The sequence below is a fragment of the Hyperoodon ampullatus genome (genome assembly GCF_949752795.1).
Source record: "Hyperoodon ampullatus genome assembly, chromosome: 3".
NCBI classification, from domain to species: domain Eukaryota; kingdom Metazoa; phylum Chordata; class Mammalia; order Artiodactyla; family Ziphiidae; genus Hyperoodon; species Hyperoodon ampullatus.
In genome coordinates this window covers 64007863-64148646 of record NC_136916.1, presented here as the reverse complement: position 1 = coordinate 64148646, position 140784 = coordinate 64007863, and the positions used below count along the sequence as shown (strand labels likewise).

Here is a 140784-nt window from a genome sequence, read left to right as displayed (position 1 = left end):
GCAGTGAAGGAAACATGTCACACCTGTGCTGTCCAGTATGGCAGCCTCTAGCCACATGTTGATATTGAGCACTTGAGGTGTGGTTGGTGTGACAAAGGAACTGAACTTTTGGTTTTATTTAATTTTAATAATTTAAATTTGAATGTGGCTAGTGGTTACCGTGTTAGATAGCATAGCTCTGGCATATACAAGTAAAGAAGAGCCCCAGCTGGAACCCCCAGCTCAGTGGCTAGAAAAGAGCAGGTGTTTCTAGTAGGGCACGTGATAACGGTTCCACAGGAGACTGATGAGGACTCTAAAGAGGAAACACCAGCTATGACTTAACCTGGCACAAGGCAAGGAACCCAGAGTTTTAGTGGCTTAGTCCTCTGGGCTTAAACACACAGCAGAAGACCCCAACATTGGGCCTCCCAGTGTTGACACTGGTAGTGCCCGGGGCCTGGGGGCCAGCCAAGAAGCTGGCATGACCCTGAGCATGGGGGTGGCAGGCATACTCTAGAAAAAAGGACTCTGGGTGCCATCAGCACATGGGGTTGGGGTGGGGGGAAGCTGTGGAGGAGGTGGCTTCCTTAACAAATCCCCGAGGGAGTTCCAGTTGGCTGAGTGGGTGTCCCAATGTCTCACAATGATGTCTCCACTTGACAAATATTTACTGAGCCTACTACACACATGGGAGCCAGAGCTGGTAAGGGCTCAGTGTGTCTGTCTAACAAGTGGGTGAGGTATATATGACCCCTGACTATAAAGCAAGACAGACCAGGCAGGAGTCCACAACCGCCTGGGGATTCTCAGCCTCATGGCCGTGTTTAGGTGGAGTAGAGAATGCCCATAATCTGAGCTCAAGTCCACTTGCTGATGGTAGTCAGGAAACTGGCCTTGAGCCCCAGTTCTGCCAGCCCACTGGCTGGGGGAATCTCTGGCAAATTCTTCCTCTCTGGCCTGGTTTCTCCTCCGGAGCCATGAGCCATCTGGACCACAGGGCCTCCAGGGGCCCCTCCAGCTTGCTGCGCCTCCCAGCCCTCTTGTGACCCTTGTCCTTTCCCACCAGGCTCTGCCGTTCTCTCCTCTGCCTCCAAACCGGCCTCCTGGGGGAGCTGGTATTCTAGTCGCATGGCCCATCCTGCCATTCAAGCAGGGCATAGCTGCCAATCCCTCCCCAACTAGACAAATTTCTAAAGAATTAAACTAGAGAAGCAGACTGCAGAGGCTCTCCATAGGGACACTATTCTGGAGTAGCAGGGAAGGACCCTGGGTGCAAGAGCCCTCGGCCCAGGGCTGGCTGCCTCCAACCAGTGGCCTGCAGAGGTCACTCCCTGGGGGAGCAGGCCAGGGAAGGATGGGGCTAGCCAAGCCAGCGCAGGTCCAGAAAAATGCCTCAGAGTGCTACTGCTGAGTAGACTAGTTTCCACAGCAGGAGCACAGAGCAGGCAGGTGGCCCCTGCCTGGAAAGAAAGAAAAACCTCAAACCAGGCCATGTTTCTCCTGCTCTCCTTTCCTCAGTGAGCATTATTTAAAAAAAAAAAAAAAAAAAAAAGGATAAAATTACAAAGAACATTCCATGATATCCCTACTAAAAGCCCCACTGACTTTAAAAAATAAAATAAAATAAAATAAAATAAGGGGACCTCCCTGGTGACTCAGTGGTTAAGAATCCACCTGCCAGTAAAGGGGACATGGGTTCGATCCCTGGTCCGGGAAGATCCCACATGCCACAGAGCAACTAGGCCCGTGTGCCACAACTACTGAAGCCCGTGCGCCTAGAGCCCATGCTCCACAACAAGAGAAGCCACCGCAGTGAGAAGCCCGCACACCGCAAAGAAGAGTAGCCCTCGCTCGCCACAACTAGAGAAAGCCCGTGCACAGCAACGAAGACCCAATGCAGCCAAAAATAAATAAATAAATTTATTTAAAAATAAATTAAAAAATTAAAAATAAAACAAAATAAGTACACAAAGAGGTTAGAAAATCAAAATTGAACAGAATGACACAAAATGCAAGTCTCCCTTCCTGCCCCCATCTCTCCACAAGGGTAACCACCTCCAGGGGGAAGACCACAGGCAGTAACTTTGATATGTGAACACACAAAAGGAATCATACTATATGCCAGCAGTTGGCAAACCTTTTCTATAAAGGGCCAGATACTATTTTAGGCTTTGTCACAACTACTCTACTCTGTAGTAGCAAGACTGTAGCCATAGGCAATACTTAAATGAATGGGTGTGGATGTGCTCCAATAAAATGTTACAGACACTGAAACCTGAATTTTATATAATTTTATATGGCACAAAATAATCTTCTTTTGATTTTTTTCAACCATTTAAAAATGTAAGTAGTTTACATATGCATGGTTCGCAGGCCATACAAAAACAGACAAGAATTTGGCCTGTGGGCCACACTTTACTAACTTCAGCACCTTGCTCATTTCACTTATATCTTGAGGACTGTCCTATATCAGCACACAAGATCCACCCATTCTTCTGAACTGCTGCCTCCGAATCCATCAAGAGGCTGAACCACAACTGCACCACAGCTCTATTGCTGGATATTTTGTTTGTTTCAGTTTTCTTTTAAAATTATAAACAGTGCTAAAATGAACATGCTTGTACATTTGGTGAACTTTTGTACCCTATAGCAGCGGTCCCCAACCTTTTTTGGCACCAGGGACTGGTTTCATGGAAGACAATTTTTTCACTGGTCCGGGGCGGGGGGTGGGGTGGGGGGCGAGAGGGATGGCTCAGGCTGTAATTCGAGTGATGGGGAGAGGCAGACAGATGAAGCTTTGCTCAGTCGCCTGCCGCTCACCTCCTGCTGTGCGGCCCGGTATTGGTCCGTGGCCCGGGAGCTGGGGACTCCTGCCCTATAGGGTTCAATCCTATGGGTGAAGCAAGGGCTGTGACCATTTTTGCTTTCTCTAGATATTGCCACAACAGTCCTCCAGAAAAGCAGAATTTACTTCATTCTGCGTACGAGCAGGGCCCTCTTCCTGCACCCTTAACAGTCCTGAATGTCCCGACAGGCATTCTGGCAACAGTCTTTTCTAAGGCCAAGGCCTGCCAACTCCCTGGGTGGGAGATTTTTTCCACTTTTAGAAATCCTCTTCTGGCTCTCAGCCCTGCTGACACCTACCCAGCAAAAGCTAGAGAGGTGTTCTGTTTTCTCCTCCATAGTGAGGAGGGTACCAACCAAAGGGCAGAAACTGACTAAGCTAACTGCTCAGATGTAAGTGCCACTCAATTACATGACGATCACAGAACTGCAAAACAGCCACAGCTCCTACACCCCAGGACCTTCTCTCAGGCTGCCTTTGGTCCTAGTCCTTTTTGTCCTCACATCTAGAATCTTCTACCACTCATGCCAGAAGAGGCCTTGGAGATGTATCATTTGGGTACCTGGCCCCCACTTTATTGCAGGGATAAGAAAACCGAGGCCATAAAAAAGACCTGACTTGCCCAGAGTCCCAGCGTGAGAAATCCTCTATGTGCAACGCCTCTTTTGAGGGAGGGCTGGCCCCCACTGTCCAACTCCTCCCACCTCACACAAAGCCTCCAAGGCTTCTTTGCTGGTGGCCACTCTCTCCAACTGCTGGTGAGTGAGGCAGAAAACCAAATCTACCCCTCCCTATCACTCCCCCATAGTCTCCTTGGTCTGGCTCCAGGTCAATGGTCCTCCTGGGAAGCCTGAACACACTGGTGGATCAGGAGTAATCCTGAGCCAGGTCCGTAGAATCATCCAGCTCCCTGCCGCCCATATCCCAGCTGCTCGTTTGCTAGTCAAAATCTAGGGATCCCTAAGGGAGCTCAGCAAAGCCTCAAGCATGTGAGTCCATGACTTAGGCAAAGAGCTGAGAAGGACTGCTCCAAGGGACAAAGACTACTCCTGGAGGTGATCCAGAAGGGGGGCACCGGGGAGATCAGTACAATCAGGGAGTGTGGGGAAGAGCCAGGGGAAAGGCCACCCCCCCCCCGGGGGCCAACACAAGGCAAGCAGGGATCCCCTTTTGGTTACCAACACCTCACAAGGACTCCACTGAGCAAATCCAGGCTCTCTGGAGAGCTGTCTACCCACAGGATGAGAGGGATGCGGGCCCCTCCACATAAGCGGATGGACGGTGGCTCCACGGCTCTTCCCACATGGGCCGTCTCACCAACCCCAACACCCCACACCACGTGTGGCTGCCCCAAAGGACACGACAACAAGGGAAAAGGAGAGGGGGATGGACAGGAAACAAACAGTGTTAAGCGCTTCCGTGTGCCAGGAGCTGCGCCTAGCCGTGGGCACAAGATGGCAGTTTCATCTGTGTCCCCCTCCCCCAGCCTTGCAAACATTCCAGAGGGGATGGGTGGCAGCCATCATCTTTATTTTAAAATGAGAAAGGCAGGCTCCTAGAGGCTAAGTCAGGGAGTCCTCTCTCCTTGTCACTGCCCTTCTGGCTGCCTGACCTTCAGCTTCAACTCCAGCCAGAGACGGAGGGCCAAGTCCCATTCCACACGTGGCCTGTCCCCCACAGAGGCTGGACTAAAAGTCCTAGGGTAGGCTGGAGAGCCTCCCTGCTTCAGGCAACCCTTCCTCACACCCGCATAAATGCTGGCTGTGTGGGATGGCAGGAAGCGGTGGAGCTGCCATTTCCCTCTGCCCTGAGGTTGCTCATCTGTTTCCTGGGATAGGACTCCCTGCCCCCACCCACCCCAAGTCCGGAAATTCACTTGCTCTGGGGCTATGGGAAAAGGGAACTGCATGGCTCCCTCCCTCCCCAGAGGGCGGTGGCAGAGGCTGTTGCTGCAGCAACGCTTGCAGGCCTCCCGCCCTCAAGGCTCTAGCTGGCCAGCTCCTACCAACGGTTCTGGGCACATGAGGAGGGGGCAGGCCGAAGGGGTTACTGCCCCAAAGCACCAGTGCCCAGCCTCAGAGCAGCCACAACACTCTCCTCCCTTCCCTCTTCTGGCCTGACTGGCATCCCTGGCTGCCTGGAGGGTGGGGTGAGGGGGTGACTTTCTGGGTATAAGTTTGTGGAAAGTTAAAAAAAAAAAAAAAAAAAAAAGCCGCTTTCCCGCCCTTGCCTGTGACTCCTGACATAGTCATCTGCAAGTGAGCACTGCTCCCTGCTGGACACTTAGGGTACACCCGCCTGCGCCACCCTGAGTTAGGTGCTATGCAGATACAAGCAAGGAAAAAAGCACAGCCTGGGCCTCAACGGCTTAACACTCTAGAAAACTAGTGTCTGACAACACAGGCAGTGTCAAAGATAACCTATGGTTCCACAGCTTGGTCAACATTCTCTTCTTAACCAAACTTTAGTCAGGCTCCTTTGAGCCACTTTTTCAACTAGGCCCGTCTTTGGGTTTCATCCTCCAGAGCAAGATTCCTGCTACGTTGGTTTAGCCAGAATCCCCTACACTCGATATCTGATCAGCCTGGATATCTCATCAGGCTCCTCATCCCCCAACAGCCCCCAGATCATCCTGGGCTGCCTTCAGCAAGAATCCGGTCAGGACAGTTTTGCTAAAATCTCCCTTACCCCTGATGTTTCCTCTTAGTAACTTCTAGTTTTTCTTTAATACATCAAATGAGTTTTAAAAGGAAGGGAGCAAAACCACATGGGCTGAGGCAGGCCAGGAAGGCTTTTACATGAAGTGTTTGTGGAGAATTTGAAAAGGCAGGGAAAAGTAGGCAGGGCGGCACAGCCTGGAAGGGGTTGGGCCAAAGCAAAGGCCATCAGGGTGGAGCGTGGGGTAGCTAGAGAGTGGCAGACCAGTGAAGGGCCTAGGTTACCAGACGAAGAAGTGGGGTTATCACCAGCTGGCTTTCACATTTTTTAAAGCCTTGAACTTTTCCTGCAAAAGAATATGCCCCAGAACCCCTACATATAAAACTGATCAAAGTTGAGGTGATCTGACCAAAGGCAGGGGGCTAAGCCCCCCACCTCCAACACACTGTGGTGGCCCCTGGGCATCTCTGAACACCTGAAGGAGCAGAGTTTGAAACCAGAGCTGCGGGCAGCGGGGAGCCCCTAAGGTTCCAGTGCATTTGGACTGACAGGACACCCATGGTGTCTAACAAGGAGGGAGGACAGAGCCACAATGTCCAGGATGGAGTGAAAGCAGAGGCAGGGAGCCCAAGGCAGCCAGGGGGCGCTGAGAACTTGCCACACTTCTCCAGCCAGCTCTTCTCTCATGCTAGGACTTCATGGAATTCAAAGCAAATGTTTGGGAACCCAAAACCTCCATTCACCACAGCGTTCCTTTTGCAGTCTCCTCTCACTCTCTGTCTACTACCTAATCTAGCTCCTGGTTATACTGTCACACTGGTCTCTGTCTCCGCGTCCCCCACATACCAATGCACACAGAGGACTTCCACAAACACCATGATTAAGAAAAAGAAAACCCTGTGCACTGCACAAAAACAGGCTGGCCCCAGAGCATCAGCCCTCTAATGCCCGAGGCTGTCTAGTAAGCATACTCACGCCAGGAATGTCCAAAAGCCTTGACACCAGAAGAGGCAACTTCAGGGCAGCAACACTCCCAGTGACACCCACAAGAACACGGAACTGTCTCTCCACCAAGGGTGCAGCAGCTGAACACGTGGCCCTGGGTTCCATGTGCGGTCTGGTGGCTTCGAGTCCTGGGAGCCTGCCAGAACTGGGATTCATAAAGCTCTGCCAGGATTTAGGATCTAAAAGCAAAATGGGGGTGCCTGCTTCATTCATACATTCAACCAAAATGTATTGAGCACCCTGTATTAGACCCTGGGCCAGATGCTAGGGTTCCTTAGGGGTCAACAGTCCCAGCTTCTGGGAGCATACAGTGTGATAAGAAGGTCAGACACCCTCACCCAACGTGGGTCAGTCACAATGTAATGCGGCCAGTGCCATGAGGCTGGGCTGCCTACAAGTTACTGTCTGAGTAAGTCAGAGACCAAAAAAAATAACATTCAGGTTGAGTCCTGCAGGACGAGGAAGTTTTTCAGAGAAACAAGGAAATAACTTTGCAAGAAGGAGCAATCTTGCAGAGGTGAAGAGGCCTGAAGGAGGGTGGCAGGTCTGGGGAACAGAAAGCAGCTTAGCAGTGAGGCTAAAGCGTGATGGAAGGTGGGGGGCCAGTGGGGCGGGCAGGAGGTAAGGCTGCAAAGTCAGGTCAAGGACTAAATGTCAAGAACAGTGAGGGCTATGGTGCGTTTTCATTTTAGAAAGACGGTGCTGGTGAGAAGTGTGGAGGGGGCCTTGGTGGTGAAGAGACTGGAGGGGGCAGACAAAGGAGCCACTGCAGTGGGCTAGGCTGGCTGAAGAGAGTGGCAGGTCAGGGTAGGTTCCAGGGATGCCTGTGGGGTAGAACCCTATGCAACAAAGGAGTTTGGGTGCTCCAGGGAGCTGAGAGATTTGCCTCTCTGTCCCTCCCTGTGGATCAGGCACCACCCTACAAATCCAAGGCCGAGAAGAGACAAGCATAAAAAGGATAAAGGCCACTCCATGAGACCAGCTGCTTGGTTTCTTCCTCTGGCCCTCAGATGTTGCTAGAAGTGAGTGTTCATAATATGGCTGATGAACACATCAAAACCTACATTCTGGCAGACTGCGCCAGCAAAACATACTCCATCAGCAACAATTATCAAGGACCAACTACATCTAGCACCGGCAAAGAAATTGTGGAAGAGACAGCCGCCGCCTCTAGGGAATCTGTGCATGAACTGAGAAGACAAGAGTCACACCTGAAATCACTTGAGATGGGTCCTTCTCTGGGATGCACCTTTTTGGTGATCACTGATTCAATCTGTACATCAGTTTCCTTGCCTTTCCCTCTCCACTTTCCCACGACCACCAACACCCCCAGCAAGCTCCCTGAATGTGCGACCTGGTCTAAACACCAGCTGCCAGACAGGTATCGGGCCTGTAGTAGGTCCTGAATGAGTAATAAACTGTACCCTCTGAAGCAGAGTGGGGCAGAGAACAGAAGCCTGGCCTATGAATCAGGAGCCCTGGGCCCTGTCCATGGTTGTGCTCCTGACCTGGGAGATGTACTCAAAAAGGGTAGAACCAACAAGGGGAAGGGAGACCAAGGCAGACCCCGAAGAGGAAGTCCAGTGAGTCACCCAATGGCTATCTATGTGGCTGCACACCCATAAGGGCTCCCTCTTCACTCCACAGGCCCCTTGGCTCCTTAGGGCCTCTTTGTCCATTTTTTGCCTTCAAGACTCAGGCACATAACCACATGAGCTGAGGATCATGTTTGGGTCTATTACTCCACTTCTACCTGGAAGGGTCTCTGAGGGGCCCAGACCCTTCTCAACAGGCGTTAAGCACAGGCCAGTTCCCTAGAACAGAACTTCCCCCAAAGTTCCATTCCATTTGAGTAGCGATCTCAACCTCTACTCTACGTCAGGGCCTCAGCCAGGGGCCATGCTTGCCCAGAGCAGAACTGAGTCTACTCTAGGGCCTGGAGTGCCCTGTTAGCAACTGACAAGGTCTAGAGGGCCTATCAGCCAGCTTCCCAGAACTAATCAGTGTGCTAGTGAGCACCCACAGTAGGTGATAGAGGCACATTCTGGACTCTCCAGGGAAACCCGCCTGCCAAATCCCAAACCTTGACCCTGTCCTACCCCAGCCAACCGGTGCAAGGACATGGAGATTCCTGCAAAACCAGAAGCTGAATTTAAAACCTCCTCCAGGGAACTCCCCAGTCGTCCAGTAGTTAGGACTTGGCCCCCTCACTGCCGAGCGCCCAGGTTCAACCCCTGGTCAGGGAACTAAGATCCCACAAGCTGCGTGGTGCAACAAAAAAAAAAACACCCCAAAATTTAAAAATTAAAAAAATAAAAATAAAACCTCCTCCAAATCAGGGCTTCCCTGGTGGCGCAGTGGTTGAGAGTCTGCCTGCCGATGCAGGGGACACGGGTTCATGCCCCGGTCTGGGAAGATCCCACATGCCGCAGAGCGGCTAGGCCTGTGAGCCATGGCCGCTGAGCCTGTGCATCTGGAGCCTGTGCTCCACAACGGGAGAGGCCACAACAGTGAGAGGCCCGCGTACTGCAAAAATAAATAAATAAATAAATAAAAATACAAAAAATAAATAAATAAAACCTCCTCCAAATCAAATTGATATCATTCCTAGGGAATAGGTTACTGAAAGCAGTCAGTTAAACTTGGGGCAGGAATCCATGCTGGTGACTTCAGCTGCTTCCCCATAGCAGGTGGTACAGCCCAAGATTTACTACTTAGCCTTCTGAGCGATCTTTGTTAAGGACCAAAGCCTACCTTTCTAGAAGGGGGGTGGGGGTAGGGGATATGTACTTGAGGATCAGAAAGTGGAAAATTTAACCAACATCTGAAAGCAAGGTCAAATCAGTTCAATCTGACAGTCCCATGTAGGGTGACAGCTGGCAGGAGTTCCTTCTTTTTTTTTTTTTTAACATGTATTTATTTATTTACTTTTAATTTAATTCTTTTTTTTTTTTGGCCATGCCACGTGGCATATGGGAACTTAGTTCCCTGACCAGGGAGTCTTAGCCACTGGACCACCAGGGAAGTCCCTTTTTTAAAAAAATATTTATTTGGTTGCACTCGGTCTTAGTTGCAGCAGGCAGGCTCCTTAATTGCAGCACGTGGGCTCCTTAGTTGTGGCAAGTGAACTCTTAGTTGTGGCATGCATGTGGGGTCTAGTTCCCTGACCAGGGATCAAACCTGGGGCCCCTGCATTGGGAGCACGGAGCCATATCCACTGCACCTCCAGGGAAGTCCCAGCAGTTCTTTATGTTTACTCTCAAAAAAAGATCAAATCCCAAACCAGTAAGTCTATTACTCTACCCAGTCCCTGTTAGAACCATCTATTTGCACAGCCAAGGTAGCTGTAGACAGCACCTCATTTTCCTGAGCTCTGCTCTACTCATAGGAATTCTTGAGCAGCAGAAAGAGTTGGCAGGCAGAGAGGTTATAGGGCTGAAGGCTGTGATTACTGAGCCTCAAGCACCCAGGGCACCAGCCATGCAGGTAGACACATGCATACAGTCACAGCCAGAAAAATGACAGTTTCTCTGTCCTTTAGAAAGACAAAGCCAGACAGAGTAAAGAGCCTCAGTTGTGGCAGACTTGTGATGTGTAAGTCTCCTTCTCTGATGAGTTTAATTAGGACAGAGTTAAGTAAAAGTTTCAGGAATACTTGCCAGTCACAATTATGGGCAAGTGTGCAGCCAGGGCAGGACCAGGGCTAAAAAAAAAGCCAGATGGGGTATGAGCCCAGCACAGCACAGGAATGATGAGGGACTGGGGCCTAGGAAAAAGCAGAACCAAACTTGGGTGGGTGGGCAGGGATCCAGGATCCATTATGAGCTTGAATCCTTTAGCCTGACGTCAAAGTTCCTACTACTAGCCCCAAGAGTCTGTTCTGGCCTCATCTCCCACCGGTCAATACAACTCTGCCCCAGTAATAATGAAACGCCTATAGTTCCCCATAGTGGTACTCTTCCCCCAAACCCAGTCATTAAAAGGAGTCACGTGGCCACAGGGGCACTTTAAACCCCTTCCTCCAAGGAAAGGCAAGGAACTCTTCAGGGAGAGCTCAAGGTCTTGACATTCTGCTAAGACTGCTCTTCTCTCAGGACGTCTCTGGCGGGCCAGTGGTTAAGACACCAGTGGTTAAGACGCCGAGCTTCGAGTGCAAGGGGCTCAGGTTCTATCCCTGGCTTGGGAGCTAAGATCCCATGTGCTGCCAGTGCGGCCAAGAAAATTAAAAACAAAAAACAAACAAACAAAAAGACTGCTTTTCTCTCAAACCAGAAGCAGGCATGCTTCCAGAGTCTGCTACTCCTGGAATCCCATTAGGCACCCCTCCTCAAGGCCACATGTTGGGGATATATACATATATATTACATTCACACGCGGTGACTACTAGTGAGGGAGTGACTGAGAACTGCCACCTCTCAGTCACTGGGAGAGATGTGGAAAACTCCTGCCCCAAGATACCCACCACTTCCCCAGCTTGGGAATCTCCCCTGCCTATTACCTGGCACAGGCCTCCAATACTTCAAAGTACAGCACGAAGTTTTTCTCTGACAAAATTTGGCCTCACTTTCATTTTCAATGCCGTTCGGCACTTTTAGGTGGAGCCAGGGTACAACTGCAATATCCCAGGGCTTTACTTTTTCTATTTTACCAACTTGTAAAATACAGTTTGTACTTTGGGCCATCCCCATTCCTCTCTGGAGGCAGGCTCATGGATTTTGTTTCTGTTTCTTTAAGGCAAAAGGTTAAGTGTGGGTAACCGATAGGACCACCTTTTAAAGTAGATTAAATGGTACTGGTTAATTGCAGAGCAGCACAAAGCCGGGATGGGAGCGTGTATATAGATATATAAATGCCCCACTTCAGGATGGAGACGGGAAGGGGTCCATAGCGCTCCGGCCCCACAGGTTCCACAGGCCCTACACACACACACACACACACAGCCGCAGACCCGCAGCGGCAAGCAAAGCTTCTCGGGCACCGATAGGAGGGAGAGGACACACACACACTCTCTCTCTCTCACACACACACACACACACACACACACACACACAGACCCAAAATCGCGAATGAAGCTTTTCCAGCCTCCCTCCTGCCCCACCGCGAGAAACCAGCCTCCAGAGGGCCCCCCAGACTCCTCACCCGCGTCAGGCGCGTCTCGGAGCAGCCCCCAAATATCGCGATACCTCGATCGCCCCTCCCGCAGATTCTGACTGGCACGCAACGCTACCACAGTCGCCGGCAGCCTCCGCGACTGCGCAGGCTTCTGGGAGTTGCAGTCCACTTCTCAGCCTTCTGGGAACTGTAGTCCATTCCAGGGAGTCCTGTCGGGAACACCAGCTCCCAAGTTCTTGGTATTTCCTGTGCTCATCTGGGCCTGGCCCAGATTGTCTGACCTACTTACCACCGCCCCAGCCCCAGCCCCATCCCACACTGCTCATCACTGCAGCACTTAATACTTAACATTTACTGAGCCTCTTGTATGGTTTTTTTTGTTTTTTTTTTTTTTTTTTTGCGTTACGGGGGCCTCTCACTGTTGTGGCCTCTCCCGTTGCGGAGCACAGGCTCCAGACGCGCAGGCTCAGCGGCCATGGCTCACGGGCCCAGCCGCTCCGCGGCATGTGGGATCTTCCCAGACCGGGGCACGAACCCGCGTCCCCTGCACCGGCAGGCGGACTCTCAACCACTGCGCCACCAGGGAAGCCCCTTGTATGTCTTAAGTGCACAGGATACAGAGCTAAATCAGACTCTTCCCTGCTCTTGAGACAAAGAGGGACACAAAAAATTACAGAATAAGGTCCATGAGGAAGGAGAGGGTCCTAAGTAACAATCAGAGGCAGAGAAGCCCTCTCAGAGACGGAGTCACTCAAGGTGAATCTTGAAGGATGACCAGGAGCTTAAATAAAAAGTGCCAGAACGGCCCTCCAAGTGGAGGACACAGCATTGGCAAAGGGAAAGCAGCAGAGGAAAGCACGTTGGATACACCTCCCTGCCTTCTTCATTCTCCAGCATCCACAGGCCCCAGGGTCCTCAATCAGCTGCCAGTCTCCTTCAATGAGAACTGAGGGGGGGCCCTCTGTGCTCTACCCCTGCCCCTGCCTACAGGGACCATCTGAACCAAACCACCCCTCACCCACTGATCCAGCCTTCTACTTCTTCCTCAGGGAACTCAGAACTCCTCCTCCTAACAGGCAGAAGACCTCTGTGGCAATTTCGAGGCTGCCTCAGAGAAAGAACCACACAGAGGTGTGTGACTTTTGGCCTCTGGGAATGACAGGCCACAGATCCACTCAAACCACCCTACCCCCATTGCCTACAGCCCACGGTGAGGCTCCACACAGGCCCACATGAAGACACATGACACAGCAGGACACAGAGGGCCAAATGTTCCCCTTTATTATGGTTCATTCAGTTACCACTGACAGACACATTGGCTCAGGCAGGTCAACTGCCAGTTGGAGAATGGTCTGTGTCTCCCAGAAACAAGGAGGGGCAGGGGGCACCAGCAGAATGCAAAAGCAGGTGACTGGCTGGCCAAAGACCTGAGGATTTCCAGACTGACCTGGGCCTTCTTCCACCCAACCCTCAAGCCAGACCATCCAGCAGAGATGAATCTGTGCCCAGCCCCCACTTCTCATACTGGCTCCCTCCCCAGGAAAGTGCATAGTTGCCTGGAGATGCAGCATCCCAGGGCCTGGACAAGCTGGGCCACACACAGGTAGCAGGTCTTCCTAAGGGCAGAGCCAGGGCATGGCCATACAGGTCTAAGCCAGGAAAGAGAAAGGGCGGGTAGGACAGGAAATCGACTGGAGGTGGCATCCAACAGGTCAAGGATGCTGGGCTGGCAACTGGACCACAGGCCTCCTGGAGTTACCACAGAGACAAAGAGGAAAGGGAGCCAGAGGTCTGGGAGGGGCGAAAGGAAACGGGAGGAAGAACCTAGACCTAGGGTCTCTTTTCAGATACTAGGGGCTGTGACAACTGCTTTCTGCAGAGCAAGTGGTAGAGGAGAGAGCCAATCACATTCTGGCCCAAGCCTAAGGGACCATTAGGAAGATAACTTCCCAGAGGCCCTAGCTCCCCTTATAGGAAAATGAAGTACCTGGAGCTCAAAGCTCAGGATGGCACCTGGAAATCCAGGTGTTAGGTTCTAAGCTGGAGCCACCCAGAGTGGCCAGGCGGGGTTTGGTTTTTTTCAAGACAAATAGCCCAGGTGGGAGGTGGGGGCAGTGAGTGAGAAATGGGCAGCTGCTCCTTGGGTGAGAACCCACTCCCCTCCAGGCCTCCGAGAGAGCCAGGGCCTCTACCAACAACATTCTCACAATGCCTGGGACAGAACAGGCCTGCAGTCACTGGCCTGGAAAGGAAAGGGGTTGCTGACAGGGCGAGGAAGGGCCAAGAATCAAGTCTAGTAGGCAGAGGGAAGCAAGTAATCTTGATTTGAAAAAAAACAAGAGCCAGAGAATCTCCCCTCCCACCCCACCTAAACTGAAATCACATTCCAGCCATTGTGCTTCCACATAGGATTGGGCCTGTGCTTCTTCCTGGGCCTTGAGTTCAAGTGCCCAGAACTGCCCCATGACCAAGAGTGAGCTGGGGTGGGGGCGATGCATGATCCCCTCTCACCGGGCCCTGCCTGCCTTCTCCTCTGATCTTCCCTCCAGAACCAGCCCTCTGAGCCTATCCCTTCTATCAGACCCAAACAGAACAGCTATTGCTCCCAGGAATCCAGTGGTCATTCAGAGACACCTAGCACCTGCCCAGTGGGCTTGGGCCAAACAAACGACACCCAGGGACCAGTAGCTATTTACATACCCTCTGCTCCAGCTGCACCTTTACACCTGAAAATTGCCTGGACACTACCTAGCTCTTCAGGGAAGGCAGTGGAATCTGCCCTTATGGATGGCAGATGCCACCTAGAACACAGTAGGGGTAGGGTAGGAGAATCAGGCCACAGCCGGGACATAGGCAGACGGGGCTCAACGGGGCTCTGGGAAGAGAAGGAGGGGAAGGCAAAGCAAGGAAGAGAGGAGCCTGCCTTGCATTTCCATCCCCTGGGATTCAGGTACCCAGGTGGGCTCCGCATCTCCGGCTGTGGGCCCTCCCACATCAGGGCTAAGGCTCAGCTCCCCTGTCTGTTTCCTGGATCTGGGAAGGGGCTCAGACTCAGGAGCAGATACAACTGGGACACTCAACCTTGGAGAAGACAAAGAAAAGCCACATAGAGAAGAGAGAGACCCTGGGCAGGAGAAGGGACCACAGGAATCTGACAGCAGGAAGAGAGGAGGGGAGGAGGAGGTTGGGGGTGGTGGCGGGGAGAGACCTGGATCAGAAGGAGCAGAAGAAGATCCTCTGCAGGTCTCCACTCTCCCCACTACCATCCCCATGAGTTCTAAATACTGCTGCTTCCCAGTAAGACCAAAAGTGAAACAGTTTCAGCTCATAACCCTTGGGAGGGGGCCAGGCTCTTCTGCTATGCCTCCCCCTGCCCCATGAAGGGTCCCTGGGCCAAGGTCAGAGGGGGCAGCCTGGTGGAGGGTGGGGGGCTGGCTTAGTTCTAAACATACATCTAGCACCACAACAACAGAGACCTTCACTGCACACCATTCACAAGGGGACACAGACACAGCTATCACCGCACGGGACAGCTCCACGTGAATCCAAGGGTGTGGGGGAGAAGATAAACATATATATATATATATATATATATATATATATATATGTATATCTGATTCTTTGTACAAAGTGGAGGAGGAGAAAAAGGGAAGGGGGAACCCTGCTTGGTCACCACAACGTGTGGCTTGAGCCCCCGTTCCGCCGGCCCACAGCCAGCTTCTGGTAGGCTTGGCTCGTTCACATCTCATTGGAGTATGTGTAGTTGGGGGTGGCAGAATACTGAGTCTGCGGCTGATTCATGGCACCCTGCGCCGCCCCCATGGCTGCATTCTGGGCCGCCTGCTGCACGTGCGGGTTCTTCCATGCCCCCGTGGTCCACTCCTCCTGAGCTTTGCTGAAACTCCCCCCGCTGCCCCGATAGAATTTATGAACCTGTAGAATGAGGAGCACAAGGAAGGGTTAATCAAAGGGAAGAGGCAGCCCATCCAGAAAAGACATGGGAGCCAGAGAAAAGTCACCGTAAAAGCCAGTCCTCCCTCCCACCCATGCCCTGTGCACTGGCAGCAAAGTCCACCAAGCCATTCCAGAGTGAGTCCCTTGGAAGACCCCTGGGTCCTCTTGTAACTTGGGAGAAGGGTTGTTACAGATCACAGTCCCTCCCCAACACCACCCTCTAACCCTTGAGGTGACCACATACCATGCTGAGGGCAATGAAGGAAAAGACAGCCATGACCGTGAACATGACCGTGGGAATGAGCATCACCACCGCTGAGCCAACGTTTGTTCCGAAGAAGGAAATGGTAGCGATCCAGCCGCTGCAGAAATAGGCCAGCTGTGGGGCTGCCTTGCATGGTGAGGGGTACCCAGGAGCCTCCCCACTAGAGTAAGGGACCGTCTCATTGTCACAGGGAGAGACGATATCATTGGATGCAAAGGGCCTGTGTCAGTGGTTCAGAAAGAACCCTTGGCTCAGGAAACAAGCTCCTCAGACATAAGGCTTCCTTCCCTCAGTTTAATCTCATGTTTGATACTCCTCAGCACTCCTAAAAACCACTGCAAGGTTCTCATTCCCCTCTGATGCTATGGCTTTGTTTACTATAAACTATCCTGAATCCTTTCACACTTCCAATAACTCATGGTGTTCCCACAGGCTAGGCAGCTTAGCCCACAGAAGTAAGCAAAGGACACACCCCAGGTGCCACCCTGCTAGCCCTGGGTCAGTCCCAGACACCCCGTCTCTTACCAGACACCCCAGCCTGGGATGCCCACAGCCTGGATGATGCTGATGACCAGCTGGGCCATGAAGGTGAAGAAGAATGCCATGAAGCTGAAGGAGCTGTCAGTCCTGCAACAGAGGAGATGGCTTCCATCACCTGGGTAGAGAGCCAGGGCTTCCCTGCCTTCAAGACTTCTAAGTCCTTCCAAGTTTAAGTGGGTACACAATAGAGAGAAGACATTTAAAGGCCTTAGTTAAGAGGCCAAAATAGGACAGCGTTTACCCATGATCTTTGCAAGTTTCCATGTGTTAGGCCTGTGTGTACAACATTATATAGGGAGAGATCTCCTTATGAATGCACCACTCACTGGTACATGGATGGTTGGCCCCATTGGCACAGAAATAGATGGGTCCACTGTGGCAGGAATAAACAAACCCATTGTCAAAGGGTTGGACAGCCCTACTGGCACCAAGACATCTAGGTACATGGATGGATGGTCCCATAAGATAGAAAGTGTCATTGGCACAAGAACGGACAGACTACTGGCACCAAGATTATAGCCTAATTGGCACATACATGGATGGGTCCAATAGGCAAAGATATTTGAGAGCACACTGGCACTGAGAGGGACACTCCATTGGCACAAAGATTGAAAATCCCACTTGACACAAGGCAGACACCCATTGGCACTAAGACAGCTAGCCCTACTGATACATGGGTGGGTAATCCCTTTGGCACAGAGTTGGATGCCCTCATTAGCACATAGTGTCAGTGGCACATGGATGGCTTGTTCCATTGGCACGTGGATAGATGGTCCACTTGGCGCCAAATCAGCTAGCCCTACGGGTACAAGGATGGACAGCTCCATCAAGAGAGGTGGCCCCATTGGCAAAACTTATCATGCAGCTAGCTGCCTGGGGAAGGGTAAACAAGAACAGGCCTGGTTTCTATGTTGCCCCCACCCAAGGGAAGAGTGAGGAAGGAAGGAACTAAGAGAAAGGTTCTAACTTCCAGCCCTCTCACCCCAGCCTAGAGCTCTCAGGAAGCCTAAATCCTACCTGGCAGTCTGAGTTGAGGGTAAACAAAGGGAAAGTGAGTTTGCAGGATGGCAAAAAAAAAAAAAAAATTAAAAATATGTAGAGAAGAGACAGTGGAGATGGGCAAAGAGACAGGGTTAGGAGCTGGGGTTCAGCACCCATCACTTACTTGAAGGCCTTGTAAATGGGCCGAAACCAGCAGACGTAGGAGCAGGGTGTGAAGAGGATGAGCCAGAGAAAGGCGAGGCCAAAGTTGGTAGCTCCCCCGCCTCCGATCAGCCACGCGAGACAGCCCACCAGGTTCACGGTCAGCGTTACGCTATTCACTGCAGACCCAGGAGCACATGCACACACAGAGACAGACACCAGACACACACACAGACACCAAGGCCCATGAAGAAATATATGAGCACCCAGACACACACACATCCCCCACAACTCAACACAGACCCACAATCAAACACAGGCAAACAGCACAAGCACAGAAAGATGAAGACACATACAAACACACATGCAAACCACATTTGTACAGATTCACACCCACAAGTCACATCAGTGAATACACACACACAGGTACACAAGACACACATATACATACACACACACACACACAGGGAGTACAGACTGTGAGAAAGAAAACTGGGAGCTCAGACCAACCCCTTCCCACACCCATTCCTGGGGATCTGAGAAATCCAGAGAACAGAGTCTCCAGATCAGAAACTCAGAGCCTCAGCCCAGCAAGCCCTGTTGAAGGGCCCCAAAGCCTCAGCCTGGGAGAAATGCTCTTCTCCTTATAAGAATTTCTCCTTATAAGAATGGCCTCAGCCCCTGGCCATCCCAGACCCATAGCAATCACCAAGCCCAAGGCACAGGAAACCCATCTTCCATCTTCTCTTGCAAGGTAGGGCATGAAAAGGGGAAAGTAAAAGGTAACATCTCTTTAAGCCATTGTACCATCCGCTGCACACTTAAATAGGGCAGGCAGCAGTGGCTGGGATCTGTCTTTCTTTAATCCATTTCTTAGACAACTATTATGCCACCTCCTCCAAGAAGCCTTCTTTCACTACTGCAGCCTTATTCATCTCCCATCCCTCTGACCTCCTGAACATTTGGGCACTCTCATGCTTCCCCAAGTACAAATCCCAGCCCATCAACCAAACTAGAAGCTCCCTGAGAGTGACACCCAGGCTCCCCCTCCTCTGTGCCCACATAATCTAGCTGAACCTCGGAATCACTGTATCCTTGAGTCACAGCCAGCAGGGACCTCAAGTCTCCTCATCTGATGCTGTCACTCACACACACCCAGGCCATCTGACATAAGGGTGCTCCTTTCCTCGAACATTAGACTGAGTCCATTTAAGGCCCCACAAAGACTTACTGAGTAAATAAAGGAAGGCACGCTTAATCTTGGCCTCAAACAGCCAGGTATCTATGGTCTTGGCTTCTGAATAGAACCCTGAAGCATCTCAAGGGTTATATACACTTCCTTGGGAACACAGCATCTGGCGGGCACCTAGTGAGGACTTAGGAAGATATTTATAGCCCTTAAATCCAGCTCCTGGATGAGATCCTCTCAGGGGCAGAGTCCCCAGAGCCCAGGGCCAGTGCTCCCCAAGTCGGGCCTGACAACGCTGTCACCTGTGAAGGTACACCCTTCTCAGGGCCCCTCACATTGAGGGTAAGCATTTCTTTCTGTGAGTTTCAGCTGTATTTCCTCCATCCCTGTTTATTGCCCCCAGATTTCCTGGAACCTTGGTGTTCTCACTGATTTTATTTGCTCTTTACATAGAACAGACATTAAACTGCTTTTATATTGGTTTACATCTCTCTTCCCAGTCCCACCTCTCTCCAGCTCACTTGATCTAGTGCCCTGGCCGTAATTATTCTACTGCCACAGACCATGAGAAATTGGGGCTTTTAAACTCTCAACCTCAAAATCTTAGAACATTAAAACTCTAGACGCAACACAGAGCTACGTGGAACCACAGCGATCACTGAGACAATACCCTCTTTCCTATAAATGAGGAACCTGCCACTTGGGAAGTGGAGTGACAAGCCCAGCCTCCTCCCATATCTCCTAAATCCCAGCTGAATGTTCTTTTTGAGCAATTTTCCAGAGAAAGCAAGAAAAATGAGGCTTTGAGGGGAGGATTCCTCTCCAAATCCAGAATCCTGAGGCAGTCATCAGAGGTTCCCTGGAAAACTACTCCAGTGAAAAGGAGAAGGAGAGGAAGAAATGAGGAATTACACCGCAGACAGAGACCCCCACCCAGCTGCTCTGTGATTGGGAGATGGGGAGATGCCTAGATGGGAGGTTGAGGGAAACTGAGGCCTAGCTGGGGAGTCGGCCCAGGAGAGGAGCCTGCAGGAGTCAGGGAGGGAAAGGCTTACTGGCCCACACAGATGCTGCAAGTGAGGCTGAAGGACACCGGGCCTGTGGGGACCCCGTCCCAATGCCCAGCACCCGCCAGCTTTCCCCCTCCCCCATTCCCCAGCTATGGCCCACCCCCATCCCACAGCACTCACGCATCCAGAGGTAGTAGAGGCGCTTGGTCATGCTGAGATGCTGAGGAGGGATATCCGCCTCAAAGTCTTGGTAGAAACATGGCTTGAGCGGGATGAATTTGGGCAATGGTGGGAAGTTGTTCACTTTTTCTGTGGGCGAGGCACATCATATGGTATCACCCTGAACGTTCCCCTCCCTGGTGATCCAATATGATCACTCTTTCCCTGGCCTGGGCTGCCCTCTTGGCCCCTGTGGGCACAGGCCACTTTGCTATCCCCACCCAGCTATCCCCACTGCCTCAGGTCTCCCAAAGTAGCCCTGAGGCAGTGTCACTGTCTCTCAGAAGAATAAAAACAATAAACACTGTCCATCAGGGGTGCAGCACCCTCTTCAGTGGGGGACCAGTTCCAGATAGAGGAAGCAGCATGGTGAGTCTGGGTACGTGGGTTCTAGCCTCCACTCCAACACTCATGCTCTTGGGTGAGTCACTACCCCTCTCCAGACCTCAGTTTATCCAGTGGGGTGGGGGTCAAACTAGATAGTCCCTACAGGTCCCTCCAGCTCTGAGCCTTTGGAAACCAGACAACTCAGAAACCAGAAGGAAAAGGTCTCAGAGTATTAGAGAGTAATGGTGACAGAGAAGATGGAGACTGAGCCACCCATGCCACTTATCAGTCAGACAGACAGTAGGACCAGAGCATCAGGATGCGCTACCCCTGGTCCCCATGGTCAGAGGTCTGACAGAGGGCTAGACAGTGAGGGTCTTGGATAAATAGGCCTCCATGGGGAACCAGGGGAAATCCAGGGGCAAGAGGACAGAAAGAACCTGACCTTCAAAAACTAGGGGGCGTAAAGGGACCCCTACCCTAAGTTCACTGTTACATCCTACACAAGTGGCCCACCCTCTCCTTACCTGACATGATGGCACCAGCCAGCCCAGCGGCCTGTCCACTTCTCTTTGTCCTGAACTGGAAGGAAAAAGAGCCAGAGAAGGTTGAGGATCATGGCTCACCCAACCTAGTCCTTCTCTTAGTCCCAGACAGGCTGGAAACTCCCTGGAGCAGGATTCATCTCACATTTCCATGGTGGAATGAACCGGAGGCAGCTCCCACCTCACAGAGCAGCAACGAAGACCCAATGCAGCCAAAAATAAATAAATAAATAGATAGATAGATAGATAGATAAATAAATAAAATCTGTCAAAAAAAAAATACTGATATGGAAAGAACTCCACTATTATAAGTAGTTGAAAAAATGCAAGACATAGAATAGTTTATGCTACCTTTCATATTGAAAAAAAGAAAAAAAAGGAGGGGAGAGGAGAATAAAAACATTTTTTGCTTTTATCCCCAGAATCCTACTTCTAGTTATTTACCCACAAGTAAGAAACAACAAATACATGTTATTCAACATGACACCATTTTGCAATAGCAAAATGTTGGAAACAACCTAAATGCAACTGTTTGAATAAACTATGGTACATCAGTCAATGGAGTAATATATAGATGTAAAAACGAATGAAGATGATCTCTATGAACTGCTATGGAATGATTTCCAGGACATACTGTTAAGTAGAAAAAGCAAGGAATTCCCTGGTGGTCCAGTGGTTAGGACTTGGCACTTTCACTCACGGGGCTGGGTTTGATCCTTGGTCCGGGAACTAAGAACCCACAAGCCTTGAAATGCTGCCAAAAACAGAAACAAACAAAAAAGAAATTGGAGAGAACCATTAAAATTGAAATAAACAAAAACAAATGAAGCTATCTATACTGTGAATTGATAACACAATCACACAGGAAAAAGAATTAGCCAAGTGATTTCATCTCAGTACTCTGTGTTCTCTTAGAGGGATATATCTCAAGAGCAAAAACAACTGGAAAGAAATCTGAAATCTTAGCAGGTTTACTGTTACTGTTGGTACTAGTGTGATGATTCTGAAACTCTGTCATGTGAACTGTAGCAGACAGCATATGAGAGAATGTGTCATGTTGTTGGAACCTGGGTTCTCAGTGTTAGGTATGGAGACAGAATATGGAATATAGGAAGGTAAGACAGAGTCCTGTGATGTTGGATTTGAATTGGAGGCATCAATATGAACTCATGACTTTAAAAATATGTGGCTGGTCCCAAGCCAGGACAAGGAAATACAACATTAGCTTAAAACATCTTGTGGTGCCAGAAGCAAGAAGGAATTCAACTAATTGGTGTCAAGAGGACACCAGTTTGAAGGAGCTACCACCAGCCATATTTGGGAGAATTAAGAGCATGAAAAATAATGACAGTAATATAACATTATTAAAAAATAATCCATGAGTCCAAAGTGACACTCTTATTTTTAAAAAGAAGAGGGAGGAAGGAAGAAAGAAAGCTATTCTTTTCAGAAGAATGCTAGCACTAAGTGTAGGAGTGACAGAATTAGAAAATCTCCTAATTTTGCAATCATGAATGTAATAGCTGATTCAGACAAGGATCCTCAGTGGCCGCTAAATCTTTCACTGGATGAAAGGTTGTTGGGGAATTCCCTGGTGGTCTAGTGCAGCGGTCCCTGACCTTTCTGGCACCAGGGACTAGTGTCGCGGAAGACAATTTTTCCATGCAAGGTGCAGGGGTAGGGGGGTGGGGGTGGTTCAGGCGGTAATGCAAGCGATGGGGAGCGGCAGATGGCGCTTCGCTCTCTCACTGTGCGGCCCGGGTCCTAACAGGCCTCGGGCTGCAGACTGATGGGGGAGGGGGGCTGGGGACCCCTGGTCTAGTGGATAAGACTCTGCACTCCCAGTGCAGGGGACCCAGGTTCAATCCCTGGTCAGGGAACTAGATCCCACGTGCATGCCGCAACTAAGAGTTCACATGTCACAACTAAAGAGCCCAAGCGCTGCAACTAAAGATCCTGTGTGCCGCAACTAAGACCTGGTGCAGCCAAATAAATAAATAAAATATTAAAAAAAAAATAAAAGCTACATGGCAACAAAAACTGATGTGTAAACCTTGATTGAATCCTGGTTCAAGAGGGAAACACTGGGATATCAGAGGAAACTTGAATATGGACTCTAGATAATATTATTATGTCTATGTTACATTTCTTGGGTGTGATAATGTTATTGAGGTTATGTAGGAAAATGTTCTTTTTCTTAGGAAATATGTGCTCAAGTGCTTAGGGATAAAGTATCGTGATATCTGAAACTTGCTTCAAATAGTTCAGAAAAATAAGAAATAATGAATGGATAGATATAGACAGAATCAAAGCAAATGTGGCAAATGCTAACAACTGGTGAATCTGAGCGAAGTTATATGAGTGTCCCTTGCATTCTTTCAACTTTAGTTTAAAGTTTTCAAAATAAAAAGCTGGAGAAAAAATGAGTAATGTCAGTAATGGATCATAACACACTGAGGAGAATGCATAAGTGAACTATAATACACAAAAGAAAGGGAGGAGGGAAAGAAAAGTTCTAATATAGAAAGAATGACATAATTTTTTAAATCATTATTTTGCAACCCCTATGCAGAACTGATACAGGTAAGGATTATAAATGGCTGCTTAAACCACTGGGTGGAAGGTGGTTAGGGAAGAGGGGAGTCACACAGTCTGAGTGTCACCCCCCAGATTATTTATTCATCACAAGAGAGAAAAGGTACTTCTATAATGAGAGGATCTGGCAGACCAAGTTACCAAACTTAGCATTTCTGATAATGGGACAAAAGGACATTATGTGCCTCATGATGTGATACACACAGAAGGACATAAGATCATCAATGCAGTATTACTGCCAAAATCTTTAATCTAAAAATAATTATTAAGAAAAAGAATCTGACGAATCCAGACTGTGGGAAATTCTCCAAGATAAACGTTAATGTCGTGAAAGATAAAAATTGGTAAAGGGACTCATCTAAATTAAAGGAGACTAAAGAGACATGCAACCAACTTCAATGACTGGTCCTGGATTTTTAAATCACAGCTATAAAGGACATTTTTAGGACAAGTAGAGAAATTTGAATATAGACTGAACAGTAGATATCATTGTTCAATGTTAAATTTCTTAGGTGTTGTGGTTACATAGGAGAATATCTTTGTTCTTAGGAGATAACATGCTGACATATTTAGAAATACAGTGTCTTGTCTGCTACTTACTTTCAAATGGTTCTGCAAAAAAATCAGATAGGGAATTCCCTGGTGGTCCAGTGGTTAGGACTCGGCGCTTTCACTGCTGTGGGCCCGGGTTCAATCCCTGGTCAGGGAGCTAAGATCCCTCAAGCCACGAGGCACGGCAAAAAAAAAAAAAAAAAAAAAAAAAAAAAATCAGAGATGTTGATAGACAAAGCAAATGTCACGAAATGTTAACAGCTGGTGAATCTAGGTGAAGTACCCTAGTACAGGTGTTCATTGCACTGTTCTTTAAACTTTTTGTAGCTTTGAAATTTTTCAAAATAAAAAGTTGGGGAAATAGACATACAGATGGCCAACGTGTATCAGTACATGAAAAGATGCTCAACATCACTAATCATCAGGGAAATGCAAATCAAAACCACAATGAGATATCACCTCACATGTGTTAGAATGGCTGTTATAAGAAGGATGAGATACCAAAGGTTGGTGAATGAAATCTTGCCATTTGTGACATGAATGGACCTTGAGAGCATTATGCTAAGTGAAATAAGTCAGACAAGGAAAGCTAAATACTGTATGATCTCACTTATTTGTGGAATCTATAACAAAATAAAGTTTTAAAAAGCAAACAAACAAAAAACCAAGCTCATCCATAGAGAACAGATTGGTGGTTTCCAGAGGCGGGGGCTGAGGGCTGGGTGAAATGGGTGAAGGGGGTCAAAAGGTACAAACTTCCAGTTCTAAGTAAATAAATCACAGGGATGTAAGGTACAGCATGGTGACTACAGTTAACAACACTGTACTGCATATGTGAAAGTTGCTAAGACAGTAAACCTTAAAAGTTCTCATCACAAGGAAAAGAAATTCTGTAACTATGTGTGGCAGTGGATGTTAACTAGTTTTATTGTGGTGATCATTTCACAATATATACAAATATTATGTTGTATAAATATCATTATGTGGTACACTTGAAAATAATGTATGGCAATTATACTTCATAAAAATAAATAAAGGGACCTGGTGGCACAGTGGGTAAGATTTGGCGCTCCCAATGCAGGGGGCCCGGGTTCAATCCCTGGTTGGGGAACTAGATCCCACATGCATGTTGCAACTAAGAGTTTGCATGCCACAACTAAGAAGCCTGGAGCTACAACTAAGGAGCCCGCCTGCAGCAACTAAGGAGCCCATGTGCTGCAACTAAGGAGCTGGTGAGCCACAGCTAAGACCTGGCACTACCAAATAAATAAATAAATATTTTTAAAAAAATAATAAAATAAAATTTTAAAAATAAATAAATAAATACTTTTAAGTCAGGAGGGGGATATATACAGTTGCATTTGGTAATATATGCACAAAGAATCTCTAGTAGGACATCAAGAAAAAAATAGTTGTGGTTCCTGGGGGCCAGAGGAACTGAATACATGCGGAGTAGGGCAGTAGGAGGGAGGAAATTTTTACTATGTATCTTTATACCATCAAATCCAAGACACCATCAATTTTAAGGTAGATCATTATCTTATTGAACAAAAGAAAGAAAAAAATGCCACCAACTTATAATGATAAGATGCCAAACTCTTAAAGACACAGACATTAAAATGTTTTCGGAAATATCAAAATGTTCATCTTAGAATTGATGAAATTTAGGACATCTTTTTGAATTATGAATCAGGTAAATGTATTACCTGTTTAAAAAAAAAAAAAGAAAAGTCAGGCAGAAGAGGATGAGCTGGCAAAGAATGAGTAGGAGCAGCTGATGAGGCAGGAGGAAAACCAGGAGAGTGTGAAGTCTCCAAAGCCAGGAGTAGAGAGTGGACAAATATGACAGATGCCACTGAGAGGTCCAGCATGGAAAGGGCTGGACTGAAAAATGTTCGGTACGCTCAACAACAGCAAGTCACCTGTGACCCCAGCAAGGACTACTTTGGTGGCGGTGGTAGCTGGGAGTTGGGGGGAGGGGTGGAAGGGGGTAGTAGCAGCCAAATTAAATAGTTGAACACGTAAGCTGAGAGCAGGTGTGGACAGCACGTTGAAGAAGCCTGCCTTGGAAGAGAACAGAGACAGGGTACTACCTGGGTGGGCTATGGGGTCCAGGGGAGACTATGTCTGAGGGTTGTTTGTTTAGGATGTTAATAAGCTAGAGGTGTGAAAGATCCAGGGAAGAGGTGCAATTACAATAGAGACAGAGGTTAATTAATGGAGCAAACCCCTGAAAGGGGGAGAAGCATGAGGTCCAGTGCAAAGAGGTGGGACAAGCCTCAATCCTAACAGGTGGGAAGGAGAACATGACACAAGCAGATGGGGGAGGTTTGAGGCCTTGGAAAGGACAGTGCACGTCCCACGTATCTGCTTCAATTTTCTCTGTAATAGGGGACACACGTTTGAGTTGAAAGTGAGGTGGCAAGAGTAGAGGATGCAGCTAAATCAAGGGGCAATTACACCACAGCCTGAGAGGTGCTCCAGGAGAGCAAGTACACAAAGCTGGGGGAACACAGAGGACCTCCCTGGTCCATCCTGGAAAAGCCAGGGAGGGCTTTATAGAGGAAGCGATATCAGAGCTGAATCCTGGAGGATGAATAAGAGTTTGCCAGGAAAGGAAAGAACCAGGAAAGCACATGCAAAGGGAAGGTCAGGAGAGTAACAGCATGGTGAATTCAAGGGACAGAAAGAAGTAGAGCACACACAGATAAAGTCCAAAGTGGAAGGAAGGAAGAAAAGGCAACAATAGGGTTGAAAGGTGGGAGGGGCCAGTCATCCTGGCCTTGAAGGCCATGAGCAGGATTTGAGCTTTATCCTGAGACTTGCGAGCCACTGAAGATTTCTATTCTTCTTCTTCTCCTTCTAAAAAATATAACCTCAAAGTTTCTTTTTTAATAAAATGAAATTATGTTGCTTTTTAGTAACATGTATAAAAATATCTGCAAGTTAAAAAAAAATCAAAGTGCATAAAGTAGAAAATACAAGTTCTTCCAAAATCCACCTTCTCAGTGGTCACCGCTTTAACAGTCTGACCTTTAGGTTTTTGGTTTTTATGTATACATAAGCATATATGACAAAAATGAGATCATTTTATACACGCTCTTTTATAACCTGTTTTTTTCCACTCAATATCTCATGAAAATGTTTAATGTCAATGAATACAGGTTATCTCAACCTTTTGAATGACTGGTCAACCAGGTCAACAACATCCGTGGCCACAGAGTGGTCAGGTGTGACATGGGCTGATTTGGTAATTAGGAGGTCACAGCTTCAGGAAGTGGTGGGGTAGAGGTCAGCTGCCCAGAAATGAGGGAACATGAGGAGAGGAAGAGGAACGAGTCTAGCAGACTAATCTTTAAAAAAACTCAGCTGAGGGACACCCCTGGCGGTCCAGTGGTTAAGACTGTGCCTTCCAGTGCAGGGGGTGTGGGTCTGATCCCTGGTCAGGGAGCTAAGATCCCACATGCCTCGCAGCCAAAAAACCAAAACTTAAAAAAACAGAAGCAATATTGTAACAAATTAAATAAAGACCTAAAAAAAATTTTTTTAATCAAAAAACTCAGCTGAGACTTTAATATAACATAGAGGATATTAGTGTCAACAAAGAAACACCATACACTAAAGGATTAATAGTAGCGATCTCTTGATAGTGACATTACAAGTTATTTGCTGTCTTTCTTTTATCTTTATTTTCTAAAATTTCTGCAACAGTCATATATCACTTTTCTAGTGAGACAAAGCCATAGGTTTAAAACAGCAGCTAGAGGAAGACATACAGTTAGAAAGGTTTTTCCAGATAGGAGACTGGGAGGAAGGTATTATTAAGGAAAACGGTGGAGAGGCTGAAGATACAGTAGAGGGGGAAAGAGCTGACAGACACTGGTATCTCAGGAGATAGGTAGGGCCAGCACCCATAGCACAGAGCGGGCATGTTAGATTAGGAGCCCTCCTTCTACTAGGATTCAAGAAGTAGAGAAACATAAGTGTGGTTCCAACTCCCACATACAACCCCCCCCCGCAACTAACCCTCTCCATGAGTAAAGGGCTTTGGGATAATAGTCCAAGTTTGGAATACTCCTCCCATGGAATAGAATGGAGAGCTGATGGGAAGAGGAACGGGGTTTCTAGAAGTGATGGAGGGACAGCTGAGGCTGGAGACCCTCCACGGAAGCAGAACCAGACTGCCCTGGTATGTGATGACCACCAGAAGCTTTCCACATTCTGAGTGTAGAATCCAGAATTGGGGGGTCTGCTGCTGGGGTGGGACACACAGGCAAAGTGGCATGGTCACTGAAGGTATGAGCCAGAGAATGGTTAAAATCCTGGACCATGGAGTCCAGGAAGGACACAGAAGGTGTCATGCTCATGAGATAGAGAAAATGGAGGTGTCAGAGAACTTGAGGTCTCCTTGAGGTCCCAAAGTAGGTAAAGCAGAAATTGGACTGTGGTCAGAGAATGATACTGGAGTTTAAGATTTTGGAGGTGGCCACATGCCAATGATGACCAGACTCAGGTGTAGCTGGTAGAAAGGGTGGCCAAAGGAGCCACTGCCCTCCATGAGACAATGGGATGTGGAAAGGGAGACTGTGGTCCAGCACTGATGTCCTCCAGGGAAACAAAGAAGAGAGGCAGGGGGAGAGTGGGCAATAACTAGATTGTAGGAGTCTCAAGGAAGGAGGCTCTAAGCCTGGCTCCTACCTGACCCCCGTCTGGTCCCAGGCTGTCTCCCAAAGGTGTGCCCATGGTTACAGAAAAGTCAGTGTAGCAAAGTATGGATGGTGGGAAAGCCAGCACTCAGGGCCAGAGCACAGAGCAAGGCTGCCTTGTTTGTACATGGTTAGCCCAGAGAGAATTTAGGCTTGGGAGGGCTAGAGGAGGCTGAGGTCACAAGAATGGAAGGTTCCAGGCTCTTCTGCTCTTATAGCAGGGCTTAGCCTTTATACTTGTGTTGGGGGGGAGGGGAGCAGCAATGACTGGCCTCTGCAAACCAAAGTTCTTCAACTGCAAAATGGGAGAAGTAGCGATTTATTCCTCAACTGAGAGTTTTCATAACGCTGGGAGGCATTGGGGGTGCTACATATCCCCCCAAAGATGTAGGCCTAAGGAAGCACCTCCTTAGTTATCAATAAGAGAGCAAATACTAACTGAATTTTGTTCAAAAAAACAGACTATAATTTATTCCATTTCTAACTGTGAAGTTGGGAGGACAGAAGTTCCCACAGTAAAGAGAGTGAGGCCCGTGGCAGAGAGAAGGGAGTCAAGTCTGGCCTCAGATCAGGACAGGGACCTGGGGTTAGTTCCAGGACTCCCTACTCACCAGCCCTCCCTCCTCCCCAGCACGAGCCCCCATCCTTGGCATAGAAATGGTCATTTTCTTGCTGTCTGCCCAGAGCCTATCTGCTAAGATGGAAGTTTCCCCCTCTTGCTCTACCTCTGGTCCCCTTATCCCACACCCAATCCCATATCTCCAGCCCTGATGTCCCCAAACTATGAATATTCCTCATTGCTATCACTGTCCTATGATGACTCTTCAGTAGCCCCTACTGATCCTGTGCTTGGCAATCAAGACCTTGTGTCAATCAGCTACAAACCTCCGACCCACCACCTTTTGCTTCTCTACCACAGGCTGACCTGCTTCCCACACAACCCAGCTTCATGCAGATCATATCAAGCCATCCTGTCTGCTTCCAGTGACCCTAAACCAGAGCCCTATCAGCGCCTCTGAGTCCTTCTATTTTTCTCACATCCCACCTCTTCTGGGAAGCCATTCCAGACATCCCTGCTGTGCCTCCCACTGTTTACATTCTGAACCAGTTATTGGGCACCAAGTGCTCACTCATTCTCATCCAAACTCTTCCTCGTTCCGTCATGGATGGGGCTTCCAGGAGGGACCCAGCACAGGGCAGGGCACAGAGAACGGTCAATCGTGTTCTTGCTTAAGCCTACTCCCGGGATAGGAGTGGAGCAACTGATGCCCTCCCCAAATCAGGCTAAGCCCACAGCTTCTGTGAACCCTGCTGTACCACACTTCCTCCAGGAGACCTTCAGAGACTCCGGGCTGTCAGCAAGGAAGGAAGTGCAGCCTGTAGAGGAACTGCTGTGGGGAGGGGGCAGGGACAGGGAGAGGAAGGCAGAGGGAGGGGGGAGAAAAGGAAAAGGAAGAGGTAGAAGAACTGAGAAGGACGCTCTAAACTAGAACAAGCAGCTTCCTCAAGGGAGGTCGGTGCTTAGTCCTATTATTTCATCCCTAGAGAAAGGTGCTGGCAAAGAGATACCCAGAGAGAGGAATCAATTTGTTCAGAGGTGGCCAGCCAGCCCACCAGAGAAAGGGTTAAAGAAACAGGAACAGAGCCCAAGGCCCCTAACCAGAGATCCCCTCCCAGGACCCTGCTAACTCTCCATGGGTTTGCTAGACATAAGAAGACCCTCTTTCTGTGGCCCATGACCAGTCAGTCCTCTCTCAGCAACTCAGGCTCATCAAACCCAGATCAAATATCAACTAGCACGATCTGTGCAGCCCCAGACAAAATCTCTCTGCCAGTCATGCCCCTGCAAGAACCATTTCCCTCTCTCAGAAGCCTGCCCCTTGGAGGCCGAACAGTTAGGGCACAGGCTGCAAAATTCTCCAGACTTCTCCACCCCATGCGCACAGTCACGTGGCTGGACTCACAGGCCAGGCTCCCCAACAGCTATGCTTAATTCCCACCTCTATGCCTTTGCCCAGACTATTCCCCGAAAATGCCCTCTGTTACCTCTCCTCTCATCCCAATCTCACTGCCTCCAAGAAGCCTCTTATTTACTGCCTCTTGCCCCCCTTTCTCCTTGTGCTCCTAGTGTCCACGGGAAAGTCTGCCCGGCCCCCCCTCAACTCCTTATCCTGGCATTGCCGGTTTGAACTGCCTGAGATAGTGAATTCTCAGTTCAAGACTATACTTGGTTTTCCCAACCTTTGGATCAGGAGCTCCCAGAGGCAGGGGCAGAGACGGGTTCCCAAACATCTCACCCCAATCCTCGTGACTGACTCCTGTCAGCGTTGGAATGAGCTTCATCTGGCGCCCCCAACACACCACCCCAAAGTCCTGGCGGCCCACAGGCTTAAGCCAATGCACCCATCCCATGAAACACTGAGGCGGTTCAGACGAGCTGTCCAAAGGTCCGCCGCTTCGCTTAGGCGGGGTCTGGGAGGTGGGGAGTACAACCTGCATCCACCTGCAGGCGCCTCTTGTGAGGAAGGACGCAAAGGAGGCCACAGTCACCCCACCTCCAGACGCCCCCATCCCAGGCCGCGTGCGCCATCCCCAGGAGGAGGAGGAGGCCTGTTTCCAGGGAACGCCAGGTGGGGCTGAGGGGGTATGGAGGGCCCAAGGCCCAGGCTCCAGAATCCAGGGGTCTGACGTCATCCAAGACTGGGTTCCTTCTGTGGGAGCCGGGAATGGGGATGGCGGGGGTTGGGGGGGGGCTGGGGAACCCGAGATTCTCTTCCCCCGCCCCAACAGGGAAGGTCACCTCGACTCTGCGCCTCTCCAGCTCGACCTGCCCCCGGCATCCAAAGGTGAAGCGTAGGGTGTACAAAGCTGGAGATGGGGTGACCCCCTCTCGCCCTGCGCCCAACTTCCCTACAAAGCCCTTTTCTGGCCCTTTAGGCCCGGGACTCACCCGCTGCTGTCGCTCGGCTGCGGAAAGGCCGCCGCGCTGCGCTGCTATGCACCCAACGATGCGGCACGGAGCCGGCCGCGAACGGCTCCGGGTCTGGGGACGGGGTGCGCGAGCGTGCGCGCGCCTCGGGGCCAGTTCCTCGCGCGCCCGCGCCGGCCTGCCTGCAGCAGCCGCTCTCGCGAGATTCCCGAGCTTCCTCTAGGGCCGCTCCTCCTGAACTCGCGAGAAGGAAGGCCTGGCCATCCCCTCACCTTACAGGAGCTGTCCGAGGTGCTGAGTTCCAGGGACAAGGCCAGATCAGGTGGTCGGCAGGCACGGGGACAAGAGCAAAGCGAGAACGTCGAGGAAGAGACCCAGAAATGGGAGTCTGGTACCAACAATCAGAGCCTCAGCTTCCAAATCAGTAAATTGGGGAAAATAACCTCCCATGCCAGTCCCAGGAGCCACTGGGACGTACCAGAAAGTAAGAATGAGAGGGAGCTTTGTGAGCAGGAGTGTGATGACTGGTGAAAGCCCTTCAGATCCACAGACCCAAAGTGACAGAGAGGGGTTGGAGGATGGAAGATCAGAGATGAAACATAAAGAGACAAAAACAAGACATAGACAAGGACACACAAATCCAAAAAAGATAGACATAGAAAGACAAGAGAGGAGAACCATGAACATAGAGACATAGAAACACGAAGAGACAGAGACATGGAGAGATCAAGATTTGGAGAGGGGAAAAAAAAGACAAAGAAAGATAGAGGGGAGAGAGCATGAGGAAGTGAGAAAGAGATAAGAAATAGGGACTGACAAACTACCCAGAGGGATAGAAAGGGAGAGGTCTAGAAAGAAAAACAAAAAAAGAAAAAGAGAGAGAGAGCAAGAGAGAGAGAGAGGAAGGGAGAGAGAGAAAGAACCTGTGTTATGCAGAGATGAACACTGAAAGTGAGTAGAAATCAGGCTAAATGTTTAAAAACCCAGAACCAATGAGGGTTGAGAGAGACCCACTTGGAGAGATGGGGCTGGGAGTGAAAGACAGACTGGCTTTTATTGTGAGTGATGTTTACATTGTAAACTTCCTGTGGGATATCTACAACCAGGGCCACCCTCTGTCCTGCCAGCCAATGGCTCCTGCCCTCCACAGTGCCCTCCGCCCACACCATCCTGGGCCTGGAAGGGGGCCTCAGTGGGTGGGAGACACTGAGGGGATTCTTTGCCCAGAATAAGGGTCCATTGTCTGGTCTCAGCCTGCTGGGAGTGGGGCCTCACTCCCACAGCTGGGATAGAATGGGGGCCAGAGTGAAGAAAGGCAGACAAGAATTAGTACAGGACAGGCAAGGAAAGGGAGGGAGCCTCAGGGGCTATGGAGTGTTGTGCAGGAAGCATAATCTATGCCAATCAGAACAGAAGAGTCATGGACTACAGGGCAGGACAAAGAGGTTCTGCTTTTGCTCCTGTCCCTGGTTCACTTGCATAATAACTGCCCTCTATCCTGCTATAAGACAAGCTTTAGCTGACTTACAGAGTTGTGAGAGGACCCAATGAAATGAACATGACTCTGAGGAGGTTATCAAACATGGCTCCTGCAGGAGAGATGTTGGGAGTCCATGTGGGCCTCAGGAAAGATATAGGGTTCACATCAGCCTCCAGGAGAGGGGTCTGAGGTCCATGTTGAAATCTACAGTGGAGATGTCTGGGATCCACAAGGAATTTACAGGAGATATCTTGTGGTCCGTGTGGGTCCTACAGGAGAAATATTTGGGTTCCCATCTGAAATCCACAGATGACTTTTCCCGAATCAAGAGAATTAGAAGGGCCTCCTATTTAGCTAACAACTGAGGCAGGAAAAGTGCTCAGGTCCAAAGTCAGAAGCCCATCTTTGTCCCAGGGGATTGTACGTTCAGAATCTGGGTAAATAGAAGGAAACAATGCTTCAGGATTTACAGCCATTTAAACAAACTTTTACTCAACAAGCATTTGTTGATTAACTATGAGAAACAGCATAGTGCAGTCATTAAGAATATGGACCTAGAGGGGCTTCCCTGGTGGCACAGTGGTTAAGAATCTGCCTGCCAATGCAGGAGACACGGGTTCAAGCCCTGATCCGGGAAGATCCCACATGCCGCCGAGCAACTAAGCCCGTGCGCCACAACTACTGAGCCTGCGCTCTAGAGCCCGTAAGCCACAACTACTGAAGCCTGCGAGCCACAACTACTGAAGCCCATGTGCCACAACTACTGAAGTCTGCGTGTCTAGAGCCTGTGCTCTGCAACAAGAGAAGCCACTGCAATGAGAAGCCCTCGCACCACAACGAAGAGTAGCCTCTGCTCGCCGCAACTAGAGAAAGCCCGCGTGCAGCAACAAAGACCCAACACAGCCAATAAATAAATAAATAAATAAGTAAAATCTAAAAAAAAAATAAGAATATAAACCTGGAAGGCAGACTGCCTGCCCCTTCCCAATTGTGTACATTTGAGCAAGGCACTCACCCGTACTGAATCTTAGTTTTCCACATATGTAAAATAAGGATGATAATAATACCTATGTCTTAGAGTTCCTGTGAGGATTAAATGAATTAACACATGTAGACATAGGTAACAATTGAGACACTGCCTGGTACACAAAAAGGGTCTAATAAGTGCTGGCTCATACTGTGTGCCAGGCTCTGGGGACATGTCTTTCTCATGGTGGAGAGCAGGAGTAAAAGAGCCAGAGCCAAACCATGCAATAACAGTTAAAGTTTCTTCTCAAATGGGGTGGATGTCACATCTGCTCACATGCCACTCACCAACACATGTCCTATGGCTAATGCCAGGGCAACAGGGAGACTTGCTCCCTCTAGAGGATGCAAGACATGACAAACAGTGGTGATGTTTAATCCTATAGCAGGGAGAGAGCAAATGACTGGGAACAGTAATCCAGTCACCTACAGGGCCAGTTGCAGGCTGCTTATCTTTTCCTGCTCAGCTGTGGTAGGAGGCATGTTGAGGCATGTCCACCCAACAGTCTCTGGAAGAATATCTATTTACAGGACAGTAAACAACTGGAAAGAAAAGAGGATTAGCATTTACTGAACCCTATATATATCTGAGTGAGATGTTAAGCCTCGAGACTATCCTATGAAGTAAATGCTTTTATCTCCATTTTGTAGATAAGGAAAGTGAGGTCCGGAGAGATAAGGTGATCTGCTCAAGAAAATAGAACTGATGTATCTAAGAAGTGGAAGAACCAGTATCTTTAGGTTGGGTTTCCCCAGAAGCAAACACTGCTGTATTTGAGAGATGATCCCAGGAAGCACTAGTAGAGGAGTGGAGGAAGTTGAAACAAAGAAATGAAAGGAACTCATTTCAGGGTGCAGTAATGAGCAGGTTACCACTGTGGGCAATTCTACTGGGGACCTCCAAGACACAATGCAGAATACAATGAGTTATCCCACCAAAAGAATGAGGAAACTAAGGGTTGAGGGCTGCTCCTGGAACTTGCAGATTTCCTTGTGTACCTTCTAAGCAGAGAAAGCCCTTAGGCAGAAAATCCCAGGGGCTCACATACAGTAAGAATATAAGAGTAAGAATATAAACATATATATGGAAAGAAGATAAGAATAAGAATATAAAAAGCCATCAGGAATGGCTAAAGGGACACTATGTAGTAGTATCGACTACAACCAAGATCTAAATCCAAGCCTGTCTGCCACATAAAGATCCCGCATGCCACAACGAAGATCCTTCTTGCCACAACTAAGACCCGGTGCAGCCAAAATAAATAAATAAATAAATAGATAGATAAATAATATTTTTTTAAAAAAGGGATGGAGAGAAATTGGAACCGTTATACAGTGCTGGAAGGAAGGTAAGTGGTGCAGCCACTTTGGAAAACAGTCTGGCAGTTCATTAAAGAGTTAAACATAGTTAAACCTATCAGTTCTACTCCTAGCTATATACCCAAGAGAAATAAAAACATATATTCACAAAAAACTTGCAAATTCATTGCAATTTTATTCGTAGTAGCTAAAACCCAGAAACAGCCATCAACAAGAGAATGGATACATTATTGTATATTCAAACAATGGAATATGAATCAAAAATAAAAATGAATGAGCAATTAGTAACTACAACACGAGTGAATCTCAAAAACGTTATGTTGGGCAAAATAAGGTAGATCAAAAAATACATGCTAGGAGGAATTCCCTGGTGGTCCAGTGGTTAAGACTCCAGCTTCCACTGCAGGGGGCCCAGGTTCGATCCCTGGTTGGGGAACTAAGATCCTGCAAGCTGTGCACGCAGCCAAATAAACAAACAAAAACCATATTATATGAGTCCACTTATATTAAGTTCAAAACCAGGAAAATTAATGTGATAGAAAGCAGAATCGTGGTTCCTGGTTGGCGATGGGGGTAGACTAGATTGACTGGAAAGGGACAGGAAAGAAATTTCTGGGTGGTGGAAATATTCTAGATCTTGTTTGGGGTGATAGTTAAAAGGTATATAAAACTGTCAAAACTTACCAAACTGAAAACTTATTGATTATAACTCAGTAAAGGACTGTTAGCTTAAAAAAATGGGGATCCCTGAGGCAGCTTGAATCTAGAGAACAAAGGTGATTCCAGACCTCCAACCTCTTGCCCATACATGAAACCCAGGTCAATGACCACCTCTCATTGCTTCTCTTGTACCAACAGTGCCCCCCATAGACCACTTGGGGGCGCCCACGCCTGCACTTGCACTTGGCATCCACTAACACTTGCAGAGCTAATTCTCTGCAGGCAGCTAGAAGTGCTGGGCACTGGGTAGCCTGCTGGCCTACACACAGCTCATATTCATCACCACCACCTCTTGCAGCCTTGCCAGCAGCTCTGAACATGCAACACCCACTGCTCACTTGTCGAGTTAGAACGGGAGTGCCCCTCCCAACTTGCTCCAAATAACTGTCAGAGAGAAAAAAATACCTTTCACAAGTCCCAGCTTGGGTCTGGCCTGGTAAACAGTGGCCTCGGTCACTGGCTGAGCCCATGGATACCAAAACCACAGGACATGTTCCAGTCCTCACCTGCCTGAAAAGTTATATTGCAAAGCCAGTCTTGCTTCTACTTCTTCATCCTGATACCTTCTTCCCCTGGCAACCTTGCCCCCTGCAAAGTCCTCCGCTATCTCTAAGGAGCCCAGGGCTCCCAGAGCTCTGTCTCTGGTCTGAATTCTCCTCTGCATTCCAGCCCCGTCCCAAGCTGGAACCCCAGATATTTTCCCTATATTTGTTTCTCCTCCTGTGATCCTGCCTCCAAAAATGGCCCTATCATCAGTGATAAGACATGTTGACATCATGTACCTCCTGATAGGCTTCACTGACTTCTATGATTTTCTTGCCCCCCCAAAATGCATAACCTCAATTTAATCATGAGGAAAATATCAGACAAACCAAAGTTGAGGAACATTCTACAAAATAACTGACCAGTACTCTTAAAAAAATGATAGTGTCAACCCTCAGTTACCCAAGCCCGACCCCTGGAAATTAAGTCCTATAAATTCTGTTTCCCCATACCCACTACCCAATTCCATCACCACTGCAATAGTCTCCTCAAAGACATTACATCCTTTAGTGCAGCAGTCCCCAACCTTTTTGGCACCAAGGACCAGTTCTGTGGAACACAATTCTTCCACGGAAGTAGCAGGGGGAATGGTTCAGGCAGTAATGTGAGTGATGGGGAGTGATGGGGAGTGACAGATGAAGCTTTGCTCATTTGCCTGCCACTCACCTCCTGCTGTGCGGCCCGGTTCCTAAGAGGCCGCGGGCTGGTACCGGTCTGCAGCCTGTGGGTTGGGGACCCCTGCTTTAGTGTTTCCCCACCTGACACCCTCTCAAGCCATTCTCCTCCAAGCAGTCACAGGAATCTTAGTTATGCCACTCTCTTACTATAGGACACTCCCGAGGCTCCCCACTGCTGCTGTCACCCAGCACAGCTTGTAGTCCTAAGAATTCAGATTCTCTTTTACCTCCTTGCTTTTGCACATGCTGTTCCATCCTCTCCTCTCCTCACCTGACTCCCATCCCTGTCCCTTTGTCCAGAAATCCTTACTGTTTTTAGGACTGGGGTCCAGAGGATCCTCTCTAGTAGATACTGCCCTTACTCCACCCTCAAGGTACCACAAGGCCAGGTGGAGCATCCTATAACCTCCTGGTTTCTCCCTGGCAGACACACGATGGCCTGTGTCCCTCGACTTGCCACTCTCTGTCCTTCATTGTTGCTGTCAACAGCTGGGCTTAGCTCGCGTTGCTCCTCTGGCTGGCTGATTCCTACTCATCCTTTGATGAGTCTCGCTCCTCTGGATGGCTCCCTGGACTAGGTACCTCTGCTTCGTGCTTCTCTCCCTGCCACCCAGTGCTGTGTTGTTATCTAGGTGCCTGACTCCTCATGAGCCTGTGAGTTCTGGAGCAGGAGGGAGGAAGCAGGTCCACATCTGAATTGTTCACCATCACCCCAGTGCCAGTCTCAGGGGAAGGAGACCTTAGTTGAGAGGTATGTTTGCTAAATGTTTGACAACTGGCTCTTTAGGGGAAAATGTGTACATAAATATACACATATATTTATTACGTTTTACTGATATGTATGTGTAACAAATAACTTAACACATAATAAAATATACAATACTCCTTATTGTAAATTTCATATAGCCAGTTGATTCTCAGAGAATGTTTTCACTGGTTTTTCCTTAACTCTTGTATCTATAGCCAACTTACAGTTACAATTGATGAAGGAGTGTAGATAATCAACAAAACAATAAATCAAACTGTAATTATAGTATTTCTAACCTCTGTGATGTAAATATTTTCATCATGGCTGATTTTGAGCTACCAACATGATGTCACTGAATGCAAAGTTGAGAAAAGATGTACCGTAGCACACCATTATGTAGTATTTCCACCACACAGAGACAAGAAACATAAATAACTTAAAGAGCATGAACAGTAAAATGTTGCAAAGTTATTAGAAAGTGATGAGTTTTTTTTTTACAGCTCAAAAAATATGATTTATTACCAACATGTTTATTTTAAAGTCTATGGAAAAGCTTTTCTAAGGCATGGTAGAAAGTGAAACAACATATCTGTTTTGTTTTTTCGTAATTGAATTTGGTTTTTGAAAGCTACATGTTCTCACAAATTCTTGGCACCAGAGTAATGTTGATAGAGATCATTCCATACAATGAACTTTTTAAAAAAATAAATTTATTTATTTACTTTTGGCTGCATTGGGTCTTTGGTGCTCCGCGTGGGCTTTCTCTATTTGCAGCAAGCGGGGCCTACTCTTAGTTGCGGTGCGCGGGCTTTTCATTGCAGTGGCTTCTCTTGTCATGGAGCACAGGCTCTAGGTGCGTGGACTTCAGTAGTTGTAGCACGCGGGCTCAGTAGTTTTGGCTTGCGAGCTCTAGAGCGCAGGCTCAGTAGTTGTGGCGCTCGGGCTTAGTTGCTCTGCAACATGTGGGATCTTTCTGGACAAAGGCTCGAACCCGTGTCCCCTGCATTGGCAGGCAGATTCTTAATCACTGCGCCACCAGAGAAACCCCATATACAATGAACTTTTAAGCAACACCTTTTCCTGGATCATCTATATTTTTATAAACATAAAAAATACATAATCATGTAAATTATTAATCTGTTGTTTAAAGCTGAGACATGAAAAACAAACATATTCTACCTTTAGAGCTCTGTATCTTAAACACAACTTGTTGGAGAAGTAATAGTGTGCAGTCATAAAGAGACAAGGTTGGATTTGATTTCTAGCTCTGCCATTTATTAGCTGTGTGACTTTAGGCAAGTTACTTAACTTCTCTGAGTCTCTTTTTCCTCATCTGAAAAATAAGGCTAAAAAAATATTTTTATTTCCATAGGGTGGCCATAAGACATGAGAAATAATGTATGAAACTCACTTAGCTCAGTGCCTGGTACAGAGGAGAAAAAGGAGAACCCACAGAAAAATGTGTGGGAAGCTGAAATTCACACCCTTGCCTCATCCCCCTAGGGCCTGTGCTTTCTTCTTCCTCTGTGCCAGCACTACCTTACATATAACTCTACCACACTCAGAATTTAGGATTGCTAACTGTTCTCATGTTTCTTCTCCTTGAAGACAAATAACAAACATGTCTGAAAGTGATGAGTTTTGAATATTTTATTACCTTTGTTTTAACATAGTTGACTTCATTGTAAGGTAATATAATTAAAATTTTAATAATGGCTGTGTTTACCAAGCAGATCACAAAATTGAAATTTTAACAATTGGCTCTCATGAGCCAGTACGAGCTGCTTCCAGCACATCACTGGTCCCCCATTTCTCCTCCAGGCCCAATCTTGCTGCCAGTCTAGAAGACTTCTGAGTTCACTGGGTGACCCACCCAACACCCTGGGCTTATGACTCCTCCTCACTCCAGTGACCTTTGTTTCTCCTTCAGCCTCCTCCTCACTCCAGTGACCTTTGTTTCTCCTTCAGCCATCACCCTGTTCCCATGGTCTCACTATGGGACTTGTCATCCCTCACCAGGAACAGTTTTGCCCAAGAATCTCATTCTCCCCTCTTGTCTCTTGGACTATAGCCTGCTCTTCTTCCAGTCCTCTCGGCACTGCCAAACAGGTCCTTCAATCTTGAAGGACATTATTCCCTGAGCCCTGTTTATCAGCCTCTTCCTGATGCCTGAAACGTCCTCCCTTCTCTGCTCATCCTTCTCCTGTAGCTATACTCAAGCCTTTCACCCTGGGCATATAATAATTGGGCAATAAAGCAATTCACATTTACTATCATTATTTCAGTAGAAGCCCTCTTATCTGATGCAATTGAAACCAGAAGTTGGTCAATTCAACAAAAAAGTCAGCTTAAAAGGAGTATCATAAAAAAAGATACGTATTTGGACATGTTTTAACTTAAAACATATAAATGTGTATTAACTTGCCAATCTTTTGATGTAATGCTAAGGCTTTTTTTTTTAATATGGATCTGCTGATTGGAATTCCTCATTTCTTGTAAAACATACCCATAACAAATTGTCTAGACTTCCAGATTCTATAACATGCATAAGAGTTTTAGGACAATTGCAAAACAATTTGAGTGCAGACTCTTGAGTTTTTATAGTTTCCCAAATCTTTTACAGTGGTTTCCCCAAGCCAAACTCGAAAGCTATTTTTTTCATTTATTTTTCATTGTGGTAAAAAAAAAAAAAACCCACACAAGATAAAATTTACCATCTTAAATTATATGTGTGAAACTTTTGAAAATTGTAAAGCGCTGTAGAATTTAAAGAATCTTTCACTCAATTAAAAGAATTTACTAAACAACATTGTAAATCAACTATACTATACTTTGATAAAAAATAAAAAATAAATGTACCACGTTAACCATTTTTAAGTATTCATTTAAGTATTCAGTGTTAAGTATATTCACATCATTGTACAAAGAACAATTCATCTTGCAAAGCTGAAACTTTTTACCCATTAAACAACAATTCCCCATTTCTCCCTCTGCCTCAGCCCTTGGTAACCACCATTCTACTTTCAAAACCAAAATGAATTTGATTACTTTAAATACCTCATATAAGTGGAATCATATAGTATTTGTCTTTTTGTGAACAGCTTTTTAAACAAATGACTATCTTTTCCAAATTTTCCAAAGCAGTAAAGTTAGTTTTCATAGAAATAATAACTAACTTTCCTTTTGCACTCATATTTCTTTGGTTTAGTTACACTTTATTAAATTATGTATTTACAATAATGAATACAAAAGGCATAAACAGGTTTGGGAATGTGTTAGTCTGAGTTCCCAGAGAAGCTGACACCAAGATGGGATTAAATACCAGAGATATTTATTAGGGGAAATGATTGGTTAGAGAAAATGAAGAGGGAGCCAGGTGAGCCTAGGAGAACCATCAGACCATGCTACAAGTCTGAGCTTGAGTGAAGGAGAGAGGGAAGGAAGGAAGGTGGGTGGAAGCATTTTAGACTGCGGTGCAGGAAAGTTCAGCAATGCCACTGGGGAGTCCTCCAGCAAAAGCCACCCATCATCCACATTTTCCCAGGAGTGGGCCTGCTTTAATATCCCATCTATGCTCATTCATTAGCCAGAAGCAGCCCATGGGAAATTTGGCCTTGTAACAAATGTAGTGATGGATTTCAGAAAGCAGCAGCTGGGTCCCTTGTTCAATTGAGCTCCCTGTCATGAAAGATGGGAGAAGCCATTCTCATGGCCACAAACACAGATGATTCTTGGTGTATCATGTATGGATTTAGCTTGGCTACATGTAACAGAAAACTCAAATAACAGTGGCTTAAACAAGATAAGTCTTTTTCTCACATAATGAGAAGTCCAAGAATAAGTGAGTTGGCTTGGCGACTTTAAGATTCAGGGTAGAATTCCCTGGAGGTCCAGTGGTTAGGACTCTATGCTTCCACTGCACTGGACACAGGTTCAATACCTGGTCAGGGAACTAAGGTTCTGCATGCTGTGTGGTGCACCCAAAAAAAAAAAAAAGATTCAGGGTAGACAAAGTGGATATAGAGGGAGCATATCTCAATGTAATAAAAGCTATTTATGACAAACCCACAGCCAATATAATACTCAACGGTGAAAAGCTAAAAGCCTTCCCGCTAAAATCTGGAACAAGACAAGGATGCCCACTCTCACCACTTCTATTCAACATAGTATTGGAAGTCCTAGCCATAGCTATCACGCAAGAAAAATAATTAAAATGTATCCAAATTGGAAGATAAGAGGTAAAATTGTCATTATATGCAGATGACATGACATCATATACAGAAAACCCTAAAGACTCCACACAAAAACTACTAGAACTTATAAAAAAATTCAGCAAGGCAGCAGGATTCAAGATTTTTTTTTTTTGGATTTAAGATTGACATACAGAAATCATTTGCATTTCTTTATACTAACAATGAAATATCAGAAAGGGAATGCAAAAAAAACCCAATCACATCCAAAACAATTAAAATACTTAGTAATAGACCTGACCAAGGAGGTGAAAGACTTATATGCTGAGAACTATAAAACATTAATAAAGGAAATTGATTGCTCTTGGATTGGAAGGATTAATATTGTTAAAATGGCCATACTACCCAAAACAATCTACAGATTTAATGTGATCTCTATCAAATTACCCATGACATTTTTCACAGAACTAGAACAAATAATCCTAAGATCTATATGGAACCATAAATGACCCAGAATTGCCAAAGCAATCCTGAGGAAAAAGAACAAAGCAGGAGGCATAATCCTCCCAGACTTCAGACAATACTACAAAGCTACAGTAATCAAAACAGTATGGTACTGGCACAAAAACAGACATATGTATCAATGGAACAGAATAAAGAGCCCAGAAATAAACTCTCACAACTACGGTCAATTAATCTTAGACAAAGGAGGCAAGAATATACAATGGGAAAAAGTCTCTTTGGCAAGTGGTGTTGGGAAAGTTGGACAGCCACATGTAAATCAATGAAGTTAGAACACACCCTCACACCATTCACAAAAATAAACTCAAAATGGCTTAAAGACTTAAATATAAGACATGACACCATAAAATTCCTAGAAGAGATCACAGGCAAAACATTCCCTGACATAAATCATACCAGTGTTTTCTTAGGTCATTCTCCCAAGGCAATAAAAATAAAAGCAAAAAAATTAAAAAACGAGGGGACTTCCCTGGTGGTCCAGTGAGTAAGACTCCACGCTCCCAATGCAGGGGGCCCAGGTTCGATCCTTGGTTGAGGAACTAGATCCTGCATGCATGTCACAACTAAGAGTTTGCATGCTGCAATTAAAAGATCTCACATGCCAGAACTAAGGATCCCACATGCCACAGCGAAGATCCCGCATGCCACAATGAAGATCCCGCATGCCGCAACTAAGATCCAGCACAGCCAAAATAAAAATAAATAAATATATTTTTTAAATGGGACCTAATCAAACTTACAAGCTTTTGCATAGCAAAGGAAACTATAAACAAAATGAAAAAACAACCTATGCAATAGGAGAAAATATTTGCAAATGATGCAAATCCCTGACAAGGGATTAATTTCTGAAATATACAAACATCTCATACAACTCAACAACAACAAAAAACAAATAACCCAATCAAAAATGGGCAGAAGACCTAAGTAGACATTTCTCCAAAGAAGACATATAGATGGCCAACAGGCACATGAAAAGACGTTCAACATTGCTAATTATTAGAGAAATGCAAATCAAAACTACAATGAGATACCACCTCACACTGATCAGAATGGCTATCATTAAAATGTCTACAAATAACAAAGGCTGGAGAGGGTGTGTAGAGAAGGGAACCCTCCTACACTGTTGGTGGGAACTTAAGTTGGTGTAACCATTATGGAAATCAGTATAGAGCTTCCTCAAAAAAACTAAAAATAGAGTTGGCATATGATCCAGCAATTCCACTACTGGGCATACATCCAGACAAAACCATAATTCAAAATACGTGCACCCCTATGTTTATAGCAGCAGTATTTACAATAGCCAAGACATGGAAACAACCTAAATGTCCATCAACAGATGAATGGATAAAGAAGATGTGGCACATATATGCAATGGAATACTACTCAACCATTAAAAGGAACAAAATAGTGCCATTTGCAGCAACATGGATGGACCTAGAGATTATTATACTAAGTGAAGTAAGTCAGAAAGACAAATACCATATGATATCACTTATATGTGGAATCTAAAATATGACACAAATGAACTTATCAATGAAACAGAAACTGACTTACAGACATAGAGAACAGACTTGTGGTTGCCAAGGGGTAGGGGGGTGGGCAAGGGATGGAGGGGGAGTATGGGATTAGCAGATGCAAACTAGTATATATAGAATGGATAAACAACAAGGTCTTACTATATAGCACAGGGAACTATATTCAATATCCTGTATAAACCATAATGGAAAAGAATATAAAAAAGAATGTATAGGGAGTTCCCTGATGGCCTAGCGGTTAAGACTCCATGCTTTCACTGCCATGGCCCGGGTTCAGTCCCTGATCAGGGAACTGAGATCCCTCAAGCTGCATGGTGCAGCCAAAAAAAGAATGTTTATACATATAACTGAATCACTTTTCTGTTCAGCAGAAATTAACACAACACTATAAATCAACTATACTTCAATTTTAAAAAATGATACAGGGTAGAAATCTCTGCATATCTCTTGGCCTTTTCCTCAGACTTCTGAGATGGCTTCTCAACTGCAGCCACCATGGCTGCATTGCAGACAGCTGGAAGGAGGAAGGGCAAAGGGCTAAAGGGCATGCTAGCTGTGTCTGCACCCTTATTTAATGAGCTTTCCATGAAGCCCTACCCAACAATTTCCATTTATCTCTCATTGTCCTGAGCTGTCACATAGTCACTCCTATTTGGCAAGGAAGTGACTGTGTGGCACATTTTAACTTTTTAACTGGGCACAATTGTCTCTGCCAGTAAAACCAGGGTTGTATTAATAAGGAAGACGGGGAGAATGGATACTGAGGAGGGTACCAGCATTGTCTGCCACACTTGGTGAGCACCAACTGGGCATATTCAGGGGGCCATGGGCTTCATTCTGTGTGCTGACTGCAGAGGCAATCAGGACTTCAGTTCATCTGACAATTCAGCACCATGGAGGTGGTGATGAGCACATCTACTGGGCTATTTTTATTTCACTAGAATGTGAGCTCCACTGAGCAAGTACTGTTCTTGTGTTGTTCACTGCTGTATCCCCAGCACCTACATCAGTGCCTGTCACATAACAGAGACCCCATACATACTTGGAATGAATCAATGATCAATAATAGTGTTGCTGGGCTTCACTGGTGGCGCAGTCGTTGAGAATCTGCTTGCTAATGCAGGGGACACGGGTTCGAGCCCTGGTCTGGGAGTATCCCACATGCCGCGGAGCAGCTAGGCCCATGAGCCACAACTACTGAGCCTGCGTGTCTGGAGCCTGTGCTCCGCGACAAGAGAGGCCGTGATAGTGAGAAGGCCCGCAAACCGCGATGAAGAGTGGCCCCCGCTTGCCACAACTAGAGAAAGCCCTTGCACAGAAACGAAGACCTAACATAGCCAAAAATAAATAAATTAATTAATAATAGTCTTAAAAAGAGAGGAAGATTGTAATAAATCATTCTTAAAAAAATAAAAAAATAATAGTGTTGCTTTCTTCCCTGGGTATCCTTTCAATAAACTCCTATCAGCTGACGTCCTTGAATGTGGACGTTGCAAAAGCCCATTGGGGATAATTCCTCCCAATAGTGCCCACTCCATTTAGTCTCAGCAGGTAACCTCAACTCTTTCGGTGGAAAAATTAACATGCCCCTATATCTGTTCCTTCTTCCTACCTGTCTCAAAGGAAGAGATGTTGCTATAGGCTGAATATTTGTGCCCCCTCCAAATTCATATGTTGAATCCTGACCCCCTAATATGATGGTATTAGAAGGTGAGGTCTTTGAGGAGAGACTAGGGATTAGTGTTCTTATAAAAGAGACCCCCAAAGAGCTCCCTAGCCCCTTCCACCATGTGAGGATACAACAAGAAGTCTACATCCCAAAAGAAGACCCTCACCCCACCGTGAGTGCATCCTGACGTTGGACTTCCAGCCTCCAGAACAGAGAGAAATAAATATCTGTTGTTTATAAGCTACCAAGTCTGTGGTATTTTGTTACAGCAGCCCAAATGGACTGAGACAGATGTCTCCCCATCTTCTCCCAGGCTAAGGACAGCCCCCCAACTTTGCTCTGATTTCCACCCCTCCTTAACTTCTCAGGGATTTTTTGTTGTTGTTGTTGTTGTTGTTGTTTTTTGGCTGTGCCTCACTGCATGCGAGATCTTAGTTCCCGACCAGGGATCAAACCTGTGCCCCTGCAGTGGAAGCACAGAGTCTTAACCACTGGACCACCAGCAAAGTTCCTCTTCAGGGATTTTTTTTCCTTTTTTTTTTTAACTTATTTTTTTAACATCTTTATTGTATAATTGCTTTACAATGGTGTATTAGTTTCTGCTTTATAACAAAGTGAATCAGCTATACATATACACATATCCTCATATATCCTCCCTCTTGCGCCTCCCTCCCACCCTCCCTATCCAACCCCTCTAGGTGGTCACAAAGCACCCAGCTAGTCTCCCTGTGCTACGTGGCTGCTTCCCACTAGCTATCTATTTTACATTTGGTAGTGTATATATGTCCATGCCATTCTCTTCGTCCCAGCTTACCCTTCCCACTCCCCATGTCAAGTACATTCTCCATGTCTGCGTCTTTATTCCTGCATGCCCCTAGGTTCTTCAGAACATTTTTTTTTAGATCCCATATATATGTGTTAGCATACGATATTTGTTTTTCTCTTTCTGACTTACTTCACTCTGTATGACAGACTCTAGGTCCATCCACCTCACTACAAATAACTCAATTTCGTTTCTTTTTATGGCTGAGTAATATTCCATTGTATATATGTGCAACATCTTCTTTATCCATTCATCTGTTGATGGCCACTTAGGTTGCTTCCATGTCCTGGCTATTGTAAATAAAGCTGCAATGAACATTGTTGTATATGACTCTTTTTGAATTATGGTTTTCTCGGGGTATATGTCCAGTAGTGGGATTGCTGGGTTGTATGGTAGTTCTATTTTTAGTTTTTTAAGGAACCTCCATACTGTTCTCTATAGTGGCTGTATCAATTTACATTCCCACCAACAGTGCAAGAGGGGTCCCTTTTCTCCACACCCTCTCCAGCATTTATTGTTTGTAGATTTTTTGATGATGGCCATTCTGACTGGTGTGAGGTGATACCTCATTGTAGTTTTGATTTGCATTTCTCTAATGATTAGTGATGTTGAGCATCCTTTCATGTGTTTGTTGGCAATCTGTATATCTTCTTTAGAGAAATGTCTATTTAGGTCTTCTGCCCATTTTTGGATTGGGTTGTTTGTTTTTTTGATATTGAGCTGCATGAGCTGCTTGTAAACTTTGGAGATTAATCCTTTGTCATTTGTTTCATTTGCAAATATTTTCTCCCATTCTGAGGGTTGTCTTTTTGTCTTGTTTATGGTTTCCTTTGCTGTGCAAAAGCTTTTAAGTTTCATTAGGTTCCATTTGTTTATGTTTGTTTTTATTTCCATTTCTCTAGGAGGTGGGTCAAAAAGGATCTTGCTGTGATTTATGTCATAGAATGTTCTGCCTATGTTTTCCTCTAAGAGTTTTATAGTGTCTGGCCTTACATTTAGGTCTTTAATCCATTTGGAGTTTATTTTTGTGTATGGTGTTAGGGAGTGTTCTAATTTCATTCTTTTACATGTAGCTGTCCAGTTTTCCCAGCACCACTTATTGCGTCTTCAGGGATTTTAATCCATCAATTATCCTCTTTCTTCAGTGCCCTCAACTTCTTCTTTCTTCTATTTATCCTTCAAACATCCCCCAAAAGGAAAAGCAAAATTGTTATTCTTCTGTCCATTGCGCACTCAAGCTATTGTTTAACTCACATCCCCCGGTGATTTCAGCCACTCCCAAGGCAGTAAGTATCCCATGTGTGTTAAAGATGCCTTGATCAACCAAGGGTTCTTGGTTGTAAATGTGAGAAAGCCAACTCTGGCTAATGTGAACAGAAAAGGTATTTATTGGAAGGGTAACTGGTAAATCATATGACAAACTCCCTTGCTCTGACTCAAGAGCCATCAGTCATAACTCTGGTCATTACCTTGCCTCCCATGGACCTTTCTTAGGGGTGTGATCAGTCAGAGGATGTGACTGCCAGACCCTTTGACAGTTCCTGTCTGGTTTATTCATCAGTCTCTTGAGAGCTAGTTTGCTATAAGTCAGCCTTCCTTTCATGAATTGATAATTTTATGGCCACCCATTATTTAATAAGAAATATATATATTACTTTCCTTGCTTGGTTTTTAATTTTAGAAACTGAAAATTTGCACCAGCGTTATGCTTTTCACTTGTGAGTTCAAGGATCTGGTTGCTTTATTCTTTTGTTATTATATGTAAATTACTATGAAAATGACAATATTTTATGCATATTCCCCCAAACAAATTAAATCTTTTTGGATCAATTAAAACAATAAACAGTCAGTAACATACCTGACTGTCTCTAGAACATTTTTGGTCGTTCCTGAACTCAGATCCTGATGCCCTGGCCTTGTTCCTCCATGGGTACATGGGCCACCGTGATGCTTGACTCCTTTGCACACTTCAACTCTTCCCTGGGTCCAGACCCCTCGGCCTCCTCCCAACCCTCATCTCTCTGGAACTGCTGATGATCAGCTCCACAATCCCCAATTCTGTAATATGGAAAATAATTTAGCTTCTCTGCTTCCTACCCTCTCTCAAACATTTTAGTCTCAGAACCACTTTTCATTCTTTTTTTTTTTTTTTTTTTTGCGATACACGGGCCTCTCACTGTTGTGGCCTCTCCCATTGCGGAGCACAGGCTTTGGACGCGCAGGCTCAGCGGCCATGGTTCACGGGCCCAGCCTCTCCGCGGCATGTGGGATCTTCCCGGACCGGGGCACGAACCCGTATCCCCTGCATCGGCAGGCGGATTCTCAACCACTGCGCCACCAGGGAAGCCCCACTTTTCATTCTTAAAAATTATTAACCCCATAGAACTTTTTTTTAATCAGTGAATTTTATTTTATTTTTAATTTTCTTAAAAAAATTTTATTTTATTTTTTTCACACACACACACTGTATTTTATTTTTACAAGAGATAAATAAACTGACACCAAGCATTGTAAATGGATGACCACAACAAAAGCAACAATGATTGCAATTACCAAACATGAAACACACTCATACTATGTCATAATATCGACATTCAGTCCAGTAATCCTCCACTGTAACAACTCCTTTACTTTGCAGTGAAAATTGATTTGTATATTTTTTGCCTCTGAGTCCTTGTGGGAGTTTTTCTATTTTTATTAACCCCATAGAACTTTTAAAATGTGGGTTATTTACCAATATTTACTGTATTATAACTTAAAACATTAAAAAAATTTATGTATTCATCCATTCAAAATAATAATAATAAATTAATGTTAACATAAAAAACATAATTTTATTTAAAATAATTATATTTTCCAAACAAACACACATTAAAAAGTAGTGAGAAGAGTGGCATTGTGTTTTTGTTTGTTTGTTTTGTTCTGTTTGGGTTTAAACGAGAGATGTATTTCTCACAGTTCTGGAGACTGGAAAGTCTGAGATCAGGGTGCCAGCATGGTCAGGTTCTGGTGAGGTCCCACTAGCAGAGCACATTATTTTGCAATTCTGAAGATATCTTTAGTGTCTGACTTAATAGAAGACAGCTGGAGTCCCATATCTGCTTCTGCATTTAATTTGTTGCAATATCACGTCATGCAACCTTTGGAAAATTCCACTGTACATTCATGAGAGAATAAGGATGAAAAAGGCAAATAATATCTTAGTGTTCCCAAAAATGTTTGCTCCCACAGATCCTCCCTCCCTCCATTTCCCCACCAAAATCCAGGGACCTCCAAAGATCCCTGAATCACACTTTAAGAACCACTGTTTTAGACCATGTTCTGGGAGTGAGTTGCTGATTTTTCATACCCAGTGAAGCCCATCATTCATTCACTCAACAAATATTGACCACCTTCTGAGTATCAGACACTGTTTTGGGTGCTGGAGATGCAGGTGAGAACCAAACAAAGTCCCTGCCCTCATGGAGCCTACATTCTAGTGGGAGGAGACAGGTAATAAACAATTTTTAAACTATAATTAGGTTAGGCAATAAATGTCACCAAGAAAAATAAAGCCAAAGAAGGGAATAGAGACTGAAGTAGGGGGATTTGTGTTTGTTTGCTTGTTATATTAGGGTGGTCAGGGAAGCCTCTCAGAGGTGACATTTGGGCAGGGACTGAAGAATATGAGGGAGAGAGCCAGGGGGATATCAGAGGGACAGCATTCCAGGCAGAAGGAGCAGCAAGTACAAAGGCCCTGACATGGAAGTGTGTTCATTGTGTTTGAGGGAAAGCAAGGGAGCTGGTGAGGCTTCAATGGAATGAGTAAAGGGGAGAGTGGTGGGAGATGACATCAGAGGAGGGAGGAGTGCAGATTTTGGATGTAATGGTGGTTTCACTGAATTAATGTCTCTTTAAGGCCATGGCAGATTATATTCTCTAAAAATGGCCACAGCAATATTTCTAGTCCTACATGCTCTTCCAGAACTTTGCCATTCTCCATCTAGAAATGGAGTCTACTTCCTTTGCCCACAAGCCTGGGCAAAGGCTTAGTGACTTCCTTGGTAAACAGAACGTGGCAGAAGTGACACTGTGTGACACCCAAGGCTAGGTCATAAAAAGCAATATGGTTTATGCCTGGCTCTCTCTGTCATTGGATGCTCACCCTGGAATCCAGCCGCCATGCTGTGAGGATGCTCAAAGTACTTTAAGCAGAAAGACCACATGAAGAGGCACACATGGAGATCTGAGGCTTTCATCTGACAGCCAGCAAGAACCAACAGACATGCAAGTAAGAAAACTTTCAGATTATTCTGGCCCCCAGCCTTCATATGAGTCTTTTAGCTGAAACCACAGACACGGGCAAGAAAGAGACAAACCTCCCTTGCTGCCCTGCCTAAATTCCTGTCCCACTGAATCTGTGAACATAATAAATTATTGTTTTATACAACTCAATTTTGGATAATTTGTCAGGCAGCAGCTGGTAACTGGAACAGAGGCATCTTAGCATCCTAAGTGAGCATTTCAAAGTACTAACCTAATCAAAACAGGCCCGATTAAAATCCTGCAATGATTTCTTAGGCAAAAGCGGATGTACCTGCCAGGGTATTTAAAGAAATCCTAACAATCATTTAGCCTTCTTCCCTCCAAGTTATAACTGGGGAGCTTTGGGATTCAGGCTCATTGATGGAAGTAGTCCCAAAGTAGGTTGATAAGAAGGAAGTAATAATAGTCAGACATGGGCAGTGCCTAGCTTCTGACTTCATCTCTTCCAATGAAAAAAGGCTTCATGAACACCAGAGAAAGCCCAGAGTATCCTTCTGCTAATCCCCACCCTACCTCCTGTCATAAAAAGCCCCTGGTCATGAAGGATTTCCAGTGAATTTCTTAAAAGTTTCAAGTAGAAGTTACATCTGTGGACCACACTGACCTGCAGATATGTGTGTTTTAATGACAGGAGTTAGCTGATATGGTAGACTGTCCAGAGAGGTGGCTCCCGTGCCTGTATATACATGTCAGACCTTCTACCAAGATGTGGAATTTATTTTCCTGCACCTTGAATCTGGGCTAGATGTGCATCTTAGTTTGACCAATGGAATGCAAAGGAGGTAATAATGTGTGACTTTTGGGCCTAGAACTTAAGGGTCTTTGAAGCCCCCATTTTAATCCTTTTGGGATCAAGCCACTTAAGAAATAAGCCTGGGCTAGAGATCATGTGGGGACAGGCCCAGCCAGCACCCCCAGCCATTCCAGCCACCCCGTCTGAGGCACCAGACATGTGAATGAAACCATCTTGAGTGTTCCAGCCCTGGTCAAGCTCCCTGCTGAATGTCTATGAGTGAGTGACCCCAACTGATACCATATGGAGCAGAACGGCCAGGCTGGGCCCAGGCAAACCACAGAAGCATTAGAAACAAGAAATCATTGTTATTTTTAACCACTAAGTTTTAAGGTGATTTGGGGCTTCCCTGGTGGTGCAGTGGTTAAGAACCCGCCTGCCAATGCAAGGGACACAGGTTCGGGCCCTGGCCCAGGAAGATCCCACATGCTGCAGAGCAACTAAGCCCGTGTGCCACAACTACTGAGCCTGCACTCTAGAGCCCGTGAGCCACAACTACTGAGCCCATGTGCCACAACTACTGAAGCCTGTGCACCTAGAGCCTGTGCTCCTCAACAAAAGAAGCCACAACAATGAGAAGCCCACACTGCAACGAAGAGTAGCCCCCGCTCACCGCAACTAGAGAAAGCCCACGCGAAGCAATGAAGACCCAACGCAGCCAAAAATAAATAAATAAATAAATTTATTTATTTAAAAAAGAAAGTTTAAAGGTGATTTGTTAGCCAGCAACAGTTAACTGAAACATTTGGTAACATTTAAAAACCTAAACTGTCACACAAAAATATGAAATTTGGGCTTCTTTTTTGTTTGTATTTTAATATTTATTTATTTATTTATTTGGCTGTGTTGGGTCTTTGCTGTGGCACGCGGGATCTTCATTGCAGCATGCGGGGTCTTTTTGTTGTGGCGCACTGGCTTCTCTCTAGTTGTGGTGCTCAGGCTCTCTAGTTGCGGCACACAGGCTCTCTAGTTGTGGCATGCGGGCTCTAGAGCATGCAGGCTCAGTAGCTGTGGCACAAGGGCTTAGTTGTCCCACAGTATGTGGGATCTTCCCCGACCAGGGATCGAACCCACATCCCCTGCATTGAAAGGCAGATTCTTAACCACTGGACCACCAGGGAAGTCCCTGGGCTTCTTTTTTGAAAACACTGGACCTGTTTTGCTCACTTGAACTTCAGGGAAGAATCTGAAAGGTGTGCCAATACCCAGAGTGAAGATCTGTGGATACAACAAGACAACTGCTCTAGAAAGGGGAGTTCTTCCTGTTCCCATGGCTTCCCTGGAGGCAGAAATGATGGGAGCTGGTGACACCCAATCACAACTATTATCTTTCCCAAAGAAGGTTCACTGAGCAGTTCATTCATCAGCAAGTATGCATGATTTCTGGGCAGAGAGAGGGTTCTCCCAGGAATTCTGCAAACAAAATATGCTCTTTTTCCTTGTTGAAATATGTAAAATTTATCATCTGGGACAGTATGCACAAGGCACCTTGTGATTCAATTCAGAACAATAGAGGGCAGGCACACTTGGTTAACTTCATCTTTTGCTCAAGAGAAGGGAAGACAATTAATTACCTGGTGGTGACAGGGGACCCTCATGGCCATAAAGTTGGATTTGACCAACTAGCTCGTTGAACTGGGATGAACCCCAGTTGGGATGAACCCTGGGATGGTGGTGACAGGAGTATCATGTGAAAAGAGCTTCTTCCATTCTCACCACCATGAGGAGGTGGGGAAGGGACAATTGCCAGGAAAAGAGGCGGTGCAGGGAAGAGGAAACTATTTCCTGGCTTCTTCCCAGTGCTCCAAATCCTAGGGGCCTCTACAGAAACAAAATTACAGTTTATTATAAGCCTGACTCTGACAGGATGTGATGGGAGAAGGGATCTACGCATGTAACATTCAGAAAAGCTGATACAACCACTCCCCATTGAAATGAAGCAGAAAATGTCAAATCACACAGAAGCAAAACAAAACCACTGGGTCTGCATTCCTACCTGTCAGCAAACAGCTGGGGCCCAGCAGCTCCAGCTGCCCCATGAGGGCTGACATTCTGCTCTGCCTCTCTCTCTCTTTTTTAATTTTTTTAACCCCACCCACCAGGTTTGCCTCCAAGCTTTGCTGCTCAGTAGCTGAGTCTTTGGACAAGGGATTTAGCCTATATCTGCAAAGTGGGAGTGATGATCCCATGGAGGTACTGGGACATAACCTGAGACAATTCCAAGAAGTAAGTCCTATTATCATCCTCATAGATTCCATTTTATAATAGAGGAAACGGAGGCACAGAGAAGTCCCATAGCTTGACCAAGAGCACAGCTAGCAAGCTGCAGAGCTGGGATTCAAACCCAGGCAGTCAGGCTGGAGTCCATGCTCTTAACCACCTCACCAGCTGCTCATGTATGTTAGATAGGCAAGCATTTTTTAAGTTGTAGAAAAACCCAGTGCATCCCTGAAGGATAATTGTAATTCTGGGAAGGCATAAACCAAGCACCCTAGCTGTGGCCCAGGTCAGAGTGGGAGGAGGAAGAGCGGCCCTGGTGCCCCGCCCCCGCCCCATCCCAGGCAAGCACCTGGCTGAGTAGAATTCTACCCTGGAGTTCTAGGACCTTCGTTGTGGGTAGCTGCAGAGGCCTAGAGCTGGTGGTTTTCTGCCCTGTTTCCCCTTTCTCCTGCAGATGGTCTAATGCCATGATTAAGAACAGGCTCAAGCCATACTGACTCTGGATCTGGCTCTACCTCAATTATGAAATGGGTAGTAGCTTCACTGTTGTATGAAATGAGTTAATATGTGTGAGTGTCCGGCACAAAGTAAGTGCTAAGTAAGTGTCCGCTACAGTTGGTAACTATTCGCACACCTTATCAGCTCTATACTTTCCTCCCACCCCAAAGTTCTCAAACATGCTGATTCTTTTGTTTTTAATCAATTCTCACCTTGGAATTAGGAGTATAACCTTATCTTCAGAGGGCAAAATTGACCTAAAGGTGGAAGAAATAACGGGGGATTTCAGGCATCCCAGCAGGCTCTTGGGAAGTCTTTTGGGGACAAGCACTCTCCTGGGAACTCTAACTTTGCCCAGGTGAGTGGCTTTTTACAATACTTGCCTCTGGAATCTGGAAGGAAGATGGATGACTAGCAGTAGCACCCACTCCTGAAGAGATGGAGAAGGAGCTCCAGTGGCTTCTTTTGCCTCTCCTTTCCCCATCCTACAGACCCCTCTCCTCACTCATTCTAGGCCTCACATACCCCCTCTGACCCCTCCCTCCCAGGACTCAGGTGACTTAGCCTGCTGGCTAGAAAACAAGCGTATTTCATGCTAGGTTAATGGCTTTTGTCCGCAAAGGTAAGCACTCACTGGGTCTGCTATGCAAACCCCTGTTCCCCATCTGTGGGGCCACAGCCAGCACAGCAGGAGGAGTGGCCTGAAGGTAGAGGCTTTGGTGGTGTTGGGACTCCTGGGTCCTATCCTGGCTGGCCCAAGGGGAAAAGCATTGATGGAAGTGAAACATGGTGAGGAGGCTGGACTATGGTGGAGACAAAGATGGGGAGTTAGAATCAGAGCACTGGCCCAGGGCCCCGGACTCACTCTAATGGAGGAGGTACCTGTCTGTTATAGCAGAACTCTCTCCCAGGCCACGCTCACCTCCAGGCATCATTGCCTAGCAGTGTTAAATTTACAAAGAGCTCTGATAGCCATAATCCTACTCAACCTCCAGGAGAGCCCTGTAGAGCGGTGACTGCTCTTATGCCCATGACCAAAAACAATCTTGGAAAAGTTGTCACTCTTACATCCATTTAACAATAAACAAATAAATCCAGCTCTCCTGATTCAAAGTCTTTCCACATATTTGCTTCGATATGTTGAGTCCCAATTCCCTCTCCTCCTGAATTTGCCTCCCAAACACTCCCCTTCTGCTGTGGTTTTGAAATGTCTACAAATTCTTTGATACTGCTCCCTTCAAGAATTGGAACCAGATTCCCCTTCAGAGGAGGTGGGGCCATAAAAGGCATTGTGGTTCCACGCTTGTTCTCTCTCTCTCTCTCTCCCTCCCTCCCTCCCTTCCTCCCTTTCTCATTCCCCCTCTCTCAGCTCCAGGGGAAGCCAGCTGCTTGTCATGAGATCTGTGGAGAGATCCATGGGATAAGGAACAGAAGCCTCTGACCAACATGTGAGTAAGCTTGAGAGCAGATGCTCCAGACCCAGCTGACATCTTGGCTGCAACCTCATGAGAGGCCCTGAGCTAGAACCACCACTATAAGCTGCTCTTGGATTTCTAGCCCTCAAAAACTGGGTAAGAGAATGAATGTTTTTGTTTTAAGCTACTGAGTTTTGGGGTAATTTTTATGCAGCAGTACATCTTCCCCACTGTAGGAACTGCCTCTCTCCCCAAAACCAACTCACACGTTTACTGGGGAGCTCAAATCATTAAGAAGTTTCTTTTTTTCTTAAACTCAGGTGAGGTAGAACACCTGCATTCAGGTATCTGTGATTGCTGCTTTCTAGCTGTGGTATATTGGGCCAGTTACTTAATCTCTCCGTGCTTCAGTTTCCACATCTGTCAAACAATGATAGAAAGGAAGATTTCAAAGGTTAAATCAGGGAATAGATGTGAGTACCTGGCCCAATGCTGGGCACTTGGTGGGTACCTGATAAATCTGACCTCCCTCTGGCCCTCTCTAACTTTCTAGTTTCTGACTCCTTTGCATGCCCCCAAGCCCCTGCCTGGACAAGCTGGGACTAGGACCAGGAGTTTTAGGGGATCCCCATCCTCTTCCTGCCACTGGAGACAGAGGAGGAAGAGACCTGCCCTGCACCAGGGATCTTCTCCCAGTATTGGGGTGCCAGGCAACTTGTCCACGAGAGGCGGGATGTACAGCTGGAAAGGTCCCGTTGCAGATCAGGGGCTGGTGCTGCATTGGCGAGGCTTGGACTCCAGCCTAGTCACCCCTCCACCTCCTTGGAGGGTGAAAGGAGTCAACTTTGCCATGCACTAGTCCCCAACGTATTAGGAAAACTGTTATTTCCAAGGCTTTGCCCATTTCTTTTCCTTTTCACCAGGTTTCTTCCTCCCCCTCCCTTTTAAAATTTTTAAAATTTATTCTAATCATAAATAATGTATGAAAAATAACATTAGCCAACATTTCCTGAGAACTTACCAGCCAAGGTTCTAATTCTGTTATGTGTCTCAGAACCACTTTATGAGGCAGGTTCCTGTATTAGCCCCATTTTACAGTTAAGAAAACCAAGGCATAAGGATTAAGCAAATTGCCCAAGGTCCCAAAGAGGCAAAAAGAAACTAATGGAGCTCAGGCTTCAAGGTCAGGACCTCACTTACACAGACTGTTCTAAAACTCTGGGCTTAATTTTGTATTCATATTTAGTAGTTCTTTCCTTAGAGAGGCCCACAAAATGCGGCTTCAGCGGTAACAGATGCAGTGTGCTGTTTTCTTGCAGATATTTTTAAATTATTTTAAAAATACATTTACATCTATAAACACGCACACACGGAAACAGACTCCCTAACTTAAAAAAAAAAATTGTGGTCCTACTGTGTGGATAGCTGCCACCCGACTTTTTAAACAGAAAGTCTTGACTGTCCACGTTTCTAACTGTCGCGGAGTGAGCGCCACAGATGCTCACATTTATTTACCCACGTTCCCAGATTTGAGCCCTCTACTCCCCTCCCAACCTCTTCCGCCCTGTCCTCCCGGTTCCTCCCTGCCTCCCCCAGCGCATCCTGCCTTCGCCCCGCTCCTCATCCCTGTTTCTCTATCACAGCGCCCCCTTCCCCAGCTATCCTCGCTACCTCTCCTTCGCCTCCATTCCTCACTGCCTCGTGCATTTCTCCGCTCTCCCCGCCCCGCTCCCGCACGCCACCATCGAGCACACTGGCCCCTTTCCCGCCCTCGCGTCCTCTCAGCCAACCTCGCTCCCCTCATTCACAGTTCCTCCCCCGCCTTAAATCTTTCCGCTCCCCTCCTCGAGTCCCCCGCCCCCCTCCCATCCCTCACTCGTTCCCCACCGGGCCCTGCCACTCCGCGGCACGGCAGGAGCGCACAGCCGGCTGGCTACGACGCGCGCTGACAGTGTAATGAATGGCTTCAGCGGTAATTAGCGACCCGGCGGCTAATCACGGAGTACATTTACATTTTAAGTGCTGCAGAGGGAGCTGGGAAGGGGAGGGGAGGGACGGGAGGGGATGCGGGCCTTTTCCGCGGTCTCCCTTCACTGACTGGGGAGCGTAGTGAATCGAGACTTCCACAGCTGGCGGCAGTGGAGGAGGATGGCGGTGGGGCGCTTTCCAGGGCCAACTCAGGCGGACGCATAACGGCCTCACTCTCACCCGACGTAAACTGGGAGCTCCCTTCCTCCAAATGGCAGACTCCCGCGTAATCCCCTCCAAGTGAACGTTCAGCCTAGGCTTGCATACCTGCGTGGATGGAGAGCTCGCTTCTTCCCTAACCAACCCGTTCGAGCATAGATTCCAGCTGTTCGGGGACTTTTTTCTCAGACCTAGAGAAACTGATGCCCTTTAAGTCCCACAACTGCCCGAGCCTTACAAAGCTTGAGGTTCCCTGCGCCCCGCCACGCGCTGCAGACTCTTGTCTTCTCCGGAATGCTGTGCCTCCGACCCCTACGGCTGCACCCTGTGGGGCCCGCGGGAGCTGGCGAGACGGAAATACAGGTTCCGAGGGGAAAGCGACCTCGAGGGCCCCTGATCCCAGAATGCGAGAAGATCCGAGAGGGGGATGGTCATTCATACGCCTGGGCTCAAAGGTCCACCTGCTCCAGTCACTCCCAAGGGCGGTAATGGGGTCAGCCCCGGGTTCCAAACAGGAAGGCTGGGAGATATAAGATGGGAGCTGGGAGATATGAGATGCTGAGGAGGACGCGAGGGGAGGGAGGGGGACCCCGGCAGTCCCGTCTCAAGACTGGGGCCCAGCTCCCCCGGGCACTGTCATGCCCCCAGCACTTCAAGGGCTTCCCGCCCGCCGCAGCTCTCTGCGCTCCTCCCCGCCAAGCCCCGTCGTAGTCACTCCCGCCGGATCAGGTCTGGCCCACTCTCGGTTCCGTGCGTGCGCGAGGGGGTGGAAGGATGAAGAGCGAGACGCTAGGGCAGTTCTAGGGAGGGTCCAGCTCTTTCTCAAACCCCCTCCCTCTCAACAGCAGTCCTTCAACCCCAACTTCACCTCTCCCTTCACTGTTCATCTCTCCTGGCAGGAGATCCGGGGCCACTCCCTCAGTCCTGTGGAGTTCCCGGGGAGGGACACCCAGTAGCTTCGTAATGTCCCCGGGGCTTCAACTTCCCACCTACCTCCCTTCTCTCTCAAAACCTGCCCTCACCCAGTCTCCTTTCTGAAAAAGGACCCTGCTGGGTCCCAGCAAGCCAGGCTAACAACAAATTCCACTTGAGAAAAAGGGGGACCCACTTTAGCAGGGAACAATGCCTGGCTTACCCTAAAGCATGCAGCTCTAATACTCGACTTTCAGGCATGGATGGAGGGAGCTTAACTCCCCTTGAGAAGGGGTCTCCTTGCTCTCTTCCCATTCATCTCAGGGAACAGCCTGGCCCAGAGCCTCAGTCCCCACACCCTAGGGGTGTGCGGGCGTCCAGGAGCCTCCAGCCCCAGTCAGGCACGGCGAGGCTGAGACCTCAGTCTCCGGCTGCCCTGCGAGGACCACGCCGCGACGTAGTCGTCGAAGGCAGGCGCGGAGCGGAGCCGGAGACAGCGCCTCCCGCACTCTGCTGACGGTGCACAGGGCTGTCCTTGAGGCGAGAATAGCGTCTCGGGAGCCGAAGGGACGAAGGTGGGGGTGGGGGGTTCCACTGAGGAGTGGGAGAAAGAGGTCCCAGCCCCCAGCAGGCCGCTTTGAAATCTCTCCTTGGGAGGGGACAAGGGGTGGCCTTCAGCTGAAACGCGGAAGGGCTCGGGGACCCGGGTCGAAGCGCCGTTTGCCCTGCAGACGCAGTTTTTATTTAGGTTGCCCGTTTATCAGGGTTGGCTCTGGGAGGGCTGATGGCGATTACAGGGAAACTTCACCTGACAGGTCACCCCCTAACGCTGCCACGGCGCCCCACGGTGCGCGCAGCTCTCACGCCCCGGTAGCTGAGGACCGGACTGGATCTGAGAGGCTGGTGAGGCTGGGGCGCCAGCCAGGCTGGCCGAGTTAGGGGCGGGGCCTGGCGGTAGGGGCGGGGCTCCTAGGCTCTTAGGCGGGGCCTCAGCCAAAGGCGCGGAGAGCGCGGAGTAGAGCAGCGCCCAGTGGAGAGAAGTGGAAGACGAGGATCGCACCGTCCTAGCCCGCCCGCCAGCGTCCACGCAGCTCCCTCACCCTTACCCCGGCCGGCCCTTGCCAGACGCGACCGGCCGCCATGCAGCCCCGGGGCTGAGGCGGCCCAATGGCGAAGCCTGCGTCCCCGCGGTCCCGGCAACGACGGCGCATGGAGAACTTCCGTAAGGTGCACTCAGAGGAGGCGCCGGTGGGGAGCGGGGACGAGGGAGGCGGCCCGGGCTCGGGCCCCTTCGCAGACCTGGCGCCGGGCGCCGTGCACATGCGGGTCAAGGAGGGCAGTAAGATCCGGAACCTGCTGGCCTTCGCCACCGCCAGCATGGCGCAGCCAGCCACGCGCACCATCGTCTTCAGCGGCTGCGGTCGGGCCACCACCAAGACCGTCACGTGCGCCGAGATCCTCAAGCGCCGCCTGGCGGGTCTGCATCAGGTCACGCGGCTGCGCTACCGGAGCGTGCGCGAAGTGTGGCAGAGCCTCCCTCCGGAGCCCACGCCGGGCCAGAAGCCTGGCGAGCCAGCCGCCAGTCTCAGTGTACTTAAGAACGTGCCCAGCCTCGCCATCCTACTTTCCAAGGATTCACTGGATCCGCGCCAACCCGGCTACCAGCCCCCGAGCCCCCATCCTGGCCCCTCGGCCCAGCCAGCTGCATCGACGTCCAAGAGGAGTCTAGGGGAACCCGCAGCTGGAGAAGGCTCCGCGAAGCGGTCACAACCTGAGCCAGGTGCTGCTGAAGAGGACCAGACTGCCTGAGAGCTCCGGCCTCTGGGGCACCTAGGCGGGCTGGATCTTACCCCCAGAGCTTCGACCTTGAGTGTACCTCCAGCCTTTCATGCTTTGGTACTCTGGAACCCACGACCTGGCAGCATGGACCCCAAGGCGACAATAAGGGGACCCCAGGGAAGCTTCGTGGTGGGGTTGCTCCTTCACCTATGTGGACTGACGACACAGAACTCCACCTTCAGCTTTTCTGAACCATACGGGGACCTTCCTCAGGGAGGGAATGGTGGGCAGTGGGACTCTTGAGCCTTGCTCAGGACCCCCAAGGGTTAAAGGCACCTAGGATCCTTGAAATGGACCTGGAGGGTGGAAGCTGAGGAAGGCTCTTGGAATCACCCCACCACTGTCAGCAGAGGGCAAGGGGTTGGAAACCACTGCCTGAGGGCAGCGGATTATGAGTTGTGGGGGTGGCCTGTTGTGCCCCTCACCTAGGACACAGTTTCCTTTCTAGTTTCCCTTCCCCTGCTTTTAAGGAGCATCCTGAGGTCATGCTGGCAGGGGCATCTCCATAGGTTCTAGCTCTTTTAACATCCCCCTTTCCCCATGCTGGCCCAGAGGGAGAGACCCAGGACAGAACTTCCCACGCTTCCTCCCCTGAGCCCCACAGCTGGAGTCTTGCTTCCAATAAAACAAACACAAAAATGGCTCTGTCCCTGGGTTTTTTCCTAATCAGTTGCCTGTGCAGAGACTGCTCTGGTCTGCCCCCTTGTGTCTCAGTCCCCTCCAGCCTGGATCCTTAGCCTTTGTAGTCTTAGGGGTTAGGCACAGAAACTGGACAGCTTCAAAATGGTGCAGGGGGCACATTACCCAGTCCCCGGCTTCTCCCTCTTTCTCAGCCCTCCCTGGCTGGCTCTAGCTTCAGGACTTGTGGCCAGAAGGGGACCATTTTCACCTTACACATTACTACTAAGGGAAAGGGAGCAGCACATTGCTTTTCTGGAAGGAGAAGGAAGGTGAGCATCGATGAACTCTCCTGTCACTGCCAAGGGTGGCAGATCCAACTGGGGTCCCTAAACCTGCAGCCTCCTGCCAATAGACAGCCTTATCCAGAAAGCTGGCACAGAGACTCCCCATCCCCATGGATAGGATCTACCCTTCACTGCTTTCTCTCTCTGAGAAAGGACAGCACACCCTTGGGAGAGGGGGAGGAGAGATGGAGCTCAAATCCACTGCTGGAAATTACTATTCAGCAGAGAAGCTGGGACTTGGGTTGTGAATCACTGCAGGCTTCCTGATAAGCTGCTGCCTCCAGCCCTGCACAGCTGTCTGTTGAGAGATAATGGCCTTATAAGCCTTTCTGCCCAACTTCAAGTAAGGTGGGAGGGTGGAGAGAGTGCTGTATACTGGAAGCACTCTAGCAGGTAGGGCGGCAGCGGTGGGGGGCACATAGCCCTGGGATCTCAGGGGACCTGCCCCCTTGCAACTTAACAGCATCCTTGCAAAGGAGGAGATGGGGAAGTATGTAAGTCACTTGGTAGGTAGAAACCTGAAATAAATCCTGCTGGTAACAAGAGGTAGGTTTCTGCAGTTGACAGAAGGGGCTCTTCAGGGAGTCCACCCCCATCCCCCTATCTCGGCTTCAGCTTTGGATCAGAGAGCCCTGCCATACAGATTCTGACACTGGTTGACCTCCCCAATTTCTTGTTCTTGATAAGTCCCTAGGAGGGCCAAGGGGTTTGGGTGTGCTTGTCTGACTCTCAGGGGTGGCCCAGGAAGTGTGGAGAGAACGTAAACTATCCTGACAACTAAGGTGCCCTGGGCTGGCACTGGGCGTCTGCATCTAAAGTACATGATAAAACTTGGACGAGTCCTGCATGGTAGGATCTTAAGAGAGACTGGTCTTGGTTCTGGAAAAGGGCCAACTTTCCAAGACCACCAGTGTCTGAAGTCCTGATTGCCGGGTCACCAGGACTATGCAAGAAGAGACTTTCTCTTTTGATGCCTTGGGTCAGGTAAGTCCCCTTCATGTTGTTTCCCAACCTTTAGAGCGTTAACCTGTTCACATGTGGGCTGTTTCTGCCCCCATGCTGGAAAGCAGGTTATGAAACTGGCTTTCTTTTGTGCACCTCTACTCTACCCCAGCAGCTTCAGTTCCCAGGATTTTGATAGGTGCTCATGGGTGCCAATGGAACCCAGCACCTGTGAGCTCCCCACCCCTGCTTTACTGGACCCTCTGGCCCTGCTGACCCAGGAGCAGGCTCCAAAGGAAGGTAACAGATATCCCTATACATCCCCACGCCCAAGGCTAAGGTGGGAACCTGAGAAGTGCTGGAGTAAGGCAAGGAGTGGCAAGGGGAGCATCTCAGAGACGCTCACTTTGAGAACTGACTAGTGGCAGAATGGGAGGGAGTGGGAAACCCCACTACCACCACCACAACCGTGAGACCTCATCTTTCCAATAGTGGCCTCTAACCAAGAGCTTCCTGGGCCCTGCCTTGGGGCACTTCCAGGCTAGGGGTGGCAGTGAAGACTCACACCCACAAAACTGTCCCGTCACACAATCAAAATCCATTTGGGAACATAAATGTGTATCATCCAAGGCCAGAGCATGTGGTCAGATGGGCAGTGGACCACCAGCTGGACCTCGAGGGATTTCATTATTATGCCAAGTCTCAGTCTAGGCACAGGGTAGGACTGGGGTGGAAGAATCGGAATAATCAGACATTGTTTCTGCTGCAACGATGTCCCAGTCTAGGAGAGAGAAAAAAGAAAGTTACAGCACAGTGCAGTGATAGTGGGAGAAAGGAGCTCTGAGAAGAGGCATTTAATTCAGTCAGAGGTGCTGATGGAGCTGGTTCCCCAATGATCGGAAGGAATTAGCCCGCTGGACAGGACTGGACAGGGAATTCCAGGCAGAACACAGAGAGGTGATGCTTGTCTGGTGTTGAGGCAGCCACAAGTGTCTGAAGGAAGCATGGCTAGAGGCAGGTGGGACTGGAATACCAGGTGGGAGCTAGGTCACAAGGAGCCTCCCTGAATAAAGGGGAGGGGGCAGGGAGTGGAAGCCAGGGAGTGCCCTGGTCTGATTGATGTTTGAGAAGGATCCCTCTGGCACCTGTGTGGGTGGGAGGTGGATTGGAAGGGGCCGGACTGCATTCCATATACTGCAGGGAGATAGGAGATGGGACAGTGGGAGTGGGGACAGAGATAGGGACAGATTTGAGAGCTACCCAGGCTAGGTAGGATTTCACTGCCATTACAGCCAGGATAGAGAAGGGTTTCTCCTTGTGGCTTTAACCCTAGCTTGGCCAGGACTTAGCCTGCCTTCCTGGCATCAAACAATAGATGGATTTTGGTGGGGAAAGGGAGTGATGTAGGGGGGTCCACAGCTTCAAATTGGTAAAAGCTTTAGAAGCTCTTGTCCACAGCCCATGAATGTGCCAGGGCATGTTCACTGTACAGCTGGGGGAAGACCTGGGTCAGACACTCCCACCCTGCCACACCCATCTCCCCTACCAGCTCCCTTCATGTCCCAGCCCCGACTCCATAGTTCTGCAGTTTGGATCATTGCTATACCCATACTGGCCACTAGGGACTCTCTAGTCCCCTCTATTTCACTGAGATGTTGAAATACCTACAGGTCCCCCAGAGAGAAGGGCAATTGAAGAAAGGGAAGGAGGAAATATAGTCACAGGAAGGTCTCCTTGGTGACACCAGGTTTCTTCCTGTCAGAGCACAGACCTTAGTTTGTAATTGTGCCCTCATTATTGTGAACCTCTGGTTGTCAGTCACCCCAGTAAACCATAAGCCATGATTGAATGGATCCTGCCTGCCTTGCTCCCTACCCAGATCTTGGAACACAGGAAGCCCACAGAGAGCTGTTGACTGAGTGAATAAACACTGGCTGAACCAGATTTCTGAACTGTTCTGATGCCACATCAAAGTCCTTAACTGTCCAGCCCCATAAACAGTGACAAAATGTTCCCCTTTTCCCCACCACTGCTTATCCCCTATCCCCACCGTCTGGGCCCTTGGGTTCTACCTTCTCTCTGAAGAAGCTAAGGGTCACCATGGTGATATCTAACTTGAGGATTCTGACACCTGCTGACTATTATAGCTATTGTGAGTTGAACTGTGTCCTTCCAAAAGGTATTTTGAAGGCTTAACCCCTGATACCTGTAAATGTGACCTTATTTGGAAATAGGGTCTTTGCAGATGTAATTAATATGTAAGATGAGGTCATTCTGAAGTAGGATGAGTCCTTAATCCAATATATCCTTATAAGAAGAGGAGAAGAAACAGAGACAGACACATAGAGGGAAGAATGGCATGTGAAGATGGAGGCAGAGATTGGAGTTTATGCAGCTGCAAGACAAGGAATGCCAAAGATCACCAGTGAACAACAGAAGCTAAGAAAAAGGTACAGAATGGAGTCTTCCCTAGAGCCTTCAGAGAGAACATGGTCCTGCAGACATCTTGATTTTGGACTTCTAGCTTCCAGAACTGAGAGAATACATTTCTGTTGTTTTAAGTCACCCAGCCTGTGGTACTTTGCTAAAGCAGCCCTAAGAAACTAATACAATAGGTGTTCCCACCACCTTCAGTGGGAATAGGGAAAAGGAATATGGGGTGTTAGCCAAGGTCCAGTCTTGCATGGACAGAGGGTCTCTGCAGGTTTCTGCTAGCAAATATGAAGCCTGGTGTCATATTGAACAGATCATAGGCTTTGCAGGAAATGAGGCTGACTCTGATCTGGAGCAAGTTAATTCTTCTCTGAGCCTCAGCTTTCTCATCTACAAAATGGGACAGATTGCTGTGGGGACAATACCAGGCTTCCCAATCATTCATCATCAGAATCACCTAGGGCACTTGTTAAAAATATAGATTGCATGTTATATGTTAATTATACCTCAATTTTTAAAAAATACAGATTGCCGGAGTTGAACTCCAAAGCAACGGGGTCAGAATATCCCAGGAAGGACCTGGAAATGGGCAGTTCAATTAGATCCTCAGGTGATTTTCATGATTAATCAAGGTTGCCTAGTCCCTGAGATAATATATAGAAGGAGCGGCACTCACACTGGTAAGAGACCCAAAGCTAAATCCCCTTCTCTTTCCCTTCCCATTCAGCCATGGAGAGAAACTCAACTGTTCAAGAACTGTTGAGAGCTTCCCCCTACAGCTGGTGCTGGAAGAGAGAGTCTCTTGGCTCAAGGAGCTGGGGGACACAGGAAGAAACCTTTAGAAGAGCAGCTAATGAACTCAGAACACAAAGTACCCCTGCCCTGGGCCCTGTTTCCTGATTGGAAACTGTGGGTGTGGGGCTCAGTTCAGACAGCTACAAAAACTCAGCTTTCTTTGTTTAAAAATAAAATTATAAGGATGTGGAAAACATGGAACCTGCATACATTGCTGGCAGGAATGTAAAATGATGTAGGCTGCCTTGGAACAGCTTGGCAGTTCCTCAAAAAGTAAACACAGACTTACCTTATAACCCATATAATACTCCTAGATATATATCCAAAATAATGGAACACGTGTCCACACAAAAACATGTCCACAAATGTTCACAGCAGCCTTATTCATAATAGCCAAAAAGTGGAAATAGCTCAAATGTCCATAAACTGATGAATAGGCAAACAAAATGTGGAATATCCATATGATGGAGTATAATTCTGCCATAAAAAGGAATGAAGTACTGATTACAACATGGAGGAACCCTGAAAACATGCTAAGTGAAAGAAACCAGACGAAATAATGTTCATATTTATATAAAATGTACAGCATAGGCAAATCCATAGAGATAGAAAGTAGATTAGTGGTTGCCTAGGGCTGGTGGGGTAGGGGGAATGGGGAGTGACTGCCATCGGGTATGGAGTTTCTCTTTGGGGTGATGCAAATGTCCTGGAATTAGATAATGATAATGCTTATACAACATAGTGAGTATACAAAAAAACACTGAATTATACACTTTAAAAGGATGAATTTTATGGTTTGTGAGTTCTATCTCAATCAAAAATGATATCCTTTAATGATGTTCTGATCATGAAAGAAATAATTTAGGAAATTACATAAGTATTAATTAATTCATTATGAAAAAGTACCATTAGAGCTCTCCTACCCATACTGGATGGTGGCCCCCCATAGGATCACCTTTGAAGGCTCCTGCCACCCTTTCTCCCTGATTCCCAGGTAATCTATATGGTGTGTTTATCCCCGCGCCCCACCTCCATGCCTTGTCCCTCGTCTCGCAACATGCGATACCCTGGGAAAAGAACTTTCTATAATTTACAACAGAAGAATACAACACTCACCATTTATTGAGCTCCATTTATTGAGTTATGTCCAGCCAGGACATAGTATTTTACATGCATTATCTTATATAATCTTCCCAATAACCTATTAGGTAGGTTCCATCGTTATTCTTTTTTTTATATAAATTTATAAATTTATTGGAACTTCCCTGGTGACACAGTGGTTAAGAATCCGCCTGTCAAAGCAGGGGACACGGGTTCCATCCCTGGTCCGGGAAGATCCCACATGCCTCAGAGCAACTAAGCTGTTGTGCCACAACTACTGAGCCTGCGCTCTAGAGCCCATGAGCCACAACTACTGAGTCCGCGTGCCGCAACTACTGAAGCCCGCGCGCCTAGAGCCCGTGCTCCACAACAAGAGAAGCCACCGCAATGAGAAGCCCGCTCACAGCAACGAAGAGTAGCCCCCGCTTGCCACAACTAGAGAAAGCACAGGCTCTAGGCGCACAGGCTTCAGTAGTTGTAGCTCACGGGCTCTAGGCGCACAGGCTTCAGTAGTTGTGGCACGCGGACCCAGTAATCCATTTACTTTGAATTAATCAAAAGAGAGATAACGCTGGATGTGCCTGACTTAATCAGATGAGGTCTTTAAAGGCGGGTGAAGTGTCAGAGATACTCTCCTGCTGGTTTAAAGAAATAAGTGGTGGTATTGTGAGAGGGCCTATGGAGGGTCCATGTGGTAAGGCCCTGAGGGTGGACTCTAGGAGCTGAGAGTGATCCTTGGCTGACAGCAAGAAAAAAATGGGGACTCAGTCCTACCACTGTAAGGAACTGAATTCTGCCAACAACCTAAACAAGCTTGGAAGAGGACTTGAGCTCCAGATGAGACTACAGTCCTGGCTGACATCTTGATTTCAGTCTTGTCAGAAGACCCTGAGTAGAAAACCAGTTATGCTATGAAGGCATAACTGACTTACAGAAACTGGGAAATAATAAATGGATATTGTTTTAAGCTGCTTCGTTTGTGGTAAATTGGTATGCAGCAATTAAAAAAACCTAAAACAAGTGATGAGGGCTTAGAACTGCCCTCACAGTAGCGGGGGATTCAGAATTTGCTGGGAAGCCAGCAAAGCCTACCTTTATGGGTGGTGGGAAAAGAAAATTTCTGGAGTCAGACAAAACTGGCCTCAAGTCTAAGCACTACTATTTATCAGCTGTGTGATTCTTGGGCAATGTCCTCTGAGTCTATTTCTTCATCCATAAAATAGGGATAAATACTTATCTCACAACAATGTTATAAGGCTTAGATAGGATAATAAATAGTTTGTAGCATGCAGTGGCACATAATAAATTATGGTCATAATTGTTTCTGAAAACAACAACAAAAACACACAACACTCCTGTAGCCAATCTAAGGTCCTGTAGGCCAAGTGGAGAGACTGACAGCAGAGACCAGTTGGGATTCAGTTGCCATATACCCCAGTGGGTTTTTTTTTTTTTTTGGCTGCGCAAGGCTTCAGGGATCTTAGTTCCCCCACCAGGGACTGAACCCAGGCCATGGCAGGGAAAGCGCCAAGTCCTAACCATTGGACTGCTACAGAACTCCCAGCCCAGTGCTTTCTTTCTTTCTTTTTCAAGTTTTTATAGTTTTTTGTTTTGTTTTTTTAATTCTTATTGGAGTACAGTTGATTTACAGTGTTGTGTTAGCTTCTGCTGCACAGCAAAGTGAATCAGTTACACATATACATATACCCACTTCTTTCTAGATTCTTTTCCCAGTGCTTTCTTAATTATGGGAGCCCTGACCTCATCCTGAGCTTCCAGCTCTTGGAGATTTGATGAATATTAATTGAAATCAAAGAGGTAAAACCTTCCCCAGGTGTCCTTTCGTTAGGTTGGTGGGAGAAGTTGAGGACAGGTGCTTTGAAAAAAAGCTTTTTTATCATTTTCCCAGCCAGGTTCATACCCCCTAAAGCACTGCTGGGTAGGAAACAGAGAAAGGCCGATACTGACACCCTGGAGACAGGGCCCAGAGTCAGGAAGTGGAGAGTGAATGTCCATCTTTTCTTTCCTCAGATCCAGGCATAGAGAATGAGGGATAACAAGAGATAATGAGACTTGTCTCATTAACTCCTTGTGGCACCGAGATAATTCAGGCCTGGAGAATGTGGTCTCACTGCCCAGGAGCTCAAGGTCAGAATGCAGTTAGTGAAGCCAGATTAGACGTTAAGAGTCTTGGAACTTAATCAACGGCCTCCTGTAGGGACTGGGGGAGGGCCTTTCACCAGAAATATCCAGGTGAGTCCTGGGACTGGGGATTAGGTGAAAAGAGCCTCGATTGCCAGCAAGGAATCTAATTTCTGAGCCCGTTTCCTTCTCTGTAACGTCAAGTGGTTGGACTCATTTTTTGAATGCTTGCGGGTTTGTGGTATAAGAATAGTTACTAATAGGGTCCCTTATAGGTAAGCAGTCGTTCTGTCCCACTCGTTCTCTTATTTTAGGCTCAAACAGGGGGGTAAAGCAAAGAAGGTATTTTTATAATAATTTGTCGTTGTTATTGTTATTGTTCCCATGTTGAGGTACTAGAGTCGCCTCCCGAGCCAGACTTGAACCACGCTACGGTCCACTGACGGCTCTTTGCCTTCTTCCTTCCATCCTAGCTCCACGATCCCCGCTGCAGTACAGGGGACCAGCGAACCGGCGGAAAGCGGGGCCGAAATAAATTGTCCTGAGCGCGCCGCCGTAGCCCGCCCGAGGCCGCGTGGTGCCCCCTTCCGCCAAGGCGCGAGCGCCGCAGTGGGCGGGCCCTCACGCTCCGCCCGCCGTGCGTCGGTGCGTGAGTCCGGCCCCCACGAGCTCGCGAGCGATCTTGAGCTCACACCCGGCTTCTCCTCAGCCTTATCCTGCGCGCCGCCATCACCGTCATGCTAGGCGCCGCTGTCCGCCGCTGCTCGGTAGCAGCAGCCGCAGTCGCCCGGACCAGCCCTCGAGGCCTCCTGCACCCCACTCCGGCCCCCGGCCCCGCCGCCGGTAAGGCCCCCGCCTGCCACTGTCCGCGCCCGCGTGTCCTTGCGGTGACCTGGGCCCCCGCTGCCACGCGAGGGCAGGCTCGCCCAGAGGCCTAGCTCCTGCCCTGCGGGCCGGCGGCCGAACCTGGTGACCGCTGGCCGTTCTCTCCGCCGCCTCGAGTTGTGGAGGACTCGAGGGCGCGCCCCCGGGGCCTCCCTCGGCGTGACTTCCTGGTGCGGTCACTGCGGACGGGTCAAGTGTGGACCTGCTGTGGGCGCCAAGGAGGGGGCGCAGCGCACCTCCAGCGCCCACCGAACCCCTTCGGTCCCCGGGCCGTGACCTTGCCCCGGCGCTGACCCCGCGGCCACCTGACTGGGAGTGGCCACCGCCGGCCTGCAGCGCTTCGGCGAAGGTGACATTGAGCTCAGGGTAGGGGCGGGGGGGGGTGGTCCCTCCGGGGACCCCGGCACCGCCGCCCCCAGCGTCTTCCGAGAATGCGTTATACTTCCGTGTGGAACGCAGTATAGTCGTTTCATCCGACATTTCTCGGTTAGCGTTTTGTTTGTCACTTTCTCAGACCATTCTGTTATTTTTAGAGACTGCTGTGCCACGTTCTAATTCTTCCATTTTTACGATAGATCGACGTGTGTGGTTGCTTCCTGAGGTCTGGAAGAAAGCCTGACTGTTGATAGGTCTTATGATAAGAATATTACTCTTTCGAAAATTGGGTACCACAGACCCAGGAATACTGGCTTCTGCAAACATGGGGAAGCATTATTTTTGGCTTCCGGTTAGAAACCTGATTGTTGGAGTATGAGATGGTCTGCTGATTGCTGTCTCTTATTTTGCCTTCCCCTTATATGTGTTCCGGGAAACTTTGTGTCCAGCACGGAACTTTTAATTATTGTAACTGCACTTTGATTTTGGTTCATGATGGTAGTATATGCGACATTATGAAATTTGGCCCCTAAGCATGCATATTTAAACATGTGAACTCAAACTCTTAGTAAGTTGGACATAGTGATTTATCTTCTAGGCACTCTAGTCACCCCCTTTAGTATAATTCATAAAAAGCTTTATTTTAGGTGTTGTCCTATAAACCTAAATGTTTGCCACAAGGAGGCAGTCTTGGTTACATTTGTGTCAGCTACTTTCTAGCTGTGTGACCATGGACTTATTAATTAAACCTTAAGACTCAGTTGCCTCATCTGTAAAATTGGGATAATATTTAGTAGTTGTGAGGTTTAACTGAGATAATGTAACTCATAGCACCTTTCCTGGCACAAATGCTTAATACATATTTGCTTTTTTATAGTGCATTTCATTTTTGCATATTATAGGTGAGGTTTGTTATCAATATGAGATGAAGAGGTTTTATGCAATTAAAAGTCAGAAAGGACTAAGATTCTTGGATGAGGCTATCCAAGGTCAAGTGAAAGAGCTCTGGAGGGGTTACCTGAGGGGCCTGAAGTTTGCTGTAGGTAAGTAGCAACCCAAATTCCATATTTGGTCCCAGGAGAAGTCTCCAACTTGTAACAGAATTGTTTTCCAACAACTGCTGAATTAGATAATTAAATGCTTTGAATAATGGTTAGATTCTCCAGTCAACCGTTAAAAGTTACACAATCCTGGCACCTGTCCTTACCCTGATAGCTCTGAAAAGGTGGGAGGAGTTTCCGCTTTTCCTTTCTTGGTGCAGGGCTAATTTTTTTTTTTTTTTTTTTTTTTTTGCGGTATGTGGGCCTCTCACTGTTGTGGCCTCTCCCGTTGCGGAGCACAGGCTCCGGACGCGCAGGCTCAGCGGCCATGGCTCACGGGCCTAGCTGTTCCACGGCATGTGGGATCTTCCCAAACCAGGGCACGAACCTGCATCCCCTGCATTGGCAGGCGGACTCTCAACCACTGCGCCACCAGGGAAGCCCGGTGCAGGGCTAAATTTAAGTAGCACTTTTTATTACCTTCCAACCTTTTCTGCACCACTCCCACATTTATAGATTTCCAGCCTTTGGACCCCAAGGTTCATGACTGCTCTTAAGCCTTACACCTCTGCAACCCTGCCTTTGAGCTTGTTCATGTACCCTCTACATTATTCACTTCTTTCCATTACTCCTAGAATCACCACCACCAAAATGTCCATTCTCTGAGCCTTGTCTGAGCTGATTAGTTATTGAAGGGGATTAATGAGACCCTTAATTTTTCTAAATATATTGTTAGCCTTTTTTAAAAAAAAGATTGCTTAACGAATGCCAGAAAACAGTGTTAGAAATAGATTTTTAGATTGTAGCCCTAGAAATGTCCCAATTTTTTGCAGCTGCTTCCCTTTTCCTACTCTGGAATCTTTAGTTTATATAAAAGCACTGAGTAATTGTTTTCCAAAATAATTTACCATACAAGCCTCAAAACTAGGTGGAAATGCTGTACTTAAGTAGGGGTGGTGGGGGGGGAGGGAAAAGATGCCTATATAGTTTACCTAAAAATCAAAATGTTAAGCATGTCCATAATAACTACAAGAATAGATCCTGCTCTACCCATTACTGGAATTAGGAATATAATTTAAACCATGTGGGAGAGTATGTTTTTCCCAACCTGGAAGCTATGTGTGTTCCCAGTGCTTGCTGGGTATTCTAAATACTTGTCTCATACAGGGTTTTTGTTTTTTTGTTTTTGAATACAACCAGTTTGTAATTTGGGACTCTCAAAAGGAAAGTGAACAAATTGTCGAAGGTGATCCATTGATCTCCCTGTCTAGGATTTGTAGTTGCTAGCCATCTTTTTCATAGTTAGAAAACAAAACAAAGCCACGGTCATCCAGTGACATCCATGCCCATGCCCAGCAGTGAGCAAAAGAAATTTGTTATCATGAAATGCTTTTCTGGGTGGTTGGAGAGAATTATATACTTCATTTTTCTTGGGTAAATACTTAGAAGTGGAATTACTGGGTATGGTAGGTGTGTATTTAACTTGATAAGGAACTGGTAAACAGTTTATACTTTGATTATATACTTGCACTTTATTCTGCTAGGGATAAGTTTAGTTTTTAAAAAAAGTAGTTTACAAATTTTTGGTAACCGTGGGCTAAAGCGTTATTTTTGGTATGTTAAGCCTTTAAAAATAACTAGAAATTATACCAAGCTTGTCTAATTCGTATAACAAGAAATGCAGTTTGAAGAATGTTTTATTTCTGTAAGTTAGGATTTCCATAAATAGAAGATCAATTAAGACATTTCTAGATAAGGATTAATTTAAAGCTACCATTCATTGAGTACCTACGTACAAGGTACTAAACCCTGGGCAAAGTGTTAGCTTGCTTTCATTTTTAATCATCATACTCTGCTAAGGTAGTGGTATCCTCATTTTATACATAAGGAATATAAAACGAGTTAATTTTACCAGGGCCAAACAGTGGGAGAGTGAAGAGCCTAGAAGCATCTGACCACTAGGCTCCACTGCCTCCTAAAACCCAAAGGTAAAAATGCCTTCTCCCACCTCCTGCTCCATTCAGAGGCTGTTTAGATAGAATTCAGATTTCTTAACTCCCAATTCACTGTCCATTTGATAGGCAGAAACTAAAAATGGGAAGGCTTTTCATATGGTACTAGAAAGGGTATATTGATTGAGAGCAGAATACTAAGTGTTTTCTATTTTCTTGATAGTGTTATATTAATAAATCTCACTTCTTAGAAATCTAGTAAAACTTTTTTCCATTGGGTGTAAATCACTTTTTTAATTAGAATTTTCAAGGAGGAGGCTGTAGTTTGATAAAACAATTTTTAAATTACCATTGCTTTGTCAGGATGTTAATTTATTTTGGGATATAATTTAATAGAGAGCATAAGTTTTTAAAAAAATTTATCAAGAAAGTGTATCTTATAAATTTGCTTAAGAATTAGAATGGACATTGTTTTATTTTATTTTGTCCACACCGAGTGGCTTGTGGGATCTTCTTTCCCTGACCAGGGATTGAACCCGGGCCCTCGACAGTGAAAGTGCAGAGTCCTAAGCACTGGACCGCCAGGGAATTCCCAAGAATGGACATTATTTTAAATTAAGAATTAATAATTGCTTATCATAAAAATAAGTGTATAAAGAAATAAAGTTTTTCCTTCCAAAGATAACTGCTGTTGACAATTGCATGCCAGCATTACACATTAGTGAGATAAAAGCATAAACATACGTACATAGTACTTTTTGTTCTGCTTGCTTTAATGTGCTTAATTTTTAAGATTTTTTTCAAATCAGTACATAAGATTTGTTTCATTTGACCTGCTGAATAGTTTTCCTACCATGACATACATAGCTGATTCAAAACTTCATGCATTGAGTGTATTTAATACCACTGAACTGTACATTTAGAAATGGTTAAGATGGTAAATTTTATGTTATGTGTATTTTAAGACACACCAAAAAAAGAAAAAAACAAAAAACTTTATGTATTGGCAAGATATGTCAAGTACTACTTCTATACATTGAAGTTTTTGCTCTCTCTCCCCTATAGCTATCCAGTCAATTCGCTGCTACTCCCATGGGTCACATGAGACAGATGAGGAGTTTGATGCTCGCTGGGTGACATACTTCAATAAGCCAGATATTGATGCTTGGGAATTGCGTAAAGGTAATTGGAACATAGGCATATGTGTCTATTTTAGTATAGAGTTATGAACTGCTGTGTAGTTTTCCACTACTTTGTTGAAAGTAACTACAGTTAACCCTTGAAAAACTTGGGGGGTTAGGGACACCAACACACACCCCCACATAGAAAATCCACATATAACTTTACAGTTGGTCCTCTTTATCTACAGTTCTGTGTCCAAGGTTCTCCATCTACGGATTCAGCCAACTTCAGATCATGTAGCACTGTAGTATTTATTGAAAAAAATCCACGTGTAAGTGGGCCTGTACAGTTCAAACCCATGTTGTTCAAGGGTCAACTGTATTTTGAAAACATGTATCATGCAAACTGGGGATTGTCATGCATCTTGCAATTAGGAAAGTTTATAGTTTCCAGAGTAAGTATTTCCTGTAAAGCAGGGTTTTAAAGGAGGCACAGTTGACATTTTGGGCCAGACAGTTCTTTGTTGCAAGGGCTGTCCTTTGCATTGTAAGATATTTAGCAGCATCCTTGGTTTCTACACACTAGATGCCAACACCCTCACACACCTCCAGTTGTGACAACTAAAAATGTCTCCTGGGGGACAAAATCGTCACTGCTTTAATGATAGGCCAGGGTGAGCAAGATTTAACAGTTGTGTAATTTTTAGATAATTTACGCAAGTAGTCATTTGGTTCTCTTCCCCTCTTGGTAATAGTTTGGGATTTTTGTTATTTTTATTCTCAGTTGTGATTTGTCTTGCCCTGAATAAGTGTCCGATCTGAATAAGCTAGAGCTTGTTTATCCTAAATTTGTAAGTACATATTTAACATAAGTAAGTAGCATTAATAATAACCAGGCTAGTAGACTGGTAGATAACTAATTTTAAGTGTAAGAAGTTTATCTCAGACCAAGAGTTCATTCTCTATGACTATATTCTAGCATTGCAGTCACTGGTGTCCTTTGTTTAAATATTTTAAAATAAATAAAAGCAAGAAACCTAAGTGCTTCATACTTCTCTGCAGGAATGTAATGACACTATTTTGCTGCAGCTGGGGAAATTCTTATTGAATAATCTTGAGTAGAAGTAATGAAAAGAACAGCAGTTGTGCATTCCCATTAAGAGAATCTTAAATTTTATGATGATCATTTTGTGCCGAGCCAAAAGGAATCATGCCCAGTCATTTTCTGGTTGAATGTTTGTGACTGTGTGCTAATGGCTCTCTGTGTCTCCTTAATGTCCTTATTTGGGCTTCATTACCTCTCCTTAAGCATTTCTCTGGTTGTTTTTAGATTATTTTCCAATCAGATCTATTTTAAAGCAATCGAAGTACATACGTCGTACTAAGAGTTAAAGATGTAAGTTGAAAATGGCTCTCTTGTTTGAAAAGAAACCAGCTACTTTTGAAAACAGGGTTTGCATTTAGGAAAACTCTTGAGGTTTTTTTCCTTCTGTCTGCATGCTACTGCATAGTTCATTTCACTAACTCACTGTGGAAGATCCACTATGATCTTATTATCTAGAATATTTTATTTTCGGCTGCGCCATGCAGCTTACAGGATCTTAGTTCCCCAACCAGGGATCGAACCCAGGACCCTGGCAGTGGACCCGCTGAGTCCTAACCAGTCCTCCCTAGCCAGGGAATTCCCAATTATCTCATTTTGGAGATAAGAGAGTAGAGGCTCAAACAGACAAGATCACATGTCTGTGGTTCAATAAAAATACAGATAACTAAATCATAGTTTAAGTGAGGATATTCCAGGTTGATATGACCCCTCTTTTTAATTTGACAGGGATGAACACCCTTGTTGGCTATGATCTGGTTCCAGAACCCAAAATCATTGATGCTGCTTTGCGGGCATGCAGACGCTTAAATGATTTTGCTAGTGCAGTTCGCATCCTAGAGGTTGTTAAGGTCAGTAAAATAACAATGCTAAAGTTGTTTTGGAAGTAGGTGGACTACTGATTAGGTATTAGCATACTCTGTGTTTTTGGATTTGTTAAAATACCTAAAATTAGTTCTTATATAGCTAGAGGGAATGTACATTGCGGTTACAGTCTTTTTGGAGGGTGGTTTGGTGGAATTTATTCAGAGACTGAAAAATTATGCTTGATACCCATTTGTTCAGCAATCCCATTTGAGAATTTACCTTAAGGAAATAATTTAGAGTGTACAGTTTATCTTGGTGCTGTTTGTGATATGAAATTAAATGTTGCTAGTGGTTTCTTAAGGTGGGACTTCCCAGAGGTTATTATTAATGTTGTAGAAATGTGTTTAACATTAAAGATATTCATAGTATATTAACTGAAGGAAATTATGAAATAATTTTTTCAGTGTATGACCCCATTTTATTAAAAAGTATAGAGAGAATGATCAAAATGTAAGAGGATATATACTTATTCTCCTCCCTCTTATTTGATTATAGTTTCTAATTTTTCTGTAATGAACAAATTAATGCATGGAATTTTAAATAAGAATTTTATAATTTAGCAAATACAGCTAAGGGACCTAGAATTTGTTAAAGACAGAAGAGTAATAGCTTGGCACTGTCTTAGTCCATTTGACTTTTTAAATATTTGTCCCTGAGGAACAAATATTATGACAATCTAGGTGTGATTGTATGTTATGGCAAGTATTCATCAAAACTCTCTTGCCTTGGAAATAAGTATTCTCTAAGTGTGGCTCTCCGTGAAAAGACATTGTGTTCTATAAGAAAGAAATTCAAGGTCTGTAAGAGGGAAAGTATGATATTACTTTATCTAAAATGGGTAAGATAATTAAGGGTTCTGTAGGCTATCAATCCATTCAGCACCAGTAGTTAATTCAGTTAGGGTCTCAAATTGAGGCAAATCAAAAAACTTTTTTCTGTGATAATTTAATTATTACTGTTGCCTGCTAGGCATGTTTAATTGCCTTCACAAAATTCTGTCATCACCACCTTCTTTTCCAGTAACTCAAGGCTTTAAAATGTTTTTTCCCTTGGTTTTAGTCCGGTTGTCTCAGTTAGTCTCCAGGTGTCTTAAAAACCTACCTTCAATAGTGCCTATATAAGTTGCTATCTTGCTTTGTTTTGTTTTTTATTTTTGGCTGCGTCGGGTCTTCGTTGCTGCACACGGGCTTTCTCTAGTTGCGGCGAGTGGGGGCTACTCTTGGTCGAGGTGCGTGGGCTTCTCATTGCAGTGGCTTCTGTTGTTGCAGAGCACAGGCTCTAGGCGCGCGGGCTTCAGTAGTTGTGACACTCAGGCTCATCAGTTGTGGCTCACGGGCTCTAGAGCACAGCCTCAGTTGTTGTGGCACACGGGCTTAGTTGCTCCACAGCATGTGGGATCTTCCTGGACCAGGGCTCAAATCCATGTCCCCTGCATTAGCAGGCGGATTCTTAACCACTGCACCACCAGAGAAGTTCCAAGTTGCTGTCTTTTTTGAACAAATATGTTAACTTAAAAGTAGGTGACTTGTATTCTCTGCTACTAGCCTCTGTATATGTGATTAAAAGCATTTTCAAGTTCATTTTGTTAATAGAGACAGCTTTTCAGAGCTAAATGTGACTGTTTTCTTTGCCATCAGGACAAAGCAGGACCTCATAAGGAAATCTATCCCTATGTCATCCAGGAACTTAGACCAACTTTAAATGAACTGGGAATCTCCACTCCAGAGGAACTGGGCCTTGACAAAGTGTAAACCCCATGGGTAAGCTACATACCTGAAAAAGGCAGGAAAGAATCCAGGGAGGGGTGAGTGAGTGGCATCTCAGTATTCTCAGTAAGACCTTTTCATGGCCTTTTTAGAGGCTATGAGTTTAGAGATTGAGAGAGTACCTATGATGATTAAGGAGCTAGAATTGTTGTTTCTAGTTGTCATAATTATTCTTTTACTGGCGTAAAGGCAAGTGAAAGCCTTATTTTAAAATCTATATAAGGGCTTCCCTGGTGGCGCAGTGGTTGAGAGTCCGCCTGCTGATGCAGGGGACACGGGTTTGTGCCCCAGTCCGGGAAGATCCCACGTGCCGCGGAGCGGCTAGGCCTGTGAGCCATGGCCGCTGAGCCTGTGTGTCCAGAGCTGGTGCTCCGCAATGGGAGAGGCCACAACAGTGAGAGGCCTGCGTACCGCAAAAAAAAAAAAAAAAATCTATAAAATATTTCAAGCATAATGAATAGCATAGGGAATAAGTGTAACCACACCCAGATTTTGAGATATTATTTTTGCCACGTGTGCTTTAGTTTTCCCCCTCCCCCAAGAAATGACAGGTTTCACATAGAGTTGAAGCCCTCTCTGTACCTCTTCCCTAATTCCAGCCCTTTAACCTCCCCCAACTAAAGGTAATCTACTACATAGAAGGTGTTTATCATGCATGCTTTTATACATCTGTTTATTTTTAATAGGGTTTTATTGATTTGATGATTCTGTTTTTGTGTGCCCATGTTGGAATATGATAGTTAAGTAATATTCATTGATAATAAAAGCTTATTTGATACCTTGTCCTCTATGGAAAGACAGATTAGGTAATAAAACGAGCCACAGGATTTCCTGGGTAGTGAGCAGTATGCAGAAAATCCTTTGTAAAACAGAAAATATACAAGTAAAAAGTCATATATTTATTTTATTTAACAAACACACGTAGTGTATATAACTCTTACTATGTGTCAGGTACTGTTTTATGAGCTTTATAAGTATGAACTCATTTAATCCTCAAACAGTCCTGTGAGGTATGTACTATTATAATTATTCCCATTTTACTGTTTTACTGATGAGGAAACTGAGGCACATTGTCCAAGGTCATACAACTAGTAGAGGAACCCACATTTAAACCCAGGCAGTCTGGGTCCAGAGTCCATTGCTTTTACTATGCCACACATCCTTTGCATTGCAGTACTGAGGCATTTACTAAGGTCATACTCTTACTTCTCAGAGGTAAATGATGAGGCTTAAGTAGAGGATTTGCTTCCTAAGAGTAGGAAGAAGTTTATTTTTAAAAGATGGAACTAAACTATCTTATAAAAGTTTTTTTTTTGTTGTTGTTTTTGTTTTTGTTTTTGTTTTTTTGCGGTACGCGGGCTTCTCACTGCTGTGGCCTCTCCCGTTGCGGAGCACAGGCTCCGGACGCGCAGGCTCAGCGGCCATGGCTCACGGGCCCAGCCGCTCCGCGGCATGTGGGATCTTCCCAGACCGCGGCACGAACCCGCGTCCCCTGCATCGGCAGGCGGACTCGCAACCACTGCGCCACCAGGGAAGCCCTATAAAAGTTTTAATAAAAGTGGACCCCAAATTATTTAAAGAGCTAGTATCAGACTCCTCACAAGATAAAGAGCCGGGTTAGGATACCATTAGTGAACATCTAATTTCACACCTAATAAGCACTTACTTAAAAATCAGGGCTTCCCTGGTGGCGCAGTGGTTAACAATCCACCTGCCAATGCAGGGGACATGGGTTCGAGCCCTGGTTCGGGAAGATCCCACATGCCGTGGAGCAACTAAGCCCGTGCAGCACAACTACTGAGCCTGCGCTCTAGAGCCCGCGAGCCACAACTACTGAAGCCCGCGCACCTAGAGCCCACGCTCTGCAGCAAGGGAAGCCACCGCAGAGAGAAGTCTGCACCATAATGAAGAGTGGCCCCTGCTCGCTGCAGCTAGAGAAAGCCCATGACAGCAGCAAAGACCCAACGCAAATGGATGAAGAAGATGTGGCACCTATGTACAATGGAGTATTACTCAGCCATAAAAAAACGAAATTGAGTTATTTGTAGTGAGGTGGATGGACCTAGAGTCTGTCATACAGAGTGAAGTACATCAGAAAGAGAAAAACAAATACCGTATGCTGACACATATGTATGGAATCTAACAAAAACAAAGACCCAACGCAGCCAATAAATAAATAAATTTAATTAAATTTTTAAAAAATCTTAGAACTCAAAAAGAATCCCTACATTCAGTCTTCCTGCTGACAAAGTGAGCAGGAAATGCCTGAGGTTTTGTAATTCAATTTTGAGGTCTCTTTTCACAGCTTGCTTTGGAGCAGGAGTCTTAATTTTATCTTTGTCCACCCCTATACCACTATCACCTCCTCCTCCTCCCTGAAGCCAGATAGCACATCTTTGTAAAACATGGAAAGGCTTTCATTTATCAAGTATTAGTCCAAGGAGTCCAGAAGATCTTTGTTATGTAGGATACTTTGTAGCAGCAGTAACACTGTATTCTTTTACTTAAAAGTTTTTTAAGAGGGCAACTCCCCAACACTTTTCTGATTGGAAGACTACCCCAACAATTACTGGCTGTATGACAACAAAAAACTAAGCAGTTAGTACCTGGTGTGTTGATTGCAGGCAGGATTAAGTAAGAGCAGAAGAGACTACACAGAGACAGTGATTTTCTTGGGCTGTTGCTCTAAAAGTTATTTTTAGTAAGATTTCTACCTTTTCTTTATTTTCTATCTAATTTTTCATGTTTTCTCTTACAGATGGGCTTCCTAAGGATTTATTGATAATGCTACTTGATTGTAAACAATCACCTGGAAATACTGATGAAAACATATTACCTTATTTGAACAAGTTTTCCTTTGTTGAGTACCAAACCATGTAATGTAACTTGGACTTTAATAAAAGGGAAATGAGTTTGAACTGAAATTAGGTATTGTTTCATGTGTTTGCATTGAAAAGCAAAAAAAAAAAGAACTATTATAGGGTCGTTGGTTTCACTGGTTGCCACATCATCTGCTGAGAGAACTTCAATTCTCTGGAAACCACCCAACATGAAAGTCAGCTACATAAACATATTTGGGTGCACTGGCTGGTAAATTAGCTAAAAATTAAAAGTCATTTATATAGAATTTTCTTGCTGACAGGCCAGCAAGTACCTTGGACTTAGGGGATTGGATGTCTGTGGGGATAGATCAAATTGTGTACTTTCCCAAAAATGGGTGAAATAAAGTTTTAAAGTGGTCATTAAGGTAGTCTTGAGGATGTGCCCCTTAGTGCCTCTTGTTTTTCCCTACCTGTTCTTCCCTCGCAGTACAGTATTAGCCTTGGACATCGAAGACTTTGCTGGCATAGATTTGAAGGCTTTCTGCTTAAAGAACTGAGTAAATGAGATTTTTTTTTTAAGTAATTTTATTTATTTTTTATTTTTCATTTTTTTTGGCTGCATTGGGTCTTTGTTGCTGTGTGCAGGCTTTCTGTCTAGTTGTGGCCAGCAGGGGCTACTCTTCATTGCGGTGTACAGGCTTCTTATTGCTGTGGAGCGCAGGCTCTAGGGCGCACGGGCTTCGGTAGTTGCAGCATGTGGGCTCAGTAGTTGTGGCTCGAGGGCTCTGGCGCACAGGCTTAGTTGCTCTGCAGCATGTGGGATCTTCCTGGACCAGGGCTCGAACCCGTGACCCCCACGTTGGCAGGCGGATTCTTAACCACTGCGCCACCAGGGAAGTCCAAGTTTGCTTGAGAGAATAAAATACACAAATCCTGTCTTTAGAAGCCCCATAATAGTAGAAACCAGCTGCTGGATAAAGAGGTTTTAGGTTTGAGTGACTTAAAATACAGCCAGTTCAGACTGCAGCATCAGGCCAATTGGATTAATAGTAGGTTGAAATTTAGATGTCTTCTCTCCTAAAGCCATGTAAGGAAATGTTAGTAAAATCAGTTTTCGGGGACTTCCCTGGCGGTCCAGTGGTTTAGACTCCGCGCTTCCACTGCAGAGGGCATGGGTTCGATTCCTGGTCGGGGAAATAAGATCCTGCATGCCACGCGGTGTGGCCAAAAAAAGAAAAAAAAAATCAGTTTTGGTAAGATTTAACACAAATGACCTTTTATAAAAGGCTGATTCCCTACCAAAACGTCCCCCTTTCCTCCTTTTTAAGAAGTAGAGATGTGAAACTTAACAATATGGTCTACTTTTAGATAGAGCTAGAACGCAGTCACAGCTTGATGATGGGTAGGGCTTCTACCCTAACAGAATGGGGTCTCTATCTTTTTCTTTCCCTACTCTTTGTTTTGAAAAATTTCAAACCGATTAATGGTTTGCTACATTTATTTCGTTGTAGTATATATACACACTTTTTTTCCTCAATCAGTTGAAAGTGAGTTCCAGACGTGACACTTTACCCCTAAATACTTTTTTAAAAATAAATTTTATTTATCTATTTTTGGCTGCATTGGGTCTTTGTTGCTGCACTTGGGCGTTTCTGTAGTTGCGGCGAGTGGGGGCTACTCTTCGTTGGGGTGCACAGGCTTCTCATTGTGGTGGCTTCTCGTTGCAAGCACGGGCTCTAGGCACATGGGCTTCAGTAGTTGTGGCACGTGGGCTCAGTAGTTGTGGCTCATGGGCCCTAGAGCACAGGCTCAGTAGTTGCGGCACACGAGCTTAGTTGCTCCACAGCACATGGGATCTTCCCGGACCAGGGCTCAAACCTGTGTCCCCTGCATTGGCAGGTGGATTCTTAACCATTGCGCCACCAGGGAAGCCCCTATCCCTAAATACTTAAGCAACGTCTAAGAGAGAGGCCTTTTCCTCCTAAATAACCACAGTACCATTAACATGCTTCAAGAAGTTTGGCATAAAATATATACAATTGATTTTTCTGAAGAGGCCAGGCCAGTGGTGTAGAATGTCTTGCATCTGCATCTTCCTGATTGTTTCCTCATATTAAAATCCAGTTAAACGTTTCTGGCAAGGATATAGTAGTCCCCTCCCTTATCTGCAGTTTTGCTTTCTGCAATTTGTTACCCATAGTAAACTGAGGTACAAAAATATTAAATGGAAAATTCCAGAAATAAACATGTTTTAAATTGAGCACCATTCTGAGTAGGGTAATGAAATCTTTTGCCTTCCCTCTCCATCCCATCCATCCCATTAGTCACTTAGTAGCTGTCTTAGTTATCAGGTTGACTATCGTGATATCACAGTGCTTGTGTTCAAATAACTTTACTTAATAATATCCCCAAAGTGCAAGAGTAGTAATGCTGGCAATTTGCATATGCTAAAGAGAACCTGAAAAGTGCTTCCTTTAAGTGAAAAGGTGAAAGTTCTTGACTTAAGGAAAGAAAAAAAAGTCCTATGCTGAGGGTGCTAAGGTCTAAGAACAACTCCAGGCTGTTTTATTGTGAAGAAGGAAAAAAATTTGTGCTAGTTTTGCTGTTGAACCTTGAACTGCAAAAGTTACAGCCACAGTGAGATAAGCGCTTAGTTAAGATGGAAAGACATTAAATTTGTACAATAAGATATTCTGAGGGAGAGAGAGAGACCACATTCACATAACTTTTATTACACTACATTTTTATTAGTTATTGTTAATCTCTTACTGTGCCTAATTTATAAATTAAACTTTATCATAGGTATGTATAGGAAAAAACATAGTCTTTACAGGGTTCATTTGGTACTATCCCCAGTTTCAGGCATCCACTGGGCGTCCTGGAATGTATCCCGCATGGGTAAGAAGGTACTACAGTACTACACAGATGATGTGAAATTCCAATTATATCGCCTCAAGACGCCTCAAGAGGGACATGATGTTAGTATGTCCAGCATTTTTTTTTTTTTTTACATCTACCCATCAGCCGACGGAAGGCAACACAGTGTAGAAATAGGGTGAGAAAAGTCCTATGTTCAAATCCCATTCTATATAGCAGTTATATGACTATGGATAAGTTAGCTAACCCTCCTGTGCTTCTGTTTTATGATCTGAAAACGGGAGCTACTTTGCAGGCTTATAATGAAAGATCAATAAGATTAGGTCTTATTCATTATAATCATTTTTATAATCATGGTGCTTAGGAAAATGGTTTAAGCCTAGCCATTCTTTCCTAAGCTTTGCTAGCTGCCAATGCAGTTTCTCCTGTTTGTTCAGATGCCAGGGCACTTGTCCTTAGCAGCACGTGGAGTCCATCTTCAATGTTTTGCAAAGGCAAGTTCATTTGGCCCACTTTTGCATAATTTTCCTACGTTGGGGAAGTTTGTTCAAAACAAAAGGAGGGGGGAGGGTAAGCTGGGACGAAGTGAGAGAGTGGCATGGACTTATCTATACTAACAAATGTAAAATAGATAGCTAGTGGGAAGCAGCCACATAGCACAGGGAGATCAGCTTGGTGCTTTGTGACCACCTAGAGGGGTGGGGTAGGGAGGGTGGGAGGGAGACGCAAGAGGGAGGAGATATGGGGATATATGTATGTGTATAGCTGATTCACTTTGTTATACAGCAGAAACTAACCATTGTAAAGCAATTATACTCCAATAAAGATGTTAAAAAAAAAAAAAGAAGTGATGTGATTCTGTGGTAGCCTTGGCTCACCACAGCTGTGGTCATGCTTTTATTTATGATTAGCTTTCTGCCCAGCATTTTAATTCTAAAAGTATCATGTTAGAGCAAGTATTAAGCTCTGGAAGTAAATTCTGAAAATTTGGAGAATGTCATTTGTATTATTGTGCTAGGGCTGCCATAACAATACCACAGGCTTAAAGAACAGAAATTTAGGAGTTCCCTGATGGTCTAGTGGTTAGGATTTGGCACTTTCACTGCCGTGGCCCAGGTTCCATCCCCGGTTGGGAAACTGAGATCCCGGAAGCTGTGCGGCCAAAAAGAAGGAAAAACCCACACACAAAAAAAACCAAATTCATTTCTCACAATTCTGGAGGCTGGAAGTCCAAGATCAAGGTGCCAGCAGAGTTGGTTTCTGTTAAGACTGTCTGCCTTGCTTGCAGAGAGCTGCCTTCTCTCAGTTTCCTCACAAGGCCTTTTTCTCTGTGTGCACACATCTTTGGTGTCTCTTTTTTTTTTTTTTGGCCACACTGCATGGCATGCAGGATCTTAGTTCCCCGACCAGGGACTGAACCGTGTCCCCTTCAGTGGAAGTGCAGAGTCCTAACCACTGGACCTCCAGGGAATTCCCTGGTGTCTCTTTTCTTATAAGGACACCAATCCTATTGGATTACAGCTCCACCCTTATGACCTCATTTAACCTTAATCACCCGCTTAAAGGCTTTAGCTCTGAATAAAGGCACATTGGGGATTAGGGCTTCAACATATGAATTTGGATGGGTGGGGGCACAATTCAGTCCATAACATTAAAGACATACACCTGATTGGTATAAAAAGAGGTCAGGCCTTTGAGGCAGATAAGGATTCAACTCTTACCTATACAACTTTGTGGCCTTCGGAAAATCAGTTAATCCCTGTGACTGTCACTTTCCTTATATATATGTGAAGTAGGTATGACAGTACCATATGAGGATGCTATGAGGATCGGGAAATATCTCTTCCCTAGAGGGAGATGACATGAATTAATGTGGGGATTAAGGTGGGGCTGGTGACCTGGAAACCCAGAAAGACCCGCAGATTCATAGGCTCCATTTGTCAGTTATCTGTGCTCTACCAGTAATAGGAAAAGTCAAAAGATAAAATCTGAAACCTGGTGAGATGGGAAAAGAAAACCTCAGAAAGAAGTAGCAGGGTAAAAAATTCACCCCTGATGAACACAGATGCAAAGATCCTCAACAAAATAGTAGGAAACAGAATTCAAAAATATATTTGAAGTATCATACAACATTATCAAGTGGAATTTATTCCAGGAATGCAAGGATGGTTCAATATCCACAAATCAATCAACATGATACAGTAAGTCCCCTACATATGAACCTTCAAGTTGTGAACTTTCAAAGATGTGAACGTGCGTTCGTATGTCCAATCACTTGAGTTAGTTCACGTGTCTGGCATACTTTTCAAGGTACTTACTTGTAAGATTTAAAATGTTTTCTTTATATTTGTGTTTGTTTTTTATGTATTATTTGTGTGAAAAATACTATAAACCTATTACAGTACAGTACTATATAGCCAATTGTGTTAGTTGGCTACCTAGGCTAACTTTGTTGGACCTATGAACAAATTGGACTTACAAACGCGTTCTCAGAACAGAACTTGGTTGTATGTAGGGGACTTAATGAACATCACATTAACAAAAGGATGAAAATTGTATGATCATCTCAATAGATGCAGATGTGATGAATTGGGAGATTGGGATTGACATATATATACTAATATGTATAAAATGGATAACTAATAAGAACCTGCTGTATAAAAAAATAAAATTCAAAAAAATATAAAAACATAATAAATAACAAATTGCAGGTGTACCACTTGTGAATTTGACCAAATCTAAGCCTCATTTGCTTAATGGGAGTGACAGTGATTCATTGGGAGGTCAGGAGGATTAAATATTAAGTTGAGCCACATGAAATTGCTGTTTCTGGAGGTCAAAAACAGTGGTGGAATCTACCAAAATAGTTAGCATTCCTTTGCGCTAATGATTTTTCAAAAAATTTAGTCCTTTCCTCTTATCCTGTCTGCGGCATACTCCCGCTCAACTCTCTGGGTGGCCCTGGGGGTTCATAAGTTGCACACTGTTGACCTACCCTGTGGAAGCTAATAAATTCACCTTGGGACAGCCTTGTGAGATTTGGCAATTACTACAAGGATCTGGAGATACTTTCCAGCCAGCCACAAGCACATCCCTTGGGGTCCAGAAACGTCAAGAGCCATGACAGCTCCATGCCCCAACGCACACAAACGCAGCACACTTTCTTTCTTAATATTTAGTTATTATTTATTTGGCTGCGCCGGATCGTCGTTGCTGCCTGTGGGATCTTTAGTTGCCTGGCATGCATGGGGGAATCTAGTTCCCTGACCAGGCCGGGTCCCTTGCATTGGGAGCGTGGAGTCTTAACCACTGCACCACTAGGGAATTCCCAAACACAGAGCACTTTTGCTCTTCTTTCCAAGTCCTATTTTGTTCTTGTTTATCACTGTAAGACAGGTAGTGACGTTGGTTCCATTTTAAAATGTGGAAACTGAGGCCTAGAGAAGATCAGGTCTCATCCAAGGTCTCGGGCACAGCGTGGTGTTGGAAATAACGAAGGTTTGGCGTTACCAAGGCACTGCCTCTAGTTTGTGTGACCTCCACAAGGTCCTTGAACCTTTCTCTCTAGCCTGTTTCCTTTTGTAGAGACGGGAGCTAATACCTCCCTTTGTCATACCGCTCTTTTCCGTTCAATCCAGCCTCTCCCCGGTCCGCCCTTGGGGAGCTCCGGCTGTGGCGAGAGGACCTGTGCGGAAACACTGCGGGGAGCGCGTGCGCGCCAGGGCCTAACGGGCTCTGAGTCTGAGGGCGCGCACCCGCAGCCCCCGGAAATATCGATATTTAATTTCGACTAGAGACATAACTTGGCTTGACATCCCCAGGCTCAGGCCGACTACGAGCACCACAGGGTGCTAGAAAGGAGGGACTGAAACAATCCAGCCCCCGGAAGGGCGGAACAGTTGAGCCAACCCTGCAGCAGGCGCGACCAGAAAGCTCGGGCGCTTACGGCCCTCACCTGCGCGCCGCCATCTTGCTCGAGGAGGGACCGCCTCTCTCCCGGCTGACAGCTGGTTAACCAGGAGGCGGGGCTCCGCGACTCGGAGGGGCGTGGCCAGGCGATGGCGACCGCGGAGCCCAGCGAACCTGCGGTGAGGGCGTCTCTCCCGGCACCCCGGCCCAGCGGGACCGGAGCTGCGGGGCCGCTCACCGAGCGAAGCGGCATTGGAGTCCCCTGGCTGGGGGAGCGGACCCCGGCGGCTGTGGAGAAGCGGGGGCCGTACATGGTGGCGCGCGCGCCTTCCAGTCAGGCCAAGCTGCGTGAGTGCGGCCCGATGAGGGGTCTCTGCTTGGGCGGGCTGCCGCGTCCCGGGCGGGCTCCGGAGCGCGGCTTGGTCGACCCCAGAGGGGCTCCTACAGCCCGCTCCCGCACCCGGAAGTCTGTTCGGAGAGCGGGCTCCTGGCGTTTGGGAGGCACGGCGGAGTGGGGAGCACCCCGCTGACCTGGTCCCTTTGACTTCCAGAGAAGCACCGGGACCTGGCTAAGGCAGTTCTGCGGAGAAAAGGAATGCTGGGGGCCGCGCCGAACCGCCCCGACTCTTCAGGGAAAAGGTCTCAGCAGGCGCCTCCTCCTCTGTGCAAGCGTTTCCAGAGAAGGCCTTAGTGTAGTCTGGGAGACAGAGTACCCACGCTTAAGGCCCAGCTAGTGATGCCCCTGAGGCCAACCGGTCCGGTTCACTGTTTTAAAACGGGAAGAGGAATGACCTTGTCTTTCCCTTCCAGGATGTGATGACGTCAGGGAAGGAGCTTTGGAATAAGAGTTTTCGTCAGTGTCTAGGATCATTCACTGTCTAAATTAGGGGGGAGCATAGTGGCTGGGGTCCCCAGGAGTGAGGATGGAGAGCAGTGTGGAAACAGCCAGGGCTGTATTTTTTTCTTAACAGCCGGTAAACTCTGAGGGCTGGATGGGACCTTATCCAGGGCCTCTTTTACAAAGAAGAGCTAAAGCAGGTGAAGGAGTTTGTCTAAGGACTTTGGTTTTTCTGTTCTCTGGTTAAATAAGGTGGGGAGATGGGGCTTTTCCTGATTCATGAAAGAGGAGGTGTGCTTTTGCTCAGGATTAGCAGGGGGAGTGGTGTGGGGAAGTGCACATTCTGAGGAGCTGTGGCCAGATACATGGCAGGGAGTGGTGGCTGTCCAGACAGAAGGCAAGTCAGGAGTAGTGCAGTTTTTTTTTTTTTTTTCTATAAGGGCGAGGACTCTGGCTTTCCGTGAAATGCTGGCGTTTCATCTATGCTTGGTCTGTCCCCCCATCTCCCCTCAGGTCAGTGAAGTTTAACAAGGGCTATACTGCTCTTAGTCAGAGTCCAGATGAAAACCTGGTGTCCCTCGACTCTGACAGGTGAGTGCCCTCCTTGAAAATACCCCTTGGGGAGTGACTTGGGTAAAATTTCAGATCTCTAGCTTCGCTTATTCCCTGTCTCTTCCAAGACCTTTTGTGCATGTTCCAGGGCTGCTGCTTCAGAGCACTCTCTCTTCCCAGGATGGCTTGCTTAGAGGACTCATAGGTGATCTTGCTGCTCTTGGATTTGAAGCACCAACCTTGTCTGGGGGACTCATCCTGCCCTATTATGTCTGCACTGTTAGTGACAGTGACCCTGTCCCTGCTGGAGCCAATGGAAGGAGCCATTTATACTGATGGCAGATTATGGGTTTGAGTTCTATGGTGTGTGGTCTTTGCTTCACAAGTCCTTCAGACCCCTTTGCATGCTGTGCACCTTGCCATTTGTAGCTGTGCTCCACGGGCATCTCCCCAAACTGACTGTCTTCCTTTTCTCCTAGTGATGGGGAGCTGGAATCCAGATACTCCTCCGGGTATTCCTCTGCAGAGGCAAGTCCAGAGCACCTTTCTGTGGTGGGGCCAGGCTGCAGGCAGTGTCACTGCCACTGCCAAATGCTTGTCTGGTTCCTGCTGTATGCATGGCACTGTGCTAGACTTCCAGTCTGTTCTCCAATCTTCTACTCTGCCCTCTTCCCCCAGCAGAAGTTTGGGTGTCTGAGGAGCGCTGTTGAAAGTCCAGGAGACCATAGACCCTTAGGGATGGAAATGACCTCGCTAGTCTTCTAATCCAGGCCACCACTTAGAAAAGGAATCCTCTTGATAAATCCCAGCTAAGTGTTTACCATCCTCTGCTTGTTTGAATGCTTCTTGTAATTGGGTAGTGAGTAGTGAGTACTACCTTCGAGAAACCTTGCTGCCTGTCTTCCCCGACCGGCACACACAATTCAGGTAGCTCGTAGTGAAGTCTTCCTTGTTAATTGGAAGTGTCTCCTGCAGCTTGGACTTAGTGGTCCTAGTCCTGCCTCCAGTATCACACAGTAATTCTAGTCTCCCTTCTTTTTTTTTGCGGTACGCGGGCCTCTCACTGTTGCGGCCTCTCCCGTTGCGGAGCACAGGCTCCGGACGCCCAGGCTCAGCGGCCATGGCTCACGGGCCCAGCCGCTCCGCGGCATGTGGGATCTTCCCGGACCGGGGCACGAACCTGTGTCCCCTGCATCGGCAGGCGGACTCTCAACCACTGCGCCACCAGGGAAGCCCCTAGTCTCCCTTCTTTTGATTGTCTTTTGTCTGAGATTAGCATTTCTGTCCCTCCCCTGGCCATCCTCCACCAAGCTTGCTTTCTTCCAGGCCAACTTCTGTTCCTTCAGTTGTTCCATCTATGGGAACTGAGACAGAGATAGATACTCCTGGGCTGGCCTTTTGGACAGTTTCCAGAGTGACTGGCCCAGACAGAAACACGGGGACGTAAAGTTCTGGCATGTGCGGCTTACTGCCTTTGACAGAAATGAAGTGCTGGGGACCTGACTGTATACCACTGGTATTTCTTCCTTATTCTCCTGGAAACCCTTGGCCGCCCCCTGAGTTTCTGCCAGAGAATACGGGCAGTTTGAAAATTGTATCCTCCTTAAACCTCTGGGTGCCTAAGATTGTTAAAAAAAAGAAAAAAAAAATTAGCCAAGAACCAGAGAAAGTCCTACACTCTGCAGTCACATTCTCCTTCTGCTCAGTGGAATTGGTGAAGCCGGGCTGACAGGTTCCACTTTGCAAGCAATGAGCTCTGTTGGCATCAAAGGATGACATGTCTAACCGGCAGTGCAGAAAAAGCTATTCCCCACCCCGTTCAACTCTAACCCATATTCCTCTACTCTTCTACCCGATTGTTCTGTTATCATTGTTCCATATTCTTCAGCCTTCATAGGGACCAATCTGGGTTCCCAGTGGGAATGGTCAGGTCTTGACTTTCAAACATAATCTGTAATCTGATATTTATATCAGCTTTCTCAGGATTCTTTAGTGAGGGCAGCTTCCCTGGGGGCTAGTGACAATGCAGCCTGGATAGTACTGGCTCAGGCCCCTGGATGTCCCTCCCTGCTGGGTGAAGCACTTCTTCCTATAATCCAGGGTTGTGTGGGCTTGGCCTGAGGGTGGGGCACGCATAGTAAGGAAATGTGGGTCTGCCTTTTGGGCAGCAGTTATTTCTGCCTTGTAGCCTGGCTTATAGTTCTCTCCTCTCCTGCTCTTAGCAGGTGAACCAGGATGTGAGCCGGCAGCTGCTCCAGGATGGGTACCACCTGGATGAGATTCCAGATGATGAGGACTTGGACCTCATTCCCCCCAAGCCTATGACCTCCTCAACATGCTCCTGCTGCTGGTGCTGTCTTAGGGATGCTTCCTCCTGTACCCTCCAGTAGACATAACCCCCTAAGATGGGCCCTGCTCACCATGGCTGCAGAGTCCTGTTGGCCCTTCATCGGTCACAGAGTGCAGTGGGAACTGCTGTCAACCCCAGAATCACTGGAGACACTGACCCTCTGGGAAAGTCAGTGACCGCAGTTACCCCATACCTGGTGCTTCTCAGGCCAGAGGCCCCCATCTGGGCCACAGGGGATAGGTGGAATTCTGCAGTTTTCCTCTGCTGTTGGAGTAGAGTTTGGAGAAACCACTTTAATAAGGGAAGGAACAGAGGAATTCTGGTTCTTATGGTGAGTGACAAAGTTGGCTAAGAGAAAAACTTGCAGCAGACATCTTTGTCACCATGCCCTACGGAGGGGAAAGGGAGCTTCTGCGCCCAGGCTGTGGTGGATGTGTTGTGTGGAGGCAGAGAACAGCACTTTATGGCTTGCAGCTGGGAGTCTTTGAAAAAGAATTTAACTATTTGGGACCAATCCAGTTCAAGAAATTCGATATGCTCTCCTCCGCTTCCTAGCTCCAAGATGGGTTACCTGTTTGACCTTCAGGAGAACATAAAGCAGGGCCCTTTGGCCCTCTTCCAGTTGTTCCTGTTTGACTGTACAGCAGGCTGCTCAATGGCACAACCTGATCAAGGCTTCCAGAATCCCTGGAAGCAGAGCATTCCCATCTGGTCCAACTGTCTGGGTGAGCTTAGTAACTTGGTCCGTCCATCCTTAGAGAAAAACTGCTCTACTGTGTAGACAAAATTTGTCTTTCCTTGGTTGCTATTCTTCACCTTGGTCTTAGCTAGTATCTTCACCCAGTCCTTGAGCTAAGGTTGGGTGAAGGTTCTGGAGCTCGCCCTGGAAGCCTGCACTTTCTGCTTACCAGCAGAGGGAGCTGCAGGAGTAGTTAGGTGCCTTCCCATTTAACTTTATTTTTTCCCCCACCCCGGCCGCACCGCGGCTTGTGGTAATGTTCCCTGACCAGGGAGGGATGAAACCCAGGCCCTTGCAGTGGAAGCGCGGAGTCCTAACCACTGGACCGCCAGGGAATTCCCCTATTTAACTTTTTACACTTGAGGAGCAGCAATGGGTGAAAAGTATACTGGTGCAGGTATGTGGGCTTTGACAGAGACGGGGGCTCACAGACAGGATGAGGGACCTGTGAAAGCTCCCACGGCCCCTACCTGAGGAAATAATCTTGCCATTGCAGAGGGCCTCCCTTCACCCTAGGGAAAGCCATTCTGTTGCATCCAGATTCCTCTGACCACAGCATGGGCCTCACAGTGGATACTCAGGATTGGGCTTTACAGTAAACCTCTAGGTTCAATACAGCCTCTTTCAGTCCCCAGTATGAAAACACCAAAAGGTCGGCATCATCTCCTGTGACCCCCAGTAGATAGCATCTCTTGCGATACCAGACCTCTGTCTGGAATTTAATTTTTTAGTCGTTCTCTTTTTTTTTTTTGGCCTTACCTAAAACCAAATGGGACTGAATGGGAGTGGACAAGGTTCCCAGCCTAAGGGGTAGGGTAGTCAGGATTGTGGTGTGGCCCCAACTTGGGAACTTGCCCAGTCTGTTGCTTCATTTGGTTAGGACAGAGTAGCCTGAGTGTTTGACAGCTGCTGGGGGTGAGGATGGCAGCAGGACCCCAAGAACAAGGCCCTCCGGTGGTTGCTGTTATAAAGCCACACTGGTGTATTTGGCTGCACCTCTCCCCGTAATGTTTCAGAGCTGGTTGACCCTGTGTGGAAGGCATTACCTTCGTAGAAAAAGTTGCAGGAACACTGTACAGCAAGGAAGGGTAGAAATGGTTGATTGATTGGGGCTAGAAGCCATGAATGTCACGAATAAAGCCTAATGTCACGAATAAAGGCACCAAGGTGTCTAGAACCAGACTGCCTTAATTAAAAGTGCTGGGTGTTTTGCAGGTGACAGCACTCTGAGGAGACAGGGAGGTATTCAGGCTTACCTCACAGATGGGAGTGGTACTGTATGGTGTTTACAGAACTCTTGGCTTAGGCTTCTATAGCTCTGTAAGTTTGTAAGAATAAATACAATCATGCTAGTTGAGCCTGAGTCTGTGTTGCAATAGGATTTTTAACAAAGGCCTAGACCACGGTCATTGCCCCTTCTGAATTCTGAAATGAAGAAATAGCCTAATAGCCCCAACTGTTCTTCTGAGGACTGCCTCTCCTTTCTCCTGTTCCCAATAGGCGTCATTTTCAGGCCTGCTCATTGGAGACCATGGATGGAATAGGCCTTTGCATATCACTTCTCATTAGAATGAATTCCCTTTGGCAGACCCTTTCTTCCCAGGTTTTGTTTTGTTTTTCAGGTTTTTTTTTTTTTTTCAGCTGAAGAAAATTTACTGGAAGCCAAAAAAAGCTGAACAGATTGGCTAGAACTTTTTTGAAGGCAGTTTCCTGGAATTCCATTGTACAGGTCTAGTGTGGGCAGCAGCCCAAAAAGATTCTTTTGTGTGAGATTAATCCCTTACCTACAGGAAGGAGCCACTAGCCTGGGTCTCTGCTTGGTCTGGGGTGATAGCATCTAAGACTGCTAGTCAGAAACTTCAGTGGCAAAACACACCGCTGTGCAACCTCCTGGGTGTGTCCCACCTCTAGAGGGTAGGCACAGGGAGAGTAGATGCCCTCATAGGTACTTCCTGCCAATGTAGAAAAAAGTAGCTTGATTTCTCTTCACAACACTAATTAGATTGTCCTGTCCTTTAGCCCCTGTATCTACAGTGACTGAATGTGCTCTAGAGAAGTGGTTGACAACCTTTGTGAAGGGCCAGTCAGTACATTTGGCTTTGCAGGCCATACAGTTCGGTGCACCTACTCAACTTTGCCATTGTAGCCTGAATGGAGCTGGACAGTATGTAAATGAAGGTGTGGCCAGATCCAGCCTGCTGGCCTTAGCCTGATGATCCCTGCCCTAAAGCCAACTAAAGCACTGGAGAGAAGAACCTCTGCACTGACAATGCCTTTCTTTAGACCCATCTTCCACTGTCTGCAGGGCTGGAGGGCCCAAGGTTTGCCTGCAAGCTCTGCAGCTGAGGCTACAGCAGGCTGTCTCTCCCAAACCTTCCTTTAAAAGGCCTCTGGAGTCTAGCCTGCCTACCTCCCTCAGGAAGCTGTCTGAAACAGGAATAAAGCAGAAACTGGACAACATCCAGGGAGGGCTCTTTCAGCCCGCTTCAGGGACTGGAATGGCAAAGGCTGAGTGCTCTTTAGCCCACAGGCCTCAACACAGGTGATCTTTAATTGATTTGACACAGCAACATTAGTCCACAGGCCTACCCTTTTCCCTCCTTCTCTGCACTGAGGAAATGGGCAGTCCCGGGGCCAGAACCCTGTTCTTCCAAATTAATTACCTATCTTGCCGTGACTGATGCTGAGCTAATCATAGATTTTACCACCCTGCCTAATGCTATAGGCTGGAACAGAGCTGCCGCTTCGTGCATCGAGGAGAGCCTGGCTCAAGGGTGGCAAGAATACAAGGGGAGTATCAGCCCTCAATTCTCCTACCAGGAAGAAGACGGTTCAGCCTAGGCCTGCTCAGGAGTCACTGGCTTCAAGCTCTTCTACCCCAGCTCTTTCAGGGTATACCCAAAGAGCCCGGAACAGGGAAAGGATTTGGGCTGGGCCTGAGGAGGTGAGGCTGGCCAGGATGTAGGGTGACTGGCAGAGAAGAGCCAGGAAGGCTGTGGCCTCTACAGCAGGCAGCAGGCACGGAACATCAGCAGGTCCGTAGGCAGCGTGAGCTTCAGTAAGACACTCTCATTGGCCCCAATGAAGAGCACCCCACCACGCTTCAGGGAGATTGCGGCCTGGGCTGTGCGGGTGCTGGCTGTCACTGTCCCCTGCACCATCAGGAGGATACTGGCAGAGTCCAGCGCCAAGACCCTGTATTCAGTGACGGAGCCAGGCACCTGGGCAGAAAGAAACAGCAAGTTGGAGCAGGGTTTGAGCTGCTGTTAGCTCACAGGGGTCCCGGGACAACCCCAAGGACAGTGAGAGAGAGAGCTCTGCCGCCTTCTCCCCCACGGCTCGGGCTTTTGTCAGCACGGAGGCCCTTGTCTGGTCCCTGGTGCAGAGAGCCACAGACAGGCCCCGTGGCCATTCTCCCACCACATGAGCTTGGCAGAAAGGAAACCCAGCCCCAGGTATACTCCACATTGTGGCCCTTGCCAGCGTTCTTCACGCCACACAAAAAACACCCACCACAGCCCTCTCACCTCCATCTTCATAACGGTGAAGTCTGGCACAGGGGGATCATAGATAGAGAGGTAGGGGTCTTCCTGACTCCATGCTGGAGGAAAAAGCCTGTCTTGGCTGGGGCTGGGGATATAGCTGAGCATTTCACACAAAGTTGGCACATCGATGAACTTGGGTGTCAGGCCAGCGCGCACCGTGTTGTCCGAACATGCCATGCACTCCACGCAGTCTGGGGACAGACAGTTGTCATGTGGTAAGCTAATGAAGGATGCCTTGGAATTTGGCTCTCCAGGGCGGGGCCTTCTAACTTGAGTGCCATGAGCTCCCTGTAGAATCAGATAAAGATGTGTGAATTGCGTCTTCTGTGAGAATAGGCTAAGATGACAGATACCAAAACAGGTGACACATCACCCACCATTGTCAAGGGGAGTCATGTTATCCCCTGGAGGAGCCCCAACCCTCTGGAGACTTTGTATTCTCCCCTTCTACCACAGAATCCTGTCCACGAGTGGATAAACGGCCAACAGTCAAAATGTGACACCGTTCTGTGGCAATGGGTTTTTTTGTTTTGTTTTTTTGTTTTTTGGGGGGTTTTTTTGTGGTACGCGGGCCTCTCACTGTTGGGGCCTCTCCCGTTGCGGAGCACAGGCTCCGGACGCGCAGGCTCAGCGGCCATGGCTCATGGGCCTAGCCGCTCCGCGGCATGTGGGATCTTCTTGGATCGGGGCACGAACCCGTGTCCCCTGCATCGGCAGGCGGACTCTCAACCACTGCGCCACCAGGGAAGTCCGGCAATGTGTTTTTTAACATAAAATCTCTGTGAAGACAGGACAGACCTGTGAAGGCACGGAAGAGAACAATGGCCTTGATACAATATAGCCTGGATTCAAACTGTGGTTCCCACACATATTGACAGGTCTTAACATGAGAGCATCATGACCTCACAGGGGTGGTGTGAGGATCCAAGCAGTTGTCCAACTCAATCTGGCATTCATCATCCCTATTGGTCACTTCCCTGCTGACCCCAGGAACCCTGGGAGGTCAGAGCTGGATGGGACTTTAAAAGTGGTCTCCTCGACCACCCCTTCCTGTTTTGTCCAGATGGGGAAACAAGGCCTGAGGCAGATGGCAGTGGGGCTCACTGCTGAAATGCGGCTCACCTCCTTTCAGGTAGGCATGGGGCACGTTGGCCTCCAGAAACATGGCCTCCCCCGGCTTCAGGGTAAGCAGGTTCAGGAAGTAGATGGCAAAGCATCCGATATCACCTGGGTACTGCTGGTGCAGCTGCAGCAAGAGTTCCCCATAGATGTCCTCCATGTTGTTTCCAGCAGCCACTGAGGGTCACAGAGCACCCCAAGGCCACTTAGGAACCCTCAGTGGTGTTCACAGCCCCATCCTGGCCAAGGAGAGTCCTGGAGAAGACCCTACCCAAGGAATCCAGAAACTGGTGGGCATATTCTCCTCGTCACATCCCCCACCCTTTGGGGGCCAGCCTTCCTTGATATTCCAGCCTACACAGATGGCCGTTTCCCCCATTTTGACTATCTATACGCCCACCACTCTACTAGGCACTAAAAGGGCTAGAGTGTAGTCCTTTTAGACAGTGTTTCTCAACCTCAGCATTATTGACATTTGGGGACAGGTGATTCTTTGTTGTGGGGACTGTCCTGTGCATTGCAGAATGTTCAGTAGCATCCCTGGCCTCCACCCACGAGATACCACTGGCACCCCAAACCTGGGTTTGACAACCAAAAATGTCTCCAGACTGCCAGTGTCCCCTGGTTGATAACCTCTGCTCTAGGAGCTCAAAATCTAGTTAGGAGATAACTCAAGGGTTCCATGCGGGGTGACCAACTGTCCCAGTTAGCCCAGGCCTTTCCCTTAACACTGAAAATCACTCAGTCCCAGGCAAACTGAGATGGTTGGTCACCCCAGATAGCATGAGGCAGGATGCAACCAAGGGCCAAAATGTGTCCTGGAGGCAGCAGGGGAGATGAGCTCAGCTTGAGCAAGAGTGGTGGCAGAAGGCTTCTTGGGAACTGGGGGGAGGAGGGGAGGGTGGTGAGCTGGGCTTCCTTGACTGTGGAGAGAAGGGGGAGGGTGTCTCTAAGTAAAAGCAGAGTGTGTCAGTGCCACAGTGAAGAGACCAGTTGGTCTGGATTGGAGGGTTGTTTTGAGTCTTCATACAGACACATGATGAATGCCTACTCTGTGCTAAGCACTGTGGGGACACACGAAGGTCAAGGAGACAGGTCCCTGGCTTAGAGAAAACTCCAGTTTTAACAGGTGTGCATGTGATGATATCTACACACAGGTGTTAAGGGCTATACCTGACGTATGAATGGGGTGTTATGGGAGCTCTGAGCAGAAGTAATCAGCTGTGCTGTGAGTGCAAGAAGCCCTAAAGGGAGAGGCATGCAAGCAGAGAAGACAGCAAAAAACAAAACAAAACAAAACAAAACGTAGGATATGCTTGGGTAAAATAAATAGTTCCCTGTGGGTCAAAGGTAGTAGGGGAAATGGGTAGAAACAGAACCAGAAGAGCTCTGGGCTTGCCTGGAAAAGGAGCTGGGGCCTCATCACGTGTGCCATATAAGCACCCAGCAGAAGAGTCCATTCTGCCTTGTTTTTCACTACTTGTATTGACTCTCCAACCCAAAGGTGACACAACCATACCCATCACAGTCATTTCCTGAACTCTCCTTAGCACAAGGTCGGGCACAGAGCAGGTATTTAAGGAAAGATCTACTGATTGAGAGCTCTGGACTTCAGGCCTTTGGAGGAGAGAGAGGATCCCTTCATCTCCTTCCTGCTCTCTAGCCCCAAAGTATAAAACCCTCCATGGAGAGCAGCTAGAAGCAGCACTCAACCTAGGGCCTTGTTCCACAAAGATTGGGAAAGAGATGCTAAGTCACTAACAGGCCACCTAAGTCAGGCCCGTTTTGGTGCTCTACTTGAACAAAGGGGTTGAGAACCCTATCCCCACAGCCTAGTGTCTGTGCCAGGGGCCCAGGACGGGGCAGTGCACCCAGGCCTGAGACACCTACCTTGCTGGGAGATCCGCTTCACCAGCAGGTTGAGCTGCTCCACCACTACCTTCTTCGCGTTCTTCATCAGGTGGGAGAAACAGCTCCGCAGAGCAGAGGCCACAGCCTGGGAGTCACAGCTCAGGCTCTGCTTCAGCTGTGTTGCTGCATTATCTCCAATTAGAAACTGGAACTCGGGCACCTCTGCAGGAAGGTCAGGCCAGGGCCCATATCAGGAATGGTTAAGATGGAACTGGCAAAAGTGGGAAGCTGGAGGAGGCCTCCTCATCTCATCCCTAACCAAGGAGCCAGGCAATGCTATGCAAGCTTTGCAGTGAAAAGCGACAGCTCACCACCAACCCTCAGCAATCACACCTGAGCCTGGTCTCATGGACCTGTCCTCGGAGTGTCAAGAATTCATGAGGCCAACCAGCCCCTCAGTTCCTGTGACATACAGCCTCTGTTCTCTGCCACTGTTCCAGCTCTGCCCTGGGCTGCCCATGCATCCTAGGCCAATATGCATGCTCTCAGCATTTTGCCCAACCTTACTTGTCAGAAAGGTCACAATCTCCTCAACTGGCCGGAAGCCACATAAGCCCTGGAAGGGGGTGAGGGCAATGGCCATCTCTGGCTTATGGTTGGCATCGGGGTAGTGCTGTGGAGCCTGGAGGTGCAGCTTCTCTGCCAGCTCCTGTGGGATGGCCAGGGAAGAGGAGAATGGTTAAGGTGCAGCCATCATCTAGGAAGACACCAGTCTCACCCAGACCTTGTTCTCGACACTCCCCAGTCAGCTTCCTACCTCTGGCATTGAGCCCAGTCAAGGCATAATTCAGAAACTCGGGGCTCAGCCAACCCAAGGCAGGCACGTGGACCAACTGTGGGGGAGAGGTGGGGCGGGCTTTAAGAGGACTGCGAATCAGGAAACCCGAACACCAAGCCAAGCTCTGACACTAACAAGCTGTGTGACTTTGGGTAAATCCCTTTCTTCTCTGGGTCTTACTTTGCTCATCTAGAAATGAGGAGTTTGGACAGACAAATGCTTAGGCTGTGACTCACGGGCTTGTGCAGAAAGACATGGGAGTGGAGCTGAGGCAGTGACTAGGGTACTTGCCCTGCCTTGGAAGGTAAACTCTTTGAGAGAGCCAGGTGGAAAAATGGCAGATATAAATAGTCCCGGGTTGGCTGAGGGGAGCCCAGGAACAAGTGTGGAGAAGCTCCCCTGGCACAGGCTGGTCAGCTGTCCACTTAAACTTAGCTGCTACATGTGTCACCAGCAATTGGCTTGGCAGAGCTAAATTGGGAGTTGACAGGCTTGAATTTAATTTGGGGCTGGAGTCTGGCATGGGCAGGGTAAAAGCAGCAGTAAAAGTTGTGGGAGGGCCTTGACATAAGTTCTTCTCTACCCTGACCTCTGTGCCCTACCCTGATCCTGTACCTTGTTAGGGTGTGCCTGGATAGACAGGGCCGTTTCAACTGAGAGCACTTTGAAGAGAAAGGGCAGCTTGCCATTAAAGGTGTCCTTGACCTTCAAACCCAAGCAGTCCTGGTTCTCAGCAATCCACTGGCCTAGGGTCTTCTGCAAGATGCTGTTGTCAAGGATCTTGGCATCTCCCCGGGGGTGGGTCCCCATCCACAGCTGTAAAAACAGGAAACTTGGGAGGGAAAAAGGAAGAAGCCGGCACCACCCACTGGCCTGCCCCAATCTGTTACCCTGTGCTCCCCACAGGGCAGCCAAGTTCTAAAATGGGACTCCCAAGACCGGGTATAAATGCTCATATCATCACAGACATACATGAGGGCAGAAGACCCAGAACACCAGGAGTCAGGAGACCCAAGCTCTAGTCCAGGATCTGCCTCCAACCAGCTGTGGAGGCTTGGGCTAGTTATTTCCTGTCTCTGGGTATCAGTTTCTTCATCTGTCCAGTGAGGAGAATGAAACCTGCATTGTCAAGGTCACTGAAAAGTTCTGACTCTCAGGTGGCTCTGTGAGGGGTTAACATTCGTTTATTCTAGTCTCAGAAGTAGAGGCTAAGCCTTCCTGTGCTTTGGCTTTTTCTCAAATGGGCAGGAAAAAATATATATTTTAGGTTATTAAAAATGTCAAACTTAGTCAAAGTAAAAATTTTAATTGTCAAGGAGGGCTGAATTAAAATTCAGTAAGTGCTGGGACTTCCCTGGTGGTGCAGTGGTTAAGAATCCGTCTCCAAAGCAGGGAATGTGGGTTCGATCCCTGGTCCAGGAAGATCCCAAATGCCACAGAGCAACTAAGCCTGTGCGCCACAACTACTGAGCCTGAGCTCTAGAGCCCGCGAGCTACAACTACTGAAGCCCATGTGCCACGACTACTGAAGCCCGCGTGCCTAGAGCCCGTGCTCCGCAACAAGAGAAGCCACCGAAATGAGAAGCCCGTGCACCACAACGAAGAGTAGCCCCCGCTTACTGCAACTAGAGAAAGCCCGCGCAGCAACGAAGACCCAATGTAGCCATAAATAAATAAATAAAATAAAATAAAAGTCAGTAAGTACTGACAGTTCTTGGGAAATTCCAGTCTATTATGACAAAACCTCACTTCTGGTGCTATCATGTGGGTTCATCAACCTGCACAGATCTCAAAAGCCAAGGAGGCCTCCTCTCTCTTTCCTGTCTTCCCTTCCCAGCTGATTCACATGACTTGCCTGGGGCCCCGTGAGTGGAGGAGTACCTTGGTCCCACCTGCTGGTAAAGTAGGCTAAAGTACAGCCCGGGTCTCACCTCTGCATATGGTTTGTCCTCTGAGATCTGGGCCAGTGGGTCACTGCTAGCCAGCAGCCGAGCCACTTCACTGTTGGAACCCATCTTCCCCCAGGCATACTGCTGCACCACACAGGAAAGTGGGAATACTGGGGGTACAGACAGAGCGTCAGTTTCCACTCCACTCCTGAGGCCTGACCCTCCTGTCCCGGGGAAACTACACCCTAGCTGAGGGTTCTGTCTGGAGGATACAAATAAGGAGTTTGTAGGTTGTTAGTTGAGACCCTTCTGCAGGCCTCGATGTTCCCATCTCTAAGACCGGCAGTAAAGATCTTCTGCTGACGTGAGGCAGATAGTTGCGTTAAGGTGACGGGGAGAGGGTGGCAGGAATCTATTTCCACCGCACCGGGTCCCGAAGTAACCCACGCGCAGCCCCCTCCCCTCAAGACCCTTCTTCGAGGGCTGCAATAACGGCTCAATTCCCATCGCAGGTGCCCCCTCCTCTGCCCGGCGCCCATCCATCTTTCCGCAGAGCCCCGCGGGTGGGTTCTACCTGGTATATCAAGTCGGGAAGGGTCCGAGAACGCGACCCACCCCCACGCTCGCTGGCACCCCAGCCAACACCCCACCTCTCTGAGCGGCCATCTTCGCGGCACCAGACCTGGCTTCTAGCACGTATACGTTTCCCGGCAGGACCCTCGGCCCCTCTGCCCCCAGAGCTTCATGGGAAATGTAGTTTCTTGAGCGCCTTTTCGGAGACCCGTGCGCCCGTTGTGGCCGCTCCCCGCACTCTGAATCCCTCTCCCACCCTCCAGCTCTCAGAACGAATACCCGCCAGTCCAGAGGCTTCCAGCCCGCAATCTTAGGTCTCAGTATTCATTTATTCGTTCATTCACCAGGCACACATTTATTGAGAACCTGGTAAATGCCACGGACTGTTCTGAGGGCTGGGGATACATCCGAGAACGAGATGACGATTACTTTGCCTTTGTAGAGCTTACATTCTTGTGAAGGAAAAACAAAGGCCCTAAGGTGGGAACGTGGAAATGTGCCTGTCATTTTACGGAGTAAATAGCAAAGAGGCCAGAGTGGCTGGAGCAGAGTGAGCAGGAAGGGTGGAAGTGAGGTGGTTAGAGAGGAAAGGCAATGAGCAGAACTTTGTAGGCTATTGTCACGACTTCAGGTTTTCATTAGCCGGTTTGAGCAAAGAATTGTTATGATCTAATCAGGAACTCACTACTGCTTGATGATGATGGCAAATGTCATATGCAAGGCCCTTAATCTGAGTTTCAGTTTCTTCCTCTGTAAAATGGGGATGATAATGCTGGACTGACAGGCTTGCTGGAGGGTGAGATGGGATGATGTGGGACTCAGGAAGGTAGTCAGTGATTGGTGCTCCTCTGATTCTTCCTGCCCTAAGTACTGCAGGACTCAGAACCCTAGCTTCTCCTCCAGGCTGAGCTGTTCACAAGTCACACACACAGAAGTCAAGGGAAGTCACCAGGAGTCCTGCATTGTGAAGGCTGGGCTTGGCCTTCGCTGTGGAGTAATCTTGCTATATCCTGGAGAGAAAGGCTCTGACATACAGATCTCCTCAGTCAACAACCCAGGAAGAGGGCAGCCAGCTGGAGGGGCCCAGGAGCATAGCAGCCAAAGCTCCAGGGAACCTGGAGTAAGGGCCTATAATCCTGACTCTGCCTCCTCTTTCCTCCCGCACTGATTCCCATGGCCTCTACCACACATGTCCAGGGGAAAGAGGGGTACTGTTTTCTCTGCAATGTTCTGCCCAGCTATGGACATCGACCTCCCTAAGGGTCCCCTGGCTCAGATAAATCAGCCTGCATTTCAAAGGAAGCTTCACCATACACTAAGGAATAAGAAAATGAACCATACAAACAGCACATCTCACATACCTCCTAGCTTTGAATACCTCTCCTTCCTCTCATCCCCACTCTTCCAGCAATATGAACCTTCTGGGAGAAGAATGAGGGGTTAGTCTAGGCATAGGGAGTTCTTAGAGCACCTCCCACTATCACCATCACTGAAGTCAAGTTAGAGTCCCTTCCTCACAGTACCTCTGCACAGGGAAGGAAGAACTTAAGATTGTTGGGACAGAGCCCCCACCCCTTACCACCCTCCCTACACACAGAAAAATATATCTAGAAGGGAAATAGGGTGTTTGGAGAGCCTAGAACCTTTCACCCTTAACTCTTGCTTGTCTACCTCTAATAGAACTGATCACACTTTGTTATCTAGTGATGATCTGCTTTCCTCTCTCTCCTTCTAGACCATATGTCTAATTCATCTTCACATTTCTGCCAGTGCCCAGCTGATGCTCAAGCGATAATAGCAGCTAACATTTATTTGTTATGTACTAACGATTATGCTAGCCCTTTTCAAGAATTCTCAGGACAACCCTATGAGATAGGTACTGTCATTAGCCCCATTTTCGGGATGAGAAAAATGGGTCTTGGAGAGGTAACAGGTCCAAGAGCATAGAGTTCCAATCTGCTATACCTCTTCCCTTGTTGAACAAGTTAATGAGTGAATAAATGTATGATGTCTCTCTCAGAGGGAAGTAGACGGATCCCAGGGGTCTTCAGAGATAGATGGGTGGACAAGCTTCACGTTGGTGATATCAAATTCCATTCTTTCTTCAACAGTCCAGCAATGTATGAGGCTGGGCAGACAAGGAGGAGGCAGGACAGCCTCATGTTGTGTGGACTGCTCTCCTCTCAGGCTGCAGACAGCAAAGATCTCTGTGTTGCCTGTGATACTGTGATAGAATAACTGGCTCCTGGCGAGAGTTCCTAAAACCTTTATAATTTCCTAAGCAGTAAGAGTACTAGGGGCATCTTTTGTTCTAATACTTGGTCTTTGACCCTGGTTCCTGACAAGGAGCTCCTAAATCCCGTGGAATTTCCTGGGTGATCAGAACATCTTTTATCCTAATGAGGCAACTGTTGGTGGCCTCCTGGATAGCATCAGGATGGGGGCTGGTCACCAGAAAGACTAAGCCACAATTAGAAGCTTGGAACCTTCAGCCACACCTCCCATCTTACGGGGAAGGGAGAGACCGAATTAACAGTTGATCACGCCTACATGATGATGCCTCCATAAAAATACCTGAACTACTGGTTTAGAGAGCTTCCGCAGTTGAACACATCTCCTTACCAGAAGGGTGGCAACCCCCAGCTCTACAAGGACAGAAGCTCCTGCGCTCAGAACCCAGACCTCGCCCTATGTATCTCTTCAACTGGCCATTCATCTGAATTCTTTATCATCTCCTTTATTATATAATAAGCCAGTAAATGTGTTTCTCTGAGTTCTGGAAGCCATTCTAGCAAATTATTGAACCTAAGGAGGGGGTAGTGGGAACCCTGATTTATAGAGGTACAGGTGATGACATGACACCCGGACTTGTAATTGGCCTCTGAAGTGGAGGCAATCTTGTGGGACTGAGTGCTTACTTAACTTGTGGGATCTGACCCTAACTCCAGGTAGATAGTGTCAGACTAAATTGAATGACACCCAGCTGGTATCAGAAAATTGATTAGTGTGGGGAAAAAAACTCCACATGTCTGGTCACAGAAATGTCCTGTGTGACTAGTAAAGGAGAAACACGAGAGGTTTTCCTTATACTGCCCTAAAAGGGGTAGCCATGGTGTGTGTGGGGGGTGGTTACGGGTAAGTAGTTTCTAAGGGGACACAAACATAGATCCCTACCATTCCCCCACTTCAGGACATTTCCTGAAAAAATCTTGAGCTGGACCCTAAGAAAAGTGGATGAAGGAAATAGTAAAATATTTACTAAATACTTATCATCTGCTTGGTACTATGTTAGTGCCAGAAATACAACAGTGAGCAAAACAGATGTTGCTTCTGCCCTTGTGGAGATTACAATCTGGTGGGAGGGACAGACATAAATAACCACCTTTACAAGCGTGTAATTACAACCTGCAATAGGTATTATGAGGGAAAAGCACGGGATAATAGAAGAGCTTACGTTGTGGGGGAAGAGTGCTCTAATCTATGGTGAAGAGAGACCACTCCGGAGCAAGGGGCCTGTATGCCTAGATTTGAAAGATAAACAGGTGTTAACTAGGGGTTGAGGAGGGCATGGGCTAAGAGCATACCAGGAAGAGGGAAAGGCCAGTACAAAGGCCCTGAGGCAGGGAGGAACAAGGGAAGTTTGAGGAACTGAAAAGCCACTAGCAGGGCTAGAATGCACAGCGGTGTGGGACGTGGGGGTGGGGTAGGCACAAGAAGGAATGGGAAGGATTGATAGGTGGGGCACAGATCTTGCAAGTCCTAGAGCCCAAACGAAGAATTTGGGCCTTCATGGAAAATAACTGAAGGATTTTAAACAGAAAGTTCCGTAGTAATTTTGCCCCCTTTGAATGGATCTCTAGTTACAACATGAACAACAATAGACCAATTAGCAGCCCTGTATTTGTCCAGGGTAAGGGATGACAGTGGCTGAATTCAGGGGCTGCAGAAATATAGAAAGATATGAATAAATAACGTGGGTTTGCGGAGAGTGAATCAGCCATCTCCCCCATGTTTGATGGCTCTACTGCTGAACTCCCTCATTCACTTAATAAATGCTTGATGCCCAGGTTAATCCCAGCTCAGGCCCTAAACCTTTCTGGGCTCAGGGATCCTCATCCCTAAAACGATAAAACTTGACATCCGGGGGCAAGGCCTAAGAGAGGCAGGGCTCAGCTAGTGTGGGGGACAGCTGCACGGTCGGTTCTTCCAAAAAGAACCTCTCTGCTCGGCCCCTACCACCAGAACCCTTTCCTAGCTTGGCGAAGTCCTCTCGAGTCAGGAACTCCGTTGGCTCGAACTTCTGTCCCCTGCCTGAACCAAGTGCGTACTTCCCAAACTTGCCCTCCAAGAAGGCAAAGGGGTTAAGTTTCCAACTCCACTTTGGGGAGTTCCCAATACCATGTTGGAACCTATCTGACCGAGAGGCAGTTGGGAACGGCGCCAGCCCCTCCTCTGTCTCCCAAATCCCTCGGGGCCTCCCCAACCCCTGAAGCACAGGCACAGCGAAAAAGCCAATGGAAGCGGAACGCCCTCCAGCAGCTCCACAGTGGGTTGAGCAGGAGGGCGGAGCGGACTTCTGTGATGTCACATGACCACGCCCCTCTGAGAGGACGCTGCGCATGCGCCAGAACGGCTGCCTCACTCCCGGAAGTGGAGGGTCTACACGCAGAGCGCCGCTGGGTCTGGGTGCCCGGAGGCAGAAGCGCTCTCGGAGCTTCGCCGTCGGTCCCCGACCGCCATGTCGTCTTTCGACACCAACCCCTTCGCGGATCCAGTGGACGTAAACCCCTTCCAGGTAGAGCCCTCATCTTACAGCGCTGTCTAGTGCCGAAGGCCGCCGCCCGGGCGTCTTCGCCAGAGCCGGGAGACGTGGCGTAGGAGGGACGGGCCGTCTGCCCAATGGGAGAGCGGGCTTTGAGGGCTGGCCTATCGTAGCGTTTGGGGGGCGGGACTAGCAGCAGGTGGACTAGCGGAGGGGGCGGGGTGCTGTACTCTGGGAAGAGGTGGGACTGTCTAGCTCCCGGGACGTAGCCCCTCTAACTGGACACTGCTGGGGAAGGGGACTGGCGCAGACACGATCAGGGAGACCCCCAACTTCAGGGAGAGAAGCGACTTCACCTGAGGGGGATGTGTGGCTACCACGTCCCGCAGTCTTGGAGAGACACCAGCCTTGAGTCCCTTTAGGAGAGGGGGTGACGGCAACATAATGAAGAGGTGGAACCCTCTAGTGGGATGGAGAAATGTGAGAAAATCCCAAGAACACCACCCCCCGCAACATACACACAGCCAACTAGTCTATAAGGTATAGGAGAGCCCCTGAGATTTGTCAGGAAAGGGAGGCTGGTAACCCAAGCTGAAATACGGCCTTGATAACAATTTTACACCTTGGCCATGGATCTAGTTTGGACTGGGTTTTGGCTAGATGTGAGAGCCCAGGTTAGGGAGGGAGGAGAAGTGAGGAGCCTCCGAGGGTCTTGAAGTGCAAGGAATGTTGGTCTGATGGCCCTCTGTGTGGTGGCAGGGTAGTTGAGATGCACTGACCTATGAGCTGGCCTGACCTTTTGAACAATCGACCTAAGAAGAAAGAGACTTCCTATTTAAAGCCAAAACTCTTCCGCCTTTGAGCTAAGAGCACAAGGCTATTCTTTTCCATGATGAAGGGTTGGGACTCCTGTTAGCTCCACAGTTCCTATGCCTCTTGTTTCATGTCTGCTCAAAACCAGTTCTAGGGAAGCTTGCTTGTGCTGACTGGTGGTTTATGAGCCCTGAGCTTTCTGCTTTGTCAGGATGTCACCAGGCACATGAACTCATCCTGCTTGTACTTTATTTTGGTCATTGGCAACTTTAAGTTTCCTGCAGGTGTAGGGGAAGTTCTTGGAGTGGTTCTTCCTGCAACTCACAGCATGAGCTTTCCCACCTTGAATCCCTTCAGGAGTTAGAACAAACACAAAGGAGACTAGAATGAATGAGAGTAAAAACTTTATGTCTCTTTCTTGGTCTCAAGGTGACTTAGACACTGGGAACCCTCAAGGCAAATTTTGATAGCTTTGTAACCTCAGGGAATTCCTAACATTCCTCATGTAGCTTAATGCTTCTTGACAGAACTATTTGGAGGACTTTATCTCTTATGTAATGCAGTCATCTCTATTTGAGTAAAGAAAGAACATTTGCATTTTTTTCTTCTGCCAGTGTCTTCAGGTAACTGTTTTGCTTTAGTTATAAAACTGCTGTATGTTACTGGAGTTTGAGTTTTAGTAAGGATCTAGTAGCCTTTTGGTATGTGTGCTGTGTAATGATGTGCCTTTTTCTTTCTTCCTTTTTTTTTTTTTTGTCCTGTCAGAATCAGAAATAAAATGTCTGCTGCCATCTGACAGAGGCGGTCAGCTGTCCAAAGATGCAGAGAGCTTGTCCTCAGTGCTAGCAGTGGGACAAATAGTTGGCCCCAATTCTGCCCTGTATAAATAGCAGCTTGAAAGTCTTAAACCATATCTCCAACCCCAGAAATGATTGTGCAAACTGTGGTAGAAGTAACTTCTGCATTCAGGCAAGACAGTCTGTCCATCAGGCAGCCCCAGGATATGGCAGGACAGGAAGCAGCTGTGGTCCTGTAAAGAGCAACATCTGGAGGGGAAGCCTGTGTGGGAAGAAGAGGGCTGGCTAGCTGCGATTCTGCTCCTCCTGCCCTGGGCTGGGTTTTCCCTCTTGGTGCACAGCTGTGTGGGGAGAAGGAGCTTTGGGTGTGAGGCCCCAGATCTCCTTCTCCTGGAGAGCTGCCCTCCCTCTCCTTGTGACGGTAGTGTCTGCTTCTGACTGCCAGAGCTGGGACATTGGGAGGGTGTAGCCCTTGCGTGACTGGGTGTGAACCCAGCTTCATTTACCTCGGGTGTTGGCACAGAGCTCAGGAGAGAGCAGGTGGAGAGGAGATAGGCTCAGAAACTGTCACACCTAGCCGGCCTTCAGAACAGAGCCTTTCTTTTTTCCTCCATGGTGGTTTACAAAAATATACTTAGTGTTCGGAGTCCATGGTTGACTTTTAGAGCTGGAACATCTTCAGAAATCTCTTCTAACCCTTTAGTTTAGAGATGAGGAAACCAAGAACCCAGGGAGGATGGGACATACCAGAGTCACCAGCTAATTTGAAGCAGGAAGGGACTCAGATCCGGGTCTCATTCTCAGGACAGTGCTGTTTTAAAGGTTTTAAACTGCCTTGGTGTTACTTAGGCCAACAAATTAATATTAGGTAAGCTTTTTTGTTGTTGTTCAGTGGGTGAGGCTGGAATAATATGGATCGTATTGTGCTTTAATGGTCCTTTAATGCAGCATGTGTTCTGAGTAATACCAGTCCTGAAAGGTGCTCAGGGTTCTGTGGTCCAATAAGTTTAGGAGTCATTTTACTTGAAAGTTGACCAGGCTTCTTAGTTTGTTAAAGGCTCCGAGAAATCCTACAGTAAAGATATTTGCTCAACTTTGTTTGACCCAGCTTTTCTCAAAGTTATTCAGCCACAGAATCCTTTTTCTGCTAACTCTTGTAATATCCCCTGAAGCTCCTGGTGCGCCTTTAAGCTGACCTCCTTATAAATGTTCTTTAGATATATCCTACTGTCATCCCCACCCCAAACTGTGGGCATGGGTTTTTATGATCCCCTCCTTGTGTATAGTTATAGTGGGATTATTAGAAAACTTCCTGCACAGTAACACTGTGAGTGGAAAGTTGTCACAAGAGTGCAGAAGAGGTTTTACCAAACTCCTAGGAGGAAGCAGGAAACTGCAAGCCAAGTGTGGCTGATTTCCCAACCTCCACTGGCACTCCCTAATCCCTCTGTGAATTATGGCACATCTGCTTTGTACCATCTGGGTATGCAGGTCCTTCTTTCCAGCATGTCTGTTGCCAAAATTTTCTCAGAAAGTCTTGGGTGATGAAGAGGTTGAGGGCTACAGGTAGGCACTGTACTCCCCGTTTTCTTTTTCAGCAGTCCACTAACAAGCAGCTCACCCAGGCAAATGCCTGGGCTGCTTTCCTTCTTGGCGTATCTGCCAGGTTACCCCAGACAGTCGGCATTGATCTCAAGGAGGGGGAGTGGACTAGCTGGTGGTGCTGAACAGAGAAAGCCTTTCAGCGTTCATGAGTTGCCAAATCACACCATATCACTTTCACACGTTGCCTCCTTGCAGTTAAAAGATAATCTCAGTGGTGTGGCTGCTTCCAAGGATTTAAAACGTTTCTCTCCTGTGGGAGGAGAAAGTGGTGGCAGAAACGTGATTTGGGTGTGAACAGAGTTACATGAAGTTCCCTGCACAGACACTGAGGGCTTTGTCACTTCCCAGAGAGGGTGGGCTCCAGCTTGACTGTACCTTTGGGAATTCTCAAAACCACCAGTGGACCTGGTAGAACTTTCCTGTGGAGCAGGAGCATTGTCTCGAGAAATTTGAAAATGGCAAGGTTCATATAGTTTAACTGACCGCAGACAGCTGCCCAGATGGGGGCGGGGGGTGAGGGAGGTGTCCCTGACTTTATGGTTGGCGCCTGGAGCCAGGCTGGGTATTTGAAAGCACTTGGCCAGAGACACAGCTGAACTTTGACCCTACACTATTAAGTTTTCTTTGGAGCCACTTGGTGTAGGATGATCCTGGGTTCAGAGATATGGTATATTTAACCAGGACAAACAAGGGGTACCTGCTGCTTCTTCAAGAAAAGAGTGCTGTGCACGTTAATTAGCAAGGTGTGACCCGTCCAGCAGTGCTCCTTTGAGATGCTGACATGTTTTTGCACATCACTGAGCCACTGCTGCTCCAAGATCCTGTGCAGGTGACCAAGATAAATGGGCACATGGCCTGTCAGAGCTTGTAATCTGGCAGGAGAGCTAAGAAATGCTCGCTGATCATGACAGCATGCCGTGGTGCGTAAAGGGCAGTCAAAACTTGCCAAAAGGATCTGTGAGGGATCTGAGGAGGAACGAGGCAGAGTCCTGTGGTAGGAAGGGCTTGAGCTGAGAGCAGAAAGCCTGGCATATAGCAAGAGAGGGTATCTCAGGTGAAGGAGCGCCAGGAACTTAAAGTCGCTTCCACTCACTGTCACTCCCGCAGCCCCAGGCGCCTCCTCACTCTTGGATCCTGTGGTCTCTCTGGGAGCCATGGGCCCACGATATGTCTGCTGCTTGTGATGCACAAGCTCATTTGGCCAGTCTCTCTTGAAATTCTCTCTGTCCTTGGCCTCTTTACACTGGTAACTCTCACCTCCTTCCGCCTGTTTTCTCTTCCTGTCTCATACCTTTAAGGGTGTCCTGAAGTTCTGTCCTTGACTTTGTTCTCACTGTATACCTTTCCAAGTAAGTCCTCCCACTTTAATGGCTTCAGAATAGCATCTGCATACCAGCGGTCCCAGATCTAGAACTCTAGCCCTCACCCTTCTCCTGAGCTTCAAACCAGTACTTCCAACTCTCACCTGGACATTTCTACCCATTCTACCCAGATGCATTTTTTTAAATTAATTAATTAATTAATTAATTTTATTTATTTGTTGGCTGTGTTGGGTCTTTGTTGCGTGCTGGCTTTCTCTAGTTGCGGTGAGCAGGGACTACTCTTCATTGCAGTGCGTGGGCTTCTCATTGTGGTGGCTTCTAGGTGCGCAGGCTTCAGTATTTGTGGCACGTGGGCTCAGTAGTTGTGGCGCATGGGCTTAGTTGCTCTGCAGCATGTGGGATCTTCGCGGACCAGGGCTCAAACCTTTGTCCCCTGCATTGGCAGGTGGATTCTTAACCACTGCGCCACCAGGGAAGTCCTGAGATACATTTTATACGTCTCTCCAGTGCGACGCAGTACCTTCTCAGATCCTCTCCCCACTCCCACACACCTGCTCCTGAAAATCCTGTTCCTCTTCTCCCATGACCGCCTTGCTCAGTGGCACTCTCCCCTCCCCTCCCCTCCCCGTCTTGTCCTTCAGTAACTCCATACCTCGACCATCCCGGGGAGTGGCCGAGCCTGTGCCATCTACCTGAGAAGGGTCTCTGGAGCCTGTACCCTCTTCTCCATCTCCAGAGTCATCCCTTAGTTCAGGCCGTATTATCACCCATGTGGATTCTTGTGTCCCAGCCAGTCTTCCCACCATCCTCCTTCCCCACGCATCGCACTCTCCTCACTGCTGGCAGAGGTGATCACTGCTCACAATCTCTAGTTGTCCACGTTGCCCACAGGGTGAAGTCTGAACTCCTGCAGTCCGGCCTGACCTCTTCTGCAGTCTGGGTCCCTGGTGCTCCTCTCTCTATATACGCACTTCGCCCCACTGCCTCCAGAACCTTCTCCCTGAGCACACGCAAGCTCTTTTTAAAGATGCTGTGTCTTTGCAAATGCTGTTCTTCTCTCCCTCTTTAGTGCTTGCTAAATTTCTTTCCTCTCTCAAGATCCAGCTCAGATGCCACCTCAGTGAAGCCTTCCCTGAGTCTCCAGACAGCTTCCTCACTCCCTCCTCTGTGAGCCTGTTGCACTTGCCCGCACCTTGTTCAGCACTGATAATGTGCTGTCACTTCTTGCCCTGGCTTCTGTTGTGTTCTCTGTGCTATTTGCTTCTTGGGGGCAGGAACCAAGGCTTCTTTTTTTTTTTTTTTCATTTTTTAGAGACGGGGTCTCGCTATGTTGCCCAGGCTGGAGTGCAGTGGCTATTCACAGGCGCGATCCCACTACTGATCAGCACGGGAGTTTTGACCTGCTCTGTTTCTGACCTGGGCCAGTTCACCCCTCCTTAGGCAACCTGGTGGTCCCCCATTCCCGGGAGGTCACCATATTGATGCCGAACTTAGTGCGGACACCCGATCGGCATAGCGCACTACAGCCCAGAACTCCTGGGCTCAAGCGATCCTCCTGCCTCAGCCTCTCGAGTAGCTGGGACTACAGGTGCGCGCCACCGTGCCCGGCCCAAGGCTTTTTCTTGGTGCCCTTGCCCTGTGCTGGTGTGGAATGGTTTGTGTAGGGAGTAAACAGACCGAGGTGGAAGGAGATGCCGGGGGCTCCATTTGATTGAGGACAGGCTGTGCCGAGAGGAGAGCTGGTGCCAGGTCAGGGACGGCCTTGACGCCAGGCCGGGGACTTAGACTCACTTTTTTGGGTGCTTCTGTACATCACTGCTGTGGCAGGGAGGGAGGCCCCAAGGTGCATGTTGCTTATTTGGTGGGTTCTCAGGCTCTCTTTTTAAAAATAAGTGTGTACGTGGTGTACGTGTGTGTTTAACATAAACATAACATAATCACATTATAGAAAATTTGTAAAACAAAGTAAATCATCCATATTTCTACCAGTCTTTTGCAACCATTGTTATTTTGATGTGTTTTCTATATGAGTACTTCTGACAGAATTGTCATTTGATATTCATATAACCAAGCCTTTTCTCTATTGCTGTCCTGTGTTCATAGCTGTGATTTTTAGTGGCTGTTTAGGCCATCGAGGGGATGTGCACCAAAATGTACTTGTGCTCGCTGTCACTGGATATTTAAGTCGTTCCCTGCTTTTTTCCCCCTGTTGTAAATACTGGTGCAATGAATACATTTGCAGATACAGATTTTTACATATTTTCCTCATGTTTCCTTTGGATGGCTTCTCAGGCTCTGGCTCAGAGAGTACCAAGGTTAACTGTGACTCTTTGTACGCCTGGGACCCAGCCAGCCTATCTGGCGATGACTGCCCCTTCTTGTTCTATGACACACAGCCTTGTCACTAAAGCAAATAGGACTTCACAGAGGTTCCAAAGTATTGGTGACTCTCTGCCTCCCAGAGAAAGTGGCCGAGTTTCTTTTAGTCCATGAGGTATTTACTTAATGTGTTTATTTGGAGCCTGAAATAAATCTCACATTGGGAGCCTGGGTGGAGTGTAGGGTGGGAAAGCAAGGAAGAGTCACAGTAAACTCGAGCACAGCCAGGACCTGGGAGATGCATGGAAAGGGGTTGCCAAACTAGTGAAAGCAAGTGTGTTTTTCAAGGCCCTTCCCCGGCAGAGTTGCAGCCTAGCTGTGCTGCCTCTTTTTCTCAGTCCCTCACACCCCAGCTCCAGGGAGTGTTCCTTTGCCCCGCAGCTGTGGTGGCCTGGGCTTACTGACTGGGCCTTTGCTCCCCTTCCTCCCCTCCTCTTGGAACCGTGCCTTTCTCCAAGCCCGCCTGGGCCTCCTCTCCCCTCCCCTCCCCTCCTCTCCCCTCCAGTTTTTACTCTCGTGCTGTGTGCACGTGTCTCAGCTACCAGATTTTGGTCTCCAGAAGGGCAATAGCTGCGTCCTTTTCCTCTTGGTGTGTCCCTCACACTGTTTGTGACTGCTTGCTGAATGAAAAGAACTGCGATCAGGAGTATTCTGTTTGTTATAAATTCAGTAAAGGGCATTGACCAGTTTGAGTCCTTTGGGCACTGAGCGAGTGTCAGGTTACTTCTTTGTAGTTGAAACTTATCTCTCACCATGCTTTTAAATAACTACTTGACCCACTTATGAGCCAGCTGATTCTGGGTGAGTGGGAAGGAAGGTTGCTGCTGTTGACTTCTTGTGACTTGGAGTAAAATCTGAGGGTCCTCATTCAGGCCAGTCAGTGTGGTCCTTACTTGCAAGATTCTCTGCCTGTGTCCTACCAGGGGTGTTCGCCAGGAAAGACTGCTCTGAAGTCTGGGAATAAAGAGCCGAGCAGAAGCAGTCGTCCCAGTCACTCACGGTGCCCTTGCCAGCATCCCTCAACCCCTCAACCCCACGTTGACTGAACACCTTCCTTTGGTCAGCCCCCAAGCCAGGCTTTGGGGACGCACTGCCCACTCAGGTTTACCACTCGTGTCTTTGGAGACAGACAGACTTGGATTCAAAATTGGGCTCAGGGACTTCCCTGGTGGCGCAGTAGTTAAGAATTCGCCTGCCAATGCAGGGGACACGGGTTCAAGCCCTGGTCCGGGAAGATCCCACATGCTGCGGAACAACTAAGCCCGTGTGCCACAACTACTGAGCCTGCGCTCTAGAGCCCTTGAGCCACAACTACTGAGCCCACGGGCCGCAACTACTGAATCCTGCACACCCTAGAGCCCGTGCTCCACAGCAAGAGAAGCCACTGTAATGAGAAGCCCGTGCACCTCAACAAAGAGTAGCCCCTGCTCACCGCAACTAGAGAAAGCCCCAACGCGACCATAACTAACTAACTAACTAACTAACTAACAAAAACAAAATCTGGCTCAGCCGCTACAGTCCCTGAGGTCTTGGATGAGCTCCTTCCCCTCTCTGAGCTGGGGCTTTCTTCATCTGCATACTCCTCCCTCACAGGATGGTTGTGAGGTTGAATGAGGAGGTGCGTTGTAGCTTTTCTCAGCGAGTGCTGCTCAGCTGAGCTGTGGAACACAGAAGCTGAGTGAACCTACTGTTTTCTCCATTCTCCCAAGGATGGAACATAACCAGGACTGTTCTAGATGTGCAGGAGAGAAGTCAAGTCATTGCAGACAGTGGATGCCTTGGGGCAGTGGGGCTTAATTCTGTTGAGGCACCAGGTTGAAAAAGAACCTGGTAGAACCTTCTTTTCTGGTGGCTTGACACAGTGGCCAGTTCTGGGATGACTAGAATTCCACAGTAGCATCACTGTGTGATGAGCCTGGCACATGGTAGACACTCAGTAAACGTCTGCTCCCTTGTCTGTCCCTCTTCTTCCCTCCCTCTCTCACCAGGCCTCAGCCTCTCTTGAAGCCACATACATCTTTCAGAAAGAGCCTAGGTCTCCTCAGGTGGAAAGTACCCGTGTCTCCCAGAGTGTTCCAGGCTCCTTTTCCCAGGCAAGGTGCCTCTGGGCCCCAGGGCTGCTGCTGTGATGCAAGTGGCCCTCCCCTTCTCTGTGCCCTAGCATTTGGGCAGTACTTCCCGGAGAAAGCAGAGGAGGGCCTGCAGCATCTAGCACTTATTCTCAGACATTACCTGAGCTTCTGCTTTCATCAGGCTCTCTTCACCAAGCACTAGGGAGCCAGAAATATGAACTAGATCCAGAAACACCTGGCTGCAGAGTTTATAGCCTGCTAGAGGAGACAGGATTTGTTTGTGGTGAGCCTGGTGAGGGTCCAGGGCCAATTTTTTAAAAGATTTTAGAGAAAGGAGGAGGGATCACTATGGATAGGGTAGTCAGTCCCCCTGCCTCCCAGAATCCTCTTCTGGCTGACCTTGGTAAAGGAAATGACGTCTTTTCATGGCTCTGGAGGCTGCCTATTAAACATGCATACCACAGCCAGGCATGTACGCTGGCTCCTGAAACTGCTGCCAGAGCTGCCCTGCTGTCCTTGTCCTGTAGTGACAGCCTAAAGTTCCTTGGACAGTGGATCTGATTTCAGTGACTTCAGCTCACTTTCTCCGCTGTGGCTTGATGTCTGCAGAGTCTGAAAGGGGAACAGATACTGAGCCCCAGGTCTTTCATGCAGGAAGGCAGCTCAGTAATTCTGGGATAAATCTTCTAGATGTTCAGCCAACAAATAACCTCAAGGCCAGTTCGCCAACTTCAGGTGGCCTCTCAAGCCTCACCTTGTCACTTAGTCCAAGTTGCAGGAGCCACCAGGCAGGGATGGTGTCCGGCAGAAAGGACACAGCCACACTGCCTCTTTGCAGAGGAGACTGGGTGAAGTGCAGAGGACAAGGACCATCCAGAGACGGGAAATGAGTTGGGGCTGGCTAGGCCCTGGGGCCCTGCAGACACAGGCTCACCTTCTAGGAGCTGACAGCCTTGGTAGGAAGTTAGTGTGTGTGAAAAAGGCACGTTCGGTGCTGACCCGTGGCTCTATAAATGTTCAGAATAGCGAGCCAGCTCCCATTTTGAGACCTAGGACAAGTACTGCACTGTGGCGGATATCCGTTTCCACATCTAAAAACTGAGAGGTGGTTCTCTGAGGGTCTGTTTATTGTTAACATTGTGTTTAAGAATCCAATCTATGGAGGCTTCCTGCTGGAGGGGAAGCTGGGCATGAAGGACAGGAGCATCTGGACCAGTAGTGAGGGACTAGGGGTGAGGTGTACAGACAGGGGAGCCTAGGTGAGGCCTTATATAATGGGGACCTTGGCAGAGTCTGGTGGCAGCTGTTTCCCTCAGAGGCATCTCTGTCCAGCTGGACCTGAGCCCCATACTATTTTGTATGGGGAAGGGGAGGGAGTGTACAGGAGTTCTGTTAGGTGAGGGGCAGGATGAAGACAGCCCAGCCTCAGGCCAGCACGGAAGCTGCTCTGGTGGAGAGGGTGGCGGAGATCCCTGCGTGAGGCCCTCAGCATGAAGGGTTGGCCTCGGCAGAGATCAGATGGGAAAGGGAAGATTGAAAACTCGGGAAAAGGCTGTGTTCTGAGGACGTTTTTGCATTTTCTGAAAAGAATCTGGAAAAAAAAAAAAAAAAACCCAAACAATTTCTTGGCTTTTCATCTGAGTCCTTCATATCTGTATTCCTAGCAAGTGTGCATGATTTAATAAAATTAGCACTGGCAGCCAGCAGCATGTTTTTGTTCCAGAATCTTAAACTGTCCTTTAAAAAATACGAGGAATAGGGGCCTCCCTGGTGGCGCAGTGGTTGAGAGTCCGCCTGCCGATGCAGGGGATACGGGTTCGTGCCCCGGTTTGGGAGGATCCCATATGCCGCGGAAGCGGCTGGGCCCGTGGGCCATGGCCGCTGAGCCTGCGCGTCCGGAGCCTGTGCTCCGCAACGGGAGAGACCACAGCAGTGAGAGGCCCGCGTACCGCAAAAAAAAAAAAAAAAAAAAAAAAAAAAAAAAAAAAAAATACGAGGAATAAATGTTTTCTGTAAAATAATAAATAAAACAGTACAGAGAGGTTAGAAAGTGAAAAGTACGTATCCATCCACACCACCTCATTTACCCGCCTCCCCCACCTGCTTCCCCTCCAAAAAAAAAAACAACAAACCCTCCCTGGAGGTAAATACTATAAACCATTTTAAATTTCTTTCTTTCTTTCTTTCTTTTTTTGGCTGTGCTACGTGGCTTGTGGGATCTTAGTTCCCCAATCTTAGTTCACTGGCTTGAACCCAGGCCCTGTCAGTGAAAGCGCCAAGTCCCAACCACTGGAGCGCCAGGGAACTCCCTAACCATTTTGAATTTCTAAAGGGCACTAATAGGAACTTGTGTGGTGTCTCTTCCCACGCATCAGAGTGTAGACCTTGCTCTGGGTCTCTTCCGGGAAGTCATCTGGACCAAACCGCTCCTTCTCCAGAAAGGGAGAAGCGATTGCAGCTGTGGTGTGGCAGGGGCTGGGCACAGGAGCCTTTGGGAGAGGCTTTCCAGGGCACTAGGAAGGGCTGTTAGCAGCCTCACTTCAGCCAGGTGTCCCTGGGAGGGGCCGAGAGATGGTGATCTCCCTCTGCCTCACCAAGGTTCTCCTTTTTCCCTAGCGTCTAATGGCTCTTTTTCACCTTCTCAGGATCCCTCTGTGACCCAACTGACCAATACGCCACAAGGAGGCCTGGCTGAATTCAACCCCTTCTCCGAGGTTGGTGAGCATGCCCTCTTTCTGAGTCCCTGGGTCCTCTGGGTGGTGCTGGCGTCTCTGGGGTAAGGAGACTTGGCAGAGACACAGACAGAAAAGCTGCAGTCCTCAAAGGGACAGTCCTAATGTGAGCTCAGGGGGGTGGGGTAAGGATGAGGAACTCATCCATTCTCCCCTTGGGATCCATGATCTGGGCCCCTCCCGGAACAGGACCAGGAGATGCTGGGGAGCTCTGGATCCAGCAAGGGTCTGGGTTAGGCATCACATCGCCCAGAGCCTAAGGCTCGTTGGCCAAGAAGCTGCAGAAGGAGGCCCAGGGCAGGCCCAGAGGGAGTGCCCCTCACAGGCAGGGGCATATCACTCACCCTGCTGTGAGTTTGTCCCCACATGGCCAACTGGTGGAGGCCCAGTCACCTCCCTCCTCTGATCTGCCCCGTGCAGACAAATGCAGCGACAACGGTTCCTGTCACACAGCTCCCCGGGCCCTCGCAGCCGGCAGTTCTCCAGCCCTCAGTGGAGCCAACACAGCCAACCCCCCAGGTACTGTTGACAAAATCCCTGTAACCGCTCCTTTCCAGAAAGGGACACCCAGACCAGTAGCTGAGCCCTGAGATTGAGGGGTGGGCGGAGGGCTTTCATCCCTGGCTCCCCTTTCAGGGCCCTTTGGATCATCTCTTGGAAGTTGGTCACTTGCAGATGGAGAGTCTGCTCTGCCAACCTATATCCTCTCCCCATATCCTCTCCCCCCACCCTACTTCCACCACCCAAAATAAACTCTACTCACCAGGCCAGCGTCCTTGGTGTCAGAGAGAGCATTTGCCTCTGTTGTGCCATTCCACATCCTCCTTGGGCCTTTGGTTTGTTCTCTCTTACACAGGGCCCAGAATCTCTCTTCTCTCCCTCCCTCCCTCTCTCTCTCTCCTCCTCCTTTTTTTTTTTAACTTATTCCTGCCCACCTTCCTGTTTTCCTTTGTCCCTTCACCAAATACTGTGAATCTTTCTGCTTTGTGCCTGACACTCCCCTCCATGCCTCACTGCCCTACCCCACGCTCCTCACTGCCCCCGGTGAGCATGGCCCACAGTGGAGTTGTATGTTGCAGCTCCTGCTTAGACAGGCCAGCAAGTTCCTGCCTACCAGATTCCTGGTAGTGAGCAAGCTCTCAGAGAGGCAGACGCTACTAGGAGGAGATAGTATCCTCAGAGACAGCTACATGCGAAACCTTCCGAAGGTAGGCAAAGTATAGATGAGCAAGAGTGAGGGCAAGGCCCCTGGAGCCTGCCCAAGCTGGGCTGTGGACTTTCCTGGGCCCCAGGCTGCTCCTACCATCTGACTGGACTTGCTTTGAACGTTCTGCTCTGCCTGGGCCCCTGAGCCCCACCCATGGCCCTAGAACCCTGTGGAGGTGAGGCAAGGCTTAGAGGCAGGGGTGACTTTCCTGTTCGGCTGGGTGGTGGGCCATAGGGACCTATTCAGCTGAAGTTGCAGACTTGGGAGAGGAGGCTAAGCCCCTCCATGTGGTCTCGGATGGTCAATTCTTCCGCCCCCACTGCCTGAAGTTTACCTCCTGAAGGCAGCCTTAGCTCTTTGGAGAACACCTTTTGGAGAGAGAGAGAGCGCATGCGCTCAGCTACGTATGTACAGGTATGCCTGCCTTCTCATCCTGTGAGATGACCTGTTTGATACCTACTCCCTAAAGAGGACTGTAGACTTCAGGAGGAACCAGGTCCCAACAGGGGGAGCAGGGCCCCGGGCTGGAACACCAGACCCAAGCCCAGCCGTATTCAGCCTCACGTGTAGTCTCCTAGCTGCTTCACTCAGAGGCCTGGCTCTGCCTGGAGAGGGGTAAAGCTTGGACCCTTCATGCCATGAAAGCCAGGCGAAGCAGGGCCAAGCCTAAAGGGCTGTCCTGGGTTATACTGGGTAACAGTTCAGGTGGACCTCTGGGCAGCTCCTGGGGGTGGGGCGGGGGGTACTTAAACATAGATCCCCAAGGCTCTGGGTACCCAAGGCTGTGCTCAAGTATCTCCCTTCCCCTCACACTGCTGGCAGTTTTGCACTGTTTCCCCTTCTCTCTCTCTCTCTCTTTCTCTCTCTCTCTCTCTCTCTCTCTCTCTCTCTCTCTCACACACACACACACACACACACACACACACACACACACACACACACACACAGTCTTCAAGTGAGGTTGGCTTCCTGGGTTTCTGGCTGTAGGTTAGTTTCTTGTGAGGTCATTTTAAACACACACACACACACACACACTCTCTCTCTCTCTCTCTCTCTCTCTCTCTCTCTCTCTCTCTCTCTCTCTCTTCAAGTGAGGTTGGCTCTCTGGGTTTCTGGCTGTAGGTTAGTTTCTTGTGAGGTCATTTTCCCTTTGCCATTACTCCAGAAATCACTTGAACTGAACTTTGCCTGGACTCCAATATGGGAAATAACCCTAACCCTAACTCAAGCTCAGGGATGAAGGGGAGAGAAGAGCCCTGGCTAAGGGGCCAGAGGTGGTATAGAGGTGGTAGGGGGCAGGTCACCTTGGCCTCTCTACGGTGGTCTCAGGTACCCAAGACACCCTGGGGCTAGGACTCTGGGCTCTCCCTGCATGGGGGCAAGGCCCCTCTGACTTCTGCTCACGCTGACACTGTCTCACTGTCTCTTTGTCTGGCCACCCGCCACCTCCTCTGTTCCCTCCAGGCTGTGGCCTCTGCAGCCCAGGCAAGCCTGCTCCGGCAGCAGGAAGAACTGGACAGGAAAGCAGCTGAGCTGGAACGCAAGGAGCGGGAGCTGCAGAGCACTGTGGCCAACTTACACAGTAAGGGAGGCCGCCGTGCTTGGCTCAGGGAGTTCCCCGAGCCCTCTTGTTCTGGGGCAGCCTCGGAGATTTGCTGAACTCCTGTTCATCTTAGAATGGCATTGGCCTTGGGGAATACCAAGTAAGGTGGGGGTCAGGAGACTTGCCATGTAGTCCTAATGGATATAGATTATTTCTGCACTCCTTCCCAGCTCTACAATTCTTAGATAGAGTGGGGGCACTGGTCCCAGGATTCCTTACTCATGATGAGGACTCTTTGCGCTTATGGTCTGGTTGTTAATGAAAATAATCACTTAGGCTGTTAAGTTCTGTGTTTCCCAGTACATTTGGGGTCCATTATCTTGGAGTGAGCTCTTGGGTATTTGTGTCCCATCACCCTTTTCCCATCCCACTCCGTATCCGTAGACCCCGAGCCCCGCCTGCTGGTGCCGCTCTGGGAGCCCTGGTTTGGCCCATGAACGAGGCCGGTGTGTGCATTCCGCCAAGCTGCTGCTGAGGCTGGGCTCACCTCCTCACCTCTTTCCACACAGTGAGAGAGAACAACTGGCCACCCCTGCCCGTGTGGTGCCCTGTCAAGCCCTGCTTCTATCAAGATTTCTCCACAGAGATCCCTGCCGACTACCAGCGGATATGCAAGATGCTCTACTATCTCTGGATGTGTGAGTCCCACTCCTGCCCCTTTGAGCTCCAGGATGAAATGGGCTGTGACTCGAGAGCCCTATCTCTGCTCTGGCTGCTCCTCCCTGGCAGGCTCCAGCCTTTCTCAGTGCTGGGCTGGGCTGCGGGGTGCCTTCTGCCCACATAATTGGCCTTCTACAGTCTGCTGCCTGTCCTAGGAACCTCCCCTCAAGGGCCAGTCCAGACCATGGATCAGGTAGAGTGGGACTAGCTGGAGGCTTCTGAGTTCCTGCAGAGCTCACTGCGCTAAAGGACCTCCTTAGGTGAAGGCCTCCCCTCCCCACAGTCCCCTCAGCTACTAGGAGTGAGGATAAAAAACTTCCTGTAGCTCCATTGTGAGCTGTGCAGGACCAGGGGAAAGAGTTGCTGAGAGAAAGACTTCATTCCCCAGGGGTCAGCCCTTGGGTCTGCATCTGCCCCTCCACTGCCACTCATATACCTGGGCTGTCCCACCGTCTGTTAGAAACTTGGTTTGGTCCCTGGTTTTAAGGACGCAGAAAACCAGGATTTGGGAGCTAACCCCGCCGGTGTACAGACCGAGGTCCTCTAGTATTTCTGCAGCTGCCCTCATAGCCTGGACTTCTTTTCCTCTGCAGGGGGTGGTTTGCCTTGTTGGGGAAGCCTTCAGTCACCTTGGTACAAGCCTCTCTCTCCCCCCTCTCCTTTCCCAGTGCATTCAGTGACTCTGTTTCTGAACCTGCTTGCCTGCCTGGCCTGGTTCTTAGTCGACACCTCCAAGGGAGTAGACTTTGGCCTCTCCATCTTGTGGTTTGTGATCTTCACGCCCTGTGCCTTCCTTTGTTGGTACCGACCCATCTACAAGGCTTTTAGGTGAGTGGGGCTGGGGCAAGGGGTGAGTGTATGGCTGGCATCCCCGGTTGCAGGCCAAGGGCCATAAGCCCTGGGGCCCCATCCCAGTCTTAGAGCAGAATGGATTGGTGGGGAAATTCACTCTCCCATTTCTACCCATAGTGAGAGCAGACAGGAAAGCTGTTTTCCTCAGTTGTATCTGAGGTCTGCTCTGGGCCCTGTCCTTGGACTAGACACAGGAGACCTAGAGAGGAAATCAGGAGCTTTACTTGCCTTCCCCCTGCTCCCAGTTTGTCTGGTTCGGTGGGATTTTAGTCACTGGGAAGAGGGTGTGCTTCTCTGATAGAAGTGGAACTTCTCTGATAGACAGAGTCTGACAGAGTCGGATAAGCTCTCAATGGCTTACCCCTCCACGCTCATTTCTGCTCCTCCCCCACCTCCCCAATAACTCTTGAGCATCGCTGAGTGCCAGTATTTGACCGGTTGACCTAGAGTCCATTCTGTGGACATGAATGAGTCCACCTCACACCCCACTAGAGCTTTCAGAATTGTGCCTCAGAGTTGATGCTTTCAGGACAGAGAGCCCAGCAGGCCCCTGGAAGAGGGGGCAGGGCAGGTGGCTGAACCCTCCCATGCACTCAGCAGGTAAAACCTGCACTCACTGTATTCTTGCCCTCCAGGACACCGAGATGGAAGTACTCAAAACACCAGTTTTGTCTCATATTCCCTACTCCCCAAATATCTTTTCTTCTGCCCAGGACTACAGTTTTATTACAAAAGATTTATCATCTTTATAACAGGCTTAGATTTTCTTCCCTGTTACAATGCAAATAAGTACTCCAGGAAATGGACTGTTAGGCTGTTTACATTGTCCTTGGGGTGAGCAACTTTATTAGTTCTTTGAGGAAGGAGTCAAGCACTGACCCCTTAAATTGGAAGGCAGTGGAAGGCAAGCCCTTTTTGATTATGGTGGTGAGTGCCTGTGTCCTTATGGACAGTGTGGCTGGCCCACTGGAGCTCTTTCTACTAGCATCCTACCTCCTGACTCCTAGCGAGGAAGGTGTCATAGCAAGTGAGGAAGGCTGAGGAATGAGCCCCAAACCCTCTTGTGACTTCTCATTTCCTCCTCTCTCCACAGGTCCGACAACTCTTTCAGCTTCTTCGTGTTCTTCTTTGTATTTTTTTGTCAAATAGGGATCTACATCATCCAGTTGGTTGGCATCCCTAACTTGGGGGACAGGTGAGAGCTGGGGTAGCACAGAGGGAATTGTGCCCTGTTTCTCTGCTCCTAGAAAGCCCCCACAGATGACCCATCTTCCACCATGGCAGGGAGAGGGGACGGTGGGTCAGCTGGGGTCTGCCTTCGTGCCCCCATCCACTTCTTCACTGGTAGCCTACACTCACTGTCTTGCCTTGCTCACCACTTTCTGGGGCATTGTGAGTGGACTTGGCCTGAATCCTTAGGCTACCAGGGCTGTGTCCTGCCCTGGATGGCCTCCTCTTCCTTTTCTCCTGCCATGCCCTCCTAGAGGCTGGTGCTACTCTCACAGGCCCCAGACAAGCCCTGAGGTTTGGGCAGCTGCTGATGGGTGTCCTGGCCTTTGCAAACTGTGAGCTGTGACTTTTTCCAGAGGCCCTGTCATCTCAGGAGATGGAGCCCTTGCCCCTCATGGATCAGCTCCTTCTGGCTGCTCCCCTTGAGCACAGCTGGCTTGAGTGTCCTGGCTACTGCAGTCTTCAGCTCAGAATTAGTCTCAAAAAGAAAAGCCGATGGCTGATGTTTTCCTTTCTGCTCCAGTGCACAGGGAACATTACAGAAAGGTCAGGCTGGCACTTGGCTGAAAGCCTGAGCCTGGAAGGGCTGTACTATTTTGGTCCCCTCCCTCCAGTGGAACTGGCAAGTCCAGAGTGGTGGGGAGGGGTGACTCAGCTCGCACTCAGAGCAAGTGCACGCTGCCCTCCCCCCACCCCTCTTCCTTCTCACCTTGCTGTTTCTAATCTGGCCCCTTTTCTCTTTGACTGGTGACCTAGTTTCATTACTCATTACCCTAAGTGAGGTCCTGGTAAAAGGCTGTGATTAATAACTGCTGTTTATACCCCGGACTGGGAGCCAGAAGGCTTGAGTTCTGGTCCTGGCTCAGCCCCTCACTGCCCTGCCTGGATGAGCTCTGCAGCCTCCAGCCTCCCAGTGCCTTTCTCATCTCACCTCAGAATCCCCCCAATTGGGTGGATATAATCCCCCCTCCCTTTTTTGTTATTGATTGTAAAATACACATAACATAAAATTTATCATTTTATTTACCACTTAAACCATTTTAAAATGTACAGTTCAGTGACATTTAGTACATTCGCAGTGTTGTGCAAACATCACCACTGTCTAGTTCCAGAACATTTGTTTCACCCCATAAGGAAACTCCACGCCCATTAAGCAATCACTCCTCATTCCCTCGTTCCCTGAGCCCCTGGCAACCATTGAACTGCTTTCTCTCTCTCTGGATTTGCCTATTCTGAACATCTCATATAAACGGAATCATACGACATGTGGCTTTTTTTTTTTTTTTTTTTTTTGGCAGTACGCGGGCCTCTCACCGCTGTGGCCTCTCCCGCCACGGAGCACAGGCTCCGGACACGCAGGCCCAGCAGCCATGGCCCATGGGCCCAGCCGCTCCGCGGCATGCGGGATCCTCCCGGACCGGGGCACGAACCCGCGCCCCCCGCATCGGCAGGCGGACTCTCAACCACTGCGCCACCAGGGAAGCCCCCCAACATGTGGCTTTTTGTGCCTGGCTTCTTTCACTTAGCATAGTGTTTTCAAGGTTCATGTTATTACTTCATTCCATTTTATGGCTAAATAATATTCCATTGTCTTTGGAGATACTGCATTTTGCTTATCCACTCATCGCTTGATAAACATTTGGGTTTCCACCTTTTTGCTGCTGTGAATAGTGCTGCTGTGAACATTTGTCTACAGGTTTTTGAGTACCTGTTTTCAGTTCTTTTGGGTATGTATCCTGGGGTGGAATTGCTGGGTCATATGGTAATTCTGTGTGTAATTTATTGAGGAACTGCCAAACTGTTTCCCACAGAGGCTGAACCATTTCACGTTCCCAATAGCAATGTATGAGAGTTCCGGTCCCTCCATATCCTCACCATGCTTGTTTGGCCATTTGTATATTTTCTTTGGAGAAATGTCTATTCATATCGTTTGCTAATTTAGTAATTGGGTTGTCTGTTGTTGAGTTCTTTATATATTCAGCATTGTAGCTGCTTATCAGATATAAATTTTTTCCTTTCTGTGTGTTGCTTTTCACTCTTGATAGTATCCTTTGATGTACAAAGGTTTTAAATTTTGATGAAATCCAATAGTTTTAGTTATTATTAGGTTTGAGTTAATTTTTGTATGTGGTCGAAGTAGGGTCCCCCTTCATTGTTTTGCATGTGGATATCCAGTTGTCCCTGCACCATTTGTTGAAGAGGCCATTCTTTCCCCATTCAGTGGTCTTGGCACACTTGTCAAAAACCAGTTGATGATTGGGATTTCCCTGGTGGTCCAGTGGTTGGGACTCCGCACTTCCGGGAAACTAAGATCCCACATGCCACGTGGCCAAAAAAAAAAAAATCAGTTGACGATAATATATAGGTTTGTTTCTGGACTCTCAATTCTATTCCATTGATCTATACATCTGTCCTGATGCCAGTACCGTATTGTTTTGATAGCTATAGCTTTGTAGTAAGTTTTAAAATCAGAAAATGTGAGGACATCCCCTTTATAGATGAGGACACTGGGGCTCAGGAAGGAGACATGACTGGCTGGAGGCAGAGGGGCTGTCCCTGGGCTGCAGTGGGAGGAGCTGAGGTGAGAGGATGAATGTAGTGGGTTGGCCAGTGGTCCTCCTTCCCAGAGAGAGGGCCCTCAGGAGTGCATAGCCAGGCTTTCCATGTCCCCCTAACCCCCAGAGCAGCAGGAAAAGGCTCTACCCAGGGCTATTCCTGACTGTAAAGGCAGCAGCCACATCCTCCCTTCCAGACCTCACATGGCCCAAAGATTCCCAGTGGGCAGTGTGGGGCCTGATGGCCTTCACAGAGGCCTGGCCTCTGCAGGGAGATGCCTGGGCGGTGTTCAGCACATAGTGGCCATTTGGAGAAGAGCCCCTCACGGGGAGCTCTGGGGCCCAATCCCACTACAACCCCTCTGGCCTCTTCCTCCCTTGCAGTGGTTGGATCGCAGCCCTGTCTATACTGAAGCAAGACTTGGCTGTGTCGATCATCATGATGGTGGTGGCTGGCTTCTTCACCCTCTGTGCCGTGCTCTCACTCTTCCTCCTGAAGCGGGTGAGTGGTGGGTGCTGGGCCAGCTGCAAACCCAAGGAAGCAGGCACCTCTCTCCTGCCTTCTCCATGGGGGTGTTCATCCCTACAGCAGTTGGGCCTCCTGGGTCCTCAAAGGTCCAGCAGCTTCCTCCAAGGTTCTGGGTGGGAGGTCAGGCAGGCTGGGGTTTGTGGTGGCTCCCTTGGGAATATAACCTGGATGACTTGGTTTCTGGTGGCCCACAGGGCGGGGCTTTTCTCACCACAGCCTCTTTCCGCAGGTGCACTCCCTGTACCGCCGGACCGGGGCCAGCTTCCAGCAGGCCCAAGAGGAGTTTTCCCAGGGCATCTTCAGTAACAGGACCTTCCGCAGTGCCGCCTCATCTGCTGCCCGAGGAACCTTCCAGGGGAATTAGTCCTCCTGACTCTCTTCCTCTGCCCTGGCCTTTTCTCTCACCTGCCTTCTGAGCTGCACTTTCCGTGGGTGCCTTAAGCAGTGGCTATGCCCAGCACAGACCTGGGGAAGGTCTTCCCCGTGGCTCTTCCTCCTTCCTCAGCAACCAGCTCTCCCTTCCACCCGAGGAAAGTGGAGGGAGGGACAGGAACTGTTTCTTACACAAGAGGAAAACAAACAGCTGTCTTTCCTTCTCTGGTGGTGGTTTGGTAGGGTTTTTTTGTCTCTCTCGAAGCAGCGGGACTGAAGTTCTCTTCTCCCTACACACATACACACACATGTACTCACACACATACAGACACACATGTAAACACTTGGGGTCACTGGCTACCCTGGGCCCACCCCAGATGGAGTTTTATTTCTGCTGGAGTCCTGAGATTCCACTCTTTCCCCAGCAGGCCTGCCCTGAATCTGGTGTCACAGACCCAGTCTGTGGCTCCCACAGTCCTGCCCTTCTTTCCTGCCCAGGCTGAGGTAGCCTCCTAAGGGCTCCCCTTTAGATGAGCTGCAGTCTGAACTCTGTTCCTCAGATCACTGGGGTGGTCTCCGGGCTCCCAGAGCCTCTAGCCTGGTTGCCCCAGCCTCTTTTCCTGCCTCATGTTTCTCACAAACAGTTTCATAGCCCTTTAGACCCCCTGCACCCTCCCAGTGTGCCCTCTGGGGCCCTTCCCTCTTTGGACTTACTGAACGTGCAATGGGGTTGGTAGGGATTTGCGGATTCAGAGGGATAGAGGACACCGACCCAAAGTTGTCTTGGCCAGCCTTTGGCTGTCTTCTAGGAAGGTGGGTTTGACTGGTTGTGGTTTATTTGGTCCTGTCTGTTTTGATTTCTTCTCTTCCGGAGAGAGAGCTGCCCTTTCCCTTGGCCTCAGACTCTGCCCCCCCCATCCCTGCCCCCCACCATCAGCAATAACTAGCTTGTATGACTCATAGGGAGGGCAGGGGGAATGAGTTCAGAACTGCATCCTTCAGGCCACCTTTCTGAGGGTCCCAGACTAATCCTCTAGGGTTCTCCCATACTCCCAAGTAGAGTCTAGGTCACCTTCCAGTAGTCCTGGGGATTCCCAAGGAGGTGTGTCACTGTGATGGGTGCTTAGGAGTTCACGGTTAAAACCTGTAACCTGTCCTCCAGAGGCGGAAGGAGTCGGTGGGTGGACTGAGGGGACTTCTCAAAAAGCTGGCCAACCTGCTACCCAGAGACAGCCCTCAGGCTGCCAGCTTACACAGCCCCAGAGCCACTGAATGATAATGGCAGTGACCAAGGTTTTGTAAACTCCTTTCTGGTATTTTTTTCTCCGTGTATAAATGTATATGTTATGTCTCAATTTTGTCCTTAAATAAAAACAAGACATTTTCAGACAATACTGGTCCTCATGTCTGCTGGACTTGGGAGGATGGGAGTGGCCCATAGGGTAGGGGCTGAGGCACGCCAGCCATAGGCGAGAGGAGACAGTGAAGACGCTGCGTCTGGCTGCGCTACTCCCTGGCTGGTTTGTGACGGGCCAAGCCCCTCATCCCTGGGGGTGAGCCCCGTACTGAGATTGCTTGTTGTCTTCCATGGTACTTTCTTGTCCCAGTACTTCCACTTTCAGAGCTGCTGGTCTTGGGGGTGGGGGACCTCTTTGAACCCCTCCTCCCCATCTTACACACCTGCTCAGCCGGGCTTCTCTCTTATTGCCCCCTTCACGTGGGCGATCTCTAGGATGCTGTCTGAGCCTGGATGGGATTCCCCAGGTGACCTCGTCTTTTGGCCTCCACTAACTCCCGTTAGGCCCGCGAGCTCGTCAGTATCCGCAAACGGATCTTGCGGGTACTGGCGGGTCATGTGACTTCCAGTGCGGGTGCAGGCGCCCAGGAGCAGCCCCTGGAGCACCTGGAGGGGGCGGGGCTCGGGGGCGGTGGGGAGCCGGCGCCCCGCCCCGCCCGCCGCGCTGCACTTTCGGCGGGCTCCGCTAGGGGCAGCGTGGAGTTCTGTCCTACAGCCGCGAGCTGTCCGTTCTGGGCTCCTGGCCGGAACCTGGCGCCGGGAACCAGGAAGCGCCCGGCAGCGGGCGCGAGGCGGTCGGGATGGCGGGCCCTGGCTGGGGCCCCCCGCAGCTGGACGGTTTCATTCTCACCGAGCGCCTGGGCAGTGGCAGGTACGCCACGGTGTACAAGGCCTACGCCAAGGTGGGTGAGGGGCGCCCCGGGGCTTCTGTGCGAGGCAGGAATCGGGGGCACGAGAACTTCTGAGGGCCTGGCCCCGGTGCCCGCCAGACCCTGAGCAAGCCCAGGCGGGTGCCGGGCCGGGCAACTAGAAAGGGTTAGAGAGGGTGTGAGAGCCGTTAGGGGCCCACGGCCTGCCCTGTCCCAGGCCGACCTTCCGTGGAGGAGGTGGGTGGTGACCGCCACCAATAGATCTTCAAAACAAACACACATACACACACCCCTGTTGTATGAAGAGACAGGTGGAGACCTCGATGGAACCTCGGTGTCAGTGGCTGAAGAACAGGCTCAAAACAGGGAGGATACCTATGGGCTGGGAGGAGTCTGGGGCAGGGTTCTAGAAGGCTGGACCCACTTAGGAAGCAGAGTGGGCAGTTTAGAATAGTGAATAACATGCTTTAGCAGGGGCACTCTAGAATACAATGAAAGGGATTGTGGAGCAGAGAACACCAGGCTGGTGGGGAAGCCGGGATTCCAGAATCCGGGTGCCTCATTGGCCAGAGAAGGGGCAGCTGGGAAGCCTGGATGCTAGTGTGAGTGGGTAGGCCCTGTGAGGGGGAGAGGGACAGAGGGAACCAGAGCCCTTCTGGCCACACATAGTCCCTGGTACCCTCCAGGCAGAGCCGTCAAATCTCCTTTCCCCACAGAAGGATACTCGTGAGGTGGTAGCCATAAAGTGCGTGGCCAAGAAGAGTCTGAACAAGGCATCTGTGGAAAACCTCCTGACAGAGATTGAGATCCTCAAGCGCATTCGACACCGCCACATCGTACAGCTGAAAGACTTCCAGGTGTGGGCCTGGGATGGGGCCACCCCTAAAGGGGGCTGGAGAAGAGACACTCTCTTCAAGCCTCCTCTCTGCCTTTAACCACAGTGGGACAGTGACAACATCTACCTCATCATGGAGTTCTGTGCAGGAGGTGACCTGTCTCGCTTCATCCATACCCGCAGGATTCTGCCTGAGAAGGTGGCTCGAGTCTTCATGCAGCAGTTGGGTAAAAGCCTCTGACCCCAGCCTGACACCCCTTCCCATGATCTCTGCCCTCTCACACTACCCCTGCCCCAGGCTTAGAGCTCTGACACTCTTAGCAGTCGTCTCCCATCCCAGCTTGGATTTTTAGGGCCCATCCTTCCTATGTGCCCATCCCTGGCTTAAGGATGCTGTGAGAGAGACGGGGAGGAGCCCCATCTGTGGGGAGTGCAGGCTTCCACACGTGGAATGTAATGCAAAGACCTCATAGAACATACCAAAGACCCAAGTGCTTTGCTAAGGAAGAGAGCAAGGACCTAAGGGGCTGGGGCATCTAGGGAAGCTTCTAGGAGGAGGGGAGACTTGTGAAGGGGTACAAGGGAGGAAGGAGGTCACTTGAGGTGGGGGTGGGGAAAATTCTTAGCAGAAGGGGGAGCCTGGTGCTTGTATGTAAAGCATTTGGTAGACCAGCCAGGTCAGAACTGGGGTTGTGCAGGCTTAAAGGGGCAGATATAAGGCTGGGGAGGTGAGAGGGGGTGGGAGATGGGCTTCTCTGACCTGTCTCTCTGCATGGGTCCTACTCCCCAGCTAGTGCCCTGCAGTTCCTGCATGAACGGAACATCTCTCACCTGGACCTGAAGCCACAGAACATTCTGCTGAGCTCCTTGGAGAAGCCCCACCTTAAACTGGCAGGTGTGAGTCTGGAACAAAAGGCATGGAGGTTTGGAGGGTGGCTCTCATGGAGCCCTCTACTGAGTCATCAAACAGTGACAGACTGGGAGATCCAGGGATGGGCCCTGTCACCAAAAGGTAGGGCCTTTCTCAGGCTACCCAGGCTCAACTCCAGCAGTGTCATGGGCGGGCTCAGGGCTCAGTGTGTGACCAGAGTCAGGTTTCAGAGTGTGACCAGGGTTAGTACTTTATCTGTCACCAAGATTTGGGCTCAAAGTATGACTCAGTCTGTGGTGGCAGTGTTGGAGAGTGTGAGGTGGGAAAGCAGTGGTTGTGGCCCCTGGTAAAATTTGGAGGAGAACTGACTTGAAACTGGAGGCCAGAGAGGCCCATTAACCTGAAACTGGAGGCCAGAGAGGCCCACTGAGCTCGGTGGGACAGTGATGGAGAGTTCTAACCCCTTAGTGGACCCTTATCCTCATCGCTGGTGTGATCAGGGCGGGCTTCCTGGGAAAAAGGTGCTGAGGAGGCTGTGCAAGATGGGTAGGATATATGCCCCCAAAGAGGTAGGAGTGTGTTCCAGGTTTATAATGAGAGAAACGGCATGAGCAAAATAGGAAAGTGAGCAAAGTAGGGATTAATCCTGGTGAGTCTAGAGGGTGGGAGGAGCCCTGCACTGGAGCCCAGGGTGAGGCTGTAAAGGCCAGGAGCAGAAGCAGCTGGAATCTGAGCCCTGCCGCCTGGCCTCTTGCCTGCAGACTTTGGCTTTGCACAGCACATGTCCCCCTGGGATGAGAAGCATGTGCTCCGTGGCTCTCCCCTCTACATGGCTCCCGAGATGGTGTGTCAGCGACAGTACGACGCCCGTGTGGACCTCTGGTCCGTGGGGGTCATCCTGTATGGTGAGAGCGCTGTCCCCTGCCCCCACCTGGAGGCCTGCACTGCAAGGCCTCTCTGGGCCACTCCTGAGGCGTTTTAATGAGAACGCTGACTCTCCTGGTCTGGGGCTGCTCCCCAGGAGTGGGCCAGGCCAGGCTTGACCCTATCCCCTCCCAGCCTCCCCTCTGCCTCCCTTCCACAGAAGCCCTCTTCGGGCAGCCCCCCTTTGCCTCCAGGTCGTTCTCAGAGCTGGAAGAGAAGATCCGGAGCAACCGGGTTATTGAGGTAGGTCTAGCAGGGCCTCGGCACCTGCTGCGGGGCAGAGAGAGTCAGGCCCCTGAGGTAGGAGACCTCACTGCCACCTGCACAGACTGGGGTGTGGGCTCCAGGCCACCTTCGTGGAGCTGGGGCGCACTCTAGCCTGGAGTCGGCTCCATTCAGTTCCAGGAACCCAGATCAGCCACAACAGGGAGCAAAGGGTCTGCCCCACAGCCCGCTGCAGGCCCCCCATGGGGAGAAGGCCCCCCATGGGGAGATGGCCAAAGCAGACATAGGCCCAGCCTTCCCCGAAACATATTCCAGAGAGGGGAAAAGGATCTGGAAACAGGGTTCCATGACAGCTAACGGGTTCCAGTGAGGGCGTGGACAGGAGCCTGGGGGAGGAGGCTTGGCTCTCACTGGCTGCGACACTTTGACCCATCACTGTTTCTCCTGGTCTCACTTTCTCTGTCAAATGTGTATCTATGGGGCGTCCCAGGACAGGGTGGTCCTGACCGGCGCCTGGGGCTGGGGGCCGAGGTGCCGGAGCCCAGTGTGATCTGTACCTCCCCCACCCCCGCAGCTCCCCCTGCGTCCCGCCCTCTCCCAGGACTGCCGGGACCTGCTGCAGCGGCTCCTGGAGCGGGACCCCAGCCGCCGCATCTCCTTCCAGGACTTCTTTGCCCACCCTTGGGTGGACCTGGAGCACATGCCCAGTGGGGAGAGCCTGGCACGAGCAGTGAGCAACCAATGGAGATGGGTGGGCTGAGGGCAGGTTGGGGGTTTCCTCTACCCCTTTCAGTGGTGACCAGGTGACTTGCCCAGCAGGAGGCAGAGGGTGGGCTCAGGGCATCGCCCCTTGTGGTGAGTATGGGGGGTGGGCATGACTTCTCATCTGTCTGTCCCCCAGACCGCCCTGGTGGTGCAGGCTGTGAAGAAGGACCAGGAGGGGGACGCTGCGGCCGCCTTATCTCTCTACTGCAAGGCTCTGGACTTCTTCGTGCCTGCCCTGCACTGTGAGTGCCAGGCCGGGTGCAGCAGGGGTGGGGTCAGCCATAGCTGCAGTGGCTGGATTCCAGAAGCAGCTCCCCTTCCAGAATTTTGTGGGAGACAAGGCAGAGGGTAAATCTGGAACTTAGTGCTTTGGGGGATTCCAGAGGGTTTGGTGTGGGGCAGGCGTCTCCTTGCTCTAGACTCCTCATATAAACCCGCACTTTCTGCAGATGAAGTGGACACCCAGCAGAAGGAGGCAATTAAGGCAAAGGTGAATAAGAGTCCCCTGAGGAAATGGGTGAGGGATCCCAGGGCCTCTGGGGATTGGCTCTTAGAGGAACCTCTCTCCCTGGGAAGGGGGTCAGGCCAGCCTCAGTTGACCTCTGACGTTACAGTTTGGGGCGGTCCCTGAGGGAGAACCTGGAGGTGGGTGCTGGCGAGGCAGGCAAGGTGCGAGAGCCGTTCCTCGGCCCCTTGTCCTCCTGCAGGTGGGACAGTACATGTCCCGGGCTGAGGAGCTCAAGGCCATCGTCTCCTCCTCCAATCGGGCCCTGTTGAGGCAGGGGACCCCTGCCCGAGACCTGCTCAGAGGTAGGCCCCAATCCTGGCTGACCACCAGTTCCCAGCAACTTCCCTGCAGCCTGAGGGGGAGGCAGGTTGGGGTAGGCATCCTGAGATGAGAAAGCAGGCTGCTCCCCTCACGCTGAGCCTTTGCGCCTCATCCCAGAGATGGCCCGGGACAAGCCGTGCCTCCTAGCTGCCCTGGAAGTGGCTTCAGCTGCCATGGCTAAGGTTTGTAGCCAGTGGGAGGGGTCCGGGCAGGGCAGGGAGGAATCCAAGTCATGCCCCTAAATGACCTGGTGTCCCTGTGGCTGCAGGAGGATGAGGCTGGTGGGGAGCAGGATGCTCTGGCCCTGTACCAGCACAGCCTGGAGGAGCTGCTTCTACTGCTGGCAGGTGAGGCCCCATCACCATACTCCCCTAAGCCCCTGGCTGCCCTGCCCTCACCACGTGCCCTCCCTCTCTCTGCAGCGGAGCCCCCAGGCCGGAGGCGGGAGCTACTTCACACTGAGGTGCCCACTGGGGTCGGGAGGCTTGGGGGGCTTCCTCTTCCCCGTTTGCCCCACTCCCATTTGTGGGGACCTCCTTGGGTTCCCTCAGGGTGCTCCAAGTCTGGGAGTTAGACCACACAGACTTGCTAAGTTGGTGGCCCCTTTCACTCCATCAGGGCTTGGGTGCTCAGGTCAGGGCAAGGGGACAGGCAGGATCTGGGAACTCAGCAGCAGTCGGGAGGCTTCCTGGAGGAAGGAGCAGATAAGGACTCAGAGGCAAGTTGTTCTAATGAGGCAGAGGGTTCTGGAGAGCATCGGGAGTGAGGAGGAGCTCAATTTGAAGGCCTCTCCTCGCCCCACGTCCATGGGCATGTCTTCCCTTGGCAGGTTCAGAATCTCATGGCTCAAGCTGAATACCTGAAGGAGCAGGTCAAGGTGGGCACATGGGGGCCCACACTGGGGCGAAGCTTTATGTGTTCTTTTCCTCTCTGCCTGTGGCTGTCTGTCCCCTGCTCCCCACTGTGTGTCCCCCACTCCCCGCTGTGTATGTCTTCCTCTCGTCTCTGTCTGAAGGCCTCTCCATCACTGTCTCTGCCCTTTATGTTCTGCAGATGAGGGAGTCTCATTGGGAAGCTGAGACCCTGGACAAAGAGGGGCTGTCGGAGTCTGTTCGTAGCTGTGAGTCCTGCCCTGGGGTCTGACCCTCCCCGCAAGGAGGGGTGGGAGCTGGGGCAGCCCTGGATTCTGCCTCTTTTGCCAGAGACCTGAGACTGACGCTCCCCACTTTCCCCTCCACAGCTTGTACTCTGCAGTGACCCTGCAGGATGATTGGACAGGTCACTGGGAATTGGGGACACGCTCACCCCAGCTGACCCTCAGAATTCTGTGGCCCTCTGCCACCCTGCGGAGCAGGCTTCCTGGATGGGCAACTCTGGAACGCCCCACGTCCCAGCATCGCCAGCACCACTTGAAAGACTCTTAACCCCCTACCCACTGTGTGTACTGGGAGCACTGGGGTGGGGAGGACTCTGGGAGAAGAGTGTTTCTTTCACGTGACTTCTGTTATTTGGTGGTTGCTGAGCCCTGAGCCTGTTGATTTCTGTTTTTGCTCTGAGACGAGCAGGGAGCCCTCTGCAGGGCACTTGTTCTCTTTCCCCTCCTTGCCAGGAGGCAGCTATGCCCTGTGCCCACCCCTTTCCTTCCTGGGAGCCTTTATTGCAAGTCACCTCCCTCCTTGCACTGGAGCAGGGCACTCCAAGACCCCTCAGGGAGCACCCATCCCACCATATGCACTCAGCCCCGCAGAACTCACCAGTCTTCCTGGGAGCTGACCCCTGCCCACCCTCTCAATATTTTAAGATGATCCTTCATGCATGAAAATAATAGCTTTTGTAGAGGTGGGGCAAATTTGAGAAATCCCATGCCTTGTTCTTGCCCTGGCCTTGGGGGTACAAGGGGAGGGGTCCTCAGTCATCCCTCCCACCTTCATCCCTCTGTGGGGAATGCCCCTACTGGCCTCAGAGCTGGTCCTGGCCTGGGATGGGGAGGCATGGGGGCTGCCTGGCCTTTCAGGCTCCAGGGGACCCAGTGATCCAGGAGACCTGATTCTAGGTCTGACACTGCTGCTACTCCAGTGTGTGACGCCGGGCAAGCTCCTTCCCCTTTCTGGGCCTGGGTCTCCCCATCTCTCCAATGGGACTGCTACTATCTCCTCAACCCCCTACATGGGCTTTCAGGGGAACAAAGTGACTTTAATCTGGAAAGAATATATACACCTAGAGTTATTTAGAGGTTTCTTTTCTAAAAAGTCAGAGAGGGTGTTAGTGATTTCTAACCCTTCTGCCCTGAAATGCCTCCTTGGGGCAAGAGTTGTCTGCCTTCCCTGTAGGAGGCTGGGTGTAAAGAATGTAATTCATTGTTTTTCTATTATTTTCTAAACTTGTTCTTCTCTTCTTGACCTGGGAAGAACTGGAGGTAGCCCCTGTTCACAGGCTGGGACTAGAGGAGCCCCAGGAAAAGCTGGGTGACATGAGGGAGGGCTGGGGGAGGCCCCAGGGTGGGGGAGTGAGAGCCACATCTGCCTCCTGCCCTTAGCCCCTGGGAGATCTGGGAGAGTCAGGTGGACCAGCCACCAGTCCTCCCACCACCCAGGAGACCAGCACAGGCCTGGGAGCCCAGGCAAGGCCCTTCCTCTCTGCACGTGGAGGAGGGCTCAGTGGCAAGAGTGCGGTCCTGTTACCCTCTGTGCTCTGCACTGCACACTCCCTCACCCCAGTCGCTACCCCCTCTTACCCCAGGCCAGTGAGTGGGCAGTGAGCTAGATCGGGGAAAGGGCATCCTCTAGGGTGTCCTGTGTTCATGCTCAGCTCCCCAGGCCCCCCAAGTTGGGGTGGTTTCCAGCAGCCCTCACCCCAGCCACTGATGGGGTCTTGGCCTGAATGGCACTCAGGAACATCTTTGGGGACTTAGGGGAAGGGGAGCTCACCCCCTGGACAGCCACCAAGGCTGCTCAGCCTTCCGTGCAGACCTTAAAGGGCTGCTGTGCAGGGAAGGAAACGTCAGGAGGGACCTAATTTCCCTGAAGCCTGACTGTTGGGAGGCAGTGTAGAGCAGTGGCCCAGAGGGCAGGAGGCATAGCTACAATTCTGGCCTTGCCATTTGGCCCTGAAGCTTGGGACCCATTGATTAGCCTGTTTCTCAGTAAAATGAGGATGAAGATAAATGCCCCGTGGGAATGTTAAGGATTAAATGAGTCACTGTACATGAGCGTGGCACACACAATTCAATAAATGTTATTTTCAGCTGGGGAACGGGCTGGACGAAAAAGCCTCAGTGAGTAAAATGAGGGGAAGGAAGGAGGAGAATGAATGGACCCAGCTGGGTGGGTGAGTGGAGAAGAATGGGTGGGAGGGAGAGTGGGAGTGAGGAGGACAGGGTTTGTGAAAGACTAATAGAAGGATGATTGGATGAAAGGTTGGCCCCTCACACCCCAGTTTGTTTGTGATGTCTGCATTGGCTGTCAGAATAGGGGCCTGGTATTATGATACACGTGGATGTGGAGAGGAGTGGGCCCCCATGGGGGCACTGGGTACAGGAAAGGCCTGGGAGGCTGAGGCCGGTGGAGGAGGCCCTGGGGAAGGGCCCTTCCCGGGCAAGACATTTAGATGTGTCTAAGCCACCTGCCAAGGAGGGAGGCAGCCCAGCCAGAGGAGGTGGGGCTCCCTAGGGCTTTCTTTGAATGACAGAGGCCTATGGGAAATATGCTAATCTGCTTTTTTAATAATATGTTTTTTCTCCTAGGAGCAAGAGTTGTTTCTGTCTCTCACCTTTAAAACTTTGAAAGTGCCCAAGTAATGTTTGTGATGTATCTATGGTTCTTCACTACCAGTTAGAACTAGGTCGGTAAAAAAAAAAAAAAGAAAGTGCCCAAGGCAGGGCAGGCCCCCTCCACCCCCTGCTGCCCACCCCCCACCCCAGCATCTGGGCGCTCACTCTGCCCTGTCCTCCTACCTCCACTAAGTCCCCCAAGCCTAGCCAGCGTTGGGCCCTTCTCCCAAGGGACCAACCCTGGGAGAAGAACAGGGGAAGGAAGCGGGAGGCGGGGGAGGCCAGCAAAGCCTGGGGACCCCTCAGCCTGCCCTCCGTGCCCATCTCTGCCTGAGCCCCAGAGCCTCCACTACCCAGCCCCCACCCCGATTCCAGGGACGTGCAGACAGGTCAGAGCTGCTCAGGGTTCTCAGGCTGTGAGGAAGGAACCTGCCGCTCCCTAACCTCAGGCCCCAGCCAGCCCATTGTGTGAGGGTTCAGCGAGTGCTCACCCCCCAGCCTCCCCACAGCCCGAATTCCTGCCTCTTTTGCCCTTGGTCCTGCAAACCACTGAGGGGAAAGGGGTCTGTCCAATCCCATTAGGCAGAAGGCCCCGGAGGGTGGAGTGCTGACGTGAGCCTTGCTGCTGACGCTGCCAAGGAGGCCCATGCCTGCCCCACACACACAGCCTGGGGCCGGGACTTGGTCTCCTCCAGCTCCAGGAAGATCAGGAGGGGTTTTTGTCCAGTGACTACCCCGGGGGGCAGCCTAGGAGCAGCTCAGAGGCCTAGACCCCTTCCCCTGGGATGCTCAAGAGAGAAGGCCCAGCGTGACAGCCTGAGCAGCACTGCCCAGCTCCTGGGCCTGCATCCTTCCCTGCCTCCACCCTCCTAACTCCTCGTCCTCTCTCCTCCACCTGTCCCTCCCCACATTACCTATTGCACAGGTTTTATGTTCCTTGTTCTTATTTTACAAAGGAGGCCTAACAGAAGCTTTGCCCTTGAAACCAAACCCTCAGCTCTTCCACCTGTAAATCTTGGCTGGCTTCTCCACAGGCTGGTGTCAAGTGGGGGCACCAGGGTCAGCCTGTAGCACCTTGTTCCTCTCAGGCCCCTGGGATGGCCTGCTTGTGGACCCTCCTGGTTGGTCTCCTGGACACACACACACACACACACACACACACACACACCAGTGAGCAGGATGAGAGGACACACACACACATACACCAGTGAGCAGGATGAGAGGACACACACACACACACACACACCAGTGAGCAGGATGAGAGGATGAGATTTGGACTCTTCACTTTAAAGAATGGGTTACCATTTATTGATATGGTCCATCATATGCCAAGGACTTTACAAGTGGTCACCTTTTGAAACAGGTATTATTATTGGGTGGGGTGGGGCTCCTAATTTCACAGGGGGGAAAACAGGTTCAGAGAAGGAAAGGGACCTGCTCAAAGTCACACAGCAGTGCCTGGGCTGGAACACAGTTGCCCTGCCTTCTTTTTGTTACACCTTCCATTTCCAAGGTGTGGAGGGGGATATAGGCACAGGTGCCAGAGACAGCTGTGGTTGAGCCTCAGACCCTCCTACAGTCTCAGGTAGTGACCCAGCCTTCCTGAGGTGCCACCCATCCAGATGGCCGCCACAGCCTCCTCAAAGCCCAGATCTATTTCATCTGGCCACAGGCTGAACCTGGCGCTCAGTCAGTGCGGGGACCCTGCCCCAGCCCAGGGCCCTGAGAGGGCAGAGCTTGAATATCTTATCTTATAGGAGCTGGCACTCCTGTGAAGCTGTGGGTGAGGAGGTAGAGGACACCCTCCAAGGGCAGGGTTAGGGGCCTGTGAAACCCAAGAGTCCTGGAGGTCAGTAAGAAGGGGGAGAATAGGCAGGTCATCTGGAATTTTTATTTTTCACTGAGCTGAGAGTGGAAATCCAGCTATGGAATCCAGAGACAGTTCTACAGGAACAGAATAGAAATTGGCTGGGCCCTGGGCCCAGAGAAGGCCCAGAGCCACCTGGGCTGCTGTTCAGTGCCAGCTTCATCCTTGGCACTAGCCCCCTCACACAGCATCACTCAGCTTCCAAGAGCCAGAGCCCACAGTGGCAGCCGCTTGAGATTATGGCTGCAGCTGCTGCCCTACCCAACGAGGGGTGTGGGGTTGACTCTCAGGGGCCAGGGAGGCCAAGCTAGAAATTCTTAGAAATCACCCAGTCCATTCCCATTTTATAGATGATGAAATAAGGTCCAGAAAGGGCACTGGGTTTTAAGGAGAATAAATGTGGAGACTTGAACTCAGGCCTCCTGACTGCTGAGGGGGTCTGCCTCAAGCCCCTCTCTAAGCGCATCTGAATGTCGGTGTCTAGAGGAGCTAGGCATCCAGGGGAGCTGGCCTGTGTTTGCGTTTGCGTGTGCCAGGATGCATCTGCGGCATATCCCTCTGCACATGCCAGGGTCCCTCTGTGTGTCCCTCTATGTGTGCTTCTATGTTCAGGAACTTGGGGCCGTGGCCAGAGAGGGTCAGGCCTATTCTTACAAT

At 48.8% G+C, this 140784-nt stretch overlaps 8 protein-coding genes across 13 annotated transcripts in view; 5 read left to right on the top strand and 3 right to left on the bottom strand.

Annotated features, from left to right (window-relative positions):
* PPCDC (phosphopantothenoylcysteine decarboxylase) overlaps positions 1-6646 on the bottom strand; it is a gene marked incomplete at both ends in the record, with an annotated part of 18037 nt that extends 11391 nt beyond the window's left edge. The window contains one exon of the mRNA XM_079699968.1: positions 6461-6646. Coding sequence (XP_079556094.1) covers positions 6461-6646 — 186 coding nt within the window. The remainder of the gene's footprint in view (positions 1-6460) is intronic.
* An 8694-nt stretch (positions 6647-15340) lies between these two features.
* On the bottom strand, positions 15341-19963 carry SCAMP5 (secretory carrier membrane protein 5; the record flags this gene model as incomplete). Its single annotated transcript, XM_079699720.1, is given in 5 exon segments — positions 15341-15535; positions 15801-15918; positions 16347-16448; positions 19884-19942; positions 19946-19963. Coding segments are annotated over 5 exon segments (492 nt in total).
* A 40390-nt stretch (positions 19964-60353) lies between these two features.
* Positions 60354-61017, top strand: RPP25 (ribonuclease P/MRP subunit p25). The gene has a single exon (XM_079701186.1). It carries the CDS (start codon positions 60369-60371, stop codon positions 60966-60968), a length of 600 nt encoding a protein of 199 aa, XP_079557312.1. The 5' UTR covers positions 60354-60368; the 3' UTR covers positions 60969-61017.
* Positions 61018-70098: 9081 nt separating this feature from the next.
* Positions 70099-81408, top strand: COX5A (cytochrome c oxidase subunit 5A). Of its 3 annotated transcripts, none has more exons than XM_079700698.1 (6): positions 70112-70219; positions 71539-71679; positions 74694-74810; positions 76581-76702; positions 78356-78478; positions 81243-81408. In XM_079700698.1, the coding sequence occupies exons 1-5, from the start codon at positions 70114-70116 to the stop codon at positions 78467-78469; spliced, it is 600 nt and encodes a 199-aa protein (XP_079556824.1). In that variant the 5' UTR covers positions 70112-70113; the 3' UTR covers positions 78470-78478; positions 81243-81408. The 3 variants fall into 3 exon arrangements, with proteins under 3 accessions (XP_079556826.1, XP_079556824.1, XP_079556825.1); XM_079700699.1 differs by lacking the exon at positions 70112-70219 and adding an exon at positions 70359-70610; XM_079700700.1 differs by lacking the exon at positions 71539-71679 and having other exon boundaries at positions 70099-70219.
* A 6833-nt stretch (positions 81409-88241) lies between these two features.
* On the top strand, positions 88242-91872 carry FAM219B (family with sequence similarity 219 member B; the record flags this gene model as incomplete). Of its 2 annotated transcripts, none has more annotated exons than XM_079699736.1 (5): positions 88242-88440; positions 88644-88731; positions 89444-89521; positions 89962-90010; positions 91708-91872. In XM_079699736.1, the coding sequence occupies 5 exons, from the start codon at positions 88242-88244 to the stop codon at positions 91870-91872; spliced, it is 579 nt and encodes a 192-aa protein (XP_079555862.1). The 2 variants fall into 2 exon arrangements, with proteins under 2 accessions (XP_079555862.1, XP_079555861.1); XM_079699735.1 differs by having other exon boundaries at positions 91705-91872.
* A 3212-nt stretch (positions 91873-95084) lies between these two features.
* On the bottom strand, positions 95085-101978 carry MPI (mannose phosphate isomerase; the record flags this gene model as incomplete). Of its 2 annotated transcripts, XM_079700683.1 has the most annotated exons (7): positions 95085-95792; positions 96099-96307; positions 97239-97412; positions 99126-99308; positions 99654-99795; positions 100540-100740; positions 101856-101939. In XM_079700683.1, 7 exons carry the CDS (start codon positions 101937-101939, stop codon positions 95574-95576), a joined length of 1212 nt encoding a protein of 403 aa, XP_079556809.1. In that variant the 3' UTR covers positions 95085-95573. The 2 variants fall into 2 exon arrangements, with proteins under 2 accessions (XP_079556809.1, XP_079556810.1); XM_079700684.1 differs by lacking the exon at positions 99126-99308 and having other exon boundaries at positions 101856-101978.
* A 5146-nt stretch (positions 101979-107124) lies between these two features.
* Positions 107125-127868, top strand: SCAMP2 (secretory carrier membrane protein 2; the record flags this gene model as incomplete). Of its 2 annotated transcripts, XM_079699955.1 has the most annotated exons (10): positions 107125-107181; positions 118782-118850; positions 119289-119387; positions 119948-120076; positions 121540-121657; positions 122188-122316; positions 123007-123166; positions 124284-124385; positions 127360-127477; positions 127734-127868. In XM_079699955.1, the coding sequence occupies 10 exons, from the start codon at positions 107125-107127 to the stop codon at positions 127866-127868; spliced, it is 1116 nt and encodes a 371-aa protein (XP_079556081.1). The 2 variants fall into 2 exon arrangements, with proteins under 2 accessions (XP_079556081.1, XP_079556082.1); XM_079699956.1 differs by lacking the exon at positions 119948-120076.
* A 2105-nt stretch (positions 127869-129973) lies between these two features.
* On the top strand, positions 129974-135989 carry ULK3 (unc-51 like kinase 3; the record flags this gene model as incomplete). The annotated part of the gene is made up of 16 exons (XM_079700564.1): positions 129974-130075; positions 130759-130899; positions 130984-131104; positions 131668-131772; positions 132510-132653; positions 132833-132915; positions 133472-133627; positions 133799-133904; positions 134112-134152; positions 134370-134472; positions 134609-134673; positions 134760-134838; positions 134914-134954; positions 135321-135368; positions 135545-135611; positions 135732-135989. The coding sequence occupies 16 exons, from the start codon at positions 129974-129976 to the stop codon at positions 135746-135748; spliced, it is 1419 nt and encodes a 472-aa protein (XP_079556690.1). The 3' UTR covers positions 135749-135989.
* Positions 135990-140784: the final 4795 nt, after the last annotated feature.

Bases quoted from the DNA above. Each gene is read 5' to 3' on its own strand.
- RPP25 (XM_079701186.1), top strand. From the start codon at position 60,369: ATGGAGAACTTCCGTAAGGTGCACTCAGAGGAGGCGCCGGTGGGGAGC.
- COX5A (XM_079700698.1), top strand. From the start codon at position 70,114: ATGCTAGGCGCCGCTGTCCGCCGCTGCTCGGTAGCAGCAGCCGCAGTC. The intron at 74,811-76,580 runs GTAATTGGAACA...TTAATTTGACAG, and splicing joins TGCTTGGGAATTGCGTAAAG to GGATGAACACCCTTGTTGGC. The intron at 76,703-78,355 runs GTCAGTAAAATA...CTTTGCCATCAG, and splicing joins GCATCCTAGAGGTTGTTAAG to GACAAAGCAGGACCTCATAA.